This window comes from Talpa europaea (genome assembly GCF_964194135.1).
Source record: "Talpa europaea genome assembly, chromosome: 2".
Lineage (NCBI taxonomy): Eukaryota > Metazoa > Chordata > Mammalia > Eulipotyphla > Talpidae > Talpa > Talpa europaea.
The window spans coordinates 95,857,754-95,991,315 of record NC_140068.1 but is presented as its reverse complement, the minus strand read 5'-3'; the positions used below and the strand labels follow the sequence as shown (position 1 = coordinate 95,991,315).

The 133,562-nt window shown below is 44.5% G+C and overlaps 1 protein-coding gene across 4 annotated transcripts; it reads right to left on the bottom strand.

Moving 5' to 3' along the window:
- Positions 1–42,181: 42,181 nt before the first annotated feature.
- ILRUN (inflammation and lipid regulator with UBA-like and NBR1-like domains) lies at positions 42,182–132,869 on the bottom strand (the record flags this gene model as incomplete). Of its 4 annotated transcripts, none has more annotated exons than XM_084228357.1 (5): positions 42,295–42,330; positions 57,968–58,296; positions 85,525–85,722; positions 92,010–92,164; positions 132,712–132,869. In XM_084228357.1, the coding sequence occupies 5 exons, from the start codon at positions 132,867–132,869 to the stop codon at positions 42,295–42,297; spliced, it is 876 nt and encodes a 291-aa protein (XP_084084483.1). The 4 variants fall into 4 exon arrangements, with proteins under 4 accessions (XP_084084485.1, XP_084084483.1, XP_084084486.1 ...); XM_084228360.1 differs by having other exon boundaries at positions 58,193–58,296; XM_084228359.1 differs by lacking the exon at positions 57,968–58,296 and having other exon boundaries at positions 42,182–42,330.
- Between the last annotated feature and the right edge of the window lie 693 nt (positions 132,870–133,562).

Here is a 133,562-nt window from a genome sequence, read left to right as displayed (position 1 = left end):
CTAGATCTTCCCTGCCATAGCAAAGCTCATTTTCTTTCATTCTGCCCACGAAGGGGAAGGGAAGAGAGAAGGCACCAGCAGCTGCACCAGTCAGGTGAAGGAAGAGAGGAGCCAGTGAGGGATGTGGCAGGATCGACTCCCCTGATAAGTTGGGGAGAAGATTCTCTTCCCCCGCCTAGGGCCATTTGGGGCGGGGTGTAAATAAATTCCAGATGAAAAGCTACTGAGGCAGCCACTGAGCTGGCACACTCATAGGTGTGCCAGGCATGCCTGCCTCTTGGGGCTGGGGTCCTGGTGTCCCCCACTGTGTTCTCCCTTGTAAGGTGCTGCCCCCAGGGCCCTCCCAGCTCCCAGAATCCTCCACTCCCCTCACACCCCAGAAGAATGTGCAGCTGCCTGAGGTGGTACCCAGTGTAAATGTAACCTTAGTGTAAGTGTAAGAGGTGGTGCCCAGTGTAAAGACCTCAGGTTGCTTTCCTGGAGGGGCAGGGGTGCCCTGGGGAACAAGAGAGTCCTCCAGCTCTCCTCCCTACTGCCCAGCGCCCCAGGGAGCATTATGAGGCCTCAACACCAGGAACTAGTCTCCTCCCTCCCATTGGTCACCCCGGCTCTGCATTGCTTGGGTCCTCTTCTCTGAGCCCCAAGTTGGAGTGTAGGTTTGGGTGAGGCAGAGCCTTGAGACATGTACAGACACCATGACACGGAGGTTTCTGTGATTTGTGGGTCCAGAGACTCAAGAATAAATTAGGACAGGGGTGGATGTAAGATGTGCCCAACAGCACAGGGGACTGGAGAAGAGGAAAGGAGCAGATGAGCCAGTCAAAGGCAAGATATGGTGTGTGCTTCCTCGGGGGTATTTCTATTTTAAGCAGTGGCATCTCCAAATGTGGTGCCCAGGCCAGAGGTGTCGGCACCTCCTGGGAATTTGTGAGAAACGAGAATTCCCAGGCTCACCTCAGAGCTACCCAATCAGACGCTCCAGAGGGGGGCCCAGCAATGCACCTCAACAGGCAGCTTGGGTGACTCTGATGCATGTTCATCAGAGAATTGCTGCTTTTAAAAGGCATCTGGCCAATACAAGGGGGAGAATTGAGTCGAAGGCTGGTGGGTCTCCTGGTGGAAATTTTGGTGCCACGCTGGGACAGTCACCTGAACCCGCCTTGAGTCACCTGTGGGACTGGCCTGCCTAGACTTTGTGCAGCAGTGGCTGCCCCTGCAGGGGGCCAGGATAAGAGGCGGGTATAGAAGGCACCTCTGGCTTCTGTAGGATGGCAGTTCGCCCACTCCACATCACCATTCTCTCAGAAAATCACCTTTCCCTCTAGTGGCATAGGCTGGTGACTAGAGCCAGTAGTGTTTCAGCCCCCTCTTTCCTGTCTTGTGCAGTGCCCAACCTCCTCAACCTTACATGGCAGCCCGCAGCTTCCTGTGGCGTAGAGAATGCCAGCACGAGAGAAGGGCGTTCCCTTTGATTTTACTCTCCCTTTCAAGGGTTCCTTTAAGTGACAAAGAAGGAAAGGTCAGGGTAGGGTGGGGTGGGCAGGGATGAGGGGGGGCTGGGTTTTGCGGGGGACAGAGGGCAGGCCTGGAATCATTTCAAGTCCTTCTGTGCAAACACACGTGTGTGCTATGGACCTACATTATTTACCCAGGCAGTGCCAACAGCCCGCTCTGTCCCCGGTCCCCACCCTGGCCGGTGCCCACGCCCTACCTCCTAGGAGGCCCCACCTCTCGAGAGCCCCTCTCAGTCCCCCACCCCCCCTCACCACCCCTGCCTGCCTCCCGCCCCATCCACGTCCCCAGAACTCCATGCCTGCCACGTTAGGACAGTCTCTGCCAACACCCTGGGCCATATGCCAGGGAGACGGAAGCTTTTCCAAGAAGCAGGAGAACTTGCTTCCCCTGTGGCCCTCCTGTTTGCTTGGCCTGGGTCACAGGTAGGACTAGAGGCAGCTGCTGTGGGGCATGGTCGCATGAGGGGTCAGGGAGGAAGAATGGGCAGAGCAGGTGGCAGCATTGCCAGTGAGAATGTGATGACACATTCCTGACACGTCTATCAGGTGAGCCTCTGGGCTTCTACCCCCTCGCATCCAACCCCTTCCTGGGAAAGAAGCAGCGTGGGCCTGATTCTTATTCCTATTTTGCGGGCAGGGGTGTTAAGGTGTAAAGAGGTGAGTGACATGGATCCAGGTCTTAGGACTCGTGGCCCAGGGCTCCTGCACCAGCAGAGAATTCCCTCCTTCTCTCCCACACCCCACATTCCAGCTCCCTGTCACCTGCCTCTAAATGCCAAGGAACCTGGTCTTAGGCAAGCCTTGGTCCCAGTTCCAACACTTCCCCGGAGAAAAGTAAGTTAATGATTGACTGGGTAGCAGAGGAAATGTCCAGGCGTGGGGGAATGATGTGACACCAGCAGCCCAGGCCTTGGGGTCCCAAGTCAGGGTGCCAGGGACTGGGGTGCCCAGCCTGCAATTCTGGCATCTTCTCCAGGCTCCGGGGCAGGACTCCAGCAGGACGAGAGAACTACTCCTCTCCAAGCATTCATTCTCGTTACCCGTTTACTGCCCACAGCCAGGATGATGGAGATGTGAGAGCCCATTTTATAGATGTGGACAGTGAGGCTCAGAGCTTGCCCAAGGTCACCGGCTGCCCATGCATAGGCTCATGCTTTGGTGTCTCCAACTTCCCAGGGTCTTACCTCCTAATTGGACCAATTGATCCTCCAGACTATTCCCATCTTCTGGCTGCTCACTCTGCCCACCATAAAGCTCATTTCCCTCCAACATCATTTCACCAGGCATCCCTGTGCTCAAGAGCCTCCCATGGCTCCCCATTGCCTGCCCTGCTGGATCCTAATGGCAGGTGCCCACCCTGAGCCCACCACCTACCCAGCACACATAATCAGTGTTACGTGATTGTTTTATAGACTGGAACAAGAACACGCAGAGGGGAAGGATTCATTCACTGGTTAGAGGCAGGCTCTGACCCAGAACCAGCGTTCAACATGTTAATTACATATCCAGGCTCTAACGAGTACGGTGTTAATCCCCTGGCCCTGTGCTGTGGGTGCAACGTGGCTAATTTCTCTAGTTTTGTCCCTTTGCCCACGATGCCCTTTCTTTCTCATACCAGTTCAGCTTAAACTCTCCACTCCCAGGAAGCCCTCCCCCACAGCTGCCTCTGACTCCAAAGCTCTCTGCATCTCACGCAATTCAGACTTCGTTGTATTCACAAGGGGTCCTCGGCCCCTGGAGACACATATGCATTGGGAAAAATGACTCTCAGAGAGGGTCAGAGACAGGCCTATCTTCACACAGCAGAGCCAGGAGCAGACTAGGGCCCAGCTGACCCTCAGGCTACTCCTCCACAGGCCTAGGGTCCTGGACAAGAGTGGTGTTTGCCAGGCCCAGATGGCAGGCCCAGCCTTCCCTACAGCCTCTGCTGGCTGGGCCCCAGGGCCTGCCGGTCTCCTGAGCAATGCCTCCAGCTCGCAAACCTCGAGCTGATCTTTTCTGGATTAAGCCACGTGTCTGGATTAAAGCTCAGTGTCCTGCCTCCCTCCTGCCCCACAGGCCCTGGCTCCAATTCCAGACAAAGAAAGTTTGGTAACAGCTGGCGGAGGCCAAGCCCCTGATCTGCAGGGTGGCGGCCAGAGGGATTAGCCACCCTGGGTCCCTTTTCCCAGCACCTCCCTTCTCCAAGGAGGAAGGTCAAGGAGAGAGAGCAGAGACCCAAAGAGTGAGATTTAAGGCAGCTGTGTCCTGCCTCTGCCCACCCTACCTCTTCTCCTGTCCCACCCCGGCATGGCATTAGCAGAAGACCCTCTGACAGCTCCTGAAACCACAGCCTCAGGGAGTGGAATTCCCCAGAGGTCTTCACCAAGGCCCTGAGCTGTCAGGGGGGTTGGAGTCTGCTTTCCACATCTTGTTTAGTTCCGGCTCCCAGGTCTGGGGGCACTGTGACTGGGGTAAATGTAGCCTAGGCCCCAACTCAAACCTGAGACCCAGGCTCAGTCAGCCCTGAACCCAGGGTCCTGGCTGCAGACCCAGTGAGAAGAGCACTAGGAGAGTGGGTGGGGCAGTGGGTGACAGGGGTGACGGGGTCTGCCACTCAGTCCCAAGTCACTCTCTCTCTATCAAAGGGGATGGGGGCGGGCCTCCTCTGGCTTCCCCATTGCATCCCGCCAACCTGGCTGTCGGTCCTCCCTCCTTCCATGCAAACCTCTGGGCTGCCTTTAATGCCTTTAACATCCGGGGCCAGAAGGGTGTGACTAGGTCCTGAACCAGGGGCCATGCTGAGTGGGCAGGGATGCATGGGTCTCCCCGGAACCCCTCTGTCAGATGGTCAGCACCTTGGAGAGAAGCTGGGCCTGCCAGGGCCTCAGGCAGTCCTGGGCCAATGCCTATGAGCTGCAGAGGAGCAGCTGCGTCTGGCTTCTCTGAACCCTCCCCTCCCCACTTCTGGCCCCAGCCTCATCCCCAGACATTCCCTTCTTGCTCTGCCACTCCCCCTCTTATCCCCTAACTTCTCCTGGACAGCCCCTGCCTCCCATGGAACCCCAGCTCCCTTACTTTTTGAAACTGCTCTTCAAACTAGCTGGACCCAAGCAAAGTGCCCAGACCTCCTCTCTATGCCCACCCTTTGCTGACCAGAAAGTTGGTGTCTCCACTGGACAGACCCCCCCTTTAACCCAGGACAGAGTCCCAAGTGGGCCCCCTCTGGGTAACTCCGGAACGCTCTCCAGCTCCCCAGGTGGCACCAACTGTCCCTGGAGTCTCCAAGGGCAGAGAGAAGGGACATAGCTCCCTGGGGTGACTGGCCTGGGCTCAGCATGAGAATAGGAGACGTGGGTTTCTTCTGTCCCCTGACTTCCCCACTTCTTCAGGCCCCGGAGCTGTCCAGGTCATTGACTTAATTTTCACCTGGATCCTTGCTTTCTGGTAGGTCCAACTTGGGGGGGGGGGCCTCCTGTGGGCCCAGGAACTGGGCTGTGTGCCGAAACTTGGGGCTAAGGGTGAAGTTACGTAGGACCTGGAGGTAGGGTGGGCAGTTAGGGGCAGAGCCAGGCAGCAGGAGGACAGGAAATGAAAAGGTGACAGGCAGCATCAGGGAAATCTGGTCTCGTATTCTTTCCCCATGCTTCCCACGGGCAGCCAGCAGCATTTGTGCCAACTATGTTTCCCATTTGTTCCCTGTTGCATGTAACACTGGCATCCGTACCCATACCCTCACCAACATTGCTTCCAAGTCTTTCTGCTTCCTTGGGCCCTCCCAGCTGTCCCCTGGGGCATGACAGGTGTGGGGGTGTGGCCGCTATGGGACATATATCTGTGGTGACTGAGCAGGGATGGCACCCAAGGCTGACCTCCACCCCTTTTCAGAGGGTGCTGATGACTAGGCACCTTCAGGCCTCTAGGGTTATGGCCACTTGCTGGCCCAGCCTCTGAAAATGCCAGACCCACAGAGGTCACATTTGTGGTCTCTTGGTGGCTCGGGAGCCTGGAGGCACAGGCACCCACCTCAGCCCCAAGCTCACCCCCATGTCTGAGTTTGCTCCAAAACAGGGGTATGATCTGGAAAGAACTCTGGCCTCAGGATCTGGGAGGTGGATTCATGTCCTGCCCTGTTCCTACTGTCTGTGAAGCCCTGGGCTCTCCCTGGTCCCCCTGGGTCTCAGCCTCCTCAGCCTCCTCTATTCCCCACATCCCTTCTACCCTAGACACTGTCTGAATTCTATGACCCACAGCTTGACCTTCAGCCTGCCTTGGAAAGAGGATGGTGGGGACACAGGTGTCACCAGAGGCTTCCCTTGCTTATGGAGACATAAATTCAGGCCGACTCTTTCGGCAGGGTGAGGGGTGTGGTTGTGTTTCCCCTCTGAGTAGAGAGAACCCTTAAGAGCTGGGGTCCAGGTATCTGGAAGACTTGGCCCGTCCTGTGACCAAGCAGGGCCCCCCAGCAGCTTCTCCTCCCCATGTCCTCCAGGCAGCCAGTAGCCCAGCCCTGAGAACTTGGGGCTTGGAGTGAGTGATGCTAAGGGTGGGGCTAAAGTCCCAATCTCCCACCCGATCAAGGACAAACACTGCCTGCCTTTCAGGCTTTTGCACAAACTGAAAATCACTGAAAATCCATTCAGTCCCTGCTGAGAACACGCTGCATGTAAGCCTGTTGCACTTCTCAGCACCCCCCACCGGCCCTCTCCCCTCCGCAGCCAGGTCCCCGCCTGCTGCAGCTCTCACCTCTGACCACCAGATGGTCGCCGAGGGCTCCCCTTCTCTACCAGCCAGCACAGTCTCTCAGAGCCCCACAAACCCTCCAGAAGGGCAGCCACAGCACCCTCTCTCTTCCCTGCCCTGCTCCCGCGCTTGCGTCATCATGGGGGCCCCGGGGGGTCCTGAGTGACCCTTCCTGCTGCCCCTGCCTTGAAGCTGGGAGCACACAGGGTTTCACACCCCTCTGCCTGTAACTCCCTGGTGGATCATCTTGGCCTTGTCTCCTCACTGGTGAAGTGGGGCCTCACAGGCAATTGTGCCTCTAGGCTTTGGAATGACCGGGAAGGACAATGATGTGAGAAGACGCAAGATCTCCCGAGAGGTGGATGTGCATGTTGCTTGCACCAGAGCCAGGGAGCAGACCTTAGGGCTTGGAAAGGGGAAGTAAGGACATGGTGAAGACCCTCCAACATTCTAGAAAATGGTAAAAGTCCAGAATGAACTGTCTTGAGAGGCCAAGAAGAGAAATTGTCTGATTCAAAAAAAGCTTAAATGAGTCGGATGGGTTATAAGAGGTTTATTAGGACACACCCCCATCTGTCGTGTGTCAGCCGAGACACATTAACCACCCTCACCCCCAAACCCCCTCTTCCTGGATCCCTGGTGGGTGGATGTGGAAGTTGGAGGCAAGAACTAGATCCCAGCAGCCCTCAGCCCAATTTTTTGCTGCCCAAAACAGAGACCTGGGCCCCGTCCTTGTCACCAGGCCCAGGTCTGGAACTCCAGTCTGGGTAGGTACCCACAGATCCCTCTCCTCAATCCCAGAGCTGGAGGGAGCAGGAAGGGGCGCTTCGATTCTTGTGGTGCCCAGAGAGACCTCATGGCCCCTTTCTATGGTCCTGGGCAGGCTCTGGCCCATCTGGCCCCCACCTAACAGAGTCACTCTCAGGTTCTTGGCCAGGGAGGAGTGGTCCCAGGTGTGTGTGTGTGGGGGGCGCTCGCCCTCCGCTCATCTGGAGGCCCTACCCAGAAGCCCAGAAGTAGGAGAGAGAATCTGGCAGGGGGCACCTCCTGGGTTGGGAACATGCAAAAAAGGCAGGAGTAGGAGCCTGGCATTAAATGTCAGGAAGAGCCCAGGGCAACTCGGCTTGAGCAAAGTTTGCTTTGGGAAGAGTTGTTCCACCTGACAGGCTGCTTGCTTGGCTGGGGGCACTGGGTGGGGCACAGAATGGGATGAGGGTGGGAGTGGGGTAGTGTCCCAGATAGGACAGTGCTCTCACTCCCTGCGCTCAAGCTCTGGGACTGGGGCAAGTGACTCAGCTCCTCTAAGACTCAGTTGTCCTGTCTGTTAAATGGGCTGTTAAATGGACTGCAGGGGGAAGGTGAGTGGAAATTCCCCATGAGTGATGATGGGCTGTGATGAATGAAGGCGGTGCTGAGAGCAGGTGAGGGGATAGGGCTGGACAAGAAGGGCGGGTAATGGAGTGAGAGGAACACAGGAAGAAGCAGGTTGGTGGAATCTGGGGAGAATTCAGGGTGGGGGTGAAGAAGCCTGGGGCTTTTCCAGAAGTCATTCTGCTCTCTAACGCAGACCAGGCAGCTGCTGGCCTCACCGACCCATCCCTAGCCTCTAGGAGGAGCCAGAGTCTCCCACCTGCCTGACCTCAGACCAGAAGACCAGGCTGGGAAAGCACACAAGTCTTACAAAGCTGGCAAATCAAAGCTGACCAGTCTGCTTCCACCAACTCCTAAGCATGCTTCAAAACCCTGATCCAGGTTGTCTCCTCCATGAAGACTTCTTTAACAGAGACCACCTGCCAAAACTGGTATAGGGAGGAAAAGCCATTTGTCCAAGGTCACACACTGGGTCCTAACCCACTCCTTCTTGCCTTCCACCCAGGGAGTCTTTGTCTCCAAGTAAGCCTGTCTGACTCCCTGGCTACATTCAACCTGCACCAACTCATTTAGCACAAGATTGCGCTCTAATTGTTTCAGGCTATTACCTTTATATTTATAATAACTTCAGTTGTAAAAAAAAGTCGACTTTCCAGATCCTTCTACTTATTTTCAGCATCAGTGATACTTTCTGAGTATCAATTGAGCACCCCCTGGATGCCCTCTTCCCTCAGGTTCAGCTGACAGAGAATCTCTCTAATTGAGAGGAACCTTGTGAAAATTCAAATGGCACTGCCTCTGCCCAAGTCTCTTGTCCCTGGTGAGGCAAGGTCAACAGGTCCTGTAGGGGCTGTTTTCAGCTGTTGCTCCTCCACAGTGCCTGGTGCGGAGGACATGCTCTCAAAGGGGGGGGGGTGGTCTCCTACCCCTTGAGAAACCATCTCCTCTAGGGCCTCCCCGGTGGCGCAGCGGTTGAGCGCTGGTTTGAGAAGCTGCCCACAGCCTCTACAGCGCCGGTTCAATCCCCAGATGCTCCCAGGCCACCGGAGGAAGGTCCCGCATGGCACGCAGACCTCTCCTGCCGCCCCAGTGCTTGTATAAATAATAAATAAATAAATAAGTCTTAAAAAAAAAAAAAAGAAACCATCTCCTCCACACCCCAACCTCCTTGGGAGTTCTGGGGATGTGCCCTCTTTCTAAATTTCTGTGAGTTTGGGGTGATGAGACTCCAAGTTGGGAGTGCTTAGCTCTGGCTCCTGGTCCAGGTAGGCAGGGGGCAATGGGACTAGCCCAGCTGGGTTGGCCCACGGCCTGGGCCTATCTGTCTGGTAGGGAGCCTCCTGCCCATCCCTGCCAGCCTCCTAGGGCTTGAGGCAGTCCGATGCCTGTTTGCTTTGTTACTCAGCCCAGCAGCTGGTACTGGGGAGATGGAGCTTAATTGGGGGTTGCGATGAAATTGTTTATTGGGGAGGTGGGGGCAGGAAATGAGACCGAGTCTCAGCCCTGGCCAAGGAGGAAAAAGGCCATGACTTTTGTGAAGGGGTCAGGTCACTCAAGGCTTGTGGACTGGGTGTGGGCTGCTGGCTGAGCCCAGCTGGTAGGGTGAAGCGAGGGGTCTGGGTTAAGCTAAGCAGGCCTGCCCACTCCCCAGTGCGCGTGTGCGTGCACACACACACACACACACACACACACACACACACACACCCGCCTTGTCCAGGCTCAGGGAACCACTGCCCATCCATATCCGAGCTTCCCCTCTGTCATCCGCTGTACCTACTCCCTCTCTCCCGACAGGAGGAATCCGGCAGATCTTAGAAGCGAGAGCCTTCCAGGGGCTTCCATTGCTGCTTTCCTCATGTACCCTGGCCAGGGCCCCCACTCGTTCCTCTTCTCTGGGTACCCAAGTGTCCAGGCGATTTGCGCCACAGCTGTGCAGACTCCCTGCTTCCTGTGCCCACCACTGCCCTGCCCAGGTCTGGGCCTGTGACCCCTGCGCCAATGAACCCAGGCACCAAGCGTCAGTGCCCCAGCCAGTCCCTGCCCACTGTGGTCTGGCCCCAGGGAGACCCTTCCCTTGGCAGAGCCACTGCGGCTGGCAGCAGCAGAAAGGCTGTTTGTGTTTCTCTAGCCAAGCAGAACTGGCCAGGGCTCAGGGGCTGAGGCTCGGCACCTGCAGAGCTGCCTCCCCTCAGGCAGGACAGACGGGGCTCAATATGGAGCCCAGATGGGGGCTGTCACAAACATGGGGTGCTCCAAGCCTTCCCAGGTCAGTGGGGCTCAGCCCAGGGAGGAGGACCAGGCAGCATGTGGAGGGGCTAGGGTTTCTGAGGGTGAAGGGCGCAGTTCTGGGTTCAGGCCAGCTCTGACCTTGCAAAGTACACCCCCAAGTCCTACCCGCCGTCACTCACCTCCTCACAGTCAGCAAGGAAAACCCCCTCGGCGTGGCAGGCCACCCTGTGTCTCCCACCAGACTCACCCGTTAGCTGCTGGGCTCCCAAGGACTCGTGCGCTGCAGTGCCAACTTTGGGGGCCTGGGGGAGGCGTGGGCAGCTTGGGTCACTGCTGGATCTCAGTCAGGCATCCGGAAGGCCAGTGGCACCAGGGGCCAGCAGGGCTGGGGGCAAAGGTGACACTGGCGTGAGTCGCCAGGGGCCTGACCACTCTTAAGGGGTGGCTCTCAGTGGTCTCAGGGCTTTGTGCTATGTAGGGCGCCCCTGGTCCCTGGCCCAGGGCCACACGCTGGCCCCGTGGCAAGAACCAGGTTGGGGGGCTTACGGGGGGCGCCTCGCTGGGCTTAGAGGACCAGGTCTGTAGTGCGGTGTGGATGCAGGTGGAGTGCAGGAATGTGCTGGGAGGAAGTCAGGCAGCCGTGAGATGAAGAGTTGGCCGGGCCTGATTTCCCATTATAAGTAATCCTTCCTTATTTACCTGAACAAATACGCTCCCTGCTTACCTCAGACCACAGGCAGGCTCCCAGTTAACCCTTGCAGGCCTCCCCCTCCTCCCCAGGGGATTCATCCCCGGCAACTAGGTAACTCATTCACTCACCCACACCTCATTCATTTGTTCACTCACTCATTCACTACTGATGCATAGCTCCTGGGCTAATAGTATGTGCAAGGTATAGAAGTTATATTGAAAGGGATCAGGGCCAGGGTGCTAAGAGGGACAGGGACAGATAAGCAAGCAGCAGTGGAAACTCTGAGCCACCCTTGCCACAATCGAAGACTATGGGAGCGATAAGCGTGGGTACCAGTGAGGGAAGTCAGTGAGGACTTCCTGGAGGAGGCGGTATCTGGTTTTTCTGGGTCTCCAGGCCAGAGATGGTGGGAACTTCAGAAAAGTCTGGGGAAAGGGAACTGAGGCCACCCTACCCATGTGGGAGCTGTACTCTGTGCCCCACAGAGCCCAGCCCAGGCTCATTATACCTTGGTACCCAGGAAGGAGCTGCAGCTGGCCTTCCCAGGCCCAGGGAGGGGGTTATCAGTAGCAATTTACCCTCCCATAGCCCCTGAGGGTGGAAACAAGGGGACCATGCAGGGCGAGGGAAGAACCTTGCATCCACCATCCGGGCCCCTCCCACCTCCGTAAGCACAGGGAAGCCCACATGGGCCAGTGCTCCATTTCCTCCTTGCCTGGTGGATGGAGGCATGACCCCTGAGGGCGAGGACCTCCCTTTCTCTCCATTACCTTGAAAGGGTGCTGAGTACCTGCTACCCCCATTCTGTCAGATGAGAGCATTGTAGGTAATGTTTATGTTATTTTCTCAATTCAGAAGGAATCTTGGGACTGTCCACAGTGAGTATTCCAGGCTTTCAGGAAGACTTCCCGACGCCTGCCAAACTAGTCCCCTCTCCTTAACTGATGCCCAGCTTATCTGACATATGGTTGCACGTCTTAGCCTGGACAGCCCTGGACTTGGTTAGTACTGGCACCAGCGCCTTGGTGTGGGTGAATTTCAGGTCATTCCCCAGGGAAAGTTGAAGTAGGGTGGGTGGGAGATCAGAGGAGGTAAGGTCCTAAAATGGCTGCAGTCAACACTCTCAGCTATTCAGAGGCAACAAAAGGAAAGATCCTCTACCATCCCTGCGGGACCTCCTCCGGGTATCTTTCTATACCCTAATTCCCTGCCAGGCAGGCAGCCCTTTCTTCACCCTCACTGAAGCCTTGTATTCACATTCTGACACAATCATAGCAACAGTCCCTGCTTAGTGAGCACCTGTGATATGCCAGGCAGGCACTATTTAGCCCTCAGGAGATGCTAAGGTATTAATCATCAGTACTATCGCTTGAGTAGGTAAAAGTAAACCCAAAAAATGCTTTTTGAAAGGATGGGGTGCCAGGGATAGTTAGCCCGATGTCCATTTCCTCCTTTTCTTCAGTAAAGGAGCCTCTAAATTTTAGCAGGGAATTTTAGTTGGAACTAAAACTATGCCAGACTCACTTAGAACTAGATGTGACTATGTGACTGAGTAGAATGTCATGTGCCAATTTCTAGGAATCTTTATTAAAAGTAAACTGCGGGGGGCTTCCCTGGTGGTGCAAGGGGTTAAGCACCACACTATGAAGCAATCTGAAGCCTCTGCAGCATGAGTTCAATCCCCGGCCGGCCAGGGGCCACCCACATGGCGCAGCAGACCTCTCCTGTCTCGCCCGCTGCTCCCCTCAGCAGTGTGTTTCATCAGTCTGTCTGTTCTGTTCCCCACTCTGTCTCTGGTGAATCCTCTCACCACCACTCCTGCATTTCTGGCCTGTACCCCAGCTCTTGTATGCATAAATAAATCTTTAAAAAAAAAAAGTAAACTAGGCATGGGGCCTCCCTGATGGCACAGGGGTTAAAGTCTCAGCACTATCAAGCTATCACCAGCCACTGTGGCCTGAGTTTGATCCCAGGGAGCTGACCCACATGGTGCAGCAGACCTCTCCTGTCTCACCCACTGCTCCCCTCAGCAGTGTATTTCAGTAGATCTGCCTGTTCTGTTCCCCACTCTGTCTCTGGTGAATCCTCTGACCCCCTGTACCTCTGGCCTATGCTCCAGTTCTTGTATACATCAATAAATAAAAATAAATCTTAAAAAAAAAAAAAGTAAACTGGGCATAGGCCATTTGCTCCCTTTTTTCTTTATCCCTCCTCTGTCGTGCTGCCTGGAATGCAGTTGTGATAGCTGGAATTCTAGCTGCCATCTTGGATCACAAGGGCAAGATGGTGAAGCAATGATCTGGAAGGAGCTTAGGTCTCTGAGGACTGCATAAACTCGCCGTACTGGCTTTGGACTGCCTGTCTCAGAACTTTTGTGAGAGAAATAAGCAATTTAGCTTTTGTTAATTGGAGTTTTTATTGTTCGAAGCCAAGCCTGACTGTAGCTGAGATAGACCAGAAGATGGACAGACAGAAGAAGATATAATCCTCTTGCAGACCGGGAGGATATCTCACTGCTAGGTGGCATTGGGAAGAGGCCTGTTCATACTATGGGAGACCTTGACTTTGGGAAGGCTGACCCTTGCAAGCTGGATACAGCCTTATTCTGGCACCAGGGAACACTTCCTAGGTGTCTCTGGGGATGGTGGGCTGAGCACAATTCAGCTAAGTTGTGCTGAGTGTGAGCAGTGATTCCATCTGTCCAAGCCTGGAGTAGGGAAATGAAAGGGACCTCTGAAAGCTGGAAAAGAACGAGAGGGGGATGGAGAGGACTCCCCATCTGTTCACCTGGGGTTCACATGGGCTAAGATGCTAAGAGGCCATGGAGGGTGGACATCAATGGTGGTCTCAAGGCAAGTTTGGGGCACACCTCAACCCTGGTGAGCTCCAGGAAAGGAGTCCAGTAGGGCCCATCCTTAGCCCATCAGGGGATGCTGGATTAAGGAACCCCTTGATCCATCCAAGATGGTGCCATAGCACCTGCTCAGGACTCGACCCAAGCACATATCGTGGTCCTGTTAGCTTTCAGCTTTGTGACTTTGGCCAAATATTCAAAGTCTGTGAACACCCATCTCCCTGCACACAAAGAACACTCAAAGTTGTGCGGAGGGAGATCATGTTGGTGAAAGTGCTCTGTGAACCCAGAAGTCCAGTTCTGATGCCAAGCTGACCACACGCCCCATGCCCCATGTCGTCATGCATCCTCCTACTCTCCTTGGCAGTGCTTTCAGGTAGGTATTATGATGCCCATTGTCCAGAAGAAGACACTAAGGCCTCAATGTTCATCATGCCTTGCCCGGGGTGAGAGCCGGGAAGCAGATTCAAATTCAAATCTTCTTCCATCACCCCTGTACAACAGGCCCTGTCACTACCCCGTCCTCTCAGTGCCACGTCCCTGGCAGGGTCACTGCATCCAATCGACCTCCTGCCTTGGCCCAGGCTCCTCTTCAACCTTCAGGCCAGCTCCCACACATGCAATGGACCCCTTTTAGTCTCCCCTCATCCAGACCCTGCCTGTCTATTGTGGGTGCATCCTGCCCCGCGTCTACCTCCTCCAGACCTCGACCCAGCACACCACACACCTCGCTGTGTGACTCACTGTGACTCGGTCTCACTTTGACTCACTGTGACTCTGTCCTGGGACTTCTCTCCAACCTATTGGGCTAACATAATCTCTCTCACCCCTGGGGCTTCTGAGGTTGAGAGCCCGCCCTCAGAGTGAGTATGCTGGATGGCCCCCAGGAGGCGGCCCTCTTGACATCCCCATGTGAACACCTGGATGAAGCAGCCACTTCCTTTTTCTGTGGTCCAAATAGATTTGTGTTGAGTTTCTTCTATTTGAGATGAAAAGAATCCCCATCCTTCGAGCCGCATCTCGAGAGCACCCCCCTCCAGAAAGGTTTCCCCAGACCCGTCCAGCGCTCGCAGATGTCACACACCCCAGTTCTTTGTGCTCTAATTGCTTCCCAGCTTTTCTTTCTTCTCATGATTCTAACTCCTGGAGGGCAGGGCCCCCGGAGCACCGCAGCATCAGACCGGATCGTGCTTTCTGGGGCAGCTGGTCTGAGCCTCCCTCCCCGTGTCCATCCTCTCCTCACCAGCCCACCAGAGAATGAAGGGCGTGGGCGGAAGACGGGCTCACACTCAGGCTCAGCACAGCCATTTACTAGCGGTGCCATCACGGCCAGTCCCAGGCCCTCCTGCGAGTCTCCTCTGTGAGACGGAAATGACAACACTCGCCCTGCTGACGCTGCAGGAGGGGAGTGGTGATGAGTGGGCGTCCGTTGGCGGTGGATGTTGGGTGCACTTTGGAAAGGCCGTCTGTTGTTGGTTGGTGGATCAGATGGCCGCCTTCCCAGCTTTCTTTCTCGTCTTGCTCCCACTTGGGTCCTGCCTTCCTAGGAGATACATTGGGGTGATAGTAGAGAGAAGCTGGGACCCATGCCAGCCACAGAGGGTGGGGCTGCCGCTTGGTTCTTGTTTGTCCCTGCGCAGTGACGCACGGCCCTGCCTAGTCCCAGGCTCCAGCTCTGAGACAGTGGCAACCACTGTGGAGAGGGCTCCCCTATTGAGGTGTTAAGAGCCTGCACTCATCCAGATGGAGCTGTGGGGCAGGATGGCCAGGAAGCTTGGTCTAAGAACCCCAGAGACTGCACAGACCTTGGGTACAGAGGAAGCCCCTGAGGCCAGAGAGGCCAGGGAACTGACCTAAGGAGCAGCAAGGCTGGGATCTGAATCCGCAGCCCATGATGCGCTCACATGTGACATGTGCCAGCTCAACTGGTCCTCATTCATCCAGCAACGGAGGGGTTCACTGACCATCTCATTCATCCGTGAGGAAGAGAGGTCCCTTCAACTTCCTGGCTCCTAGCTGGAAAGTAGGAGAGGGAGCATCAGGCTGGGTCTGTTGAAATCCCCTTTCCAGGGCACGGTGCTCCAGCTGGGTGGTGAACAAGGAGCCAGGGAATAGCCCAGGGCGATCATGTGACCAGGCATTTCCACCAGCTGGAGCATGGAGGCCCCACCTGGGCACCCCTGGGCCTAGCCCACAGCTCCACTCAGACCAGTGTATTTTGAGCACTATTCTGTGCCAAGTCCGGCCCAGGCAAAAGGAGGTGGGATGGCCGAGCACTCTGTCTTGGTGGCCATAGCCACTTGGTGTCTCTCTACCTTGGAAGGCACAGATCCCCAGCACCCCCCAAGACTAGCCACCTGTGCACTTTCTGGCTACGTAAACACCAATGTACGTGGTAAGCTACAGTTCGTGACCATCTCCACTTTAGGAGAAAATAGCCTTTCCAACTTGGGGCCTTGGGCTTCCTCACCTATGCCACAACTCCATGTAGCCCCCACAAATACCCTTCCTTGGAGCCCCACCTGCCTACCCCAATCACTGATTCAAACCTGGGATGCCATCTGAGCCATCTGAGGAGCCTCATTCCATCCCAGGGCCCTAGCACAGTCCTCAGGGGCCCAAGAGCTTCCCTGTGGTTGAGCAAGGCAGGGCCCCTGCCAGAGATGGGCGCTAAGCCTGGGAAACACTGCAGGCCCATTGTGGGAAGGATCGGACATTCAGTCACCCTCCAGGCCCTATGATGGTGGAGCAGGCTCGAGTCCCAAGATACGCCCTGGGTTCTGGTCTGGTCTCTTCTCATCCATTCACTCCACCAATTTATACTGAAAACCTACTGTGGGTCAGGCATGGCGCACAGGCATACAGCGGTAGATCTCACCGGTTTATATTTAGAGGAGAAATAGTCAGCCCTCCCTGGTGGCCTAGGGGTTAAGTCTCAGCGCTATTACGCTATCACTACTATGGCCTGAGTTCGATCCCTGGCCAGGGAGCTGATCCAAATATGGCTCAGATAGACCTCTCCTGTCTTGTCTGCTGCTCCGTCAGCAGTGTATTCCAGTATATCTGCCTGTTCTGCTCCCCACACTGTGTTGAATCCTCTCATGCCCCTCACATCCAGCCTACACTCCAGTTCTTACACACACACAAAATTATATCAAAAATAGGGCCTCCCTGGTGGCACAAGGGGTTAAGCAACGCACTGTGAAGCAATCTGCAGCCTCTGCAGCACGAGTTCGATCCCCAGCCAGCCAGGGAGAAACCCACATGGCACAGCAGACCTCTCCTGACTCACCCGCTGCTCCCCTCAGCAGTGTATTTCAGTCAGTCCACCTGTTCTGCTCCCCACTCTGTCTCTGGGGAATCCTCTCACCCCCTGCATCTCTGGCTTGTACCCCAGCTCTTGTATGCATAAAATAATAAATAAATCTTTAAAAAATTATATAAAAAATAAAGGAGAAATAGTCAACAGTGAACGGAATAAGTGAGAAAACTATATAGTGTTCTAGAAGGTGATGAGCGCCATCAAAATAAGACGAGAGATGCCAGGGGTGCTGGCTGGAGAGCAGCATGAAATCCAGCAGTCAGGGCAGGTCTCCTTGAGAAGGGGGATTTGAACAAAACCACACAGGTCACGAAGGCGCCAGCCCTGTGGTGTCTGGGAGTGCAGCAGGCAGAGTCAAAGCTTGAGCAAAGGCCCGGTACCTGGTGCATTTACTGAAGATCTAGGAGCAGGAGGAGGACTGGAGCGGACAGAGAGGAAGCGGAGATGAGGCTGGGAAAGTGGGTGGAGCCAGACTTGGGGCCTTGAAACCCAGGCCGCCTCATTTCCAGGGTCCTCCCTGCCAACCACCTTACTGATCCTTCGCTCACAGAGCAGAGAGCCAGGTGCTGTGCTGATTGCTTTACAGCCATAAACTCATTTCATTGTCTCAACGGCCCTCTGAGGTAGCACCCCTATCAATAGAGTGCCTATTTTATCCGCAGTGGGGAAACTGAGGCACGGGAGAGGGGAACAGCTTGCCTACCAAATTGTGGAACCAGGATCCACAGCACAGCCCAGCCCTAAGCCCCACAGACCCTGCTGGGGGTGTAGTGCGTCAATTGTCCTTCCTCCCCCAAGGCCCCCCAGCCCATCGTGGGGGGTGGCAGCGTCACTGCCCACACCCAAGCGCAGGCTACTGCCTTTTCCCCCATTAGCTCTGAGCCAGCAGGGCCTTACAAAACCGCAGGCCCAGATAAGAGCACAATCAGAACCTGTTTTGCGCACAGGCAGGCTGGAGAGCTGGGCTGGGGGGTGGTGGGAAGTGGGGGGAGGCTGCTGGCAGCCGTTTGGCCCTGCTATCAGCAGCCCTGCCCACCCCCTTCCCCATTAGCCCCTTTGAAATTTACCCACCTTATCAGGAGCCAGAGCTTTCTGAGGAAGGGCTGTTATGCCTTTGTGTCCAGCTGCTGAAGGCTGCCTTCCTGCCTAGCTCACCTCTGCCCAGTGAGGGCATGTGCTGGCAGGGGGGTCTCCTCTCACACACACAGAGGGGATGTCCTAGGCCAAGAGACGGCCCTGCCCAGGCACCCCCTTCCTCCCTGCCCTCGACACTCACCCTTGCACTAAGCCCCACCCCCGCACCCCAACTCTTATTCCTTCTTCATGCCGACTTGTCTCCACCAGCGTTGCCCACTCAGTGCCAGGTGGGCACGGCCCCCTCCCTCCTATGGCCCCGACCAGCTTTCCTCAGCACCCCTGGCCCGTTCCATGCCTCAGTCACACCTTCAGCAAATGTTTATTGAGCACCTACTATCCGCCAGGTGCTGGGGCACAGCAATGAGCAGGGCAGGCTGCGCTCTCCCAGGAAGCTGACACGTGCTGAGGAGAGAGGATAAATAAACACCACGGATATAGAGTGTCGGCAGGTGACAACTGCTGCTACATGGGGCAAAAACAAAATGCGGAAGCGGGTGGGAGGTGTTGGGGTGATTTTAAGTGCGTGTGTGAGGAGGGTACGGGATCAGGGAAAGCCTGCCTGAAAAGTCGACTTTGGATCAAAACCCCCAAGGGTTCTCTCTCCCTCCACAGGGTTAAAATCACAGACACTGAAGAGCAGAGCCAGGAGGAGGATAGAGATCAACCAGTTTCACAAGCTCCTTTTCACTAAGGCTCGTGAAGGGCCCGAGGTCACACAGCACATGGTAGCAGAGCCCAGTGCCCTCTCCCGCTGCCCCCCATTGTGGCATCGCCAGGGCCCTGGCAGGACAGTCTGACCAGCCTCAGGGTGAGGGGTCTGAGGAGGTGGGTTGAGCCTGGGAGCATGATGCTCAGTCATTTACCTGCCTTTCACAGCCAAGGGGCAGCCAGGCCTTGTTGGAGGCTCAGGCAAGGCCTCGGCTGGCAGGGTGTGGGGCTGGTGCAATGCTCGAGGGTCTGTCCTCAGGGCTCCCTGCCCGGTGTGCTGTCCTCTGGTTCCCTCACCCACCCCAGGGGTGCCCCGTCTGTTTATGGGTGTCCAGGCTCACCAGTGGACTGAACTTGGGGGCTTGTTCTTCAAGGAGGAACCCCTGCCCTTTCTACCCACCATCCCCCTTAGCCCAGGACACGTTTTCTCTCCTGTGCCACCTGGACAGGAAGAGAGATTTGCAGCCAGGGCAGGGTGGCATGTGGAGTCACAGGACCAGGGCAGGCAGCTCCTGGCCCCGACTCCTGCTAGGTGGGCTCTGGGGAGACCAGTGGGAGAGGGATGCTGAAGGGCAGGACCTCCCCTTGGGCCGTTGGGGTTGTGGCAGTGATGCCCAGCAGCCCCCGGGCACTGTTTCTATCGGCTGGAAAAGGCCCAGCAGCTGGGCTTTGGGGATGAGCCCTGTCTGGAGACCAAGATAAGATTCCTCCTCTGCGGCATTCTCAGCACATGACCTTAAGCAAGTCACTGCCTCTCTCAGCCGCAGTAACAGAAGGACAAAAATTCCTTCTTCAAAGGGATGTTGTACAGAGCACGCGGGAAAGTGGGAGTGCCTGGCAAACAGCCAGGTTCCCTGGCCTGTGGGGACTTCTGTCTTTATCATTTAGATTTTTGGTCAGAATTTAGGGAGCACTCAGCCTGTGCCAGGTGCTCTAGAGGCTTTTTAGAAGACTTGTTAATTGGTGGAACCATAATACTGGGCTGTGACCCCCACTCAACATAGGTCCATGCATGGTTCTCAATTTTTTAAAAAAAGATTTATTTATTTATGCATACAAGAACTGGGGTGTAAACCAGAGGTGCGGGGGTGAGAGAATTCACCAGAGACAGAGTGGGGAACAGGCAGATTGAGTGAAATACACTGCTGAGGGGAGCAGCGGGCGAGCCAGGAGAGGTCTGCTGCACCATGTGGGTAGCTCCCTGGCCGGGGATGGAACTCGTGCTGCAGTGGCTGCGGACAGCTTCATAGGCTGCATCTTAACTTACCCTTGCGTCAACAAGGAGGCACCTCTCTCTTAGTATTTAATAAGGTGATGAATATTGTGAACCTTTTGCCAATCCAGGATCAAGGTCATAACTAACAACGCTATATGTATTAACGCCTTATTCTCACATCAATCCTAAAAGCACTTAATTACCCCCATTTTACAGACGAGGAAGTTGAGGCACACTCTCACTGGACGATGCTAGTGTTGCCCTGGTACCATCTTCCCATTGATTTCTGTCCTGGGTTCCAGGCAGACGGGGCCCTGGACAATGATGTCTGACCCCACCTGCCATGTTCTGTGGTTCAGCTCAGGGGCAGGGCCCCCTGGTCCCAGCCCGACACCTGAGGGAGCCACCGGAGGAGCTTTCCTGACTCTGTGCGCCCTGCCCAGGAGAGGACCTCACCTCTGGTTCATTTCCAACCCCCAGTACCCCTCCCAGTCCAGCACAGTGACACAACTGGTGCTCCTATCCTCCTTCTAGATGGTTCCCAAGATAAGTGAAAGAAGTTAACAAATAAATGAATGAATAGGGTGCTAGAAGAGGAGGAAGGAAGATTAAAAGGAGAAAAATACAGAGCATTCCTGCAAGATGGGGAGTGGGAAGAGGAGTGGGGGACAAGCTCTGCCAGCTGCCACACTCAGGGAGCCCCTGGGACCTTTTTCTTTTTTTTAAAGATTTATTTATTTATTTATACAAGCACTGGGTACAGTCAGAAGCGTGGGAGGGTGAGAGAATTCACCAGAGCCAGAGCGGGGAGCAGAGCAGGCAGAAGGACCGAAGTACACTGCTGAGGGGAGCAGCGGGCGGCAGGAGAGGTCTGCGCGCCATGTGGGATCCTCCTCCTGTGGCCGGGGAGCAGCCGGGGATCGAACCGGCGCTGCAGAGGCTGTGGGCAGCTTCGCAACCCAGTGCTCAACCACTGCGCCACCAGGGAGGCCCACCCCTGGGACCTTTTGCTTGTGTGGCTCGACCCTCAGATCCTACTGCTGTGCCCTGATCCTGAGCCCCTCCCCTCCCTGCAGTGACTTCCCAGACACAGAGGTACACTGTTCCCAAGAACCATCCCTAAGTGGGGGGGAGGGGGTTGGGGGGTACGGTTAATCTGCTCCAGGGACTGCACTGTGGGCAGGACACCCCTTTTGGGCAGCAAGAACACCTGCCAGGAAATGCTCAGCGCCCTCACCTCCTGCCAGGATGGTGGCTTGGGGAAGGCTTGGGGTCTGCTGCAGACCTGGAATTAGGGTAAAATTGGGCAGTCCTGGGACCTGCACTTTCTGAGCAGCATCCAGAGGCAATGCTGGGGAAAGCAAGTTTCTCCCCCTCATATAGGTCTTGACTTGTACGGGGAGCTGGTCACTCTTGAGAATAAGCTAAGAGTATGGACCCCTTACTTCAGAACGTGCACGTGCACACACACACACACACACACACACGATTCCAGGGGCTCACAGGCCCTCTAAACACTGTCCATGAACTCTGAATTAAGAGTCTCTGTCCTGGGCCTCCCCTGGTGGCGCAGGCAGTAGAGCGCCGCACTGTTAAGCTGTCCGTAGCCTCTGCAGTGCCGGTTCGATCCCTGGCTGCCGCTGAGGGTCCCACATGGCGCAGCAGACCTCTCCTGTCTCACCCGCTGCTCCCCTCAGCAGTGTATTTCGTCAGTCTGCCTGTTCTGTTCCCCAATCTGTCTCTGGTGAATCCTCTCACCCTCCCGCACATCTGGCCTGTAGCCCGGTTCTTGTATAAATAAATAAATCTTTAAAAAAAAAAAAGTCTCTGTCCTGGATCATGGGTAATGTATGGTCAGTAGTATAGGGTTCCCCTCCAGCTCACAGCAAAACAGTCGATGTGCATAACATGTATTTACTGCCACAAATCAATAGAGATCCATGGGAAAAGGACAGGGCGAGGGGGCTGAGCTGCACAGAGGCCACCAGGGGACGACGGGCATGGGAGGTGAGATGGGGCTGTCACTCTTTGACTTACAACCCGCCTGGGTTCACCCTTGTCCTCAAGGTGCCAAAGGGGCCTGCAGGGCCTACAAGGCTCTGTGTAGTCCTGCCCTGTGGCCCATTTTGCTTCAGCCCAGAACCACACGCGCAGGTTCAGTCCCAAGAGCTGGAGGACGTTCTCCCTGTTCACTTATTCCTGTGTTGACTGAACACCTACTGCATGTCACACTGTTCTAGACACGGGATACAATCGTGAACAAGACAGTCTCTGCCCTCGTGGGGCTGACAGCTGCTCTTGCTTCCAGACTTTTCTAGATGCCCCTGTACTGAGTCCTCAGAATCCAGCGTGGGCATCATCCCTCTAAGAAGTCTTCCTTGATCCTGCTGTTCTTTTTTTTTTTTTAAAGATTTATTTATGCATACAAGAACTGGGGTATAGGCCAGAAGTGTGGGAGTGAGAGGATTCACCAGCGAGAGTGGGGAGCAGAACAGGAGGATCTACTGAAATACACTACTGAGAGGAGCAGTGGGCGAGGCAGGAGAGGTCTGCTGCGCCATGTGGGTTGCTCCCTGGCTGGCCAGGGATTGAACTCATGCTGCAGTGGCTGGCGATAGCTTGATAGTGCTGTCTTTAACCTCTGCGCCACCAGGAAGGCCCAATCCTGACATTCTTGTGCCCCTGGGGTCACAGCACATAGCCCATCTTATCAAACAGTTCTTTTTGTCTGTCTCCTGTTCTGAACTGGGAGTCCACAGAGCCAGGGGTTATGTCTTATTTGCTTGGCACCCCTGCATTCCAGTGCTGTGCCTGGCAAATAGCTGTGCATGGACTAAAGGGACGGAGAGAGGGAATGATGGATGGAAGGTGGATGAATGCCTGACGGATGGGTGGCTGCGTAGCTGGGTGGATAGGTGGATGGGTATTTGAGTGGATGGATGGGAAGATGAGTGGGTGAGTGGATGGGCGGGTGATGGATAGACTTTGTTGGGGTTGGGGGTACCAACCAGGAAGTGGAGGGAATGGGAGCTGGGCTTGAGGTAGGTCTGGGAATGTCCCTGGGAGGGCAGAGGTGTGGGGAGGGTGCAGGGTTGGGTTCCTTCCTTCTGGTTCCTGGTGAGACCTGATTGCCCTGGACAACAATGGCCACAGGCCTGTGGCAAGAAGGAGGGCCAGGGAGGGGTGACGGAGAATAGGATTTGCTTCCTGGTCCGGGGTTTCCAGCCGTTCCCACCCCACCCTGGGGCTCCAGTCAGAGGCACCTCTCTCCTGAAGTGACTCAAGCCCTGCCAGGGTGAGGGCTGCAGGAGAGGTGGGCAATACGGATGCCTGCTTTGGGCCTCTGGGGGTCGGGGACACTGAGCTGGTACTTCCCTGGGTTGGGACTTTTGTGTCAGGAGGGCCTGAGATATTGCCCACCCTGTGCTCAGTCCCCGGGAAGCCTCAAAGAGAACAAGGGGCTCATGCCTCACGACCTCTGCGGCCTTCATTCTTGGCAGCGCCTGCCCAGCTCTGCCAAGCCCAGGAGGATTCTCTGAGGATGCTCCCTCCTGGTGGAGCGGCAAGTCTGCTCTGTGTCTCAAGGACCCTGTTCATTTGGGCTCACTGCCCACCCCTGGGGCAGCAGGACAGAGGGCTGGTGGGAAGGGGTCCATCATCTCTCCTCTTGCCACCATTCCAACCCTGTGACCACCTCCCTGCCTCCTTCTGCTTTGGCTGCTGCTCTGAAGGAGGGGAAAGGCGAGGGGAAGAGGGAGCGCACAGGCCAGGGAGGGAGGTTGTTGTTCACAGACTTGTGGGATTGTGAAAACAGGGTGGGGGTGGACCTAGTACCCCTCCAGAAGGATTGCTCTCAGAGCCGGAAGGAACCTCAGCTGAGCTAGTGTAATGACTGATTTCACAGGGATGAGGGGAAAGGAGAGACGGTCCCGCAGCACTGGAACTGCTGAGCTCACGGAGTGTTTTCTCTACAAGGCACTTTGCCATGTGCTCTACAAATCAATGCCTTAATCCTTCCAGTAAACTTTGAGGCAGGATCACTATTATAATTCTCGTTTTACGGATGGAGAAATGGAGGCACAGAGAGGTTAAGACAGTTGCCTGAGGTCACACAGCTTTGAGAGGCAGAGCTGACTTGTGAGCCCAGGCAGCCTGACTCCAGGGTGTCATGCACCACCCCATGTTTTGCCGCTGCTTGTTGTAGTTACCAAGTAGGAGTTTAGGTCTTTCCTTGACTTGTGCCTGCAATATGGCGGCAATTCAGTCTCTCCTGGTCTCTGCGCTTTCATAATCATAAATATAATAACCGCATTACGTTTTGCATTTATTGAACACTTTATGAATTGTGAATAAATGTCTTTTCTACGTAATGTCATTTAATTTTCATGATTACCCCTATTTGCAGATGAGAAAAATGGAGATCCACAGAGATTAATTAATTTTCCCAGAGACACACAGCTACTAAGCAACAGTCAAGTTGCAAAACCAGCAAAGTCATGAGGTCTGAGGTCTGATGATGACTGTCCTGCTTGTGTACGGGCCAGATTAGGTGAGGGGGTCACAGACTCACTGGGTCCTAGAAAGGTCATTTGTCCAGCCATCCCCCCACCTTCGGAGACCTCTTGCCCTGAGTGGACCCAGAAGCCTGGTGGCCCCAGGAACTGCCCTACCCCCCACCAATGACCTTTGCCCTGAGTGCCACCTAATGCGGCTCATGCGTCATGTTGGGGAAGCCAGGATCCCCGCACCCAGTCTGGGACGCAGTTGGCAGCAGCTGCAGGAAGCAGGACCTGTGTCACTCATACACCTTCAGCCTGTCGCCCTTGCCCACCCCCTCACTCACGCTTCATTCACCACTTCTTTATCCAGCCCATGCTTGGCCCAGCTGAGGGCCCTGCTCACGGGCAGCTCGCAGCCTGGCTGAGGAGCCGAGACCAGCTGCCCAGTGCGAACAGGATGGGCAAATAGACGCGGCACCGGAAGCGGGACGAGGGAGCTGATTCAGGGGTCTAGAAGAGGCCAGGCCTGTGTAAGGCAGAGGTGGCAGGGAGCCAGGCCTTGAGGGACAGGCTCGGCCTTGGAGATGCGTCAGGAAGCTGAAAGGAACAGACACGTGTTGAGCTTTCTGAGGTGGGGCTGTGCTCAGCGCCTCACATGTGAAGCACACATGAGTGGGGTAGGCTGGACAGATGACGACACGGTCTCGGGGGAGTCACCTCACCTGGGCCTCAATGCTGACGTCTTGGGTTGAGGTGAAGGTTAACCTAACACACAGAAAGTGAAAAGCTTTTTAACTGCTGTCACCCTGGGCCTTGGGGCCTCACAATGGCCAGTGCTGGGGTCTTTCAGCCCCATTTTAGAAATAACCAAAGTGAGGTGGGAAGGGCAGAGGCAGAGGTGACCTGTCTGTCCATAGTTGGGCAGTGGCAGAGCTGATTTAGTGGAGGAACTGCCTAACGAGGTATCCCAACATATTTGAGGAAGGCATCAGTGGAAGTTTGGGAACTCAGGACCTTCTGAGGCTGGAGACCCTCTTTGAATGCCCCAAATTGTAGGAGCTAAAGGCCTGGACCAGGGGTTGTAAGAACTGGTGTTGGTCCCAGTCCTGCCTCTGACTTGCTATACAGCCTCTACCACTCTCTTCCCTCTCTCGGCCTCAGCCTGGTCTAAAAGCTGAGTGGTTGGATTCGACAATCCTTCATTAGGTCCCTGTGGGCCCTCCTGGTCCATGCCCAGAAGCCCTCTCATGTGGGGAAGGACCCCCAGTGTCCTTCATGAATTTAATCTCCATTGCTGGCCCCAATGCTGTCACATTGATTGGACCAGCTCTTTACATGACTCATTTGATCTCCACACACCCTTGTGAGGAAGCTCCTTGTGAAGAAGCTGAGAGCCAAGCAAGATTTAAGTGGGTGGCCAAAGTCCCAAAAGGAGTAGCTGAGTAGCTGAGTTAGAAGCCAAAATCCTCAAGCCAGACTATGGCTGACTGTCCTCCAGCCCCGTGGGGAATTTCAGGATCCGGCTGCCTGTCAGCTGGGCTTGTGGGGCTGCTGTAGCACCATAGGTTCACGGTTCAGCCTTTTCCCACGCAGGGGCCAGTGGCATGTATCATGACACACCGTGGGGCTGTTTCTCTGTACAGCCCGTGGCAGGCTTCCTGGGCACCCCAGGGATGAGTAACAGCAAGAGCATCACACGGTTCTCAGCACATCACACCTGTTACACGCATACCCACCGCTGGAGTGGGACTGCCGTTATTACGAACCCCATTTTACAGATGAGGAGATGGAGGTTGAGGAGAGCTGACATTATCCCAGGTAAGAGCCAGCAAGCGCAGGGCGAAGGCTGGACCCCGGTGGTTGGGCTTGAGCAGACACCACCATGCCCACCTCCCTCCAATGCATGCGAAACAAAGGGAAACAATAGCGGGCAGGCGATCTGCAATTAACACTTAAACTGTACAGGACAGACTCTCTGTGCCTGAAACAACTGAACAGGGAGGGAGATCAAGAGAAGAAAGCCTCAGTCCTGGTGACTGAGGTGGTGCAAGGGACACAGGGCCCCTGGGAGCGGGGATCCATGATCTGACCAATCCTACCCCCTTTTCCCCACACCAACCCTGCCCTCCCACCACCATGATGGGAAACTGAGGCCTGCGTTCTGTCAGGAGGCCCTGTGGGGAGGGAAGGGTTATCAGGTTGCCTTGGGTGGCCCAAAGGGAGGGGGTGTGGGCCTGATTGTCTGGCACCTCTGTTCTCCAAGCTTCTGTTCCTGCCCACCTGGAGAAGGCCCACCCTTCTCCTCCTCCCACTCTGTTCTCTCCCAGTGGGTCCTCTGGGCCCCCAGAGGCATCCTGCAGCCCTACAGCCAGCTCAGCGTGGGGGCTGTTTTGGAGGGAAAACCTAGAGCTCGAGAGTTTCAGTGACTTGCCCAAGGTCACACAGCTGATTGGAAGTGGGTCCATTGGCCTCTCTTATGGGGGAGAAGAGCAGAGAAGAGGTGAGGAGAGGAAAAGAGGCAGGGCAGAGAGAGGGCCAGGCGTTCTGAGCCCAGCTCTCACAGCTCCGTGGCCTGGCCTCAGTCTCCCTGGTTGTCTTCCTCTCTCTTCCCAGAAGGCAGATGCACAACGCACGGCCCTGACCCTTGAACTGCTGCCCCTCACGCCTGGGACCAGGCGTGAGGCATCTTGCAAGGGAACGTGCCTGTGTGCGCCCCACTGGGTGTGGCCTCCTGGGAGGGGCCAGGGAGAGGCTGTTTGTTCCCGGGTGGCCCAGGTTCGGGCCTGGCTTTATGGTGCCATCTGGAAGATGTAGCATGGGCGGGCCTGACTGGCACAGGGCCAGGGCAGGGAAGGGGGCACTGGGGCACAGTGGGGAGCTGCCCCCCAGCTGTTGCCTGGCCCCAAGAGGAAGGGGGGAGCCTCAGGGAGCATAAACCTGGTACATTCTGACAAAGCAGAAACCTGCCCCATTTCATCAGGGAACGCCCAGAGGCCCAAGGGGTCAGTGAAATGCGCAGTCACACCTGGCCAGGTATGAGTGACACTGGCGCCCAAGCCACCCAGCTCTCAGCACTACCACATAGATACCAGGCACCCAGGACAGCCGTGGAGCCAGGGTCTGGGCCCACACACCTTGTAACCTCGGGCAAGTCTTAACCTCCAGGGCTTTGCTTCCTGAATCGTGAACGGGGGCATAGTAGACAGCTATAGGGTGCATTGACGGGGAAGGAGCCCAGAGTTTGTGAACACTGTCACAAGCAGGAGGACGGCAGTCCCAGGGACAGATGTGGGGTACTCTTTTATCATGTAGATTTATTTATTTCTTTTTCTTTTCTTTTCTTTCTCTTTTTCTTTAAGGATTTATTTATTTATACAAGAGCTGGGGTACAGGCCAGAGGTGCGGGAGGGGGAGAGAATCCACCAGAGACAGAACAGGCAGACGTACCGAAAACACTGCTGAGGGGAGCAGCGGGTGAGACAGGAAAGGTCTGCTGCACCATGTAGGAATCAACCCGGCCGGCTGGGAATCGAACCCGCACTTCAGAGGCTGCAGACAGACTCACAGCGCCGTGCTCAACCCTCTGCGCAACCAGAGAGGTCCTCATCATGTGGATTTAGAGCTGAGGACCCCACAGTGCTCACCGCTATCCCAGGTTAAAGTCCTCAGCTGGCATCTGAGACCCTGACCCCAAAGCCAGATCTACCCCTCCCCCTTCGGCCATGGCCCATTTCCTTCTGGGGGAGTTTGAGCCAATTTTTCTCCTTGCTCTGAGCTTGTCTTCTCATGTGTGGAGGGGAACCTGATCACATTCCCTGCGGTGGGCCCATAGCGGGTTCCAGGGAGCCCCCCGTACGAGAAAATGCATCACATATACACACATTAGAGATTATTATTCCGTGAGGTGGCATCAATATCTTTAGTAGTATCACCCCTTGGCTCTTTAGTGAGTTTATTTATCTTGCTGAGGTATTAATTAATATCTCCCTCAGAGATATTAATGGGAGACAACGTCTGGAGCAGAGGATGTGCAGAAGGTGGCAACTTGGGGATCTAGCTGGTTCTCCTTCCAACCCCAGCACCCCAAGGCAGCTTTCTCCTTGGAGAATTGTGCTCAGGACTTAGCAACTCCGTCTCTGGAGTAATGTTACTTTTCCCAATGGCTGATAGGGTTGATGTCCCTAAAAGCTCCCTCAGCTGCTCGGAGGGTCTGCCTGGGGGTATGCAGGTCTGCACACCTGGAACCCGACCTACTAGGGAGGGCTGCTCAGGGGACCCACTGGGGTCCTTTGGCAGTTACTGGGTGCCTGATGCAGCAGCTCCACTGAATGACCTCAGAACTGCAGGACACCCTCCCCACCACATCTGTGATTCTTTGGTCTCTCCTCCAGGCTTAGGTCAGCCCCTGGGTACTGGGGCAGCCCCCGTACCCAACACATGCCCCTCAAGTGTCTACTGTCTTCAGATTCTGTCCACTTTCCTGAAGGCTAATTTCAGCACAGGCTTCCAGACTGTGCCTGGAGCAAACCGATCACCTGGTTCATTTCTGTTTACCGCCTTTTCCTTATCTTCTCTGCACTTGAAGGGGCCTGACATGATCCTTAGGCTGGGGGCTGTGTGATGACTGTCCCTCCCCATCCCAATGGAAACTCCTTGGGGCCAGGGGCTAAACCTAGCTTGTCCATCGTTGTGTCTCCAGTGTTGACCCTCCAGCCAGCTTCCTAGAGAATCCACACCTGCTCTCAGTCCCTGCTGAGCTGGATGGTGGGAAAGCCCTGGTCTTCCCCTCCTTCAATTAACTCCACCCTCCCCCTTTCACTTGAGCAACTAGGGATGGGGGTGGTTGTGAAGCTGTTTCTGTTACTGGTAACCCAACAGGTTCAGAAAGTCTGCTGGACTCCTCACCAGAGAATGGCTGGGTGGGGGTGAGGATAGAGGGCCTCACAGGTAGAGGGAACAGCATGCATTTTTAAAGGCACAGAAATGGAAGAGTGCAGGGCCTCTGTAGGGAAGAGGTTGCTGGTTGCTGCCCCAACATCCATTATCTCCTATCTTACTACTAGATTCCTGACTTTCTTGGATGAAATGCCAGCATTCCTTGCAGACAGAAGGAACAGTTAGCCAAGTTCTGACCAATGGGATATATACACTGGGTAGGAATTCCAAGACAGTTCCTTAAAAGGGGGACTGATTCCGTTTCTTCCTTTCTGCCTGGAACTGGGATATGATGGCTGGAGTTGTGGTGGCTACCTTGTAACCATGAGGCCTTGAGGAGGGAAGTCAGTCTTGTACTTACCTTTGGACTTCATGTATTTTTTTTTTTTTAAAGATTTATTTATTTAGGCATACAAGAACTGGGGTACAAGCCAGAGGTACGGGGGTGGGAGGATTCAACAGAGAGAGTGAGGAGCAGAACAAGCAGACTGACTGAAATACACTGCTGAGGGGAGCAGTGGGTGAGACAGGAGAGGTTTGCCACACCATGGGGGTAGCTCCCTGGCCGGGGATCGAACTTGTGCTGCAGTGGCTGTGGATAGCTTCATAGTGCTAAGACTTAACATTACCCTTGTGCCACCAGGGAGGCCCTGGACTTCATGTTTAATGAGAGAAAAATAAATCCCTATTTTGTTCAAGCCACGTTTTCAGAACTGTTACTTACAGCCAAAACCAATTCTTAAGTGACTCAAGAGGGGCTATTAATATCCGCTTCTTTGTCATCTGCTTTGTCTAGATGGCCTTGGGTAACCATTACCCTCAAGGAATCTTTGAGAAGCAAAAGGGGTGAAGGGAAGAAGAACAAAGCCTAGGTGTGGAGCCAATTCTGGGAGGAGGTTGGGGGCGCCCAGAAGAGAGATCATCTAGAGATGAGCCAGGCAGGGAATGTCCAGGGCAGGTGGAGTCTGAAAGGCTCCTAGACTTAGCTCTCATCCACTGCCTTCCTCAATAGTAAATCTGCAGATAAACATGTGACATGCAAGGCATATACAAATCCCCATAGTGCCACTTCATTCTTTCTGAAACACACAATACTTGGAAATGCTTGACTATCCAAGAAATATGCCAGGCTCCCCCCTACTGCCACCCCTGACTACCACATCTAGTGGGCACAGGACCCTGCCCTGGACTGAGGCTGTGGCAGGCCCTCCAGGGCAGGCTGATGTATTGCTGTGGAATGCCACAGGCCCTGCAGCCAGATCTGGGGGTGACCACAGAGACTCCTGGGCTGGAAAGGGCAAGCCCCCAAGGACACACACAGAGCACTCAGGTGGAGGGTGTAGCTTGTTATTTAGGTGACGAGACAGACACAGAGAGGGCGATGTGCTCCATCAAAGGCACACAGCACTTTGTACGCCTCTGGCAGGAAGGTGCCAGAATCTATTTCACAAAAGCCACCCCAACATCTAAATACAACAGACACTTGTCTTTTTGCTTTGTTTTGTCTCTTCTCCTTGTCTGGGATGCTCTTCTCCCAAACAATCATACCAATCACTCGCTCAGCTGCTTCCCACCTTTCCTCAAGCCTGTCCTGTGGGGAGCCTTTCTGACCTCCTAGTTCAGGTTGCACGCCTCCTCCCCTGCCCCCCACCTCCCGTTTCTCTATACCCCCTTTCACCACCCAACAGCCCATCTATTTCCCATCAACTCCAGGATGAAGGGATATAGTTTGTGTATTTCCCAGCTGCATCGGCACCGAGGAGAGTGGTGGGCACGAGGCAGGTACCCGCTCCAAACATATTTAACAGGATGAATGAATGAAGGAAGGAATGGTCAAGCTCCACCAGCAGAACTCCCACAGAGGGCAGCACAAGGAAAACATACGCATGGCTCGTTCCAGGGCAGAAGTGTTCCCAGTGCAGCCCCTGCCCCCAGGGACACGCACCCCAGGCATGAGCTGCGGCCCCTGAGCCCAGGGAGCTCACCCAGCCTCCGCGAGCCAAGACTTGCCCTTATAAGGGCAGATTGAAAACAAAGCTGAAATTGTCTCTGCTGCTTTCCTCATGGAAAAGAAAACAAAATAGGGCCCTCCATCCCTTTTGTGAGCCCGCACCCTACCCCCCACCCCCCACCCTTACCCTGAGGGTGGGTGGGTGAACATCAATGTGCATTTGTGTTGGTGTGACGGCCGGGATCACACACGCTTCCAATGGGGTCACTCAGCGTGTGGCTGGTCTGAACCTCTAGTTTTCTTGCCTTTTCAATGGGAGTAAGATGGCGCTCACCAATATTGACTCTTCTTCCCTGGGCTGTTGATTGGGAAGGCACTGAGGGAGCCTGCTGGGCCGCTGGTGTTCCTGTCTTGGCCTGGGTGGTGGTTACCCAAGGAGTGCACAGGAAGCCTAGGTTTGGTGTTTTTTTCTTATATGTGACGTATATGTCAGCGACAAAGACAAGACAGCACTTCTTGCAGAAGGTGTTCTGAGGGTGAACTTGCAAATACTCTTTGGCTTATAGGGAAAACCAGTAAAAACTATCAAGTTATTGAGAATGAATGTGTGCATATGGGTGAGTGCTTTTGGGAGGCACGTGCTGCAGGGACCCTGCGGTGTGCAGGCAGCAGATGACAAAGGTGGGCACCCCTGTCAGTCTGTCAATGCACCTGTGTTGTGTGACTACGTGTTCCTGCGACTGTGAACAGAACTGCACACGTGTTGGAGGACGTGAACGTGCGTGCTTGTGCAGGGAGGCTGAGCCAAAGACCATGACTCGGCTGTGCTCCTCACGCCAGGTAGGGCCGGGGGCTGGCTGGCACAGGTCTGCTCTAACTTACCCACCCCACTCGTGGAGGAGGCAGGAGAGCAAACCCCTGGCTGATGGTCCCCAGCACCCCTTTCCTTCCCATGGCACCCCTTCTCTTCCCACACACAAGCTTCTCCAAGATGCAAATGCTCCTTCACTCCATGCAAACAAGTCCGAAAGAGCCAAGGCTGCCTCCCCTCAGGCCCAACCATCAAAGTGGTGATTGGACCCAAGTGACTCCCCCCACCCTGCTATGTAGCTGTGGACCACAGCCAGATGCAGTTGGTTCCTGTTTCCCAACCACAGAGTCCTTCTCTACCCTGGGGGGCTCAGGTGTTTCAGAGAGACTGGGGCTGTCAGTGGCTCCCACTGGCTGTGGGGCTCTGGGGAGGGCAGTGCCCTCTCTGGCTGGGCACTAAGTCCTCTCCAGGTCTCTGGTTTGGGGATGCTCTGAACAGTCGCTGTGCCTACTCCCCAGTCTCCCCAAGCCCCTCTCATGTGGCATACTTACTGCAGGCCGAGTCCCCACTGATGGTCACTTTCCCCATCTCCTAGGTCCTCTCCCTCCATCAGGGACATGCGTCTGTCAGCCCTAGAGGGCCCACATTGGGGACCGGGCAGGGGCGCAACACACACAAAGACTCCCCTCTGCATCCACCCTGGCAACAACTGCCCCAACCCACCAGCTTTCTGGGGCCTCTCCACCCCGAGCCTTCACCCCCATTCGGCCTGAGTTCCTGCTTAAAGTGTCCTCAACTATCCAGAAGTCAGGAGAGAGGCAAGTGAAGGAAACAGCATGAAAGCAAAATTTTGTGCTCAGAGGACTTGGGTACCATTTGACACCAGCAAATATGAGGACAGGGTGCAAATGCCTCCTGGGACCCCACCTGTGGCCTGGCCTCCATCCCTGGCCCTCGTAACGATACAGGGCCTTGCGGGCACCTGGATGCAAACGTGTCAGCCCCAGTGCTCCGCCCTGGGAAGTGGTAAACCACAGTGGCCAAACCAGTTCCCAGGCATAGGTTTCTGGGCTATCAATTCTCAATCCAGGGCGTACCTGTGACCCCCGCCCTTCCCCAGAAGCACCCCCACTGTCTGGGGTCTGGGCTGGGCTGGGCAATGTCTGCCTCCAGAAATCATGCCAGTGCAGCAGTGGGCAGTCTCTCTCCTACACAGTTGTTTCTTCATTCAACAAACGGGTCATGAGAATCTGTTGCATGCAGCTGCGAGTCCAGCCTCTCTCCTGAAGAGCCTCTTTTTAGAGGAAATGAGGATCTCCTAGAGTCTCTTCCAGAATAGTCCATTTCTGTGTGCCACCCAGATCAAGAAAAACCCATAAGGTAAGGATTTGCTGGCAATAAGAACTGTGGTCTAGGGAAAGACTAGACCAGGCTGAGTAGTTTGTGGACCGCCTTCCAGTGTTCCAGAAGCCCAGACCATCCCCAAAACTGGCAGGTCACACACACAAACACAATACCGGACACTCACCATGGGCCAGGTATACACTGCTAAACTTGTATGGTGGACTTTCTCATGAAACCTTCAGGGACAGAGAGAAACTGTGTTTGTTTACAAAATGTAAAAAGGGAGCTTCTGAGCGTTTAAATAAATGGAACAGTCGCATGGAAGATAAGCAGCAGAGCCGAGACCCAAACCCAAGCTCACGTACCTGGGGGTGGAGGGCAGAGGCAAACTAATCCTGGAGGAGTGGGAATTTGGAAAACATCCTCGCAGAAGGGCGAGTGGCTATCCTTTCCCACAGGCCTGGGTAACGTGGCGCCCTCTGCTGGCCCTGGGCCCATCCGGCCCCAGCTCTGAGATGGCAACACTCCACACATCCCCTGACCTACATACCCGCAAAACGGCAGCCGTCCTCTGAGAGGGCATTCGTCGCAGCTCAGTGCAATCCCTCCTCGGGGACCGCTGTCCCACTGCGGGGGTGTGGGGGGCGCCAAGCAGGGTGTCTTGGCTACCGACCAGGGTTGGGGGCTTTGTGCAGGTGATCATGGCCCCCACAGAGCCCCACTCTGGTCCTCTGGTCCCCAACCTGACACAGCCCTCTTCTCTCAGACTTCTCCCCTCTCCCATGGCCTGGCAGGAGGAATTCTTAGAATTTGGCTCCAGGGTCTAGATTGTCCTTGCGAGGACAGGACACGGGAACTCTGGGGGCCTTGGCTCCACATCTCCATGCTCTTTTTGCTTGGCACCTGGGTGGGACCCTGTCCTGAACAGCATGTAGCCCCATGTTTACTCTGTAACCACCTGCAGGAAAGGGCTGGGACAGCGGGCCTAGGGGTAGGACGGAGAGTGCCTGGACAGGAGAGAGGTCAGCTGCAATGACCAGCTCAAAGTCTGAGAGGGGGTCCCTTGGTCACAGATCAGCACAGAGGGTGCTGGGGCTAGCAGCATGCCCTGAGGCAGTGTGGGACAGATGAGAGATTGGGGCAAGCCCATGGGTACACTTTGATGATCTCACTGGGTCCTTAAACTTGGAATTCATCAAATTGTGAATGGTTCCCACCTTAGGTCTCCTGTCCCAACCTCTCCCCTCCACTGCGTACTTAGACATCCACTGCCAGCCCAGTAGCCCCCTGGGATGCCAAGCAGGCATTCCCCATGGAATAGGTCCAAAAGTGATTCCTGGTTTCTAGGCCCCACGCCTGCTCCTCATGTTAGGTAACAGCTACTCAACCACCTCGCTGCTCAGAAACTTCTCCCTCACACTAACACTACAGGAAATACCGTTGGCTCAACTTTCAAAATGTTTTGAGGTTCTAATTCCTTCTTACCATCTCCACTGACACCATCCAGTAAACATGGGGTCTCCCTGCCTCTTCTCTTGTCCCCTACAGTTTATTCCCAACAATGCAGCCAGATGGATCTTTAAAAGTGGGATGAGGGCCTCCCTGGTGGCGCCAGGGGTTGAGACACAAACCAGGAAGCAATCCGCAGCCACTGCAGCACGAGTTCGATCCCAGGCCAGGGAGCTACCCACATGGTGCAGCAGACCTCTCCTGTCTCGCCTGCTGCTCCCCTCAGCAGTGTACATCAGTCCATCTGCCTGTTCTGCTCCCCACTCTGTCTCTGGTGAGTCCTCTCATCACCACCACCTACCCCGCACCTCTGGCCTGTACCCCAGTTCTTGTATGCATAAATAAATATTTAAAAAAATATATAAGTGGGATGAATGTGTCTCATCCCATGCTCACCACCCTTCCACAGTTCCCGTCTCACCCAGAATGAAACCAAAGCCAATTTAGTCATCTGAAGACCCCACATGCGCTGACCCCCTCAAGGCTTTTAAGTCAGATTACTACTCTCCTTCCTCACTCTGCAACAGCCATGCTCCCGTCTTTGCAGTTGCTGTTCTCTCTGCCTGGAATGTTCTTACTACCCAGATCTACAAGGAGTTCTTGTATTAGTGCAGACTTCTCTGACCATCAGTTCTCTCTCCCAACGTCCCTACCCTAGCCTCTCCACATCTATCACCTCTGCCGTATTACATTTTTGTTAACTGTGTATGGTGACTAGAATGTCAGCTCTACGAGGTCAGCCCTACGAGGCAGGAGTTTGGGTATTTTTTGGTTAGCTGCTGTATCTCTAGCAGCTAAAATAGTGTCTGGCACATAAATGATGTTCAAAAATGGTAAACGCATTGCAAAGGGACAGGGCAGCAGAGCTTTCCCAGACTGGCCTGGACAGTCACTGGGGAGGCCCTGTTCTCATGCCTCTTCCCCCTTCAGATACAGACAGAAACAGGAGCGTCTGGAAGCAATGTTCCTCAGAGAAGTGCTGATCTCTTCACAGTGTCTCAAGCTCACCTACTCTCTTCACACAGATCCTTTCCTTATGACCTTTTCTCCATTCTTCAATGCTCAGCTGCAGTGTCACCCTCTTAGAGAAGTCTCCCAGGTAGGCCACTCCAAGCTTACTCCATGCCCCTCCGGCACTTCCACAGGCGCCATGACACTCAGAAGTTACTAGCTCACAAAACAGCACCAGGCCGACTGACTCTTGACTGTATCTTAGAGCTTAGTGGCAGTTGGTCAATAACCACCAGCACTATTACCATAATTACAGTAAACACTGAGGTATTTCTTGTTCCTGACAAACGATATTGCAGCCAGAAATCACAGCCTGGCTAAACCCTGGCAGTGGGTTTATCGCACATTTTGAAAAAAAGATTGATTTATGCCTATAAGAACTGGGGTACAGGCCAGAGGTGCAGGGGGTGAGAGGATCCACCAGAGACACAGTGGGGAGCAAAGCAGGCAAACTCAGTGAAATACACTGCTGAGGGGAGCAGCGGGTGAGACAGGAGAGGTCTGCTGTATCATGTGGGTTAATTCCCTGGCCTGGGATTGAACTTGTGCTGCAGTGGCTGGCGATAGCTTTGATAGCACTGCCTTTAATCCCTGCGCCACCAGGAAGGCCCCTTTTCCCACATTTTGAATATGACTATTCTAGATTACTTCAGCTCCTTCAAATTCTAGTGGACCTGGCAAATACAGCCCTGACTAAATCTGGCTCAGTCTCACAGCCAGCTGGATAGGGAGGGGTTCAACCCTTCAGGCCATCCCCTACTACACTTATGCTAACTGCATTCTGAGAACCAGAAAGTTCTGCTCACCAAGGAGCTTTTAAGAAACGGAATTTTTCCTTCTATTGCCTTTTTTAATTCCCTCCACCAAACCACCCATGCTCATACCCCATCTGCTTTTCTCCCCCAGTCCTCACCCTCTCCTCTGTTCCGCCTGGTAACTAGTTCCTTCTTTTTGTCAAGTTTGAATTTTTTTCTACTGTTTGCATAATTATAATTGTTTTTTGGGTATTTTTGTTCCACAGATTGAGTGAAACCATCCGAAATCTGTTTTCCACTTTTTTGCTGATTTCCCTCAGCATCATCACAAGGTCCACCCACTTGCCACTGTTTCATCTTTCTTCACAGCTGTGTAATATACCACCAAATATCTGCTCCAGTTCCTCCATCCATTCATCTGTTGAAGGGTGCTTGGGGTGGTTCCATGATTTGGCAATTGTAAAAGAAAAAGAATCTTACATTTTGCATTTTACATCCTCAGGTTTGAGCAGCCCTGCTCCACTTTACAAAATCTCAGGACTATGGGCTGAAAGGGTTGAGAAATCCCCACGGTCCAAGCCCAGCACATCTCCATTTTAGAGATGAGGCATCTGAGACTCATTAGTCAGTCACACTGGCCTGTCAGAATCCATTCTCTGGACACACTGGCCTCCAAATTCACACACATTCTGCCCTCGCCAAAGTCTTGTCTGTTCCACTCCCACTTTTGAAATCCAGGGCTGCTGTGCATGCCTTGGTACCTGTTCTCTTGGTCACCAGAGCTGGACACCAGGTGGTGTCTGGGAAAGTGGCTGGGTCACAAGCCGGGAAAGGAGGGGCCTTCTTGAGAACAAGGTAAGAGGCACCCAGGTACGCCCTGAGCTGGGGTAGGGAGGTGGCTTAGAGGACCTGTTTGCTCTGCCAGGTGGGATGGGCCCAGACCACTTCAACTCCCTCCACTACCCTCCACCCTCCAGACAAAAGCTAAGAGCCCCCTCCCTGTCACCTAGCCCCCGTGGGAATGGCTTAGGCCAGGAGCTGCCATCAAGCCTGCTCCCTTCTCCCAGGGACCTGGTGACTACTTGACAGGTTACAGCCCCAAAGACAAACAGATTCTGCCAAGCAAATAACTGTCCAGTAGTGAAGGTGTTGGGGAAGGCCTGGGAGTGGGTCTGAGTTGCCAGAAGACCCAGGTACAGGGTGGAGGCCCCTCTCCTGCAGAGAACAAAGAGCCTGGGGTGTTTGAAAGAAAGCAGGATGCAGGGTCACAGTACTGGGGGAGGGAGCTGGGCACTTATCCTAGGGGTCTCTGAGCCTGCCTCCCAGGCTCTCTCACCCTGGGCTCTGTATCAGGCTAGTCAGGGAAATAGGAGTCTTGCATTTAAGGCCGTGGGGGCAGGGATCCTTTCTTTCCAGGTACTTCCATTTCTCTCATGTAACCTGTGGCTACAGGTTCCCTCCCTGAGCTGCCACTCCAGTACCCTAGATGGCCCAGCTTACATGCAGGGTCTGCAATTAAGTTGGAAATGATGCCAGCTCCTGGGAGCCCAGGTTGTGGGTACAAGGCTGCTCATCCCTTAAGCTGTAGGACTCGCCACTGCCTCTCCTCTCTTGATTTCACTTTCCCTTCAACATAGAGGGGTGATGATGTGACTGAGGACAAACAAGTGCTGAGCTGAAGTGTACTACGGACATGAAGGATCCAATGAAGCCGCCACTTGCCACTGTACTCGCCAATTAAATTTCCTTCATGCTGAGTGACCACCGTGCCTCCCCCGGCCCTGGCCACAGGCCTGTCTCACGTATGTGGGGTAGGTTCCAAGTTCACGTGCCAGATGCCTAGAGCATGGTCCCTACCTGACTCTCAAGCTCCAACCCTGTATGTAAAAACTTGCCTAAATCCGTAATAGACCAGGAGTGCTGAGTGCACCCAGGAACTACACCCAACCACAGCGGGAAACACGGAAAGGAAAATACACGCTCTGTTCTAAATCGAGGGTACCAGAGGTCCCGGCAGGACTGAGAAGGCTGACTCCCCAACTCGGTCTTGTCTGCTCTCCCCATAGAAAGATGTGCTTGATTCTCTGTACTTTCTGCCCAGTCCTTACCTGTGCTATGTGCCTGACACACAGCGAGGGTCCAAACGATGCTTGCTGGCTGATCGCACTGACCTGGTGGGCTCTTCTTACTTGCTGGGGGCAGGGATCTGGCACCCTGAGAAGCAAAGTTCACTGGAAGGGGTTCCTCACCTTTCTGGTCATTGAGAGCCAGAAAAGGCGGCAGATCTAATTACAAGCCCATGACAGATTCTCCAGACATACAATGAACCTCAGGGTCTCGAGTTGTCCCATTTACCAAACGAACAGAAACAGACACCAAAAGACGCACATCATAGAGCCCCCCGTGTGGCCAAGCTGGTATGGGGGGAGGAGTCTTGAAGGCGAAATAAAACACCGACACACATGAAGACGGGGTTTTGTGTGTGTTAATTTAATCATACAAATATTCATTTATACAGTAAGGAAAAACCTCCTCATCTTCATCTCCTCCCAGGCACCATGAGGCCCCACCGCAACACCCACCCAGCTTGCTTGTGACACACCAACTGTCCAGGTGGAGGGGCAGCCACTGCGGCCCCAACATTCACCCAAGGAAACGAAGGAAAGGCGAGGCAGGGTGGGGAGGGTAGGGAATCAGCTTGCATGTCTGAACCCTGGCAACCCCACCATCCTCTCCTGCTGGGGCTCACATTGAATTTGGGGAGGTGTTTATTCTCACGCCCTCTTTCACCCTGGCCACCCTCAAGCTGTCTTGGTGAGGTTCTCTACAGGCTGGAAGTGCCTTCGATGGGCTTAAGGTCACGGCCAGTTCTTACTGGGGGAGAGAAGGTTGTTTCTTGTAGAAAAATGCCCCGAATTCAACCATCCCCATGGCAAAAGGAAAAAAAGGCATGCACGCGTGCACACACATCCACACACACCTCACTCCATGCACACAGTTCTTCCCGACTCTGAGCCCCTCTGCCTCCCCCACTGGGCTCAGGCCCCTCATGAGAGCGCCGCCTGACTTCATGGATGCCAGACACAGGTGGTCCTGCCCAGAGGCAGCCCGCCGTTTGGTGACGAGTCAGAGGGAACAAGGACTCCTGGGCTGAGCTGAGAGGTAGCCTGGACCACTCCAGTAGGCAGGGGAGGAGAGGGGCTTGAGGTGTTGCTCAGAACCCAAACCAGTGGGAGGAGGCAAGATGAATGGTGCTGACACCCTCCTGGTCATGCGGAAGCCATGGGCTCCCTGTCCCTACTCGATGGCTGACGCTTGCTCTGCCCTCTGCGAGCAGCTCACTTTCCCAAGGATGCGTCCAGAAATGGTTTGTTCTTAGAAGGAGCGTCAACATGCTTGGGACAGTTACCTTGCGGGGTGAGGCTGCCGACAAGCAAGAGGAGCAGGGTGCCTCCAGCAGGGCCAGCGTCTCCGCTGCCGGAGACCTATGGCATGCCTGCTGAAGAAGGCAGGCAGCCCTTCCTGGGAGCAGGGCAGGGGCACTAGTGTTGGGCCGATGAGGAAGTCAGAAAACCAGGGATGTAAAGCCTCCCACGAGCCTGCCAGGGCAGCTTGAGATGTGCTGCTCTGTGAAGAGAATGGCTGGGCACGTTGGGCTCCAAGGTGGCAGTGTCCCAGGAGGTTGGCACCAACAGAGAGCAGCAGTCTGGGCAAATAGAGCCTTCAGACAAAAAGCCACTGTGAGCTCCTGGCTTGGGCCGGTGGTGGCTGGGGCACCTAGCAGGGACTCTCTGCTCTGCTTGGAAATGGGGGCATAAACTATGTGTACAGAAAGTGGGTGCTCCAGGGCACGCCCTAGTCTGGCCCCAGTCCCAGCTACAACGCCTCCTCAGCAGGCTGGCTCTACCCTCCCAAGGCTTCTCCAGTGGACCAATATTTATTCCTCTTTTTATTTTTATTTTTTTCGGGGGCAGGCAGGGAGGCAAAGGGGGAATTTCATACAAGCTTTTCTCCCACAATCAAACTTTAAAAAACAACAGTCTCAGAAGAGGATGAGGAGGAACAAACAACACACAATTTTGGAACTCAGACACCCAAACAGAGACAGACAGGCAGGCAGACCCACACCCACACCCAGGCTATATGACCCCTTGCAGCCGCTCATCACGTGGTCTCCCTGCTTGCTTGTCTCACCCCCCTAGGTGGGTGGTGTGGTCACAGGCAGGCGACCCTGCAACTGCACCTTAGATCCATATCCCCGGCTATCAAACCAACCAAGACTCGAGGGAAGAAGGGGGGCGAGAAAAGAAGAGGGACTTTGCATATTCTTGTATCTTTGGCAGACAGCTGTTCTAGCCTGGTTCAAGCTTCCCAAGGAGAGGTCCACATCTCGACCTGCTCAGAATCCACAGCACGCCAGTGGGGCTACCTGCCAGGTGGGCAGCCAGCCAATCAGCCTCTGCTCCGGCCCGGCTGCTCCTCACCCACCACCTGCAATAACTGACATCCTGCTCAGGGCAGGGTCCTCTCATTTCCAACTAAATGTGGTCTCCGAGATCACATAGTCTATCCCCCGGTGGCAAATTCCCCATGTGGGGCTGTATCTCATACCTTAACAGCTCAGCCTCTACTAACAGGCTGTGAGAACACCACAAAGGAAAACTGGAGGGAAACATGGGGAAGGGAGTTGTGTGACCACAGAGAAGCATGGAGCGCCCTCACACTCACCCACTGCGGGTGAGCTGCACCAATCCCACATGTGTGCACGTGGTGCACACAAACACCCAGCACAGAGGCACTGTTCCCAGAGCAAGTGGGGAGCCACAGTGCACGAAGAATCCAAAAAAGCAGTAAGCATGATGGCATTTCTCTCTGCCAAGGGAAACATGGAAGAAAAGCAATCTGATTTGTTACAAGTGCGTGCAGAAGAACACCTCTCAGCCTCAGAAACTCCCACGTCACCCGAGGTCTGTCCTCAAGGCTTCCTCTGCTGGCCACACAGGAAAGTTTGGTCTTCAGAGAGGTTCTAATGGTAACAAGCCACAGGGTTGATGAATACAAATGTCAAAGGTGTAAATCAACAGAAGATTAAAGAGAAAAGAAGAGGAAAAGGGTGATAACTCATTGGCTGATGCCATTAAAAACAAATGGGGTCAGAGACTTCTGGAGTCATGTGGCACAACAACTGTCCTCCTACAGCACTGACCCAGAGTCCCAAACATGCCACGCCAGCTTTTAACTTGAATTGCTTCCAGAGCAAGCAGCTAGTCTATGAAGAGTATGTTATCCCTTATCTAAAAAAACAAAAGTGGGCAAACAGGGAAAAAAATTAACATGTGCTCAAAACTACAACCTGTCTGTAGGCAAAGTAATTTTTGTTTAAAAAGATGGCTTTTTTCCCCCACTTTAAATGTTGTTTCCCTTCCCGAGTGACCTAATGACTCATCAGACTGACACCTAATAAACAAAACCCAAGGTGGCTGCACGGATTTCTTCTTGGTAGCCTCAATGCCATTCCTGCGATTCAGCATTCACACATGCATACTGCATTTACTCAAAATTAGTCTGTTCTCCTTCTTCCTCTTCTTTTGAGATGGGGGGGTCAGAGCCGCGGGTCCGTGCGATGTGGTCTGCAATCCAGAGGAACCCCTTGCCCTACCCCCCCAAAGTCAGGCCTTCTGTCTTTTGTTAATTTTTCTTCTTGCTCACACCGTTTTAAGACTGGCCGAAGGGGTAAGGCCCACGGAGCCCCTGGAAGAGAGTGAAGAGAGTCAGTGATGGAAGGTGCAGCACGTATAACGTGACAAGCAAACCAAGTGAGAAAATCTGTTTCCCAGGGAGTCAGCAAGAAGTCCTAAGGCACAGGCAAGGGTGAGGGCTGTCTTTGCCTCGCAAAACATCAGGAGGCCAAATATCAGCACATTTCAAGTCGCTAATTCTCTCTTTTTTTTTTTTTAAAGATTTATTTATTTATGCATATAAGAGCTGGGGTACAGGCCTCAGAGGTGCTGGGGGTGAGAGGATTCACCAGAGACAGAGTGGGGGGCAGAACAGGCAGACTGACAGAAGTACACTGCTGAGAGGAGCAGCAGGCGAGTCAGGAGAGGTCTGCTGTGCCATGTGGGTTGCTCCCTGGCCGGCCAGGGATGGAACTCGTGCTGCAGAGGCTGCAGACAGCTTCATAGATTGCATCTTAAACCCTTGCGCCACCAGGGAGGCCCTCAAGTTGCTAATTCTCAATCACACCATCTAAACAGAGGGGAGGCTAGAGGAAGAGACTCCTCATCTTTCAACTTCGCCATCAATCAGTGCCAACTTTCCTTCACCCATGGTAGGTACCCATGCCCAGGATACCAAGGCATCTTCATTCTTGACAGTGTGTCTCAGTCTCCCTGCTAAAGGTACATATATACCTTCAGATACTGCTGGTTAGTGACACATCCACAGCAAAACACTGAAGCACAAACAGTGCCTATCTCCAATGCACCTGGGTACCAGACACCGTACTAGGGGTTTTGCATCCACAGTCTTTAATCCTCTCTTTAAAAACTAGGTGAGTATTATCATGCCCATTTGACTGGTGCCCATTTGACTACAGAGAGGAAGAAAGGGGTTCAGAGTCACACAGGTAATACAAGGCAGAGCCAGGATTAAAGCCCATGTCTGATCTTCATGTTCCGCATACTGCCTCTCCTTAACCACAGGATAAGGTTTACTCTAAATTCTTGAAGACATTTTCTATGCCGCTTGGTTGGGTGGAAAATGCTTCAGTCTTACTTTTCCCTTATGTTAATAATGAGATGCCAAGACGTGTTAACATCACAAGCATCTTCATTAAGTTGCTGGAGGATGACTCTCTCCTCTTAGAGCATACTTGTAGGAAGACCCAGTCTATGGCAAGACCTCGGAGGGTAAAGTAACTGGTAACTCGGCCTACACGCCCAAACTGGCCCAGGAGCAGCAGGGAATTTGCACCAAAGGGACCAAGTAGGCATGGAGAAGGATGCCCTCAGATATAACTATGAGAAATGACCACAGAAAGTCTCCCGGTGCTTGACAGCTATGTAAAGAAAGGTGTGGCAACATACATCTGAAGGTTGTGAGCTTATACCGCTAATCATACACAATAAGATAAAAAAATAAATAAATAGGGCCTCTCCGGTGGCGCAGTGGTTGAGTGCTGGGTTGCGAAGCTGCCCGCAGCCTCTGCAGCGCTGGTTCGATCCCCGGCTGCTCCCCGGCCACCGGAGGAGGGTCCCGCATGGCGCGCAGACCTCTCCTGCCGCCCGCTGCTCCCCTCAGCAGTGTACTTCAGTCCTTCTGCCTGTTCTGCTCCCCACTCTGGCTCTGGTGAATTCTCTCACCCTCCCGCGCTTCTGACTGTACCCAGCGCTTGTATAAATAAATAAATAAATCTTTAATAAACAAATAAATAAGCAAACAAACAAATAAAAGTATCCCGAATCTAGGCACAACTTGGGATGACAGGGCACAAGAATGACTGACATTTTCCATTAGTTTGATGGGATGTAGGCAGAGTCAGAATGTGATGGCCTTTAAAAAAGAAGGCATTTCTTTGAAAAATGTTTGGTTGTAGGGGTGCCAGTGATAAGAATCCCTCCTCAGTGTGATCTGATGTTGCTGCTGCTGCCATCTCCCCAGCACTCAGCATGACACCTGGTTCTTAGCAGGTACCCAATAAGTATTTGTTGAATTAACAATTGAAACAGGAATTTCTCATGACACCTGGAGCATCAGCTCCTGTAAGTCACAGGAATACGGGCCCTTCTAAAGCAGCAGTTGCGTAGGCTAGGGACATGCCTGGTCACAGCCTCCCGGGTCCTGGGAGAGGCTGGGCTCACTGGAGATACATCACAGTGGGCTGAAGTGGGGTACAGGTCACAAAGACCTTAGAGGAGATCTGGGATCTGCTCCAGCTTTGTACCAACTCATCTTGTGACCCGGAGTATGGTGCCTTTTCCCTCCCACAATCTCAAGCTCCTCCCTAAACCTTTCCAGATTTATGGTTCTAGGAATCAACACACAAAGTACTCAGCCCCGGAAGCTGAAAAACAGTATTCCAAAAAAAATGCCCATTTGCTCACTCAGGCAAGAGATCTGGGCTGCCAAGACCAGAAACATGAGATTAAAGTGTCTATAATTTTTACAGTGGAAAGCAGTGGAACTGCTCTTGCTTTTCTCTCTTTTATTCCATATAAGGCCTCAAAAGACCAGAAGCATGTTTCTAGATGACCTGTGGTATCACTGAACAAACAATCCTTAGAAGATGAATTTGGGGGATGGGCAGGCCCATAATGATAACCAACTCAGCCTGGGGCCACTGTAGCACCTTAACACCTTCTCTTGAATTCTCACAAAGATCCATTCTGATAAATATGTTCTCTAAGTTCACTGAAGTGAGGTAATCTGATCAAGGGCACCAAGCTGGTTAGTAGAGGAGCGGTGTTTAAAATGCCATAGTCTGCCAGTCCCCAAGTCAACCATGCCTCCAGACAGTAAACTAAGGATGTAATCACCTCAGCAGTATGGGCACTAGCCCACCCAACCAAGTGTGATCTGGAGTAGCAAAGGGCTCTCAAATGCCATTTTGTGGGGCCTGGTCAGTGTGTCACACTCACCAAAGGCAGAAAGTAAAGAAGCATAAAACAAACTGCTCTGACATAGTACTTCCCATCAACAGTCATTCATTCAGGACAATCCAAGGAAAACAAGAAAGGTTTAGATTCCATAAGGTTTAGAATCAATACAATACCCAAAGGGCTCTGTGCAGCAAAAAAATGCAGAGAAAAGAAAACCCCCAAGACATTTATTTTCTATGAAACATTTTCCCCTCCCCACTAATTTTAACTGATTTACAGACCAAAGCCTCACACACTTCACATGGGCTTTTATATAGCAAGTACTAGCCTTGTGACGTGTCTGGAATGCTTAGAGAAGGGTGTTCATGACTTTGGCTGTTGCACAGTACCATTTTACACATAAGTAAAACAGGTCCTATGGCAGAGAGCAGAATAAAGGCATGGGCATTTTCAGATTTCTACTTGAGTGTCTTAGCCCTTAGGCATTCAGTGTAGGAGTTAACTAGTCTACGATGATGAGATTATTGCCAATTCTATTTACTGACTGAGGTTGCATGTCTTTTGGAAAGAAAAATGCTGCCTAATTCCCTTTCACCCAGAGCATGGCGTATTGGAGCTGTTGATATTTAATTGGTGCAGAAAGGCAGCTTGAGCAGCAAGCTCTATTTTCCTCCCCCCTAAATTAACTACCACCACTTCAAGGAAGGGAGAGGGAGCCAGTTCTATTTCGAAACCATTTTATCATCTGGACTTCCCACATGTAGGATTATAGGTGTCACAAGTGGGTCGCAGAACAGAGGCAATGCAACACCAGTTGTAGAGGAAAAGTCTGGCGGAGATTCCAAGAACAGCTTGTCCAGGGTGTCCTATGGCAGGAGGCCAACCAGAAAGTGTCTTGTCTTTTCTTTCTTTTTTCTTTAAAAGATTTTTTTATTTATTTATTGACGAAATGGGATGTAGGCCACAAGTGCGGGGGCTGAGAGGATTCACCAGAGACAGAGTGGGCCGCAGGACAGGCAGATCTACTGAAATACACTGCTGAGGGGAGCAGTGGGTGAGACTGGAGAGGTCCGCTGCACCATGTGGGTCATCTCCCTGGTAGGGATTGAACTCAGGTCGCATCAGTGCTAGAGTAATAGTGCTGAGACTTGGCCCCTAAGCCACCAAGGAAGCCCCAGGAAAGTGTCTTTTCTAACAGTGGGATGGAGATATATTTGAAAAGGGAGGGCCATCCATATTTCAGGTTCCAACGGAGTGCCAAGACCTGGTGTAACTGGTTCTGGTGGTTAATGTCTCCCATTCCAGCCTAAAGGGCAGGTTTGGCAATACAGATAATGTTTAGTCTTTTCTTTTCTTTCTTTCTTTTTTTTTAAATGATTTATTTATTTGTTTGTTTGTTTATACAAGCACTGGGCACAGTCAGAAGTGCGGGAGGGTGAGAGAATTCACCAGAGCCAGAGCGGGGAGCAGAGCAGGCAGAAGGACCGAAGTACACTGCTGAGGGGAGCAGCGGGCGGCAGGAGAGGTCTGCGCGCCATGTGGGACCCTCCTCTGGTGGCCAGGGAGTAGCCAGGGATCGAACCGGTGCTGCAGAGGCTGCGGGCAGGTTTGAAACCCGGCGCTCAACCGCTGCGCCACCGGGGAGGCCCTGTTTAGTCTTTTCTGAGGTCTAGCAACAATTCCACTTTTATCCACAGGAAAAAACAAATGCCAAATATTGTATTTTGACTAACCTGGCATCACTGATATCTGGTTGCTCTAGCAATGATGGCACTACTACTAAGGAAAACTGATCAAGGGATAGAGGTATCAAGTAGATCATCAGATGCATCAAGGAGCAAACATTACAGAGTCTGGCATTAAATGCTGACTCAAAAACTGGCCATTAGCATGAGCACAAAACTCAACAAGTCTGAGGCAGAAGGCTATCCTCCCCTCTCTGAGGAATCCCTTCTCATAGGGACAAGCAGCAAGGCTGGATTCATCCACGCTAATAAGGGTGTGAAAAGTCAAACCCAGAAAATAACTCCTGGCCAGACTGAAAGGCCAGTTCCCCAGGGTCTACCCAACTTGAGGAGAAATGAGTTTTCAAAGGTTGCATTTCTTGGGACAGCCCCATATCTGGTATGGGCCAGGAATATGTTCCTGCTAAATACAGACTTCAACCCCCACAGCGGTTGAGGTACTGCCTGTTTACCTCAACCTTCCCTAAGCTTTTCACTGAATTGCTTGTTTAGCTTTGAACCCTGGGACCTCTGTTATACTTGGCTAGAGGGCAGGCGAGCCCTGTTAAAGCGATGAAACACCATACCTGCCAGCTAAGACAGAGGTGCCTCCCTGTTCGCTGGTGTCTGGAAAGAGACCATGGCCTCAAGCCAGATGAATGATTACAATTGTTGGGCCAGGTCCTGAACTGTACTTCCATGATGGAATAACTACTGCAAGTCATAACTGGGCCAATTTTCTAAAATATTTCTAAAAGAGAACATTTATAGACATAAAAGATAAACTCAGTTTCATTCATCAAAATCTCCTGAAAGGACAATTTAAAATGCAATACTTGTGACTTCTGAGCCTGTTCTTAAAGGAAATCTCTCTCTGGTCTGCTTTTTTACAATAGTTTATAGTTGCTTGGGGAACAGCCAGTCATTCCCAGCCCACTGTGATTTGGTTATCATTGATATCATCTGATTTTTTTTTAGATTTCTTTATTTATTTATGCAAGCACTGGACACAATCAAAAGCGCAGGAGGGTGAGAGAATCCAACAGAGCAGGGAACAGAACAGGCAGACTGACGAAATACACTGCTGAGGGGAGCAGTGGGCGCGGCAGGAGAGGTCTGTTGCACCATGTGGGACCCTTGCCGGCAGCCGGGGATCAAACCGGAGTTGCAGAGGCTGTGGGTAGCTTCGCAGCCCAGCACTCAACCGCTACACCACCAGGGGAGGCCCCGATATCATCTGATATTTTAAAGTTCTTGCTAAAATTACACAGAAATAAAAGTAACTTTGCCCCCAAAAAATAGTGCTAAAAAATTGTTACTGAGAGAAAACATTAACTGATGTACTAGAAAACATGGAAACAGATTTTTTTAATATCTGTACTGTCAATAGTAAGTAGTATAGCACTATTGGGAGCCCAACACACAGTAAGATTCAAACATTAGTAAAATGAGTATGTGAACAGTTAAAATACTCTGTGAGGGTGGACCACTATTTTTTCAACCTTCTAGGGAAAAAAAGAAGACTGAAATTCCTAAAGAAACAAAGGAATTTCTGGATTACTCTTTTCCTATATGATAGCTTCTGGTTTAGGTAAACCACCACAAAATAAAAGCTTTCATGATCCTGGATTTTGCATTTATTTGTGACTTAAGTAAATAAAAAGGTTCACAAAGGTTACTAAAAAGACGGAAGCATCTGCTTGTGTGGCTGCTGAAAAACGTGCTGTCCCGGTGCTCGCTGACACCCTTTCCATCCGCATTCCCTGGCCAGTCCCATCAGCTCTACCTCCATGGCGGAGCACGCTTATGGTAGAGCAAGGCCACGTCAGCATGAGGGGAATTTCAACATTGCTACTAACACACCACTTTCATGTGACCATCCTCAAAATTTCCAACATGTACTTGATGCACTGGCTGAGGATGAGGCAAAGAAAAGGAAAGAAACCTATTTTTATGCACAAGGGCTGATCATCAAGGAGGGTCAGCTCATAACCTTCTGGTTGTGCTAAAACTGTACTTAAAAGCTTGACTCAGTTATAAGCATGCTGAACTGGTTTTTTTGAAGTCTGCTAAAAATATTTTTTATGCTTACCTGTTTAACAGTTTTTCTGCTCTTAACTTCTACAGTCCCGCTGGAAGGACAATCCCCTATCCATCCACCCATCCAGTCCTCCATCATGTGTTCCCACTTCCTCCTCCATCACCCAACTGTCCATCCATCCTCCACACATCCTCCATCTTCCCTTCTTTCTTCCCGTCATTCTTCCTCTCATCCATCCACAGCTCCCCGTGGTCAAAGCCAACTCCGGGAGTCTTCACTAACTCCTCAACAAATCAAGAAAATCACCACCAAGAATAAAGCTCTACCAAAATTGTGAATGAAAACACATTACTTAAAGTTCTACAAGAAGATGGATGATACTAGCTGAGTCTGACTTTCCCTCTCAGTGAAGACATCAGAAAAGTCAATTTGCTATTTAGAATTCTCGCCTCAAAGATCTCCTGTAACAAACAGCAAGTGTGCTAGAATCCAGGTAAGACTGCTGGTGGACAACGCTCACTCATGACCATCTCCTAGGGCAGAGAAGACTCCTAAAAATAAAGAAAGAATGACTAAGCATCTCACTGGGGAAGAGAAAAGAAGTAAATTCAAGTTCCTAGGCATGTTACCCCTGGCGCTGCACTGTGGGAATCCAGCTGAACATTTAGGGTAAGGCTGCTGGTGCCATTTCTTCTCAGAATTTCCACTGAAGCTCCGTAACCTTTCCATCTCACACCACTGTCTTCCCCCATTTCTCTCACAATTCACAACCTCACCCCCTTCTCCCTCCCAAAATGTTTGACTGACTGAGGAGAATAAATTGTGTCTCTGTGGTCCCATTCAGTCATACTTGGTTTCATCCTGCCATTCCCCTGCTCAAAAGCTTTGCTGGCACTCTGTTTCTGCTCATATTAAAGGTGAGCTCTCTTTTGCTTGACTCTCAAAGGTCTTCCTCCAAAATTTGCCCCACCCTCTTTAAGCATGCCTCACTCACCACAGTCAGGCTGGCCAGAGGCCCATGAATACACCCTACCTGTGGTTGCCTCCCGGCCTTCCTGCATGTGGTTTCTCTTCCCTGGTTACTCCAAACCTCATTGTTTTCTCCTTTATCCAAACTCCTATGATCACTTTGAAGTTCACTGGAACACAGTATACTTCATCTTCACTGGCTCTGTTCCTTTCTATGTCCTAGTCCATCTATGCAATCAGAGAGCAAAATCTTTGGTGATAAGGGTTAGCAAAAGGCTGAGCAAGCACCTAGGAGGCCTCACTTACTGACTAAATAATATTGAAGTGATCCGTGCAAAGCAGTTTCAACTGACTCTTGAAACTGGCCTAGTGAAGTCACAGCAAAAATCTAAAAACCCAAGCCTTTGCAAGGTGAGCATCCACAACTTTGGAAAGTGTCTCAAAGTTAAGCTTGAAGAAACCCATGTTTTCCCAACAGCTCTTGATCTTACATTGTGCACCTGTCACCACTGGAATACAGTTCCAGCAGACTCAATGAGAGCAAAGCGTTTGAAACCTGAGCATATATATCAGGAGACAAATTCTCATAATTTTGAATTACACTTATGTGTTTGAACCTGTAATTTCACTAGTCTAACTTGAGAACTTTCATCAGAAATTGAAATGCTAACTTCAGAATACAGGAAAGTATACATCCATACAACCCAAATACAATAAGCTGGCTATGTGAGAACATGCTCCGTGTTTCACTACAAGACTGCCTAGCACAGGACCAGTCTAAAACAATGCTTAGTGCCCCAAAGCAAACAAAATGGAGCTCAACAGCTTTGAAGTTGTTGCGGTACAAATAGGAGAGTTCGTGGGGATACTTTTTATTCTCAGATAGTAATGTTACAAATAACAAAAGACATTTTCTAAGGCTCACAATGTTTGCTTAATTTATTTTTAAAATGCATGCATGACCCATGCCAATGCAAACACAGCAAAGTAAGGCGGACTTTACTGGCTCCGCTGGGTTTTCAAAAGAGAGTCCTCACATTATCAAGTCAGTCCTTCAGGTACAGAAAATGCTAATCTGCCAGGGAATTATGCAGGTTCCTCAGCTGTTCTGCACTGCTTCCTCCTTGGTCACAGATTTTTTGTTTTAAAAAATGACTTATTTATTTATGCATACAAGAGCTATGGTGTAGGCCAGAGGTGCAGAGAGGTGAGAGGATTCACCAGAGATGAGTGGCAAGCAGAATAGGCAGATCTATTGAAATACACTGCTGAGGAGAGCAGTGTGAGAGATAGGAGAGGTCTGCTGTGCCATGTGGGTTAGCTCTGTGGCCAGGGATCAAACTCGTGCTGCAGTGGCTGCCAAAGCTTCATGGTACTGAGACTTAACCCCTTGCCCCACCAGGGAGGCCCATGGCCACAAATTTTTTAATTAGCTCTTGAAGGTGAACAGGAGGTCTCTACAATCTGACATGAAATGTATGAACTACTTTCAGAGAACAGTCAACAAACTTTGCTTCTGCCAGCAAACCTCATCACAGTGTGGTCCAGAACATTACACTCAAACTGGGTCCCTGAGTTCTAATCTATGGTCCACCTCCAGGTTGCTGTGTGAACGTGAGCAAGTCACGTAAATGTGAGCAAGTCACATAACTTCCTCACTATTTTGTTAAATACAAGTATAGGTACAAAAGTGACAAGAGTGCTGTTTCTTTGAAAAACAGAAAATAATGTGTCATGACTTTTCCAACAACCCAATACTTTTAGTTATTACAGTCAGGATTGGGGAGGTACTTCTGACATCCAGCAGGCAAAGACTGTTAGACATCTTATAAAGCACAAGATACTCCCCCCACCCTCCCCAAAAGACTTATCTGGCCTTAATGTCAACAGTCTTAGTCAGGTGGCTGAGAAACCTTGCTCTACACATCAGTGTATACAGTCTCACAGCATTGTCCATATCACACAACTCCCAACTGTCTATCTCCACCCAGATGTCTCTCCTAAATTCTACATTCAACCTGGATGTACAACGGTCTACTGGACATCTCTCACTTGGATGCTTACAAAAGTCTCCAATGTGCCTAGAAACAGAACTCCTGATATCTCCCCACCTCTACTATAGCCTTTCCCTCTCTATTAATGGTATTTTAAGCCTTCTAGTTGCTCAGGCCAAAAACCTTGGTGTTATCCTTTATTTTCTTTTACATCCTCTTCCAAACTTCACTCCCACCACTCTTGCCCAGATCACCTCCTTTCTTCTGTTACTGCACCGACGTCTCCATTGGTGCCCGACTTCTATCCTTGCCTTTTATTTGTCACATGAGAGCCTGTAATCCTTTAACATGAAGTCAGACTCACACCTCTCTCTGCTCAAGATCCTTTAATGATTCTCTGTGTCACTCAGAGCAAAAGTCAAAGCTCTACAGGGACCACAACACTCTCCACAATCTGGTTTCCTCTCACTCTCCCTCTACTTTCCTCCTTCCTCATTCTGTTCCTTAAAATAAACTAGGCAAACTTCCATAGTAGCTTGTGGAGAGCAGAGAAGTCACATAATTATTTGATCAATAATTAGCGTGATGCTCATCTGAACCATAGATGTACACTATAGAAAACATGCTTGCCCTAGGCCACAGCTGTTAGCTCAGTTGATAAAAAAGTGTACCTGAACATTATTTGTAATTGGAAAGCAATGTAGTACACCAGGCATGAGAGTCAAAGAGCTGCTTTTGTTCACAACCTAGCTGCATGACCTAGAGGCAAGTCAGGGAACCTGGGTAACTCAAGTCCCAGCAACTGTAAAAGCAGAAGTGGTATGCTGAGTGGACTAAACGAAGTAATGCACATCAATGTCTCTGGGGAACAAATACTGCAGGCTGGAGGGCAGGGAGGCAACTGGACTTTGGTAATAAACTTTGTAGAAATATTTGACTCCTTTAACTAGGTATATTGATGACTTATGATAGAAATTAAAATTTAAAAGTCCTCAGCATAGTGCCTTGCTGTAAGTGCTCAATAAATATAAGTTTTATAGCTTTTATTACTCCATTTTCACTAGCTTCTACCTTGGGAGTAGCATGCTTTTGCTTCCTGTCCCCTGCTGGATGAGAACCTGAATTCAATAAAATATCAAGGGACTTGGGCCTCCCCGGTGGTGCAGTGGTTGAGCACAGGGTTGCGAAACTGCCCGCAGCCTCTGCAGCGCAGGTTCCATCCCCGGCTGCTCCCCGGCCACCAGAGGAGATCCCACATGGCGCGCAGACCTCTCCTGCCGCCTGCTGCTCCCCTCAGCAGTGTACTTCGGTCCTTCTGCCTGCTCTGCTCCCCGCTCTGGCTCTGGTGAATTCTCTCACCCTCCCGCGCTTCTGACTGTACCCAGTGCTTGTATGTATGTATAAATAAATAAACAAACAAACAAACAAATAAATCTTTAAAAAAAAAAAAATCAAGGGACTTAAGCTTTCCTTCCAGCCTCTCTTTGAATCCCCTTAAATCTTTCGTGGAAAGGGTCTACACCTGAAAATAAAGACTCAGGTTTCAGGGCAGCAGAGAGGGTTACAAGGCCCTCTATTGCCTCATACAACCATAACTCCAGCTAAGGACACCACCACTGCCTTCTGGTCAAATCCAGTGCCCTCTGAAGTGGGCAAATGTGAGGCCCAATTCCACTAACTCCCTTCCAACCTATCCCTTATTATTATGTTAAACTGACTGGCTACTTCAAAATGGTTAACAGATCCTAAGTCATTGTGCCCTCAGGCCCACAGGGCAAAAAGATTTGCCTTTTCCAAATCTCTAGCAGCAACCTTTTCGAAACCAGCTCCTAAATAGAAGAAAAACAACTCTTTTATGATTTAGTCAACACAGACAGCAGGTTAGAAGAGAACTGACTTGTGATACAATAAAAGCAGAATGATTCTTGCTAACTCCAGATCCAAAAGGTATTCAAGGGTAGCCATCAGAGAGAGAGAGGAAGAGGAGCAGGTGGGGATGTGGGCAGGCAGGGCAGATGGCACTTGGCAGTGGCTGATGCTAGAGGAGTGCGATGAACCTCCCCACAAAGATAATAACAAGCTGCTTCTTCTGAACCAGCGCCTGGCGGAAGTAATAATAGTGGCTCAGACTGTAATTCAGTTTAAGGGAGGACTATATGACATATACCAGCTCCAAACATTTTTTTGTTTAAAGAACAAACACAAAATAAGAGCTATAGTTCAAGCAACAAAATAAATGTATTTGTTTTTTCAGCTCTCCCAGGGTAAATTATCACTCTTTTGGAGAAAGGACGCAAAGCGCTTGGCTGTACTGAAGAACGCTGCTTAGATTTCGCCAGCCATATTCTCATTCCCAGCTGTCCTGAATCAGATGATTTAACAGGTCCTACTTCTCTGTAAGTCCTTCCAGAAAACACTTCAAGGCTAAAACAATTACTGACATTTTAATTTTAACAGCACTTACTTTCTCCTTCCACACCTCTGTAAACTGTTTTTCACTAATCTCACACTGTCCAAACAAGTGCTATCCTGACCTCCAGAGATGAGTCGGAGAGCTAGATTTCATGGCAAAACTAGCCTTGAGTCAACAGAGTGAGCATCTCTCCTACTGTGACTGTTCTCAGAGGCTCTTGAGCTAATCACACAAAAGGGGCTCATTAAAACAGCATGTAACCTTCACCAATACGTGATCTGATGGTTCACCTGGGACACAGCGGCATAACTGAACTGCCAATGAAGCCAATTTCTAACAAAATCAAGGAATCAGATTTATGAATTTTTGTAGCAGGTCGGCATAAGACTGACTGGCTCCCTCTGATGGTTCTCACCCAGGGTGGTGTCAGGTCTCGTGGGCTGTATGATGTGGCTGGAGCAGGCCTTCCAATCCAGAGCTTTCTCTGGGCATAGAGCACTGGGTCCAGAGAACTGATGGTATTCATGGACAGCTGGGGAGGGTTCCAGGGATGTCCCGTTCCTGGCACTGACAGATGTGCCATTATGTTGACATATCCACTTAGCCTAATAGGGCAGGTGCACGAAGCAATCTTTTCATTTCATCCTACCAACCATAGCAAGTTAAACTGTAACTATGAAGACAGCAGGAAACTATGTGCCTACTAAAACTGTGACATGGTCTTCTAAGAGCATCATGTTCTTTCGCAGCCTTGATGGCAGGCAGAGGATTTCTTTAGAGCAAATCAAATCTACTGCCAACTCAGTGATCCCTGACACAAGGACATCAGGCACTCCTCCTACCTACCCAATAAAGATGGCATCTGGGCTGAAGTGAAAACACTTGCCCCAACTCTAAAGCCCCAGGGGTGTCCTTCATCCTTTCCATTCATTCATAAAGGAAAGGGTGTTACTTATTTAAAATGCTCTGAGGTTATTATAAAAGTAGTTTTAATTTTATCAAGCAGGAAAAGAAGTTATTAAAAACTCAATAGGGAACTTGTTAGAAAGAAGATGTCACTGACAATCCTCAGTTTATACAGTCATTTATCTTAATATTTGATGCTACTGGTCATCAACTCAGTTAATGCTCTCCACTCGCAACACAGCGCCTCTAGTCCAATAGGAGGACCTAAAGAAAGCCTGGGTTCTGCTACTAAGAAATGTCTCTCAGTAACATGGTACCTGGATTTGAACTCCAGCTCTGTTTTTCACTGGCTGTGAAATGATATACGTGAAGTAGTTATATATATCTTCTTTAAGATACATGTTCAAGTACAGTCCCAATTCTTTTCAAAGTCATTTGGAATTATTTCATCCTCTGCTCCTCAAAGGAACACACTGCAACCAACCGAATCCACTGCCCACTGCCCACCACCCACATCTCTTGACTTGTCCCGTACTCATTCTACCCTCAGCACTTAAACTGTACTCATATCACGCTCCTTCCTGTCTTTAAAATTGGGCCCATTCTTTGAAAAGCCTTTTCTGTCAACTGCCTTCTCTCTCTCTCAACTCCCCAGTCATTATACACAAGTTATGCACTTCATGTTTTCTAACATGGGTATATTTAATATTTACTGATGACTGTCTACACTCTAACCCTATTCCTAAGGAACCCTAAAAGGTAGAGCTGACTCAACCTTAGCCAGAAATGCTCTCAGAGATCTTGCTGAATGGAAGCACTCACATAAGTGCTTTCTGAATAAGATTCTGCTTAGAGAAAAAAAGAGAGGCTCCAACTTCTCTTTGGGATCCTCAGTTCCACATCTCACTGCATTATAGTCAACAGTTTCCTTAGATATCATCTCCAAAGAAACCTTTTCTCTGTGGTTCTTGTGATGCTACTTCTAAATGATCCTACAGTTCATGAAAAATATTTAGTAACACACCATGAGTTCATCCACTTAAAAAATACTTTACTAGCCTCACCATAAGCCAGTCTTTAAAACAAGCAACCAACCAACCAACCCACCCACCCCGTCATGGTATCATTCTGACACCCTCCCCCACCACCCCCGGTCAGGCCATCAGTCCTTAACGTTCTAAAGGAGCAGAAAACAGCTAACAGGCTTACAATTTTAGGAAGATGAGTGCAGTGTTCTGGCCAGGAACACCAGCCCTCTCCTAAGACTCCTAAGTGATGGATGTACCAACTGGCTCAGCAGGATGGAGGGGCTTCCACTGGAGAAAGCACTAGAGCAACTGGCTTTGTCTTCTCTAACTCTCATCATCCCATTAAGCTCAACTGCTCCAAGTTCCCATTTTAATAGGTAGCTCAGTCTAGGACCTGGCTCACTTACCCTCCCCTCCCCCCCAGCAGTCATACTCTGGAGGTTTAAATTTAATGAAGAAAAATCTGGAGCAGTAGAAACCTGTATGAAACTTTTATTAGACTGTTAAGATGTGAAGTTTTTCCTCAAATACGGGCAACTTACTACCTTGCCAATTTACTGCTCTTACATTCTGTTCACCTGAATAGGTTCAGAGAGTCTCTAAAGTGACCAAGCAGTAATCAAACTTGTTACAATACTACTGCATGTACGCCCTCTCACTAGTGACTATGTGGAGAAAAACGATTCACATCACCAGGATTCTTAATCTACCTCTTGATCTAGACCACATATAAGCACTGATCAGAAAAAAAGCATTCTTACATCAAAGCAACTTATATCCCTCAAATAAGTATGAACTTTATTTTTAAACTTTTGAGGGGAAAAGCCAACACAAAGCAAGGACACAACCATCAGGTACATGATTGTTTGGGGGAATGCTGGGCTAATACACATTATTAATGCATGGGAATGCTCACAGGTCCCTGCCACATGAACCACCTTACAACAGTGAGCTCTCAGCATCAGGACTATATTCAGACAACCAACACCAACCACACAGAGCCATCAGCACCTTAGCAGAGTTAGAAAGATGCTGTTTAGTTAGCCAGCACAGAGAGAAACAGATCAAGAGATCAAGCACCTAGTAAGAGTGTCTCAGAACAATCAGAATATTTAAAATCATGCTTATCTAAACAAACAATTCTCTCACTTATTCCCTACCTGAGAAAAGTCAAAATATCACTTGGGCCACTGTGGGTTGCAGGTGAGTAGTAAGTTGGGCCACAACAGACGGAAAAGACATCCACAAGAAAACATGCACACAAGCTAAATAAAGTGAAAGCCCATGAACACTGAGCTTGTCTTTTTTCTCAGAAAAACAAACAAAAAACCCCACCCAAAACAAAACAAAAGTAGAAACAAATTCCAAAGGTGTATTGCTGTTGCTCTAAGCTTAGTATACATTTACCCTGGAAGCATGGCTGGTGATATTTTGACTTTAAATATTAACGGTAAAGAATATTTTGTTCTTTCAACACCCAAACCAGAGCAGAGAGACAGTAGTAAATTATAAATGTGGATGAAGTAATATCCACAGGACACAAAGATTGGGGGAGGGGGGAGGGGAGAAGGGGTAGGTTTTTGTGTTGTTGCTGTTGGCAGGAAAGCTAAGCAGTTTTAAAGAACATTCTAGGCTTCTAGGTTTGCCATAAGGGGTATCACAAATCCCAAGGCCCACCACCTACCCCTTCTCCTCTTCTCCGAGGGCACCTACCTTACTGTAAGTCACTACTGATAAGTTGTTTGCGTGACTGCTGGGGGACAGATTTACAGAGTTCTGTGAGAGTCTATTCTCATCTTGCTCGGTTTGGTCAGGAGCAGGAGCCCATGTATTTTTGCTGATCGAGTCGAACTCGGAACCCCCAGGGTCTTTTAAGTTGTTTTCATCTGATTGTCGGTTCTTTTGGGGAGAGGCAAACGGGTTGAAGTTTCCTTCTACCTTGCGATGTGGCTGTGTGTTGAACTCCGTTTCAAAGGATGACAGCTGCTGCGTAACTCCTAAAAGTCCACCCACCTCCACACTGAGAATCACCCAGATGACATCTGAAACAAAAAAGGCAATGCAAGTCAGTGTCAGGCACACCCTCAAGGCCTAAGGCAGTCACCACCCAGAACTCCAAACACACTACCCAACCATAAGTAGAAATGTTCATCTAAATACTAGTTTTAATAGGTTGTGACAAAGTAATCTAGTACACATTTGAAATGCATGCAGGTCTCTATTTCTTGTAATGTTAGTTCAAACTAGTACACATTTAGTTAAACGTCTGTGGTGAGATCCATAAAACTATTAGTAAAAAGGTCACAAGTCAATGCTGATGTAGTTAATATATGAAGATGCACGGCCACAGTTGGAAATCATTACTTCAGAAAATGATTAGCAACAGAAACCTAAAGGTTATTTTCCCAAAATTATAAGCTCTTTTTGGTTTTTGTTTTATTTTACACGTATGTTATTTATTTAACTCCAAAAACTCAGAGCAGGCATAATTCGTATGACAAAAAAAAATATTAGTAATTACTAGACTTGCAACTTATCAGCCACCCCTCACCCTTTTTTTGGCAATTTAGAGTGACTATATATTGTGCAGCCTAACAAACTAGGAGTAAAAAAGGGGGTGATTAATAATCACACCAGGACACAGGTATAAGCCAGCACTAACCCTGACCAGTTAGGACAGATGTCATCCTGGCTATTTTCATGATCTATATGATCAAAAGCTACCAAAGATTTAGTACACTTCAGACTTTTAAAAATGATCCAATATGACACCAATGAAAAGTTGTTACCTTTCTGTCATACAGGGAAACCCTATTATCTACAATAAACCATAACAGACTTGTTTTGAAAGATGCAGAAGAGGTCTTTTGGTCATAATTCAGTTCTTTATTTCCTCAACTGCTAAAGCTACGAATTCAAATAGAACAAGAAAGTGGTGATTTCCTTTGAGGATTAGCACCTCAATTCAGAGAGCAATGGCTTCTTCCTACCGGAAAGTTTTCAAAAGTTAAACAGCAGAAAAAAAGGCCTAGAAGCTCTTGAGTTTTGACCCTGCTGAAAACAAATAATAGCTGAAAGGCTGACTGGAAAAATGTCACCAGTCAGCTGCATGGAAATATAGATACTAGCAATATATAAATCTATACCAAACAGACTAAAAAGGATAGTGAAAAAAGATGCGGAAAACCATCTTGGGCTTTTCAAGTTGGGTTGGGAGTCTAAGGCTTACAGAGTCATACAGCCATAAATACTCAGTTTAAGTTCAGTGGTTTGGGAGATGTTAAGATTCACAGTTATGAGCTAGAACTCTAGTAAGTGGAGATACAGTGACATCTGCTGTTCACTTCTGAAATCAGCAATTCTTTTCACCTCTTGAGGAGAGGAAGTTAAAGCTACTTAGCAACACTAGCGTGACTCACAGGAATTGGCATCCTTTCCAGACACCCTTATCGTTAAAGCAAATGTGAATCCTCAAGTAAACTAGTATCATAAAAGTTCAGCCTATTCATTTAATGTGTAAGCCAAGATACGCAACATTCAGCTTCACTTAGAAATCTGGGACCATATCAGAAACAGTGGTCAGAAGACTTTCATTCAAGACTCTAAGTCAAATCTAGTAAACCAATATGATATGGGCCTTAAAGAACAATTCAGTGGCTGGCAGCCTGAGGGAGGCTTATTCCATGCCCTCCCACCCTAGCTTTCCAACCAAGGGCAACATTACTTCACTGTTTTCCCAATACTGCTTCTTGTACTTGTAGCAACCTGTTTTCCATTGTTCTTTTTTAAGTAAATGATATATTTAGGATATTCAGCTACAGGACATATGCTTCATTCTCTTAGCTCAGGAAGCTTAATGCTTATGAGAAAGGACAGTCTTTTGAAGACTACTGTCAACATAAAAGAATAATACATCCTCCCAGTCCCCAGCTTTCAGAACTAAAGCTTCTTTAACATAATTCACTGGATTTATCATACTTTAGTTACCATACTCTCTTTACCTTGGCTAATTTTCTGTATTGTTCATAAATCTTACACAGTAGCTATAAAAGGAAGATCATTTAAGAAGCCACTGATTCAAAAACACCAATAATAACCACTCCAGTTCTGTTCCTCCAAAGGTATCACCATGATGGGTCACTATGAACAAAGTATCCTTTGATACAATCTGAGCTATCTAAATACTACCCACTAGACCACATATTCCAAAATGTATTACTCTTGTGCACTGTGTGTGTGCGTGCGCACACATGCACATTGCACATGTGTGTTTAATAAAACAGAAAAGGCTGAAGGGCCTGCTAAGTTTGTTTCACAAAGATTGATCATTTGCAATTGTTGCCAGAATGTCTTGATTACATAGATCTGAACTGCAAGCCAGATATCTTACTATCTGTGATAAAATCATAGCTGTAAGGAATCTTTGGGGTCATGCCATGGAACCCTGCTTCACTTTCTAGGTAAATGTTCTGAGGTGGGGAGGAAGTAATGGGCCCAAAGTCAGACTTTCAAAGCTGACCTAGATGACAACTGAGAACTCTCAACTCATAAACTCTCAACTCTAAACTCATGTGTGCTTCTCCCCACTAGGATCATTGGAACATAAGTACCAGGGAACTAAAGCTTAGTTAAGTAGATCTTATTTCCTAGGCAATAAACATGATCTTTGGCACCCTAAGAATGGGCGAATAAGATGGCCTACAAAAAAGTAGCTAGGAAACTAGAACCAAGGGCCAAGCTCATAAAGTCAAGACTTAGTAAGCAACTGGAAAAATTTATTAGACTGTCTGGCTTTCAGGTGATCTTCTTTTAGAAGCTCTTGAGCCAGAACTTTCAAGCTAGAAGATACTATAAATATTTCATTCAACTATTTCCCTTTACATATGACAAAGCCTTTAATAAGGATAAACTTCCTTTTGCACAAGAGTATAATTACTAAAGAGAGAATGTAGCCGTGGTTTTATTTATATGTAGACTATCATGAAACAGAGTATAAGAAAATATTTTACTTGAGCCCAAGTACATAATTGTAATGAATCATGATGACATACCAAGAGATCTCAGGTTACTGTATGGATATTAAAACATGCATATACCTAAAAGCTAGTATTACAGGTCAAATCACAAGATAATAAACACAACAAGCACCCATGATTTGTCCATTAAAACAGAACTGTTAAAAATCACCACAATATTCCAAGTGGTAAAATTTTTCTTGTGGGTTATAATACATGGACAGCACAGGCAAAGGTATAGAGGGGTTGAACAAATAAATAAATGGACAGTGAATGGTGGGAACAAGGTCTCACTGCCAAAGGATATTTCAGGTAAGCAAGAAAGGCAGGCAATCTAGAATGAACCCTGAGCTAAGATTAAAGTCAAAGACATCAATAGAAACTCATGTTTATGTTAATACATGTAGATGAAGTAACGTATACAAGGGTTAGTATGCACACGATATTACCCAGTACTGTCTGCAGAGAGAGCCTAGAAGTAAAGACATTCCAGTAGAAATGAACATACCCAATGTCCAGTGGTTCCTAACATCCTTCAATAAAATGAGTAAGGGCTCCTAGGATTAATGGCTGATTCTCAGGCTAAGGGATGGAAAATATGAGAGGCAACATCTTCTAGTGGCAGAAAGCAATGAGGTACTAAAAAACAAAAGGACAAGGGCACAGGGATATAGGAGCCACCAGAAAGAGTTCCCTCTGGCCAAAGCTAGAATAATTTGGGAAACAAAAACAAGAATATTGGGCTATAACTCAAAGTACAAAATAAATACACATGAGTCCACAGTAATATAAATAAATGGTTAAATACACAGTAAAGAAGAATCAAATTGCCTTACAGAAAAATTCCCAATAATATATGTAGATACTTTCCCTTCCCAAGGGGTGGGGCTTAATTCTATATCCCCCAAGCGATCATGAAGGTTGATTAGAATTAGTGATTTACTTCAGTAGCCTTTCTACATACAAACAACATATCTGAAGAACAAATCAAGAAAACCATCTCATTCACAACTGTACCAAAAAAATTAAATACCTGGGATATATCTCACAAAGGAAGTGAAAAGCCTACACAAAGAAAACTATAAAACATTGATAAAAGAAATAGAAGATCCAAAGAAATGGAAAGACATTCCCTGCTCATGGATGGGCAGAATTAACATTATCAGAATGACTACTCTACCAAATGCAATTTGCAGATTCAATGCAATTCCAAAAAAACCTCAATGGCATTCTTAAAAGAAATACAACAAATATTGATGAAATTCATATGGAACTACAAAAAACCTGAAATAGCCAAAGTGCTGACTAGAAAAAGGAAAAATGGAGGTACTACACTCCCAGACTTCAAACTGTACTACAAAGTCACAATAATTAAAACAGGATGGTACTGGAATAAAAACAGACACACAGACCAATGGAACCAAACTAAAATCCCAGACATAAAGCCATACATATATGGACAACTAATATGTATGGACATATATGGACAGCTAATCTATAACAAAGGAGCAAAGAATATGCACTGGAACAAGGATGGTCTCATAAATAAATGGTGCTGGGAAGACTGTACTGCTACTTGCAAAAGAATGAAACTTAACTACTAACCTCACACCATACACAAAGATCAACTCAAAAATGGATAAAAGACCTGAATGTAAGGTTTGAAACCATACAATATATAGAAGAAAACATAGGCAAAACACTCCATGACATACATCTCAGAAACTTCTTTAAAGACTCATCCCCCAAAACAAAGAAAATAAAGGAAAAGATATACAGTTGGGACTACATCAAACTAAAAAGCTTCTGTACAACAAGAGACAATAACCAAGATGAAGAGATACCTCACAGATTGGGAGAAAATATTTGTGCTCCTCTGGGCCTCTCTGGTGGTGCAAAGGGTTAATAAGCACAGCACTGCGAAGCTATCTGCAGCCACTGCAGCACGAATTCAATCCCCGGCCAGCCAGGGAGCTACCCACATGGTGCAGCAGACCTCTCCTGTCTCTCCCGCTGCTCCCCTCAGCGGTGTATTTCAGTAGATCCACCTGTTCTGTGGGGACTCTGATGAATCCTCTCACCCCCGCACCTCTGGTCTATACCCCAGTTCTTGTATGCATAAATAAATAAATCTTTAAAAAAAAATTTGCACTCCACAAAACTGATAAGGGGCTGATATCAAGGATCTACACAATCAAGAGCTTACACAACTCAACAAAAACAAAAGAATCCAGTCAAAGGGCATCCCCTTGGTGGTGCAGTGGTTGAGCGCTGGGCTGTGAGGCTGCCCGCAGCCTCTGCAGCCTATTCGTTCCCAGGTCGCTGGTGAGGGTCCCACAAAAAAAAAAAAAAAAAGAAAGAATCCGGTCAAAAAGTGGGCAGCAAGCATTCTTAAACCAATAAGCACATTGAAAAAACTAACTGGTGAGGATGTGGAGAAAAAGAAACCCTTCTACATTGCTTTTGGAAATGCAAACCGGTCCAACCACTATGGAAAGCTGTGTGAGGGACTCCCAAATTACTAAAAATGGATCTACCATATCACCCAGCAATTCCACTCCTAAGTATCTACCCAAAGGATACAAAAATCATAATTCAAAAGGAAACGTAATCCTATGTTCACTGTAGTACTATTTACAATAGCTAAGATATGGAAACAATCTAAATGTCCAAAAACAGATGAATGGCTCAAGAAAATATGGAATATAAACACAATGGAATATTACTCAGCAATCAAAAAAGATAAACTTATGCCATTTACAGCAACATGGATGGAGCTGGAAGGGATTCTGCTCAATGAAGTAATTCAGAAGAAAAAAGAAAAATTGGATGGTTTCACTTATATGCAGAACACAGGAAAACCATACAAGGGATCAGAAAAGAATAAAAAAGACAAAACTAGCAGACAAACTATTTATTGGATGGAGACATTCAGCAGGAGAGGGGAAGGGCCAGGGGTCAAAAACGGGAGGGAAGTACCGGTGACTTGGTGCTGGGAATTTCATAAGGGCAACATCTGAGAGGATAAATCAAACGCTGAACAAAAATGAACAATGATGTCAAAATATATAAATATAAATTTAAAAAAGAAAATTTTAAAAATAAAAATCACTGAGTTGAAAAAAAATAGTTTTAATTTACTTTCAAAGGACAGAATAGGAAAAGAAACAAAATCATTTTACACTGGAGAAATTCACAAACTACTTAATTAAGTGATGTAAACACCAGATGCCCCTGACAGTGCCCTTCACCTTGGTAGTATTCTTCTCCAAGCGCTTAACATCGGCCTAATCATGAAGAAATATGAGTCATCCTCATATTGGAGGACATTATAGAGGATACTTTCTAGTATTCCTCAAAACTATCAGGGACCGTTGGAAAACTAAGAAAAGGCCATAGACCCAAGGTGACTGGAAGACATGACAGCTAAGTGTAATATGGGATACTAGATTGGATACTGGAAATGAGGCCTTAGTGGAAAAACTGATGAAATCCAAGTAAAATCTGCAGGTTAGTTAACAGTAATATACAAATGTTGATATCTTCATTCTAACAGGAGTACCAAGATAAGATCCTAACAATGGGGGAAACTGAGTACAGAGAAACTCTGTATCATCTTTGAAACTTCACTGTAAATCTAATTTGTTCCCAAGTAGTCTACTAAAGAAATTAGTGTAATGTTAGAAAATCATTTTCAGGCATTAAGAGGTGAAGTTGCAACAGAGCCAACGTGAACTACACTCTCTGTAGTTACAAAGGGGAGTGCTTTGATTCATTAGGGGACAGGGAGGAGGAGACCACTGCATACTTCAAATACTCAAAGGCCCCCAAAGGACCACCTTATCAAGTGGGTATATGAATCACAACTATCTGTAGGGAGATCTCTCTGTTTCAGAGCAACCCCTTCTCAGGAAAGCAGTAAGGATCAGTTAATAGTCTTCAAACAGAGGAACAGAAACACCTGCACAAATAAACCATCATCTTGTTGTGGATGCTGGCCATGAGGCTGCCTGACTGATTGCAGAGAATCTGGCCTGCATAAGATGCAAACACAAGTCACTGCAAGCAAGCAATAAACTGCTGCATCAACAATTTCCACTAGTTTGGGTTTCCCATGGGGAAAGGCTATGGAACTTGGGAAAGCACCAATTTAAAAAATTCTGTTAACAAGGACACCTCCAAGTGGTTCGAACTATAACTGGGACTGAATTCTGGAGGATTGTCATCTCTAGAGCAATCCCCTTGGGTTCATCTCCAAGAGCTGTGAAGCAAGAATGCACCGGTAGACACTGCCTGGCTTTAGCTGGCTGGAGGATGTGGGTTCAAATTCTTCCTGAAGCTCAACTCATCTTCAAAGCACCACAGAAACCTCACGTTTCCCCCTGAGGATTAAGAAAACAGCTGGGTCTGCAGGCTCCATGTTCATATTTCATCTCTGCAGGAAAGCTGGGGATATGTACTGACTAGTTTCAGTGAAAGAGGCTTGAAAGGAGAGCTTAACCACTGAGAGATCAGTGGACTGAAATGTGTCCCGACGGTAAGAAGTGCAAAGGCATTATTATAAGTCTTATATAAGTAAGACTTACTATAAGTGAGTCTTAAGATCTTTGTGTCTCTCCTGGAACTACGAGCACAGCAATGAGCATGTACCACTGTGGAAGAAGACACTTCTAAACTACCCCTGTACTAGCCTGCTTAATCTCAACTTCCAGTCCACATTTTCACATTATTTACTCAACACAGAGGTCTTGCTCCCATGACACATGACCAAGTATCCATCTCAGCGCACCATCTACCTTAGCATCTAAAGGGTAAGTGGGGACAACCAAAGTCCAGTTCATCAGTTCCTTAGAAGGCAACTCCTGATTCCTGGGCGTAGGCTCCCGTTAAACGTGATCTTGAATGAGGCAGAAGGAATAACCCTACTTTAGCTCTGCTTCCCTACCCATCCTCACTCCCCACTCCATCTTGCCACAAATGTGCATCAGAAAATAAAAATAAATAAATAAATAAATGAAAATAAAAAATAAATAAAATGAAAATAAAATAAAATAAATAAATAAAATGCAAATGCCCCTAAAGGAACATATTAAGCTGCTTTGACCTCATCACCAGGTCAACCAATAAGTTCACACAGGTAAGGAAAGAGAAATCCAAAAGTGAGCACTAGAAGTCTGGATGAGAAGAGACAGTGAAGGATCCCTGGAGCCCAAAATAGAGAGGGGTTCAGAAAGAAAAGTTGAAATGGCAACCACAAAGAAACAATTACTACAATTTTTCCAATCATGCCCTGTTTAAAAATTATGACCTTTACCTTAAGGTGCTGGGGGGGGGGGGCAGGGGAGATTCAGAGCACAACAATAATAAGGATCCCCACACTTCCCACATCTAGTACATTGGTGCCATAGAATAAAAGAACAAATGAAATGAAAGACGAAAAGTAGCTCAGAATGAAAAAGAAAAAAACCAACTCCATTACTAACTGGGTTGAGAGAACAGACACATAAAAAAAGGTGCAACAGGAACGTTATTTCTCCCAAGGTCATGCAGCAGCTGTAAAATGCTTCAATGACCACCTCTGAATTGCCACTGCTTTCTTACCAGTGTTACCCCCAAAATCATTCTATTATAGCCATCTCTTACCCAGGAGATTCAAAGTTAAATTGTCCTGGCCTCACCTCTTTACAGCATCAAGCTCTAATTAATCCTCTTCTAATCCTGCCTCGGAAATAGCAGTCAATCCAAAATTGATCCCCACATCTTTAGAACCTCCTCGGAATCCTTCATCAGAACCTAAAGCTTATAAATGCCACTTCCCTCCTTCCTCTCATTGCACAGTTTTCCACAATTCCTCTGAAGTGCCTTCCCTTACCGCATTATGTCAATAAATGATTTTGTCAGGTTTGTTACAAGTGATCTTTAAACCCAGATGCCTTCCTCTCTTCCTCCTCCCAGCAGACTCCAGCCCTTCCTATTAATCTTCCCATTTTGCAGGACTGCCCTCCCCTGAAGTGAGCCCAGCTGGCCCACCCATCAGCTGATACCATTAAGGAAGAGTGCATTCATTCAATGATAAAAGGGTCAGAAAAGGAGACAAAAGCATCCATGAGACTAAAGGAAAACCAGGAGGCTCTGATGCTCCAGAGGTTAACCTGATGACAAAAGCACTTGTGGAAAGGGAATCATCAGTTGGGTTGAGTGTTGCTTATGTATCAAGTTTTTAGGGAGCAAAGCACTGGATGCAGTACCATGCAGATCTCTGGTGACTTTACAAAGAGCAGATTCAGTAAGAGTGGTAGGAACAGAAGCCTGAATGGAAATAATTCATGAGATGAGGAAGTCAGGAGATAATCACTGACACAGAATTTGCCAAAGAATTTTCTGCTGAAGGAGAGCAGAGAAATGGGGAAGAAGCTGGGGGAAGAAAATTAATAGCATCGTATTATATGTAAGAACAAAAGATTTGAAGCAACTGAAACATCCAATAAGGGACTATCTGGAAAAATGGTGACATATCTACCAAAGGGACTACGCTAGTCATAAAAAGGAATGAGGACTTCTATAGTGATCTCTAGAATATATTAAGTAAAAAAAAAAAAAAAAAAAAAAAAACAGATGCAGATGAATAGCTACAGTTATGACATTTCTGTAGAAGGAGCAAATACATACACATTTGCTAGTTAGCATTTACAAAACAAAAATATAATACTGAATGGGTAATTTGTAGCGGCAGGATGGCTCAGGGCAGGATCTCTATGTATGATTCAAGCAGACAGGGTAAATAAAGGAGTCCTGGAGCCCTGAGTGGCTTTTTCAGGCTTTTATTGAGTTTATCAGGTACACGGCAGGCAGGGGTCCCGGGGGTCCAGGAGGCTCTCCGGCATTCTCTCGTGGCCTTTGCTTCTCTGCTCCTTTCACTCTGCTGTTTCTCTGGCATCCCTGTGACGCCGCCCTTATAAGCCCAGTCTCTCAGCCCAGGTGTACCTACGTATGCCCACACCCCTCTCCAGGTGCCCGCCATCAGGCATGCATTCAGGACCGCAGGAATCCATCATCAAACCTAATGGCAGGAGGGCAGAAAAGCCTGATACTTTTTTACCTTACCCTACAGTAATCCATAAACAAAGAAATAAAAATGGATACCTATAAGGGGAAGGGATGACCTAGCCTAACTGAAGGGAACAGGGATGGAAGGGAGACTTCCCTAAATTGTCATTTCTAAATTTTAACTTAAGAAACAGAAATGTTTTACACACGGGGAAAAAACAGAAAAGAAAAAGAAAAAAACTAGGTGAAAGGGAGATAAAGTAATAGAAACAAGTCAATTTTCTAAGATGACGTATGGTAAATGAAATGGTCAGGCTTTTAATGCTATTAGCCTCTGTGTCCTTGAATGCAGGAGGCGCCTGGGAGCGTGGGCACGGCAGTGGACACCGCAGTATGGAGTGAGCACACCTGAGCCTAGGGTGTGAGGATATAAGGGCAGCATCATTCAGACAAAACCGCTACAGCAGAACGGCTATGAGAGAATGAGTGACACAGAGCGGCAGGACCACGAGACCAAGCCAGAGAGCCCAAAGAGAAAAGTGTACGATGTACATGTTCACCATTCATGGGGAGCTAAGGTCTCCCAGCCTCGTATCCTCCCCCAGGTCCCCACCAGCCTGCGAGCTTGCCCCACAACAGTTGGTGTAGAAAGAGCATTAAATCCTGAAAAAGCCACTGAGGGCTCCCTTATCCGTCTGCCCGAATCAAAAGAGAACCTAAGCTGTGCCTGCTTCCACTACAGATGGTAATTGGCACAGGGCAGGTATGTGCCCCACAACAGCATTAAAAATTGTTTACTGGGAGCTGGGGATGGGTAAAATGGGTGAAGGGGATCAAAGGGGGATCAATTTCCAGTTGTAAAATAGTCATAGGGAAGTAATATACAACATGTTGACTACAGTTAATACTACTAGATTGCGTTTTTGAAAGTTGCTAAGATCTTAAAAATTCTAAAAGGAAAAAATTGTAACTATGTATAGTGACATGTTAGCTATACTTATTGCCATTCCTTTGAAATACAAATATCAAATCATATTGTACACCTGTACTTTTTTTTACTTATATTTAGGTGTACTAATATTTATGTCAATTAAAAAAAAAAGTAGCACTGCCAGCTTTTCTCTTGGAAAGTATTTCAAGTTAGGGCTCTCCTTGAGGCTTGTGAAAAACAAGATAGCATTATTAAATGTCAGCCCATCAAAAATTCTCTGTCTTGCTCTTTGGAAGTTAGAGTGAATGGTAAGAGCACTGTTTGATGATCAGCTATATCTAACTATAGTGGGAGGATTTTAACAATGACAATTAACAAAAAAGCAGAAAAGCAGAAAGGGCCTTCCTGAACCAAGTTAACTAATGTTGCTGTAGGGTACATGAAAGTGATCAGGGTTGTTCTGCCCTCCTGCCATTGGCCTCAATGATGAACACCTGTGGTCTTACATGCATGCCTGATGGCGGCACCTAGAGTGTGGTGTGCACGTGCTTGAGTGGGAGTACCTGAGACTGAAGACTGAGCCTATAAGGATGGCAGAAGACCATGTGGCAGAGAGCAGCAGAGACCAGCGGGGAGATCACAAGAGAATACCAAAGAGCCCAGAAAGAGTGAAGATTCACCGGGGTTAGGAGGCCTCCCAGTTTCCTGGTCCCTGGCTTGCTGGCCGGCCAGCCGGCCGGCCGGCCTGCCTGCCCTGCACCTGGTTACCTCACTACAAATGGTATAGAAAGATCATCAAAAGCCTGAAAAAGCCACTGAGGGCTCCAGGACTCTCCTTTACCAGTCTACCTGGATCCATAGAGAAACTGCCCTGTGCCTTCCTGCTCTATAGTTGCTAATTTAAAAATAAATTGCTTTGATAAGGTTGACAGATTCCTGAGCCCCTAACCTCAATGAACTAAATAAAAGACTCAATACATAAAGTCTAAGAGCTTATAATATCTATAAAAACGAACCTCTAATTTCACTCATTAGTTTCAGAGAAAGCAACTAGAGCACCAAATCCTTTTGAAAAATTGGCAATTAAAGATAAAGAATTAAGCATTTAATCTAGTCTTATTTATAAAACTGAATTACAAGACACTAAGTCATTACTGATGAAGAAAAGTTTTTTCCCTCCAGAACTACTCCAGCTATATGTGGGAGAAACTGACATTTTATAACCCGCTTTGTAAGTCACTTAGATTTAGGCAACTATGTAGTCACTGGTCAAAAGGCTGGTTTTCAGGAAGATCTTTACCATGAAAGGAACAGGCTTTTCATCACTTAAACTATGATTCTGAGCATTGTATCATTTTGAGTAGTGAAAACAATTTTGAAAAAGAACAAAATTGGAAGTGTGACACTTCCTAATTTCAAAACATATTACAAAATAATCAAAATAATGTAGTACTGACAGTTAAGACAGACATAAACTGACTAGAGAGCCCAAAAATAAACTCTCACATATATGGTCAAATGATTTTCCACAAGAGTGCCATGACCATTCAAAGGGGAAGGGACAGTCTTCAGCAAATGGTGTTGGGAAAACTGGATAGCCACATGCAAAAGGAGAAAGTTGAACCCCTACCTTAACTATATTTAAAAAACTAAAAATGAATCAAAAACATAAACATAGAGCTAAAACTTTAAAACTCCTAGAGGAAAACATGGAAGAAAAGCTTCATGACACTGGATTTGTAAATGATTTTCTTGGCTATATACCAAAAGCAGAAAAAAAGAGAAAAAAATAAACTGGACTATGTCACAATTAAAATTCTGTAAATCAAAGGGCACAACCAACAGAGTAAAAAGCCCAACCACAGAATGAAGAGACATTTGCAGATCATGTATCTAATGAGAAATTAATATTCAGAATATACAAAGAACTACAAAAAACCCCAAATACTCTATTTAAACATGGATGTGATATTGTGGTTAATAATAAATACATATTTGGCCATTCAGATGATGAAAATATATTTCTCAGGCCTATTTAGTATTCATCTACAGTTCTTGACTGACAGATTGGAACTTCCAAGATGTAAAGAATGACAGAGGTGTCTTTTGCTATGTTAATGAAGGTAACTTTTAGGAAACACCAAAGGACAGGGGCTATTTGTCAAGAAATCAACACAAAGAAAGGGTGGGACTGGAAGAATGGTGGTTGTCAGGGGCTGGAAGGAAAAGGGAATGAGGAGGTATTATTTAATGGATACAGTTTCAACTCTGCAAGATAAAAACAATTCTGGAGCTACATGGTGGTAATGGTACTTGTGCATTGGAAGTCTCACCTTCCAGACCTCTGTAAGGGAAGAGCGCTAGAGCTGGCGTTAATCATGCCAATGAAGTCCTACAGAAGCTCTAAAGAAGGGGCTTTAAAGAGCCCCCCGGTTGGGGAACCAGACTGCTTCCATGTGTCACCTTTGCAGACCCCAAGCTCCATGAGGACAGAAGCTCCTTTGTTCCAGAACTTTGACCTATGTGACATTCTCTTCATCTAGCTGTTGATTCATCATATCCTTTAGTACCATTTGTATTACAGTGGGTATTAGTGAGTAAATGAATTTCCTGAGTTGTATGCTATTCTAGCAATTTAATCAAAAGTGAGGAGGTCATGAAAACCTTAGCCAGTCAGCCAGAAGCACAGGCAATGAATAACCTGAGCTTGCAACTGGCACCTGCAATCTGAAGAGGGGATCATGGGACCCTCCAATCTGTAGCTGGTTGGAGAGAAGTATAAGTACACACCTGGGGTTGCAGGGTATCTGAAGTGCAGTAGTATTGGGAGACTGAGCCCTTACCCTGTGGAATCTGATGCTATCTCAGGTAGTGTAAGAATTCACTTGAATTCTCAGAGACTCAGCTGGTATTAACAAATTGTTTGTTGTTGTGGGAAGCCTCCACACACCTGCTGAAACTGGGTCCAGAAACCCAAAGCAATAGCCAAGAGACTTGGAGAGACAACGTCAATGTTCAAGGAACATAAGGAAAGATGCTTAACATCGTTAGTCATTATAGAAATGCAAATCGAACCCATGAGATATCACTTCACTCTCACTGAGATGGCTACTATTAAAAAGCAGAAAATTAACAACTCTTGACAAGATGTGAAGAAACTGGAGACCTACCGTTCTCTTGGTGAGAGGGCAAAATAGTACAGCCACTACACAAAACAGTACAGCAGTTCCTCAAAAAATTAAAAATAGGATTACCATACAGTCCAGCAATTCCACTTCTAGGTATATATGCAAAATAACTAAAAACAGGATCTTGAAGAGACACTTGGTATGCCCATGTTCCTGTACCATTATTTGTAATTACCAAAAAGGTGGAAATAATCCAAGTATCCATTAATGGATGATGAATGGATTTAAAGTGTGGTGTACACACACACACACACACATATACACACACACGGGGAGGGGCAGTTGGGGAAAGATATGATTCAGTGTCAAAATGATAAGAAATTTTGATACATACATTACCACTACGATGAACCTTCAGGACCTTATGCTAAGCAAAATAAAAACAAGCTGGCTACAAAAGGACAAATGTTTTACTATACCATTTACATGAGGTATCTATAGTCAAATTTAGAGGCAGAAAGTAGAATGGTGGTTGTCAGGGGCTGGAGGGAAGAGGGAATGAGGAGTTATTATTTAATGGATACAGAGTTTCAACTCTGCAAGATAAAGACAATTCTGGAGCTAGATGGTGGTTGTGGTACTTATGAACGAGAATATGCTTAATGCCACTAAAATGTATATTTTAAAGTGGTTAAGATGACATATTTTGTAGCATATATCACCACAATTAACAAAACACCCAAAGGCCCAGTGACTTTTAGTTACTCGAGATCAATCAGCAGTGTTCCATGGCAGAATCAGCACTAGAGGGGATCGCTGTCTAGTGTTCTACTACCTCCCGCCCCTGGTCAGTTTTGAGTGTTCCAACAATCAGGAGAATGATAATACTTACAAGGACAACTACTCCAAGTATTAACAGCCTAGTAATTTAAACTTTCGTTGTTTACTAATCAAGCATAAAGTGAGTGACAGAACCAGTGCACAAAATTAATATAATACTAAAATACAGTTAAGCAACTTAAATTACTAATTTAAATTTCAAAATACAATTATGTTTAAGGATAATACAGGGAATAAAAACTATAGCTACAGTACCTAACAAACATGCAACTGTCATAAAATACACATATTACAACTGACAGTTCTGAAACTGACTAATCATTTTGGCATTAACTGAAAAGCATTAATAAAACACTGGATAAAAGGGCTTACCACTTAAATAGTGCCCATTTTGTATGCAAAAAAGGTAGAAAATAGCTGGTATTCTATTCCTTCCCTATTACTGCTGAATTTCTAAACTAGACTGACACAGACACATTTGTGATATGCCTGCATTTATATCAAAATTTAATTTAAAATAGAATATTTGAGCAGTGGTAGTACTTCTAATATTTAGACTACCAAATAATTTACTTAATTCCACCTTAAATATCTTCTGTATTTTTTTTTTTTTTAAAGGACCATTCCTTCTGAGGATATGTATCCAAGTGAATTGTAACTTGGGACTCCGATACCTTTCTATAGAGTTAATATGTATGTTTTAAATACTTATAATAATGAGATATAAGGCCCATTGCCTTTTTCTTTTCAGGAACTCAAACCCTATCTTTGATGTAATTAAAGTGCAAAACAGTATTACTGATCATGATTACAGTTACCCTTGGTCAAAGCTTTTCATCCTTGAGATCTCTCATAAAACACTACATTAAAATTCTGCTCTCCCTTCCCCTTTTCCTAAAAGGGCTTTGTTTCTGCCTTCAAGGAAACTGCTCCAGTCACTATCACCTTCTTCCTGGACCAATGCAAGAACTAGTAAAACTAAATAGTTAACCCTTTCCCCTCAACATTCTCTCCAAAGTGAACTACATGAGCTCCTCAGTCATCACATTCACTGACAAGCCATAGTCAAAAACAGCAGTAAAGCAAAACTTCCTAAATATTACTTCACTCTACTTTTTATTTTAGTTTTCTTCTTCACTTCTTTGATCTTACATATCTTTCCCAACAACCCCTTCCACTTCTTTATAATTGCAGGCCTGCCAAAATATTTTCTGGCTCAAATGTGAGCACACAACTTTGGGTACATAACCAGCCTGAAGTGGGTCTGACAACATCTATACAAAGAAGATCTTAGGGCTCACTCACAGCCATCTGGACTTCTCAATTGTAAAAAGGACTCAATCTCTACTGTCAACATCCCAAATCCAAGTGGCACATTTGTTAAAATCAATGAACCTACACAAACACATTATCAACCTAAGTTCATACTTCACTCTTGTACATTCAATGTAATTTGACAAATGACATGCCATGCTTCCACCACTATAGTGTCACACAGGATAGTTTCACTGCCCTAAAAAGTCTCTACACTCTGCCCGTTTATCTTTCCTTCTACCCAACCCTGGGTAATTAGTGATTTTGTTTTTTATTGTCTCCGCAGCATGTGTGTAGGAGTTGGAATCATAAAGTATGCAGACTTTTCTTTTTTTGTTGTTTTTTTAAAAAGATTTATTTATTTATGCATACAAGAACTGGGGTACGGGCCAGAGGTGTGGGGGGGGGGCTGAGAGGATTCACCAGAGACAGAGTGGGGAGCAGAACAGTCAGATCTACTGAAATACACTGCTGAGGGGAGCAGTGGGCGAGTCAGGAGAGGTCTGCTGCGCCATGTGGGTAGCTCCCTGGCCAGGGACTGAACTCGTGCTACAGTGACTGTGGATAGCGTCACTGGCTGCATCTTAAGCCCTGAGCCACCAGGGAGGCCCCTAATATGCAGACTTTTCAAATAGGCTTCTTTCATGTAAAATATGTATTTAAAGGTTCTCTATGTCTTTTTATAGATTGAAAGCTCAGTTCTTTTCAGTGCTAAATAATATTCCATTGTTTGAATGTACCACAGTATATATCCATTCACCAAATGCTGAACCTTCTGGCTGCTTCCAAATTATAGCAATTATGAATAAAACTGCTATAAATATGATGAGTATTTTAGCTTTGTAAGAAACTGCTGGGCTGTCTTCCAAACTGGTTATAACACTTTGCATTCCCACCAGCAATAAGGGAGAATTCTTGTTGTTCCACATCCTTTCCAGTATTTGGTATCGTCAGTGTTTTGGATTTTGGCCATCCTAATAGGTATGCAGTTGTATCTCATTTTAATTTTTATTTCCCTGATGACATATTATGTAGTGCATCTTTTCATGTCTTTTTGCCATCTGTATATCTTTTTGGTAAGGTACCTACTGAGGTCTCTAGCCCATATTTTAATTGTATTGGTTATTTTCTTATTGTTGAGTTTTAAACATTCTTTGTATATTTTGGATATTAGTCCTTTATCAAATTTGTCTTTTGCAAATATTTTCTCTGTCTGTGGCTTGTCTTCTCATTTTCTTAAAGACTATTTTTAAGATTATCTTTGCTCCTTTCAGTTGACCATACCCTAATGAACAAACAGTTTCCTGAGTTCTGTGATCTGCTCTAGCATGTTAGTTAAAACTAAAGAGGGGATCAAGGGAACTCTGATTTATAGTGAGTCAGAAGTACAGGTATAACTAACTTGAGCTTGCCACTAGCACCTGATATCTGAAGAGGTGGCAGTCACAGGAACCACCAATCTATAACTGATTGGTCAGAAGCACATGTAATAATCTGGACAGGCAACTGCTGTCTGAAGAGGAGGGCAGTCCTTACCCTGTGGAATCTAAAGATGTCTTCAGGTAGACAGAGTCAGAATTCAGCTGAATTCCTAGACATCACCATGTTAAGGTGGTGACCAAGAATTGCTTGATGGTGTGAGGCGGTCTCTGTATACACCCATGTTAGATTTGGGTCCAGGAACCCTGTTCAGCACCTAACAATAGGCTTCAAAATACATGAACTCAAAACTGATAGAACTAGAAGTTGAAATAGCTAATTCCAAAACTGTAGTTGGCACCTTTAACGCTCCTTTCTTTTGGAACAGAACTAGTAGACAACCCCCCCCCCCCAATCAAAACTAATATAGAGGAATTCAACAACAGCAACAACCAACTAGATTTGACATTTACAGAACACTCCACCCAACAATACCAAAATACACATTCTTTTGAGGTACAACTGAAATACTGATGAAGTTAAAGAGTCATCTCTTAGGTCATAAAAACCTTAACAGATTTAAAAGAACTGAAATCATACAAAGTACTTTCTTTGGCCACAATAGAATCAGACTAAAAATTATTAAACAAGATTAACAGAAAAGTCAAACACTTAAGAATTAACACACTTCTACATAACCCATGGATCAAACAGGAGGACTGAAAAGAATTAGAAACTATTTTGAACTGTATGAAAATGAAAATACAGTATTTCAAAATTTGTAGTATGCAACTACTCCCTTGCTTAGAGGGAAATTTATAGTTGCTACAGCCTAAATAGATTTGTGTGTCTCCTTCCACTCCCAAATTCTTATGTTGAAACCTAATTCCCACTGTGACTGTAGCAGAAGGTGGGATATTTGGGAGGTAACTGAGCAGGCCATGGGGCTGGAGTCCTCATGAATGGTGTTAGTGCCCTAAAGAACTCCCCTGCCCCTTCTGCCGTGTGAGGAGATAGTGAGAAGACAGTTATTTATGGACTAGGAAATAAGTCCTCATCAGACACCAAATCTGCCAGCATCTTGATGTTCAACTTTCCTGCCTCTACAACTGTAAGAAATAAAAGAAACTGAAAAAAGAGTACAATAAACACAAACTAAGCCGAAAGAAGGAAATAATGAAATTAAGAGCAGAAATCCATGTAACTGAAAACAAAAATCAATGAAACCAAAAGCTTCTTCTTTGAAAATACCAATAAAAGAAATTTATCAAAATTATTAAAGAAAAAAGAGAGCAGAAACACAAATATATAGAGTAAATTAGAGGGATTATCACCACAGACACAGAAAGCATTAACACGATAAAGGAACAACTCTATACACATAAAGCTAATAATTTCATGCAAAGAACCAATTCTTAGAAATTCCCCAAAATCACTTACAATGAAATAGATAACGTGAACATATCGAAAACTATGAAAATAAGCCAACTTAATAATTAAAATCCTTTCAAAAAAAGAACCCTGCAGGCTCAGATGGTTTCACTGGCAAATTCTTTGAGAAGAACATTATCACCAAATTTCTATATAATTTCTTATAGGGGAAAAAAATGGCACAATATATTAGAGTTTACAGTGTACTGTCCACCAGGGCAGGCCACGAGCCACATGTAGTTACGGAGTCCTTGCAATGTGTCTAGAGCCACAAGTTGAAATAACATTTTGGCTATATTGAGGTTAAAAACAAAGTATCATAAGGCCTCCCCTGGTGGCACAGCGGTTGAGCACTGGGTTGCAAAGCTGCCCTCAGTCTCTGCAGCACTGGTTCGATCCGCGACTGCCAGCGAGGGTCCCAATGGTGCAAAGACGTCTCCTGCTGCCCGCTACTCACTTCAGCAGTGAATTTCGTCACTCTGCCTGTTCTGTTCCCCGCTCTGGCTCTGGTGAATCCTCTTACCCTCCCGCGCTTCTGACAGTACCCATTGCTTGTATAAATAAATCTTTAAAAACAAAGAAAATATCATAAAACACTCTGATTTCCAATTATAAAAGAGAAATGATAAAACTAAAAAGGAAAAGTGACTTTACATTACCTACTAAGGCAAAGCTTAACCCACTCTAGAATTCAATTGCTTTCAAGAACATCTCAAAACAAAGTACAAGTGAAACTCTTCAAAACCTTAGGAAGAAACTAGAAGGATAATAATGACTACAAAGCAAAATGCAGAGGTTAACAGGCTCACTGTGCATTCCTTCCCTGAGCTGTATGTCCAATATTGACATTCTCTTTGTAAATAAAGGAAAGTATAAACACTTTAAAGATAAAAGGACAAAAGAGAGCTTTTTATAAGTATTTTTCCAAGATAAAGATTATAAAATAAAGTTGCTTCTAAGTGGTATCTTTTCTATTCTAAGGAAAAATCCATTAGAACACTATGTGGCTGGTGTAAAAGCATCATTACAGAAATAGAACACAACTTGCTTTTATTTATTTATTTTAAAGATTTATTTATTTATTTATACAAGCACTGGGTACAGTCAGAAACAAGGGAGGGTGAGAGAATTCACCAGAGCCAGAGCGGGGAGCAGAGCAGGCAGAAGGACCTAAGTACACTGCTGAGGGGAGCAGCAGGAGAGGTCTGTGTGCCATGTGGGACCCTCCTCCGGTGGTGGAGGAGCAGCCGGGGATCAAATAGGTGCTGCAGAGGCTGCAGGCAGCTTCGCAACCCAGCGCTCAATGGCTGAGCCACCAGGGAGGCCCCAACACAATTTGCTTTTAAATGAGAAGATTCCCACCTTCAAATACAGGATTAATGGGAGATTGCTAAAACTAAAGTAGCAGTCTACATTCTCAGCAGTAATTAAAGAATATAAACTGCATCAGAAAACCTAAGATAAAAGGTAATGCTTAAAAAACCCTGTACTTTAAATACCAATAATCATTCTGTTAAAAATTAATCACACATTTTTCAGTAGCTTCATGCCACAAACCGTTAAGTTAGGTAGTCACCGAGATTTGAAAGGAAATCAATTATGCTTGCTTCCTAATTTGCAAGCATAATTGATTTCCTTTCAAATCTCGGTGACTACCTAACTTAACGGTTTGTGGCATGAAGCTGGTCTGATTCAGACCACAATGGTGCCTACTAAAAATTCTCACCACAAAACAATTCAGAAAAACCTTCAGAATTTCTCATCTGAAACAATTTCAGCATATTTGCAAACATTTCTTTTGTGATGGGGAAATGTATGCATCTTGGCCATTGTAAGACTTAACTCCCCTCCCCCTCACCCTGACTTTAGCATTTCTGAAATAAAAATTTAAATATGTTCATTTAATATGGTAACTTCTTTCCCTCAGAAAAGTAACCATTACTCCAGTGATGCATATGAAAATTACTGTCACATAAGAATCAAAGAAGTGCAGTAAACTTTATATGTAAATGTTTTACTGTGATAGGCTATATTATATTTTCTAAGTAACTAAATACTTTTTAAGTACATTCAGCCTCAGTTATTGTCCTCAGTATACACACAAAAAAGTTGAGGATATGCATACATACACACACATAAACATGTAATTATATGTACTTAAAAGCAAATTGTGTCAAATCTGTGTTAATCTGTGAATGGTCAGTGGCTTTACAACTATTTTTTAATAGTAAGTGTAATAATATTTTAATGGAATTATATTTGAATAAAAGATATGTTTAAGGAACTGTTAACCGCCAAATTGAGAATCCTTAGAACCTAATATTCCAGAACAAAGAAGTTTCTGTTAACAGAAGGGCTCGGGCTACCATAAGGAAAAAAGATGTTAAAAAAATAAAAATGGAAATACCACATGTGCCAGCAATGCCGCTTTCTAGGTATTTACCCAAAGAATATGAACACACTGATAGGAATAGACTTCCGCACTCCATGTTGATAGCTGCATTGCTCAGTCATGGAACCAACCTAACAGTAAATAAACACTACTCACAGCTGAATTGCAAAGTAGTTAAAACATGCGATACTTCATACAATGACAGGCAAATATTTTATTTACTATGCTTTGTAAAGGATAACTTTCATCTGATTTCTTGATTTTCCATACTCTATGGAAAACCGGGACCTACAAATTTGAGTTTTAGAGGTCAATCTAAACAGAACAGCCATTTCACAGTGCCTCTGACTCACGTGGAATTACCTTGACATGACCACCAAACAATCACCACCAGTTGATGGCAGCACAACCAACAAAAGACAAGCTTTTCTGAAGTCAAAATAATCTATCTCCTTATAAACTCAATGTATACCTTCTAATGTGAAGTTGTTTAAGAATTTCAGATCTTGTTTACATTTTAAGATGTCAACTGTACAAACATTTTCCATACAAGTCACAATCAGTTTAGGCTAGCATTTCTATTTTCAAAAAAGCGATCTGCTGGTTTCAAGGATTACTCGTATTTCTGATATTGGGGAATTCTAGAGATCAGAATTGAAACAGAGAGTATCTAATTGAGGACCTTCTACATGCAAATGAAGTAATCTTTTAGACAAACATAAAAGAGGGAAGTTCAAAAGGTAGGGTTAATAGGCAAAAGGGCAAAAAACCTGACGAAATGCCAAGTATCACAGCATCCAAATAAAAGACACCTGTGTAGACTCTACAGGAAGTCCGTTTAAAACCAGAATTTCTGGGGTCTCCCCTGGTGGCGCAGGGGCTGAGCGCTGGGCTGCAAGGCTGCCTGCAGCCTCTGAAGCGCGGGTTCGTTCCCCGGCCACCGGCAAGGGTCCCACAAATAAATAAATAATACATAAATAAATCCAGAGTTTCTGTTAGAACATAGAATGAGGAGGGACAATCCCACACCACCATCCTAGGGAGAACATTCAGGAAAACAGAGCAGCTGAAAAACTAAGAAAGGCTTTAGGAAATAATGTGATTTATAAGCACCCAATATGCTTCCTAGCTTAACTGTGGGACAAACAGTGGTTTGGGAATTTAATAAGGAAAGTTCCATTTCTAACCTCTGAGAAACTAAATGAATAATGCATATGTATTTAATCTACCCTATGTGAATGTCCTTAGGGACTCATACAAAGTATTTAACAAGAAGAGCTATTTTAAGTGGAAAAAACCCTCAGCACCATGTGATAACCAGAATATCACCTGATCTTACTTTACTGCGTAATAAGGACTCCTCGATTTAGAAGGAGCCATCCCAGTGCAGGGTAAATCTCTCCTGTGGAATTCTGTTAAGAGTGAGCTCTACCAGGGGAAGAGAATGCATGTACTGTTGTAATCAAGGCCAACACGGACCACACTCATGCAGTGTACCCCATCTTAAGAATCCATTGTCCTTCAGGAAACTTGTCTCTAGTAGTAGACAAGAGCTCCTTAGAAAACAGTGATCTTTACCCAACTACCTAAGAGTCACCCCCAACAATGTCGAACCCCATCCTCATTCTCATACTCTGAAAATGGAGAGGATTTGGGGACCACCAAACCCTAACCCTCACCAGACCCTAACAAGTATCAATAACCTGGAAACAAAAGTTTCCTTGTGAACTCCATGCAGTAGTGAAGTGTCAAATTAATAACAAAGATTATAAATTAATGACAAAGATTATAAAACCACTTTTGTTAACAACTACTATAACTTATGGATAATAACCTTTACTAAACCTTAGACAAACACAAATTCTCTCTGACAGGTTCCTCATGCATAACATGTAGTTAACATTCCTTAATAAAGTAATTTATAATGCAAAAAGTCCAATACAATGTCTGACATACTGTATATATTAGGTAACAAGTCGGTTTAAGGTCTAAGAAGCCTAAGTCAGAAAAAAGAGGATAAAATAAAAAATTAGGGTTTGAAAGTAAATCTGCCAATAATAGAACTCAATCAAGTCGATGAACCAATGCTGATTCACTGAATTTGCAGATGCATCTCAATCAGTAATGTGACAGGGGTAGAATTACATGTGGATTTCTGATAGTGGCAGGACCTGTTGGAACCCCAAACCTATGAGTTGGTTCAAGGGTCAATTCTATAGCAAAAATTCTTCTGGGAAAGAGAAATAAGTTAAAACAACAAAAGCGTTATTAAAAGAAAGGACTGATTTTCTCTAGAGAAGACCATCTAATAAAGACTATAGAAGAGACCATCCCACCAAAAACAAAACACAAGCTTTGTTAAAACAGAAAGATGAGGCACAGAGAAGTAGCTAATTTTTCTAAATTTGGGCCAAGGTATCCAAGTCCTACATTGCTAACACCGCCCTACTACACTCCAAGAGCTATCAAGCTAAAAATGAGCAGAAAAAGTGCAAAGAATAAGCATGATCAATGTGGCAGTTTATTTTTTCCCCACATGTTCACAGTGTGGTTTTATGTGTATTATATTCACTTCATGACGTTTAGTTAACATTTCTGCTACCAAGATGTGTTTTATCTCTAGTATTGAGATATAATTGACATATATCACTATACAGTATAATGTTTTGACATAACATATAGTGTGCAATGATTACAATAAATTTAGTTAGGATCCATCATCTCATATAGATATAGTCAAAAGAGAAAGCAAAACACAGAAGAAAAAAATTTCCCTAGTGATGAGAAATCTTAGGATTTACCTTCGTAACAACTTGGCTATATATCACACAGCAGTGTCAGCTATAGTCAACATGCTGTACCTTAGCTCCCTAATGCTGACTTATCCTGTAATTGCAAGTTTGTACCCTTTAAGCAACGTTGTCCAAATTACCCTCCCCGCCACCCACCTCAGCAAAATCTGATCTTTTTCCAAGTTTTTTTTCCTTTTCTTTTTTTTAAGAATCCACAGGTAAGTGATATCATAGAGTGTCTTTCTGTAACTCATCTCACTTAGCATAAAGCCCTCAAGGTCCAACCAAGTTGTCACAAATGGCAGGTTTCCCTTGTTTTGGCTTTAAATATTCTATTGTATGTGTATGCACACACGTGTGTGTGCATACTATATAGCTATATATACTAAACTGTTTTATTGATTAATCTGTTAGAATATGTTTTATAATCAACAGAAATGTGGATTCAATGAAATACAGCAGTTTGTAAAACAGAACTACATTCTTTGCTAGAGCAAATGAAGGATTTGCAAATACAGTTCACAGAGCCCTGGAGGTCCTCTCAGAGAGCAGGCCAGCACAGGTAAAGGAGGCTCCAGATGCAACAAAACCAGTTTCATTTTTATCTCTTCCCTTTCTTGGAAGGGTCATTCAATATGCTTTTTCAAGGAAAGCATTCTACTTATTAAGAAAAACGCTTAGAAACCATAGAATCAGATGAATTATTAAGATCCCTTGAAGGATTAGATTTCAAAGTCCTAAGAAACAACTTACAGAGTATAAGATCAAAAAGACTTTAAACTCTTTAATGCCTCCAAAGCTAGTACATTTACTCTACCTACCTCTAGTATTAGAGAGGGATGTTACAAGTAACAAATTTAGTGTTGCACATAATGATGTTTTTAATTTAACACTGAAAACAAACTTTGTATTATGAAGTCTTTATAAACATGACTATAGCTCTCAAACACTGGAAAACGTTATGAAGCAATATCTTTGCATCAAAGGGATTTTTTTTTAAGTCATTTATGCTGTTACCCTCCTCCCATAAAAATGATGACATTCATTAAAAAAACCTACTGAGCAGTTACTCTAATCCACATTGGACTCAACTTTTTGAAGAGTTACAAAGATAAATGATTTCTGTACCATCTTTAGTTTTAAAGACAGTATGAGATAAAATCAAATAAACTGGGTAAAAGAAGTGCTAAAGAGAGGCAAAGAAGTGAGAAGAGAGAACCCAATGGGAGAAATTACTTCCAAATGTTCAGGAAAGAAGATTCTTAGGAGGGGTGATCTGAAAATATACTCTAGAATCTCTTCATTCTGATATAAGAGTACACATTCATTTGTTATTCAACAAACAGTTTGTGGTCTAGTAAGAGAAAAGGATAAACAAACAAATAAGCAAGTATAATAACAAGCATGTGCATAATATTAATGAAAAAGGGAGAGACAATTCCTTGGGGCACTGAGGAGAAAAAGCAAAGGGGGAAGGAAAGGACAAGTGGCTTCATTAGGGCTCTGAGAATAAACAGGAGCCAGCTAGAAAGAAAGAGATATTTCAAGCAATGGAAACATGAGCAAGGACATGAAAGAAGTGAAAGCATGTGGTGTCTTTGGGGACCAGGTGTGGGGCAACAGGAGGTGAGAGAATATAAAACTGAAAAGGAGGACAGGTCAGATCATGAGGAGCATTAAGCTGGTGCCAAGGAGTTTGGCTTCATGACAGTAGGTGTAACAATTTTAGGCAAAAAATAATGTCACATAAGCACTGTTAAGATATCCTTTGTAGTATTAAAAATTTTGAAGCTGTAAAAATGTTTTAAGTTTCCACTGGCTACAGATGTTAATTCCAAGACCCCTTGAAGTAACTCCAAAGGTCCTACTGGCTAGGAGTCCAGTTGAGAGTGCTCAGAGAGCAGAACTATTTATTTTTAAATCTCTCAGAGATGGGATATAGTAGAGTAAGAATTTATTTCTGATTAAGAATGATAAAAAAGAACAAAAGATGACAACAAGGTTTCTGGCCTAATCATCTCAGTGGAGCCATGGAATACTGATAAGAAAAATGGAAGCTTTGTCTGGGAGATGTCAAAATTCAAAAATCTACTGAATAGCCATGCATTCTGTCTATAAAAAGTTAAAACACAGGTTTAGAAGTCCCCAAAAGAAGAGCCACAGATATAAATTTGAGAGACACTGGTGACAACTGAAGCCATGTGGGTGGATGAAGTCACTGACCATGAATGGGACCCAGAGTGGAATCTAGTAATCCTGGGGAAAACATGTGACTAGACAGAGAAAGAACATCCAGAGGAGGAGGAGAGGAAGAGCAGAAACAAGAGAAGTGTCATGTGAATCTAGGAAAGCAGACATTTCAAAACACACTGGAAATAGGGTACCAAACGACAGAGGGCCAGGCAGTAAGAAGATTGTAAAGTGGCCACTGGGTTTGGAAACTGAGTAGTCACTAATAAACTTTCACTGGGTTGGGTAAAGGATAGATTAAGTTGAAGAATAAATGGAAAATGAGAGAAGACAACGAGGATAGATCACTCTGCTCAAAAAACCTGGCAAGAGAGAGAATGACAATCAGCAGTTTGACAAGTTGGGAAAGTATGCACATTTTAGGCATTAACCTGTTTTCTGATTTGTGTCTAAAGACTGAGAACAAGGACTGTCTCCAGTATTCTTACAGCACCTACTGGATATTAAAAGCAGCAGCACTACAAAATCATTGTTAGAATGTAAAACATAACTCATACACTTCACTAAATTTTAACTAAATTTGTAGTGTAAAAGGGAGTGTACTAGACTGAACCAATTAGGCAGTCATTAAATTCAAGTCATTACTCCCATGGCGTGACTATTTAAAAGAAGTCACACCCTCCTGTGTCATTTGACAGGCTCTGTGAGCAATTTTGCTCTATGATATTACTTTTAATTCCTTCGCCCTGGGCTGCACAAGGACATACTCACCTCCATAGTAGAGTCCTGTAGCAGTGCACATCCGCCACTGTCCCTGATACATTCCTGCTCTGCTGGGGCTGCACATCTGGACGCTGACATCTGCAATCTCTTGGGGTTCTAGCGATCTCACCATCACCATGTTCACATGTCCAAATTGGTCTCCCCCGACATATTTAAGACAAACCCCTGGAGGCCAGGCCTCTGCCCCTGAGTTCAAGCAAAAGAAAAAAATGTTAGGCAATTTGTGGTCCTATGCTGGGTGTAGGTCATTACAAAACTGCAGAAGAGGTATCTCAGTCTCTCATACATACGTAAACCTACTCACATATCCTTGAACTACCTAACAATCTCACATACCTGATTGCAAAGAATTATAAGAAACAACTTATATCAATAGTCTATTCCTAAGAGAAGGCAATACAAGCAAAGGCAAAGCAGTTCCTCAAGAAGCTGTGTTCCAGATGACCCCATAGAAAGCCGCGCATCACAGGGACCTACAGAACCTAAGAAAGATGTGTGCAAAGAATCATGGAGATGGGGCCTCCGTGGTGGCACAAGGGGTTAGGATGTAACCTATGAAGCTATTCGCAGCCACTGCAGCACAAGTTCGATCCCCAGCCGGCCAGGGAGCTACCCACATGGCACAGCAGACCTCTCCTGACTTGCCCGCTGCTCCCCTCAGCAGTGTATTTCAGTCAGCCTGCCTGTCTGGTCCCCTCTGTCTCTGGTGAATCCTCTCACCCCTCGCACCTCTGGCCTGTACCCCAGTTCTTGTATGCATAAATAAATAAATCTTTAAAAAAAAAAAGAGTCATGGAAATGAAGAACAGGCCTACTTCTCTGGAGGGCTGTGTTCTCTTCTAAGGGTAACACATGCCCATTTTCACTCGAACTTTTAAAACTGACATCCAAAGTAAAAATATATTTAATTGTCCCCAGTTTTTCCATTGAGGCAAGAGGATGAAACACATGAGAAGCAATTTTTTCATTATTTTCATTTAAAAGCTGCTTTTTAAAAAACAAAAAAAAACCCTGTCTTTTCCCTGATGCATGACTTTTCTTCTAGAGTCTTTAAGGAATCTTGAGGACCTCTGAGGCTCAAAAGACTCAGCAAAATCAGACATACAAGCGAAATTTTTTGTTTTCAGGTTCAAACAGCGTGGGAAAATATGGAGAATATGGGGTCACCTCCACGGATGATATCAACGCACTGTGGTCTCAGTCAGATATGCTTGTAGAAAGGACAGGCATGGCAATGGAGAAATGGCTTTGGCAGGAAAAGTCCTCAGCTAGAAGTGGCAAAGATCTTGTTTGGCAACTACTATTTCTGTGTATCTATTTTCACGTAAACTAATTCAAAATAGATACAGTGACTAGATGTCATCTTTCCTGCAAAGTCTATCCAATATATTCCTTTTTACTGTAGACAGGAACCTCTATGTATTTATCTTTTGGGGGGAGGCATTCATTATGAAAATAAATCACTATGAAAGCTGGACACAGCAGAATTCTCAAGATACAGCAAGCTTGAAATTTAGCTCCCAATAGTACCCTAGGATACCTTGGTGCCAGGCAGGTTTTGATATACCTGATAGTTTACTACTGAAAAGGGAACCAGAGGGAAAAGCAACCAGAATTCTACTGCTGAGATCTTAGCCTCATTATGAACAGACCCCTCTGCAGCACTTGGGTCTTAAGGATTAGCAGGTGAAGGTGTCTGTTTTTCAGACACTATGTTTTTGTCTTACCTTCTTTAAAAACAATTTGCCACCAATGTACCTCTTAACACCATAAAGGGCAAGAGCTGCTGGTGGAAAGGTTGTGATGATATACTAGCAACACTTGCAAATTCTGTTTTTCTGTGGCCTCTGGCCTGACAAAAACATTTTCCTCAGGTCAAGAACAGTAGCAGCTGATGTGAAACACCTTAGAAAATGTTAGTCTTTTTAAAGACCAAGATCCAAAGGGAAAATTAAACTATTATCAGGCTGAATTCACAATTATTTTTTAATACACACACACATTGTATAGACAATATCCATCTATACGAAAACCTAAGAACGTGTCTGTCTTTAAACTTCTAAGAAAATAAGGAAAACCAAGACTGGGTGGGTATACAAAATACTTGGCTTTTCTAAGAAGACAGCCAGCCACAGGCAGCCAAGATGGTTGGGTGTCTGATCTGGGCAGAAGAGGGAATGCTATTATATACCAGAGAGACTGAGTTACCTAGTGAAATGCTATATGAGTAACATTAAATTATCTGGCTATGGTCCTGATCTTTTTGGTCCTCTAGATACTCTATTAATGTGGTACTTGTAGACCATCTTGAAGGGAAAATTAGAAGAGTCATCCACCACCAACTCTAAGGTACTAATTTGCTATGAAGTGAAGAACTAATCACTTGTTTTCTGAGCGTTACCAATAGCTTACTATGACACAGAGTTGTTACAACCACAACTTTTAGGTCAATTAACTCTGAAAAGGTCAAAGATAATTCTTTATGTTGAAGGAAGGGAAATACTGGCATGATATTTGAACTGGTGCGCAGTTTGACAAGTATACCTGAAATCTACATTTGGAAGCATAACACAACAGAGCGTCAAAATAGGTCTTAGTTACAAACTAGCTTAATGGTGGATACATATAGCTAGAAGAAAATAAAAACTAATCTGTTTAATGACTTTCCAAGTTAAATCTCACAAGCACACATATGATTAAAGGTTGTGATTCTCCAGTCATCATGGAATATAACTATTTTAAATTAAGAATGTATCTTAGGGCCTCCCCGGTGGCGCAGCAGGTTGAGCGCAGCTCGTGAAGCTGTCCGCAGCCTCTGCAGCGTGGATTCGATTCCTGGCCGGCTGGCGAGAATCCCACATGGCGTGGCAGACTTCTCCTGTCGCGCCCGCTGCTCCCCTCAGCAGTGTATTTCGGTCGTCTGCCTGTTCTGCTCCCTGCTCTGTCTCTGGTGAATCTTCTCACCCTCCCGCACCTCTGGCCTGTACCCCAGCTCTTGTATAAAAATAAATAAATCTTTTTTTTTTTAAAAAAAAGAATGTATCTTCATTTAAATTTAAAAAAAATTCAAAGTAAAAACAAAACAAACACTGTCACATGACAATTTTGAGATAAAGAGCATTGCAAGAACGAAAGACTAGCCAATCTGTTCTAGAAAGTCTGACGCTCACTAGGTGTTACGTGATTACAGAAAGTTTGGAGACGGAATATAAGGAACATCCAAAAAGCAATGCAGAAGACAAATCTCACTGAAGATGATCACCTATCTTTTTAATTCCTATGAATTTGGAGAATGCATCTCAAGTTAAGTTACCTAAAAACAGACACCTTCACTAATCTTGATACCATTTTCCCCTGTACCTGTTAAAGTGCCTGAAAGATAACATAATTTGTCAAATGAATGAAGCAGAATTATCTTCTCTACAGTCATACTGAAATGAAAGGTAGAATTAACTATTTTAAGAAGCCAAATGAAAAATGGGGGAAATAGTACTTCTTTCTCAAGTTCTTTGCCCAGCTCTTGTTTTATACTCACTGTATGTAGTTCAAAAAATAAAGATGACTCTGAAATCACTCATATGGCACCAATTACAACAACTTTATCAAAGTAGAGAAACACCAGAGTTCTAACATGCACAGCCATAGATTCACTATCTAGTTGGACAACACGAAGGAACATGCTCAGTAGCAATTGAGAACTTGTAAGTGCTGGTAAAAAGAACTGTCTACTTATCTTCTGCGGGACAATTTCAAATTTTCACTCTGAACTCCACTGTAAGGTTTCCACTCAAGTTCCTACTACTTAATTAGTGGCAAAAGTTTGAATTCTAAGATACTGCATCTATGTCATTAATTGTATTGTTTCTGTATTTTATAGTCCAAATCTAAGGATTAAGGCAGTATTAGTTGAATTTTAAACAATATGTGAAACTTATCTTCTTTGGGGAAGCTGTTGAGAAAATTATGCAGTTCTTATCTTATCCACCGTGTATGTGATTTTCTAGCATGCCTAAAACATGATAGCAAAGAAAGATAATTATGAAAGATACTTTATGAAAGATAATTATGAAACTCAGCAAGGACTTGTCTCTTAGGGAAGATTATGTATGAGAGTAAGTAAGAACGCCAAAGGAGAAAAAGCCAACTTGTGAATTACTTCTCTATTTCCAGAAATAACTCAGGCCAGATTAGCATGATACCAAAGAACCAGTGCATATGCATGTTTTCCCTCCCTCTTTAATAAGATACCTGTTAATAGTTATGAGGCCAGTTTCTCCTTGTTCAAAAGGAAAGCGTTTAGTTTATAGATAAAAATCTTACAAATGGTTGAACAATTTCGAGAATCAAAAAAACCAATCTGTACAAAGTACCTTGAAAGGTAAAATCTCTAGCAACTATTGTCCAACTGTTTAAGAGGTGTTCAGGAACATGAATGTCCTTGTACAGGAAGAAAGGCTGACGGCCCAGAGGCTGTTTTAAACTGGAGTTACTAAGCAAAAGGAGGAGAAGGCAACCACGCTCACCAATACAGATTATCTCTAACTCAAGCTGTCTTTTGGGGATCTCAAATGTCCCCATTAACACAAGAACTTGTCTACCCAATGAATAGACAAGACATACATACATACATATATATATATATATATATATATATCAAGACACTTTCTATATGAATATATAGAATATATCACTTTCTATATGAAAATATAGAATATATCATTCTATATATAATAGAATATATAGAATATAATGAATATATCAAGACACTTTCTAAAATACAAAATGGTTATTCTGTAACAAGACAGTATCTGAAACATGTCAACAGGGCTCTAATGATTTTCTATATTTAAAAGTATTATAAAGAATCTATGGAAAGTCAGACCATTTTCTGTGTTTTCATATAAGTAAACACTAATTTTTTTTAAATAAATAAAGGAGTTACACTTTCTAAACAACTGTTGATTATCAAAAAACTCAAGAATAGATTTCAAAACCACTGTTGATCAAAAATAGGTTTTAATATAAGAAATATCATCACTAGAAGCTAAATTAAAATTGTTTTAATATATTAAAAGCAACACTGAGGGAAAAAAAGGCAAAGATAAACTCTGAACAGGAATTTTAAGAAAAACAGAAAATATGACTATTTTTCCCTTATCAACAGGTGCCTAACAAAGTACTACATGGTTATAACCAAAAGGGAAAAGAAGCTAATGAAATTTTACAAAGCAACAGATATACCCAATCATCTACAACACTGGGTAAATTCAGATTATGTCCATTTGCTCAGTGACATGCTAAACTTCTGCCCTAGAAGAAAAACAGAAAAACTAAGAAGAAAAATTTGGTACATTAATTATTACATAAAAGGCTACCTTACAAATCATTCTCCATCACAGAAGAATTGAAGCATAAAGAATTAAAAAGAAAACAGTCAATAAAAGGTGACTATGACCGGTTTGTTGAGCATCCAGAATTTTCTATCAGACTGCCTTGCTCTACAGGTACACCCACCAAGTTTTTAGCTGGAGTTACTAACCAAAACCAGGAGGAAAGAGGGCCAGGCCCACCAACACAGATTTTGTCCTAATAAAAGGGAAAGCCAGGCTTTGTAGGGATCAGATTCGACTTTCCACCATTTTATACCTATTCCCACACATTTTTAGCTAAGTAGTCCTTTTTGCCTCGTTTACCATCTCTGAATTTTCCTGCAGGTCATCATTAGCAAAGAAATCAAAGCAACGTCACCCAGTCAGCACGAGAAGGAATACTAAAGCTACTCAAAAACTCATTAGAACATAATTTCTGTTCTAACATTTTAATAATTAAGTTACCAGACATTCAGATACTGTTTTCAAAGAAATAAGCTTAACATATTTTTCATTTTCCTTAAAGTCAGTAGTACATCAGAACAATATTCTTTTTTTTCTCTTTCCATCTTTCCCACTCTGAGCAAATCCCCACATTTCCTACCCTATTTTTCAAAGTGGTATTAACATCTTAAATAGATACCTCAAGGAAATCTCAGAGAGAATCATCTTTATGGTTGCAGAGAAAAGAGCTTTCAAAAGAGCAGATGCTCACAGCTCTTTCTAACTACCTTGTTCTATTCAAGGATACACCTTGTCTAGCCTGCTGGAAATGACCGGATGATTAATTAGAGCGGAATTAAAATGATGGAGTAGAACTGTACAGGTAGAGACAGCCCTATCACCACACACATGCCTAGTTCCTAGTATCAGGTGGATAGTGAATAATGCTGATGCTATCAAAACCTAAATTATTCTTTCCAATCCATGGCCAGGGATATTTCACTGATGCTTGGTTATCCATCATGCCAGTACAAAGGCTACATCATGTATAACAACAAAGAGCTGCCATAATCACATAATGTAAAATAAAACATTTCCTTTTTATTTCTTTCAACTATTAAGAAAAACCTAGGAAGGAAGAATTGCCCATTATACATTTACCAGAATTTTGGATCCGCCATGTTTTTATAAACTGAGTATCAGGAGGTATTGACTCCCCTTCTCCTATGGTGACATCTTCAACAAAAGACATGGAGGGCACACTGATGTTTGGGCTCTCAAAGTCATAATAGGCGCCAATTGCTGCTTGTAGGTTCCTACAAAGAAAAGAGAAAAATAAAAAACACTTCAGTGCTGTCCAGAGTATATATTACCCTAGTTGTCAAATAACAAGTCTGGTCCTTAAGATTTGTTAAGGATCTTAAAGTTCATGGTATGTAAATACTCTTCAGTTACTGATTCTGGTTGAATAACAACAGGAAAAACCACCACCAGGTCGAGCAAACTTGTGTATCACCACTTTCTTCCCAAGGTGCCCACAGAGAAAGTAACATTAGCATCATCAGCAGCAATATGAGGAAATCTCCCTCTCACACAAACAAACAGAAAGTATGGATAGGGAAGTAAACTAAAAGACAGCTTTTCTACAAAGACAACTAAAATGCAAAAAAGCTACATTTTTTAAAACATTCTAATTTTTTTGAGAAAGTAATGTACATGGTTCAAAATATTTCACAGTTAAAGTATCCATTTATCTCCTTTTCCAAAATACATACACACAGATATCAATCATATTACTTCTTTAAATAATATGACTTCTTTAAATATCCTTCCGGGGGTCTCCCTGGTGGCGCAAAGGGTTAAGACACAACCTATGAAGCAATCCGCAGCCACTGCAGCACAAGTTCGATCCCCCAGCCGGCCAGAGAGCTACCCACATGGCTCAGCAGACCTCTCCTGGCTTGCCCGCAGCTCCCCTCAGCAGTATATTTCAGTCAATCTGCCTGTTCTGTTCCCCACTCTGTCTCTGGTGAATCCTCTCACCATCCAGACCTCTGGCCTGTATTTATGTATGCAAAAATAAATCAATCTTTAAAAAATAAATAAATAAATATCCTTCCAGAACTTCTTAAAACATACAAGCAGGGCCTCCCTGATGATGCAAGGGTTGAAGTCTTGTGCTATCATGCTATCACCAGCCAATACAGCATGGGTTCGATCCCCGGCCAGGGAGCTAATGCACATGACTCAGTAGACCTCTCCTGTCTCATCCGTTGCTCCCTGTAGCAGTGTATTTCAGTAGATCTGCCTGTTCTGTTCCCCACTGTCTCTGGTGAAACCTTTCACCCCTCCCCCCCAACACCTCTGGCCTACATTCCAGTTTTTATATGCATTAATAAATAAAAATAGGGCTTTCCTGGTGGCACAGGGGAGTCTTAGCGCTATTAAGCTATCGCCAGCCACTGCAACGTGAGTTCAATTCCTGCCCAGCCAGGGAGCAACCCACGTGGCGCAGCACACTGGCCTGTCTTGCCCACTGCTCCCCTCAGCAGTGTATTTCAGTAGATCTGCCTGTTCTGTCCCCCACTCTCTTTTGGTGAATCCTCTCACCCCCCGCACGACTGGTTTACACCCCAGTTCTTGTATGCATAAATAAATCTTTAAAAGATAAATTAAAAACAAATCTTAATTTAAAAAAAAAGAAGCAAATAGCATATATTCTTAATTCTCCCCCTTTTTTACATAATAAGTAGCATACTATACACAATGCTTTAATCTCTTGTAAAAAAGGATGACATTTAAATAAATATCATGGGTGAGCAAAGCATGTGTACATACAGGGGAGTAAAAACATAACCCCCGAGTGATACAGACATATAAACGATTGACAGACAACTTAAAAAACAGTAATTTAATCATGAAGCCTTTTTTTTATTTTTTAAATTAAATATATTTAAATATATACTTTTTTTTTTAACACTGTCGTTCATTTTTGTATGTTTGATTTTTCCTCTTGGCATAATCCTAAAATTCCCACCACCAAGTCACGGGTGAACCATCACCACAGTCTCTTGTGCTTTCCCCACCCCTGTTTTGATCCCTCTCCCTCCCCCTCCCCTGTATGCCTCCTGATTTATAGTTTGCCTGCCAGTTTTGTCGTCTTTTTTCTTCTTTCCTTACCCCTTGTTTGGTTTTCCTATATACCTGCTATAAGTGAAATCATCCAGTATTTTTTCTTTTCCCTTCTAACTTGTTTCACTGCGCATAATCCCTTCCAGCTCCATCCATGTTGCTCTGAATGGCATGAATTTATCTTTGATTGCTGAGTAATATTCTACTGTGTATATATACCACATCTTCTTGATCTAGTCATTTGTTTTTGGACATTTAGGTTGTTTCCACATCTTAGCTATTGTAAATAGTACTGCAGTAAACACAGGGGTACAAGTTTCCTTTTGAATTAATGTTTTTGTGTCCTTTGGGTAGATTCCTAGAAGTGGAATTGCTGGGTCATAGGGCAGATCTATTTTTAGTAATTTGAGGGTCCTCCACACAGCTTTCCATAGTAGTTGGGTCAGTTTGCATTTCCACCGGCAATGTAAAAGGGTTCCTTTTTCTCCACATCCTTGCCAGCATTTGTTAGTTTTTAATGTGGGCCATTCTTACCGGTGTGAGGTGATACCTCATTGTGGTTTTGATTTGCATTTCCCTGATTATAAGTGACTGTTGAGCATTTTTTCATGTGCCTGTTGGCCATCTGCATTTCCTCTTTGGAGAAGTGTCTTTTAGCTCTCATGAAGACACTTCTATGTGTACAGTATCTTCCTTTTTTTTTTAAGTTATAGCCATTGTAAAAATACACCACCATTTATGTAACTAGTCTACTTTTCTTTTTTTAACCAGTCCACTTTTGAGTTTGTTTCCAATCTTTAATTCTTCCACAAATAAACTTAAGTACACACCAGAGGGATAAACACCTATTAGTGATACTGCTGGGTCAAAGTTTAGATATATCTAAGATTCAATAAAAGATGGATACTTAATGAATGCTACTGCCAAGAATGCAGGAGAGTGTTTATTTCCCTACCTGTTCATTTATACTGTTTCTCTATCATTTCAGATTTTTGTCAGTCTGATGATCTTGGTGAGGTCTTAAATATGGTTTTCTCTTTTCACAAAAAAGTTAAGTATCTTTTACATGTTTAAGCGTCATTTCTTTTTGAAGCGTCTATTTGTGAATGTTGATGTTTTTCTTAATTATTCATAAACAGTCTATGTCAAAAGAAACTACCCAGGGCCTCCCTGGTGGCGCAGCGGTTGAGCGCTGGGTTGCGAAGCTGCCCGCAGCCTCTGCAGCGCTGGTTCGATCCATGGCTGCAACCTGGCCACCAGGTGAGGGTCCCACATGGCGCGGAGACCTCTCCTGCCGCCCGCTGCTCCCCTCAGCAGTGTACTTCTGTCCTTCTGCCTGCTCTGGCTCTGGTGAATCCTCTTACCCTCCCGCGCTTCTGACTGTACCCAGTGCTTGTATAAATAAATAAATCAATCTTAAAAAAAAAAAAAAAAGAATATGTTTAAAAAAAAAAAAAACTACGCAGTACACAAACCAGAGAGCCCAACTGAAAATGATGGACAGCTTTGGTACATCAGTGCCAGAAACCAAGTCCACTTAAGGGGTTTAAGTAAGCTGTGTTCATTAGAGATCAAAGAAATCGTTGGTAATTACATTAACTGCTTCTCTTATGGTCTTACTCAAACTAGTGACATCATCCCCAGTCCCCACAGTAGACAACACAAACTGCATTTTTCTAAACATAGTCCAAGCTTAAGCCAAAGGATCCAGTGGGTTGTTTTTAATTATGCATAACCATAGCATGAAACAAGCTTGACAGTATACAACTGTACAACAGATATACTATTAACAGCAAATACTTTTCTGCTGGGGGCCTGCATGCTCCTCCAGGTTTTTGCAGCTGCCAGAAATAAGGTTATATTTAGAGCAGCTACCTCAGATCAAGCAATGCAATGGTGGCCTGTCATATTAGTAATAACTGGATTACTCAACTACCAAACTCCCTGTTTGTGTACGCTAGCTAAAATTTATATAAAGCAGAACTGGGCGAAGGGCTAAACTGCCTGTATGCCTGACCATTCAATAAGAAGGCTTTCCAGCAACTTCCTTAATCTTGCTGACTAATAAAAAGTGAAGAAAGTGTGATCAGTTAAAATTGGAGAAATCCAGCTCCTACCTCCCACCAACAGGCTTAGAAACACACCTGGCCTCAGTCTTATAATTAAGGATCAGGGGTTAAATGGGAGAGAGAAAAATAGCCTATTATGCATTTTGTTATTTAGAAAACCTTGTAAAAGCTATGTGTCCACCTTTTTGTAGAGGTTATTTGTCTGCTATATGTCTCTAACAAGTAGCCTTCTCAATTGTTTTCTGTTCGTTTGGCTATAAAATATGTTTGGGAGGGAAGAAACTATTTGTGCACGCAGGACAATTGCCAATTTTCATCCCCAGCCTGTGTCATATTTCACTGCTTCACTTACTCTGCCTGACAGCAAATTGAACTTCAAGACCAAGTAGAAACACTAACAAGTGGCCAAGTCAAGCTAGCCTACCCAGACAGATCCACCCCCTTCTCAAATCTTTTCATACATCCCAACTCATCCCACAGCCAAACCAACATAACTGTTTATTTGTGCTTGTATTGTACAGACAATTCAGCAAGAAAAAGATTTTTTAAAAAAAGGTTTAAAGTCCAAAGTGAAACTGAAAGTCGCAAGCTAGAATCCTGGCAGGAAGCAGGAATGGAGGATGACAAAGCAAATTCATTTCCCAAATACAGACAGAAAATGGACTTTAGTCACTGTGTTCTGAGCCACCAGGGAGGTTCACAACTCCAAAGGTAGCACACAGCTCCTTAGCACTGGGGCCATTTAGATTTACTGCCTCACTGGGCCCAGCAACAGCAGGGATACACCAAACATCTCCCATTCAGTGCAAACAAGCAGATGCAGTAGCATGTATTACTGTTCAAAACATGCTCAATTATTTTAAGTTACGGCTCAACATGCTCAGCTATTATAAGTTAACAAGAAATTCTACATGAAATAGAGTTGGCTACAGTGATATGACTAGGAGACCACTGGCTCAGTTCTCAACCCTTTCTTAAAGTTTAAACTTCCAAATTCCTTTAGTGTTTTGCTCAAAGTTTTTAATCTGATTTCAGATGGTTAAAAGCACTGTGAAGAACAAAGGGAAGCAGTGTGACAGTGGGAAAAGGCACAGGCTAAGCTGGGTGGTGGTAATGGTTCCATGACACTGCGAATACGTAACACTTATACTCACAGACTGTACACTTAAAAATGGTTAAAATGGTAAATTTTATGGTATATGTCTGAGCTTTATTTGGAGTTGCCTCCTACCTCTGGCTACAGGGCTAAGAACAAGTGGCTAATAAGCATCTATGTCAGTGCACTCATTGGCAAACTGAGTTTCTGGTGCTCTAAAAACTCAAACCTAGGTTATCAGCACAAGGACGTTATCCCTATTGGACTCAGTCCACGATGGAGTTTCCACTGCACTGACACTCGAGTTAAACTGATTCAGAGGAGAAGAATTTGGTGATGCTAGTATGTGTTCACAGGTAAATGCAATTGTTAACACAGTATCAGTAACGTTCAGCCTTCTTTTTATAGATGAGTCCACAGACACAATGACAAGTAAATAATGACTCAGGTTGAATATTCAACTAGAATTTAACAGCCACACCTATCCAAAGGCAGAACATTTTTAACTTATCCAGAATTTTCTAACTATTAGTAACACTCTAAATATCTGATTTTCTTAAGAAACATAATTACATCACAAATTCTATAAATGAATTAGTCATAACCCCCTCAAGTAGAATTCTTGAGGGTGTTTAAATACCTAGTCTTGTGTATATTCACAATCACAGAACACTTAATTTTGTACATAAATCATGTGTACGTAAATTAGATTACTAATCCAATGACGAAAGCCATCTAACTACTAAATAGAGCCAGAAACATCACAGAAAAATATGGTGGTAGAAAACAGTTAAGAAAATCAGAATAAAGAGGGACTATCAGAAGTGTGATTATTAGCTCGGATCCTCAGAAAAGAAAAAAAACCCATACTATCTCTCTGTATTCTCTGAACAAGTGAAGAACTCAAAGAATCCAAATTATTTATGAGAAAAAAGAAAACTACCCATCTTATTTGGGAACAAATCACAAGGGAGAGGAGAATAATGAAGCCATCAATTAAGAATGAACAACACTACTTTAGAACTTCCAAGAGATATTTATCCCAAAGCGCAAGAAGATTCCCTCACCCATGGAATGCTGGTGATTCTGTTACGCAGGCCACATGCCCACCAAGAAGCAGGAAGGACCTACTATCTCTGAGTGAGTGAAAAAACCTTATCAAAAAAAAGAGCCACAAAATAGATGTCAGTTCTTACCAGGTCTAACATCAACTCAACTGGAATTTAACATGGAATATAAAAAAGAAGTGAAAATATGTGTATGGGCCTCCCCGGTGGCGCAGCGGTTGAGCGCTGGGTTGCGAAGCTGCCCGCGGCTTCTGCGGCGCCGGTTCGATCCCCGGCTGCTCCCCGGCCACCAGAAGAGGGTCCCACATGGCGCGCAGACCTCTCCTGCCGCCCACTGCTCCCCTCAGCAGTGTACTTCGGTCCTTCTGCCTGCTCTGCTCCCCACTCTGGCTCTGGTGAATTCTCTCACCCTCCCGCGCTTCTGACTGTACCCAGTGCATGTGTAAACAGAACAAACAAACAAATAAATAAATAAATAAACATGCCTCTATTTAAAAAAAAAAAAAAAGAAAGAAAGAAAATATGTGTACCTGTGACTATAATGAATTTTAAGGCCTAGGAATTTTAAGGAAGAAATTAAGAATTTCACTGAAACAGAAAGATGACTACAAACAGGAAATAGGAATTGGACTAAAGAAAACTCTCAATATTTTCATACCTAAAAATTAACTCCTATTGGGCCTCCCTGGTGGTGCAAGGGGTTAAGCACCACACTATGAAGCAGACCACAGCCTCTGCAGCACGAAGTTCGGCGAGGGAGAAACCCACATGGTACAGCAGTTCTGTCAATCTGCCTGCTCTGTTCCCCACTCTGTCTCTGGTGAATCCTCTCACCCACCGCGTCTCTGGCCTGTGCCCCAGCTCTTATATGCATAAATAAATAAATCTTTTTTTAAAAAAATTAACTCATATGGGCCTCCCCTGGTGGCACAGGTGGTTGAGCACAGCTCTGTGAAGCTGTCTGCAGCCTCTGCAGTGCTGGTTCGATCCCGGCCGGCCGGCGAGAATCCCACATAGCGCAGCAGACCTCTCCTGTCTCACCTGTTGCTTCAGCAGTGTATTTCAGTCAGTCTGCCTGTTCCCCACGCTGTCTCTGGTGAGTCCTCTCTCCCCCGCATCTCTGGCCCCAGTTCTTGTATGCATAAATAAATAAATCTTAAAAAAAATTAACTCATATGCTATGTGAAGAAGAAAAAACAACCTGTGGAAAATTTCACTAAAAGGAGCAACAAAGTTCACTTACTTCTTTACTTACTTCTTAGAGCTCCATAGAGTTCAAAATTGTTTCTTCTATCTTACCCTGGCTATCTACTGACCCACTAGTTTTATTAATTTTTAGAACTTTGTCCTAATTATCATCAGCAGTTATACCTTTTCCAAATAAAAAGTAAAAAACATAGAAAGACAAGGTGGTGACACTATTCTAGATTTAAACAGACATACAAATCAAATGTAATAGACAGTCCTTGAGGTCCTGGGACTCAGGTGTTTAAAAAAAAAAAACAAAATTGAGGACAGATGAGGGAAATTTAAATATGAACAAGATATTTTTTTATGACTGAAGAATTTTTGTAAATGATCTTAGGTAATAATAGTATATAGTTACATAAGAGAATGTCCTGATTTTTAAGAGAAACATGTTGAAAGATTTAAGGGTAAAGGGTTGTGATATCTGCAAGTTTCAAATGATTCCAAAAACTTATTCTGAGAAAACAAAATATGGCAAAAATGTTAATCATTGTTGAATCTTGGTAAGTATAAGGGTATAGGTAGGGGCCTCCCTAGTGGTGCAAGGGGTTAAGACGCAGCACTATGATGCTATCCGCAGCCCCTGCAGCAGGAGTTCCATCCCCGGCCTGGGAGCAACCCACATGGCACAGCAGACCTCTCCTGTCTTGCCCACTGCTCCCCGCAGCAGTGTATTTCCGTCAATCTGCCTGTTCTGTTTCCCACTCTGTCTCTGGTGACTCCTCTCAAGCCCCCACACCTCTGGCCTGTACCACAGTTCTTATATGCATAAATAAATCTTTTTTAAAAAGGGTACAGGTAGACACTCTACAATTCTTTACATTTTTCTGTAGGCTCAAAAAGTTTAATAAAAAGGTAAAATGGGGAAAAAAAAGAAAATGTCCTTTTTCCTGTCACTGGAAGCTACTGAAAAAACTCAGTGCCCAGAATTAGTGCAAACACACTGGGAATGAGAAGGGACCGACTGGAACTGAAGGACCCTAGTAGAGATGAGGCTGACATGCTGAGTATGACACATCAGAAAGAGGAAATACTTGCTCTGTCCCTGGAAACACAGCTGAATCATTAAATTAGCAAGTCCAGAGCCATCTTAGTTTGGGTATTATTAGCTTCTAAGGTAATAAAATTAGCTTATTTTTTGTTTTTCTAAAAGCAGAGTCTCAGAACATAGCAATTCAAAATTGCCACTGTGGCAGGTATGTCAGGATCAAGTAATTGTTCTTATTTTTTTTAAACTGAGGTGTTCCAGTCCAGAATACTATATTTCACACAACTCCCCTTGAGGGAAAAATAAAGGCCTTCTCAGACAGGGGCTGAAGGAATCTGCCAATACTAGACCTCCCATACAAGAATTATTGGTAAGAGCGCTTACAAAACAGAGAAGAAAATTCATACACAAAATGAACAAGGAAAACAGAACCATAAAACTAAAGAAGGTGGCAGTAGCAAACCAATAATCAATATCAATATTAACAAACTGAACTCACCAATCAAAAGGGACAGAGTGGCTGACTGTATCAGAAAACAAAACTGTTTCTAGTAGACCCATTTGAGCTCCAAAGAAAAACATGGGCTCAAAGTAAATGATTAGGAAACAATCTTACAAGTAAAAAGTACTCTTAAAAAGGCAGAAAAGTTATACTTGAGATAAGATAAAACAGACTTCCAACTGAAAAAAAGTAACAAAAGACAGAGACATACATGATATAGTAATTAAAGGATCGGGCCTCCCCCGTGGCGCAGCGGTTGAGCGCTGGGTTGCAAAGCTGCCCGCAGCCTCTGCAACGCAGGTTCGATCCCCGGCTGCTCCCAGGCCACCGGAGGAGGGTCCCGCATGGCGCGCAGACCTCTCCTGCCGCCCGCTGCTCCCCTCAGCAGTGTACTTCGGTCCTTCTGCCTGCTCTGCTCCCTGCTCTGGCTCTGGTGAATTCTCTCACACCCTCCCGCGCTTCTGACTGTACCCAGTGCTTGTATAAATAAATAAATAAATCTTAAAAAAAAAGTTTAAAAAAAATTAAAGCAGAAATAAATGGAAATAGAAATCAAAAAGACAGTCCAAAAGATCAATGAAACAAAAAAATGTTTCTATGAAAAAGTAAAAGACAAACCTCAAGCTAGGCTAACAACAGTTAATAGCTTTGTGAAAACACTAATAGAATCAGAAATAAAAGAGAAATTACAGTGGACAACCCAGACACACAGAGGAACAAAAGAGATTACTATGAACATCTACATGCTAATAAGTTGGGCAACCTAAAAAAATACGGACAAATTCTTAGAAATTACACAACCTTCCAAGACTGAATGAGGAAAAATAGAAAACCTGCACAGACCAATTATAATCAAGGAAATCAAACAATAACCAATGTCTTCCAAAAAACAAAAGCCCAGGAACATATGGGTTTCATTGATTAGTTCTAGCAAACCTTCAATATTCAACTAATGCCTCTCCTCAAACTTTTTCCCAAAATTGAAGAAGAGGGAACGCTTATGAGGCCAAGATTACTCTAATACTAAAAGCAGACAATGATATCACAAAAAAGGAAATTAAGACCTATATCCCTGATGAACACAGATGCAAAAAGTCCTCAACAGAATCTTAGCAAATCAAATTCAGCAATACATTAAAAAATAATACATCATGACAAAGACTTACCCCAGGGATGTAAAGAATGTTCAACACTCACAAATCAATGCAATCCACAACAAAAGAAAATGTAATATCAACAAATGCAGAGAAAATATATGATTCAATACCCATTCAGGATAAACACTCTAAAGGAACGTACCTAAACCTAAGAAAGGATATATAAACCACAAACCCACAGCTATTATCATACTCAGTGGTGAGAAACTGAAGATTTTCCTCTATGATCAGGTCAAAATCAAGGGTGTCCACTTTCACCACTACTACCCGAAATAGTTTCGGAAGTCCTAACTAGAGCAATTAGGCAAGAGATAGATTTAAAAGGAATCCATCGAGCCTCCCGGGTGGCGCAGCAGGTTGAGCGCCGTGCTGTGAAGCTTTCCACAGCCTCTGCAGCACCGGTTCGATTCCCGGCCGGCCAGGGAGAATCCCACATGGCATGGCAGACCTCTCCTGCTTCGCCTGCTGCTCCCCTCAGCAGTGTCTTTGGTCCTACTGCCTGTTCTGCAACCATTCTGTCTCTGGTGGGTTCTCTCATCCTACCACACCTGACTGTACCCCAGTTCTTATATAAATAATCTTAAAAAAAAAATTTAAAAGAAATCCAAATTGGGAAAGTAAAACTATCACTATTTGCAGATGACGTGATAATATACATAGTAAACTCAAAAAGACTCCACTAAAAAAACTATTAGAAACAAAGTGGCAGGTTACAAAAATTAGTTGTGTTTTTATATGAAAATTAGAGAAGAATGAAATTGTGACAAGAATCTCATTTACTATCATGTCAGAAAGAGAATACGTAGGAGTAAACTTAGCAAAGGAAGTGAATGACATACACAATGAAAACTGTAACACATTGTTAAAAGAAAAAGGAGATACAAAGATATTCCACTTTCATGTGTTGAAAGAATTAACATTGTTAAAAAGGCCATTTTACCCAGAGCAATGTACAGATTCAATGCAATCCCTATCAAAGTTTCAACAACATTCTTCAAAGAAATAAAACAAACATTACTGAAATTTATATGGAGCCATAAAGACCCTAAATAGTCAAAGGAATCCTAACAAAAAAGAGGAAGAATGGTGGTATCACATATTCAGACTTCAAACTATATTACAAAGCTGTAATAATCAAAATGCATTATGGTACTGGAATAAAAACAGACACACAGACTGATGGAATAGAATTAAGAGTCCAGAACAGTTACTCAATGACAAAAAAGTCAAAAGCATGCACTGGCGAAAGGAAAGTCTCTACAACAAATGGTTATGGAAACACTGGAAAACCATATGCAAAAGAATGAAATTAGACAGCTATCTCACAACATGTAAAAATTAACTCAGAATGGATTAGAGACCTGCATGTAAGACCTGAAACCATAAAATATGCAGAAGTAAAATACTCCAAGACACTGGCTTCAGAGATGTCTCTGAGGACTTGGCTCCAACAACAAGGAAAACAAAAGCAGAAATAAATGGAACTACGCTAAACAGCTTCTGTTGCTTGTGGTTTATATATCCTTTATTATGTGCAGTTATGTTCTTTTAGAATTTTTATCCTGAATGGATATTGAATCACATATTTTCTCTGCATCTGTTGATATTATCTTTTATCTTTTCTTTTCCTGATTTGTGAATGTTGAACATTCTTTGCGTCTTGGGGTAAGTCTTGTCGTGGTGTATTATTTTTTAATGTATTGTTGAATTTGGTTTGCTAAGGTTCTGTTGAGGACTTCTGCATCTATGTTTACCAGGGATGTAAGCCTGTAATTTCTTTCGTGATGTCCTTGTGTGCTTTTAGTATCGGAGTGGTGTTGGCCTCACAAGCATTCCCTTTTTGCTTGTGAAAGAAACTATCATTACAGAACAAAGATGCCCTATTGAAAGAGGAAAATATTTGCATATCATATGTAGGACAAAGGATTAATAACAACAACAAAAACAATGGGCAGAGAGCTAAAGAGATACTTATCCAAATAGGATACATAGATAGCCAAGAGGGACATCACTAGGGAAATGCAAGTGAAAACCACAATGAGACAGACCACCTCACACCTGTGACACTGACACGAATTTAAAAAAGGAACAAGTGTTGGCAAGAATGGAGGAAAAGGAACACTCCTATACTGTTGGTGGGGTATGCAGGCTGATCCAGCCCAAGGAAAACAGCACAGAGGTTTCTGAAAATAGATCTCCCTATGACCCAGTAATTTCAGCAGTACCCAAAGAATACAAAAACACTAATTTGCTCTTATGTTCACTGCAGCATTATTAATAATAGCCAAGTTAAGGAAGCAACCGAGGTGTCGAAGGACAGATGAGTAGATATATATAATGGAATGCTATGAAGCTACGAAAACAGATGAACTCTTGCCATTTGTGAAAACATAGATAAAATGAGGAGGTTATGCTAAACGAAATGTCAGAAGGAGAAAGACAAACACTGAATTTACTAACAGGTGGAATCCAGAGAAACAAAACAAAGGGCGAGATAAAACCAAATGAAAAATAAACCCTAGACTTCCAACTGTAATGTTAGGCTACTAAAGGGGGACAGTGAGAAGCGAATTGTGGAGGGGCCAATGGACAATGGCTGAGGACAAAGTGTGCCTTGGAGTAGAAGGTGGAGCATAGTAACACACATCTGCAAAGGTGTGATCCTATACCTGTCAATCATATAGTGTTGCAGAGCAATACACAGGCCAACACTACATACTAGAGAAATAAAAAACTGAGGTGACTCTCCGGTGGCGCAGCGGTTTAACGCTGGGTTGCGAAGCTGCCCACAACCTCTGCAGCGCCAGTTCGGTCCCCGGCTGCTCCCCAGCCACCGGAGGAGGGTCCAGCGTGGCGCACAGACCTGTCCTGCCACCCGCTGCTCCCCTCAGCAGTGAGCTTCAGTCTTTCTGCCTGCTCTGCTCCCCGCTCTGGCTCTGGTGAATTCTCTCACCCTCCCGCGCTTCTGCCTGTATCCAGTGCTTATATAAATAAATAAAAATAAATCTTAAAAAAAAAATTGAGGTGACATTCACGTAATACACAATTAAGTATTTTAAAGTATATAATTCCACAGGATTTAGTGCCTTTGCAATGTTGAGCAACCACTCACTCCCTTCTTTGTATATTTAAATTTTTTCATCACCTCATACCCACTAAGAAAACCACATACCCATTTAAATAATCATTCCTCACTCCTCCTTCCCAACCCCTGACAACCATGAATCTGCTTTCTGTCTCTATGAATTTGCCTCTTCTGGATAAATTACATAAAAGAAATTGTATATAACTCCCTTTGTCTAATTTCTTTTGCTTAGAATAATGTATATGAGATTCAAGCCAAACTATAAAGTGTGCCAGTATTGCATTCCTTTTTATAAGATCCTATTGTATGGGTATATCACATTTTGTTTATCTATTCTCTGCTGAGGGGCATTTGGGTTGTTTCTATGTCCTGGCTATTAATGAGCATTGCTGTTAAAAACATTCATATACAAGTGTCTACATGGCCGTGTGTTTATTTCTCTTGGATATACACCTAAGAGTAGGACTCCTAGGCAATTCTATGTTTAACTTTTTAAAGAAACACCAAAATCTTTCCACAACAGCTGAACCATTTTACATTTCCATCAACAATGTTATGAGTGTTTCTATTTCTTCATGTCATCACCAGAACTTATTTTTCTTTCATTTTAGCTGTTCTAATAGGTGTGACATGGTATCTGTGGTTTTTCTTTGCATTTCCTTGATGACTAATGATCTTAAATATGTTTTCATGCACTTGTTGGCCATTTATGTACTCTCTTTGGGGAAACGTCTGTTTCTTTTTTGAATGGGTTGTTTGTCTTCTTCTTGTTCAGTTGTAATAGTTGTTTATATATTTCTGGATACTAGATCTGTATCAGATACACAATTTACAAATATTTCCCCAATTTTATGGGCTGTGTTTACTTTTTTAAAAATAAAGCTTAGGGCCTCCCCGGTGGCGCAGCAGTTGAGCGCTGGGTTGCGAACCTGCCCGAGGCCTCCGCGGCGCTGGTTCGATCTCCGGCTGCTCCCCAGCCACCGGAGGAGGGTCCCACATGGCGCGCAGACCTCTCCTGCCGCCCGCTGCTCCCCTCAGCAGTGTACTTCAGTCCTTCTGCCTGCTCTGCTCCCCGCTCTGGCTCTGGTGAATTCTCTCACCCTCCCGCGCTTCTGACTCTACCCAGTGCTTGTATAAACAAAAAAAAAAAAAAAAAAAAAAAACCCAAATAAATAAACATGCCTCTATAAAATTAAAAAAATAAAAAATAAAATAAAAATAAAGCTTAAGTTAAGTACACTTAACACAAATATGTAGTCCAGTCCATATTAAATGAAAGATAATATGTCTGTTTCTTGATAACTTTCTTGATAACATCCTTTGATGCACAACAGTTTTTAATTTCGTTGAAGTCCAATACATCTAGTCCTTCTTTCATTGTTCATGCTTTTGATGTCACATCTAAGAAGCCAGTGCCAGATCCAAGGTTATGAAAATTTACCCTATGTCTCTATAATAGTTTTATTGTTTTAGCTTTTCTATTTAGTCATTGATCCATTTTGAGTTAAATTTTTATAATGAGAGAGGTAGGGGGTCTAACATTCTATTGTCTGTGGTTATCCAGCTGCACCATAGTTCCATGTGTTGAAACGAATGAAAGATTTAAAAGAGGGGGGAAAGACAGACAAACTCTTAGTTTTGTTAGGCTCCTGCCAGATTTATGATCCCAGTCCTTGGCGACAACTATAAGGTAAGTGCAATAAATGACAAAGCTCAGCGTTGGAGAAATCAAGTGGGCGAACAAGTTCAGACATGCATAGCACCTTACCCTAATCAAGTTATAATGTTTATGCTCAGACCATTCTAAATTGTAATTTCTATTAAAATAGGAAATAACATTTCCTATTCTTATTCCTGGCAAACTTATCTAAGAAACAGTCAATCTAAATTATAAACACAAAAAACACAGAGGAAAAAAATTTTCTCTGCCAATCAATAAGCATACAATATTTCTTTCTTTTATATTTCCTTTCTTTTAAGTTTTCACTCATTCATGACTCTAGGTACCGGAAGTATAAAGACAAGTAAAACACAATCTTTTGCTACCAATGAACACAGTCTATCAAGGAAGAACTGGGAAAAAATAGTCATAACTGAATTGGATAATGTCAGAGGAAAAAAACTAACCAAGGATCATGAAAGTAAAGAAGAGAAAATATATAAGTCAAACTTAAGAATTCAGGAAAGCTTCATCGACCAGATAACATCAGAGCCATACCTCAGTGGGCTGATTAACCAGCTAGAGAAAGGGACTCAAGAGATATCTAGATAAAGGGAAATAATATTCTAAGGGCACAAAAATGTATGAGTTCCATGTCCCTTTCTATCCCGGAACTGCCTTCTTTGTCCTAGGAAAGCAGATAAGAAATAAGAACTTAAAGAATTTTCAGGCTTATACATGCCTCTGCTCCAAACCATCATTCATTAGCCTAGGAATGAACTCCTGAGCCAATGTTGAGTCAATCTGAACCCTTCCCTGGAGCTTTCAGTGTCCTATTTTGCCCACTGGACTGAAGGGCAAAATAAGCAAACTTCAGAGAGAAAAGAACACCACAGCCAGCAAGAGAGGATTGACAACATTCCAGTCCCAGATTCTGAAGCCCAAAATAATTTCTAACTTAGGTTCTACAATATCTCAGTATCCTCATTATTAATTCTCACTTTAACTCAGGCTAGTTTAAGACAGGGTTCTACTCATCACCTCAATAAAATTCAGAGTAACAAACCTAAAATGTGTACAGTAGCACAGCAGTTAGTTATATTCCACATGCACCCCAAAGCTAAGTGGAGCTTTATAAGCTTTGGACAATAGAAAGAAAATACACACAGAAAAACATGTTAACTTCAGCAAGATTCTGGAAAACAATTCAATCTGCAAATCACAAGCCTATCCAATCTGGCCTCTCAGAAAGATGTAACAAACATGAAAATAAGAACACAACTTAAGCAAAAAAGACTTTTCTGCCTAAAGCCAGTGATCCGAAACCTACAACTGTTAAGATAATTAGTTCGCTTAAACTTCACCAAATAAATGTTTGTGTCACTAAGAAACTGGAGACTGATAAATACGATGTAGACAGTCCCTTTCAAAATTTCTCACAATGCTCCCCCAAAATGTCAATGCCCCACTCCCCCCATTTTAAAGTAGATCTGACAGAAATACCACTAGGGGAGGAAAGGGAGAGTCAGTTCATAGATTTGAGAAAGCTTCCAATCTAGAAAGATAAGCAGAGCTAAGGGACCTAATCTAGTCCTAGCTAGTCTCTAGCAATCCTGAAGACAAAAAAAAACTAATTAAAACAGTACTAGATGTGGTTATTTATCGAAGTGAATACTCCAACATGAATGGGTAAACCAAAAAAAAAGTTGAAAGAGCTCTAACACTGGTTACCTATAATTATTATATTTCTATGTCCAAAAAGTAGCATCTTATTGAAAGAGGAAAGCTAGAGCAACAAGGCCTCATAAAAGTAAATCTGACACTATGCCCCTACATGATGTATGTTGCTCTCAGATAGAGTCCTGAAGAATTTCAGACATGGGGACTCTTTCTGGCAGAAGCCAGATAAAGATTTTCAGTCTTCGTCAGTGAAATGAGTTAACAGTGACCGTGAGACTTGCTGGTTGCCTTACTGTTCCTGCCCTACAGAAGACAGTACTAAATATACTCCATTTGTTCTGTTTCTCAGGGCTAAGAACAGTGCCGAGCACAAAAGTGCTCAATAAATATCTGTCAGGTGGAATAAACCAGTGACCAAGATATAGGATTTTTCCTTTCTCTTTATCTGGTTTTCCTCTCACAACTGTACACGAGGACTAGATGATGGAAGACAACAACAACAATAGTTTCATTTGCCCACAGACTGTAGGATCATGAAGATGTGTATTTGGAGCCATTGAGACAAAACTAGGAAAAGCACAGTTCTCACCCGGAGACCTTCATCCGGTAGGACGGGTAACTGTGACAAGCAGTCATAGCATGTTGAAGCCTAAGGCATAAAGTGCTTAAACAAAAAAAAAATGTCAGGTTAGTGACTAAAAGACTGGTCAACATGGGCTAAAACACCAGCCCATGTCCAGACCACGATGTCCTTTCTTGTGCTAGCAAAGCTAAGCCTCAAAAACAGGCAAGATTTAAAAAAAGTAAGACATGCTTAATAACACAGAACCCTGGCATAAATGTGTGCCCTGACAAGGCTAAATACTAAAAAAATGATTCGTTGTCTAGTAACTAACAAGGAGGGAATAGGGGCGATTTGTAGCAATAAAAAGGATTTGCACTTGAGATGCCTGAGCTCAAACTAAAAAGCCTTGTGCCCCCTGCGTCCCGCTTCTCTTAAACTCAAGTCTTACAGTTAATTAAACTCTCAAACTCAATTCTTTGTTTCTCGATTCTTTCAGATTCTTCTCCTAATCACCTTCCCTGTTCACCGAAGACAGTCTCTGACAACAGTGTGATAGCAGAACCTGAGTAAGGGTCATCTCCACTGGGGAGTGCATGAGAGCATTTGTAGTTACTTGTTTACACAACACCCCACTTCCAAACAGTACTCCTTAGTACACAGTGAGGCTATACCAGAGCTGACATGAATTTGAACTGGAACTGAGAAAGTTTTTCCCATGATACCTGGTATATAAACCACACATTTGGAAGCTTTTGACAGTTATGGTTCTCTTTAACAAAGACAGAAGACGACTAAAAGCAACCAGATATTTTGAATCTTTTGTTCCTGAAGCCCAAACTTAGTCATACATCATTAACAATCTGAGTACATTCTAAGAACAGTATAACTAAGTGATTTCATTACTGTATGAACATCACAGAGTATACTTAGACAAACATAAGTGCTATAGCCTTACTACATACCTAGTCTAGAGAGAAGCACCATCATATCTGTGATCTCTTGTTATTCCTTGTCTTTGGTTCTATATAATGTAACAGCATCCTTAAAATACCTCCTTTGGCATTACCCACTTTGATTCAAAACTATACAGCATGTTCAGGAATAGAATCTGGTGCAAAGGCTGTTACAAGGGACAGAAGAGGAGCTGGAAAGGTAAATTAAAACTTAATTCAGATCCAGCAATCCCATTTTGGGAAATAAAAGTAGGATCTCAAAGAGATAGCTGCACATCCATGTTTATAACAACACGATTCATAATAGTGAAAACATGCCCATATTACTCAGCCTTTAAAAGGAAGGAAATTCTGACATATGTTAAAACATGGATGAACCCTGAAGACATTGTAGTAAGTGAAATAAGCCAGTCAGCCAGCCAAACAGTGTATGACATATGAGATATCTATAATAGTCAAATTCACAGAAACAGAAAGTAGAATGACGCCAGAAGAGGCTGGCTAACTGGGAAATGGAGAGCTATAGTTTAATGGGTATCGAGTTTCAGTTTCGCAAAATGAAAAAGTTGAGAACTTGGTTTCACAGCAATGTGAATATGCTAAACACCACTGAACTGTACAGTTAAAAATGATTAAGATGGTAAATTTTATGTCATGTATTTTATTACAATTAAAAAAAATTAATTTAGATGGGACCAACGCTTCATTAAGGAACTTGGGCTTCCTCCTAAAAGCAAAGGACAGCATCTATAGGCTTAAAAAAAAAAAAAAAAAAAAAGACACTTTATTCAAGTATAATCTATATGGCCTAAGAGTCACCCATTTTAATTTCAATTGTAAAATTCAATGATTTTTAGAAAAGTCACCAAACTTAGCAACCATTACCATGTTTTAGAACATTTTCATCATGCTAGTATGTCCTAATCCTTATTATGTGTAAATATATTGTTAGACGGCAAAGGAGAATTAAGGTTGCTGATCAGCTGACCTAGAAATATGGAAATTATCCCGGATTATCTAGGTGAACACAGTGTAATCACCTCCTCAGAGTGGAAGAAAGAGAGCAGTGTGAGGATTAGCTCATGTGAGCTTTGAAAATGAAGAAATGAATTGTGAACCAAGGAATACACGTGGCTCCCAGAAGCAGAAAAAGGCAAGGAAATGATTCACCAGAAGGAACAGAGTCCTGCTAACAACTTGGGTTTAGCTGAGTGAGAATGATGTCGGACTTCTGAACTCCAAAACTACAAGATAATAAATTGGCATATAAAGCCACTAAATTTGTGGTAATTTATTACAGCAGCAAAACACTAATTCAACAGCTTTCATTCATCATCATTCTTTTTCCTTTATATTTTTAAAAGTTCATCATAAAAAGGAAAAAACTATGGAGGCAGACTAAGGAAAGATTATAATTAAAAGGTACTATTTTCTGCTGAGTCACTTCCGTCGCAACTTTTCAAGAACTCAATTATATCCATTAAAGATGCATACTAAGAAATAACACCCATATTTCTTGCCCCCTACTTCTGAATTTACCTGTCATGGATACTTCCTGAAATAAAAAATCACTAGTTTTGGTGCCAACTGAAATCTCCGAAGATACTAGAACACTGACCCAGAAGAAATGGAAAAAAAAAACACGCATATACCCAAAAAGTCCCAATATAACAAACTGAAACCATGATTCAGACAAAGCCATCTTCATAAACAAAACATCCGTGGTTTATTGTTGTTCATGAAACTTTCTTTGGGACATAAAGTAGAAGTTACATAATGATCAGGTAAATCTATAATTAAGTGTGGTTTTCCAAAGTGTTTACCTAACAGGAAACTTAAGTAAGCCAGCAGTGGTCAAAAGAAGCTCATCCTACAGCCTAGTCAGAGAACCTATTTTCTAAAAAATACTTGAAAAGTTTGTCTTTGATTTTTTAAAAAAGGAAAAAGTTCCAAAAAGCTGAATTGTAAACTAACACTTTGTTCTCAAATCTAAATGTTGTTTGTGCACGTAGAGGACTGCATGGTTTTGGAAAAAACTCCTTTTGAAAAAAACACATCTTATACATATACCTTTGATTAAAATGCTCCACCTCTAATCTGTCTTCCCTTTGAGATTTTCTGATGTGCTACAGGGGCCAGCTTCAAAGTCTCTTTAGTTTCATCTCCCCTAAAAACAATGCCAGTCACATCATTTTGGAAGATTATAGAAAAGTAAACCTCACTGCTCACTTCAGCATCATATATACTAATATTGGAACAATACAGAGAAGATTAGTGTGACCCCTGCACAAGATGAGAAGCAAATTCAGGAAGTGTTCCATATTAAAAAGGCAAACCTCAGCATACTTCACTTCCAAAAATGCATACTAGGGCAAATACCTGAAAGAGAATCTACAGCCCCGTTATCAATCTTATTCGTTCCTCTAAAAATAAAAAGGTAAATAAACTTACGTGATATGATAACGCCAACACTACCAGACAATGCTATGAGGCATTTGACTCTTTCTGCAGTCAACCCTTCTCCAAGTAAAAGCTCAGGCGATAGCTGGCTGCTCTCTGGTACATGTGAGATAGTACCTTTAAAATGCATCATACTGTGGTACATATATACCATGGAATATTACTCAGCATTCAAAAAAGATAAACACATGCATTTTGCAGCAACATGGATGGCGCTGGAAGGGATCATGCTCAGCGAAATAAGCCAGAAATAAAAAGAAAAATACCGGATGGTCTCACTCATAGCAGGAATCTAGAAAACTTAAATAAGGGACTAGGAAAATGAGTAACTATAAGAAAGTGAAAATCAAAATCAACAAAAAACTATGAACCAGAGACACTCTATGGGGGGTAGAGGACGGGAGGGGGGGGGATTAGGATCAAAATAAGGGGGTTGCAATTGTATGGGGATTACAAAAATAAAATTTATTATAAAAAAATAAATAAGTAAAATGCATCATACTGGCAAGTCAGTGGACTAAATTAAATTAGATGGAAGTTGGAGGAAGAATATGATAAAGGCAAATTTTATAGCTCACAAGCCTGAGAAAATCAGGCCCTTTTTCTTTTATAAACTAATAAAATGACAGTATAAATATGCCAGACATTGCTGCCATATTTAGTAATAACTAATCATTTAGGGCAGACAAGAAAAACAACAGTTAAACATTATTTCCCCATAAAATCTTGTGATACTTGCAAACAGTCTCACATAATGTTAGTGTTTCCATGTTATGGGTAATCAGATACAGATGACAAGCAGTCAGGTTTAGACAGTTTAGACAGTTCAACTATGGCATTTCTTATACATTACAGAAAAGGAGTTTTAAAAACAGCCACTTTTCATGACAGTGTATATTTGCCACCAGTTAAAATTACTAATCACCCCCAAATTCACAAAACTATTCAAAGAAACATGAAACATATCCATAGAAACATGGATAAACATGAAACATATTCATATCCAAAGAAAAACTAATAAAAATTGAGGGAAAAATTATCTGTAGCTTCTTTCTTATTTTTCTTAAAAGAATGGTCTCTCACAGAGAAAAGTAGCAAATATCCCCAAATAATGGAAACCCAGTGAAGGAATTTATGTATTTCAAGCTTTACAAAGAAAAAAGAGGTCTCTTCAGTACCCTTTCTTTGGATTCTCTGCGGCTAAGGGCAAGGCAAATAAACTTTAGGTCCATATTAAGTTAACCAAAAATTAGCTTCATGTATCATAAAATCCTTCATGATTCTAACTTTTTCACTTCCATTTAAAAATTAGCAGTATCTTTACAGAAGACTGCCAACTACTCAATGAAGGAATAACAGAATTAGAAAATTACCTTTTTGAAATCACTAATGCAATAAAAATGAATTAAGCGAGGATCATAAAGCAGCTTGAGGAAAAGGCTATCTCACATTCAATTAAAATGGGTTAATTTATTACATGAAATTTTACTTCAATAAAGGTGATAAATAAAGCAATGTGGTAAAATGGCAATATAATTCAGTGTGCTGGTCTTTCAACTCTTCTACAGTTTTGAAATTCTTCAGAATAAAACGCTGGGGGATGGATTAGAGTGAACTCTGCAAAACACATACATCTTCCCCCCAAAACAGTGTTTCTAATTACAGATTACCTAAAGAAGGCAAAAGACATAGCACACCTCTGATACCTTCAGGATTAAATTTTAAAAAGAGGACACTGGACTCTAATGCCAATTTTTACCCAAAGATTTGATTAATAACTTATTCAAATCTACCTTTGTATAATTTTTTTCCTAATTTCACAATAATGCACTTCCATTGTAGAAAATTTAGGAATTAAAGTGAAAAAGAATTGAAGTATTAAAAAGAGAGAGACAGAGAGAGAAAGACCAACTATAATCCCATCAGTAAGACACAACCATTTATAATTTGTTCTTTACCTTTAGGTAAAAGCAGATCTATTCTGGTGAAGTAAAAAAACTGACCGTTTATCTCATCATCACACCTTGATTGATTATTCAACTGGCATATTAAAATTTTAAATCATATCCAAACAATTACATGTGTCACAAGAACAAAAAGAATCAAAAATTTTAGATGTAAATCTAATGTTTCCTTTTAGGGCTTCCAAATAAAAAATGCATCCATTAGCCTGTCCTCTCTCCTAACCTTCCTAAAATACAGGTACACAGCTAGTCACTGAATGTTTGTGTCCCCAAAATCCATATGTAGAAATCCTCACCCCTAATGTGGTATTTGGAGGAGGGGCACTTGGGACATAAGAAGGTAATGAGGTTGGAGCCTTCATGAATGGTCACCCCAAATTGCTCCCTAGCCTATTCCACTGTATGGGGTTATCGTGAGGAGGCAGCCAGCTAGAAGCCAGAAGAGGGCTCTCCCCACATGCCACATCTGCTGGCATCTTCATCGTGGACTTCCCAAACTCCATGTGAGAAATAAAATTTTTGTTGTTATAAGCCAAACAGTTTATGGTATTCTTTGTTCTAACAGCCTAACCAAACTACAACAAATGGGGGAGAAAAAAGTCACAAATTCACACAAAGTGAACAAGTACAGGAGCAACATAAAAGTGATGAATGCCTTAGTTGACCCAAGAAAGTTGAATCCTCAGTACAGTGGGGAAAAGCAGAGAAGCAACCCAAATTATAACAAGGATCCCCAAAGATTAAGGAATTAATAACCCTATAAATGAAGGTGAAGATACGGGTAAAAACAGGAGAGGTTACACATATGCCCACAACCAAAACTGTTAGACCTCAGTTCCCCTAATATAGTCTAAACACTGCACAGCACACCCTGGAGGAAATGGGTGGGGCTCAATTAAAAAATCCTAGTCAGGTTCACAGCTTCAATCCACTTTTTGTGTCTTACTCTTAAACAAGAGTAGGTAGCCAATAACTACTATGTGTATAGGTAAAGCATCTACTAAGACAAAAAAGACCTTTAAAAAACTGAAAAGGCAACTTGAACAACACTGAGGAGATCTTCTAGAAAACAAAAGTTCCGTGAAAAGATAAAAAGAGAAAAGGTAATTAAGACTGGGCCAGAAGGCCCAATATCTAAAAAACAGGGGATCTAAGGAAAGAGAACAGAGAAAATGAAGGTAAGAAAATCAAAGGATTAACTCAAGAAATTTTCCAGGAACAAGAGGGCAGTTTCCACACTGAAAGCTGAGTACAATATATAAAAACGCATGGGCCTCCCTGGTGGCGCAAGGGATTAAGACACAGCACTATGAAGCTATCTGCAGTCAATGCATCACTAGTTCGATCCCTGGCCAGGGAGGTGACCCAAATGGTGCAGCAGACCTCTCCTGTCTCACCCGCTGCTCCCCTCATCAGTGTACTTCAGTAGATCTGCCTGTTCTGCTCCCCACTCTGTCTCTGGTGAATCCTCTCACCCCCCACACCTCTGGCCTAAAATGTCTGAACCCTGGGAATAGCGATCGAAGGTAAGAACTTCGAGGATAACAGTTAAAAAAAAAATCTAAATATCTGAACAAATTAAAAATTATTACTTGAGGTAAAAGATTGTGCAGAAAAGGAAAACAAATCCAAGTACACTAATGACTCATGGATCAATAAGCATTTAAATAGTTAAAACTACAAACACACTGAAAACCGATTTGACCAAATTATCAATAAATAAAAGGGGAGAATAAGAGCTAGGGCAAATAAAACTAAGAACTACCATGTGCCAGGCATAACTCAATCGTTATACATATAATCCTCAGATACCAATTTCTATTGCCCTTATATATAAAGAAACTGAGGCACAGAGAAGGTAAATAACTTGCCAAAGGTCACACAAGTAATAAGTCACAGAAGCGCTGAACTTTGTTCTTCACCACTACATTGGCTCTTTCAGACCAAAATCACATCTCCCTGGGGAAGGCAACAGGTGAAGGTTAAAACCCTGGGGAGTGGGGTAAAGGGGGGGTGGGGAATCAATAGAAAGGTAAAAAAAAAAAAATTAGTTGGAAAAACTGAAATAGAATGAAATAAAGACGGTCTAAGCATTCCTCCTAATTCCTTTTAGAAAGGCTATAAGATTACATTACTTCTTTCCCCCTGGAACTACTTTACTCTTTAAACTATGCACATTGCAACTTGGATAAAATGAAAATTAAGCCACAAGAAATATATTTCTCTTTAAAAACACTTTCTAGGGCCTCCCCGGTGGCTCAGCAGTTGAGCGCTGGGTTGCGAGGCTGCCCGCAGCCTCTGCGGTGCCGGTTCGATCCCCGGCTGCTCCCTTGCCACCAGAGGAGGGTCCCACATGGCACGCAGACCTTTCCTGCCGCCCGCTGCTCCCCTCAGCAGTGTACTTCAGTCCTTCTGCCTGCTCTGCTCCCCGCTCAGGCTCTGGTGAATTCTCTCACCCTCCTGCGCTTCTGACTGTACCCAGTCAGTATTTATACATACATATTTATTTATGTATAAATAAATAAATAAATAAATCTTTAGGAAAAAAGTTAAGAAAATTAACTGGAAAATGCACAATGAAAAGTCATTCTGTTTAAAATAAATAAATAAATAAATAAATAAATAAATAATAAAAACACTTTCTAAGTAAACATTAAAACTCTTGACTTCAACCCCAGAAAACCAAACAGGAAAAAGCACAAAAGCCCAAGTTATACACACATTTGATAAAGATTTCACTCCAAATTATTGAGGGGAAATGTGAATTTCTCAATAAATAGGAAAACTGACTAATGATTTGGAAAATGTTAGATTTCAACATTCCACCAACATTGCCACATAGATTTCAACTATATAAAAGATTTATATCTAAATTATACAATTATAATGAAAACTGAGGTAAATAATTATATAACAATTAGCTGGGGGAAGAATTTCTTCTAAGCATGAAATCAAAAGTAGAAATCAAAAAGGAAAAGACTCCTGGACTCAATTTCACATAAATTTGCAAAAAAAGTGCCACATAATTTTAAAAAACATTATTAACAACGTTAAAAGACAAACATAAACTAAAGGCACGTGCTTAATAAGAAGTTAATTTCCTTAATATACAAACAGCTCACACAAATCAATGCAAAACAGAATCACAATCCAATAAATAAAGAAAAACATCCATATAACAGAAAATTACAAAGGACCTCAATAAAGCTGGAAAAAATACAAATGCCTGTGCAGAAATGGAAAGATGTCTAACAACTTCTTTCATTAGTAAAGCAATACAAATTAAAAAGAACACATTTTAACCCACTGGACCAGTAACAATGTAAATACATACAGTATTTGGGCTGATAAGAGTGTGGCAAAACAATTACTCTTGTACACATTAATGGTAAAGTACATTAATAGTAAAAATGAAAATTTGTAACAATACTTTCGGAGTGAATTTGGTATTACCTCTCGAAATTTACATTTCCATATACCCAGCTCCAACAATTGCATTTCTGGGACTATATTCACAAATGTATAAAGATGAATTGTATGAGAACTACTTTTTTAAAAGCAATACCCAGAAGCGAACAGTCCATCAAACAAGGATGTGGTTAAATAAAAGATGGGCAGTCACATAAAATACCATGTACCCATTTAAGAGGAAAAAAAAAGATGCCTATACTATACTGTGAAGTGGAAAAAGCTAACCTGAGAACCATGTTAACGCTTACTATACATATTAACTATGTATACCGCTTACTATACATATGTACAGCATTACTCTGGGTGCTTTAAAGTATGGGGGAAAGGCTATACCTCTAATGAAAGAAATGATAATTCACCTACTAATCAACACTCTCCCAGTTAGGAAATAAAGCTTGACCACCTAAGTAGATGATGGACCTGACCTGGCCTAAAGTCCATAATTTAAAACATATCAATGTTTGTTTTAAAGCACTGTGACCTAATGACATCCATCAAGGACTACTTTCATGACTTAAAACTGTCTCTATATAGCAGATCCTTTTCAGAAAAACAGCAGAATGGATCTAAATCTGCATGGAGAATGAAGGAAAGTATTGTGATAACTTCAAATTAGCATACATGGGACTGTGATCGCTCTAATCAAATACATGCATAAAAAGGTACAGAATATCTCCAAAAGAATAGAATAATGGCCACTTCTGGAGAGTGGGATGAGGACATGTTATCAGGCATTTATTTATTATATAAGCTTTTCATAAGAAACATTGTTTTTATTATTTGTATGCAAATAAGATTTCAGTACGTTAAAACGCAAATAAGGAACTGGACTAACTGCAAAATACAATTTACAAATATCAATTTTTTAAATGACAAAGAAGCAAAAAAATCAAGAACATTTCATATCATATCAAAGTAAATTCCATAAATATCAAGGTATTAAAACTATGTAGAATAACATTTGGAAAGAGATGCATGAGACTGACAATAATTACAGTCTTGGGCAAGAGACCAGAAGTCTAGAGTGGAAAAAGAACTTTTCACTGCAAAATTTTAAGTAGTATCTAATAAATACTTCTGAAATAATAAATTTTTAAATCTATACAGAATAATATTAATAAAACAATTTCCATATATTTTAACAGGGTGGTCCCCAGGAAAGGGGGAGGTTCCAGGTCTCCTGTCCCACCCAAAAGGAGGGTGGAGCTGAGCAGAGAGAGAAGAAGCTGCAGAGGAGACTGAGGAAGGCAGGAAGCAGGATGGAGCCAGAAGGAGACCTGGAGGAGGCATATGGAGCAGAGAGACATGTGAAGAAACTGTGCTTGCCTTTTGGTCGTGGACTGGGTGACACAGATGTGGGCGAGACCCGTGGGGAGGTGACAATGGCAGTTTTTGTCTTGATTTTGATTTTGCTCTTTTCCTTCCAGACTTGTCCAGTGGTTTCTGATCCTTTTCTGTGGGTCCCCACTGGAAGATGCTTTAGACTTGTGGCAGGCTTTGGGGCCTTGCTCTGGGCCAATCCTGCTTGGGTGGACTTTTACCCATGAGGGGACGGGTAACTTTGGGTGCTTGATTTAGAAACTATATTCTTTGCCTTTTCTGTATTGTTTCCTAATTGTATTAAAGTTCCTTCCCATTAAAGTCTCATATGTTTTGTGTTGATTCGGCAGATGGCAGAACCCATTTAGAGTAGGCAGGTTTGCGGGGTCTGGGGTGCCCCTCTCCCTGCCCTGTAACAATATGATGCATGTTACAACATGGATAAACCTAGAAAACAGTATGCTAAGCAAAGGAACCAGTCACAAAGGCCACAAAGTGTATGTTTACATTACATGAAATATCCAGAAAGGGCAATTCCATAGAGATAGAAAACAAAATGGTGGCTGCCTGGGGCTGGGGGGTAAGAGCTGTGACTGATCACAAGCTGGCATAACAGATCTTACTGGAGTGACAGAAGTATTCTAAAACTGAACTGTGATGACGCTTATTTAAATCTACAAATTTACAAAAACATTCAAACTGCACTTAAAACAGGTGCAATGTTTGACATGCAAATTATACCTCAGTAAAGTAGCAACATGTTAAAGACCAAAATAGCCACTATATAGATGGAATTTGGTTTAAAATACTATTCCTCTAGGGCCTCCCTGGTGGCGCAGCAGTTGAGCGCTGGGTTGCAAAGCTGCCCGCAGCCTCTGCAGCACCAGTTCGATCCCCGGCTGCTCCCCGGCCACCAGAGGAGGGTCCCACATGGCACACAGACCTCTCCTGCCGCCCGCTGCTCCCCTCAGCAGTGTACTTCGGTCCTTCTGCCTGCTCTGCTCCCCGCTCTGGCTCTGGTGAATTCGCTCACCCTCCTGCGCTTCTGACTGTACCCAGTGCTTGTATAAATAAATCAATAAATTTCTTTTTTAATAAATAAATAAATAAATAAAATACTATTCCTTTAGTGGGGAGGGAAAAGGGCAAAACAGCAATGATCGTGAACTCAAGATGATGAGCATACAGAATGTATTATACTTTTTTCAAAGTAAAAAACATCTAACCTCCCCACACAATCAGCAATCAAGGAATGCAAATTAAAACAATACCATTTACCCATGAGATATATCTACCCAGCAAAAACAAAATATTATAATTCCCAAAAGCAGGCTTTCTAATACCTATTAAGACTGACCTCTTTCTTGGAGGTCATCTCACATTATTTATTAAGAATCTTCAGAAGGATACACCTTTGACATGGCAATTCCACTTCTAAGAATTTGTCCTAAATAAATACATGGGGGCCTCCCCGGTGGCGCAGCGGTTGAGCGCTGGGTTGCGAAACTGCGCGCGGCCTCTGCGGCGCCGGTTCGATCCCCGGCTGCTCCCCGGCCACCAGAGGAGGGTCCCACATGGCGTGCAGACCTCTCCTGCCGCCCGCTGCTCCCCTCAGCAGTGTACTTCGGTCCTTCTGCCTGCTCTGCTCCCCGCTCTGGCTCTGGTGAATTCTCTCACCCTCCCGCGCTTCTGACTGTACCCAGTGCATGTATAAACAAAACAAACAAACCAGCAAACAAATAAATAAAAGCATGCCTCTATAAAAAAATAAATAAATAAATAAATAAATAAATAAATAAATAAATACATGGATTACACATCACAAATTTTTTAAAAATTTAAGAGTGAAGAAAAGTAAAATTAGAAAAGTGCACAGATACTTATAATAGTAAAAAACCAAAAAAAATCAATAAAGGGCTGTTTAAGTTATATACAATACTTCAAATAATGGACTACTAACAGCCATGAAAAACAAACACAGAAAGATATTAATCAGATGTTTAGGAAAAAGTAGTCTATAGTGTGATATGTACTATGAATAAATCAATTTATTATGATACGCACTACTTGAAAATGAGTATCTATATATGCATACATGTAAATGCGAACGAACAGTGATTAGCTTTAAGTGGTATTATAAGTAGCTTTATTTCTTGGACATTTCCGTATTTGCTGGTTTTTTGTTTTGTTTTTAATATTCAGTATTACTACTTTTATAGTTAGGAAAAAAGATAGCTCCATTTCCCAAAAATGAAAACCTTCCTATACAAAAATGAACAGGGGCACATTCAGTCACTTCATAAAAGAAATACAATGGACAGGTAGTGCATAAAACACTAGTTAGAAATGATCAGATAAAAATTGAAAGATCACACTTTTTACCTACCATACTAAAAAAAAAATTCATGTACTGCACTGATGAGGTAAAGAAAAGGCATTTTGGCAATTAAGTATTAAGAGCATTAAAAGTCACATTTCCCTTTAGCCCTGCAATTTAATTCTAGGAATAAATTCTAAGGAAATAATAATGGATGCAAGCAAAGACTTAGCTACAAGGATGTTCAACTACTGAGTTAATATTAACAAAAAATTGAAAACCTTGGTACCCAACTAAAAGAAATTACTAAATTAGGGCCTCCCTGGTGGCGCAAGGGGTTAAGTTGCAGCACTATGATGCTATCTGCAGCCAATGCAGCACCAGTTCCATCCCCAGCCAGGGAGCTACCCACATGGCTCAGCAGTCCTCTCTTGTAGCACCTGCTGCTCCCCTCAGCAGTGTGTTTCAGTCAATCTGCCTGTTTTGTTCCCACTCTGTGTCTGGTAAATCCTTTCACCACCACCCCCGCACCTCTAGCCTGTAACCCAGCTCTTGTATGCACAGATAGATAAATCTTTTCTAAAAAATTACTGGATTATCCTATATCCATGTAATGGAGCACTGTAAAGCCTTAAAAGCGCTTTAAAAGTATAGAATCATATTTATTAAGAATGGAAAAATAGGGGCCTCCCTGGCGGCACAAGGGTTGGGACACAATCTATGAAGCTATCTGTAGCCACTGCAGCACGAGTTCAATTCCCGGCCAGCCAGGGAGTCATCCACAAGGTGCAGCAGACCTCTCCTGACTCGCCCGCTGCTCCCCTCAGCAGTGTACCTAGGTCAATCTGCCTGTTCTGTTCCCCACTCTGTCTCTGGTGAATCATTTCACCCCTGCAGGCTTTTGGCCTGTACCCCAGCTCTTTTATGCATAAATAAATCTTTTAAAAACAAACACTAAGTACATAATAAATTCAGTGGGGCTAAGAGCCATATTTGGGTATAGACTGCTTCCCCTCCTAATGCTTACACATTAATTTTGGCAAATCATTAGAAAAGCATTGACAAAATCAATTACCCTCTCCATGAGTGAAAAATGTATTAGTTTCGTCTATACAAAGCTGTCTTCTTGTCTTCTGCACACCTAAAAAGTTCAACTTAAACACTGTTCTCTGACAGTGTCTCCTAAATAAATTCAGATGCGCTCACTACTATAGACAGTTTATTTAACACACTTTTCTTTTAACACAGTGAAACAAAGTTTTATTCATTATATGCAATTACTGAGATTCTATTGCTTAATGCAGTGAAGGAATTCTGTTTTTGAAGAGACCAATGTCCACCAATGCATTGTTAATTTTAAAAACATATCTATGTGATTAGTCTAAGTACCCTGATAACTAAATTCAGTTTCCACTGAAGCAAAAAAGGGCCTTCTTAATTCACTACCTTGGATAAGAACAATTATTCAATTTGCAATACCACTGCTGTCAAAAAATTTTTACATATCTAATTTTACACTTATGCACATGCAGAAAATTCTGTATGTATATGTGTGTGTATATATATATATATATATACATATGCATGAAATATGCAAAGAAATTTTCTAAAAGGAACAGAAGAAATTGTTAGTAGTAGCTGTATCTGGAAAGGAGAGAGTATTTTTGCTTTTTACTTTTAGCTCAGAGGTTACAAATTAGAGGCTCAAGGACCACATCCTAACTACAAACAGGTCCCAGCCTGTTCTTAAAATAGTAGAATTAGTTGCCTGCATTTGACTCCTTTGTTATATCTGTCCATAAATGTGGGTTTGTTTATGGGTTCTCAATTCTGTTCCATTAGTGGATGTCTGTTTTTATTCCAATAGTTGCCTCCATTTGAATATCAGGAAATTTCCTATAAAAAAAATCTGAATTTCTGGCTTCTCTTGAAAAAATGAAAAAAATCTAAGAACAGTGGACTCCCATCCCAGGATGACAACGTTTGACTTAAGGCAAGCACCAGACATTTTATAAAAGGCCTAGCGCTGGTTTCCAGCACATGCATACTTCAATTGTCCATGTCTCCCAATGGAAGTCTATAGGCATTTTAGTTTGCAGCCTCTAGGACCCCCCAATTATGTGCTTATATTTCTTTTTTTTTTTTTTTTTGGTTTTGAAAATTTTGTTTATTTCTTCTGTGATTATTAACTTGGTTCAATTTACTCTTTTATCTGAAGTAAACTGAATTTTGGTAAAATATTTTCCTAGGAAATTACCTATTATATCTAAAATTTCTAGCTTACCAACATAGAATTGAATCAGGTCACATTTTTAGTATCTTCTACTGTGCTTATATTTCTTTTTAAAGTTTTTCCTCAATGAAATACACTAGAAAACTCACGAAATATTTTTCTCCATCCACATCTAGAAATGTTACCTAATTTTTCTAAGTAATAAATTCTCACATAGAGTGAATTACAAGGAATATTCAGTATAAGGTAATATGCCTGAAGATAGCTATATAAGGTAGGGGTAATCTTCCCTGTGCCCAAATTACTTCCCAAAACAGTATTTTTATTGTTAAATTTAATTATTTTCATACCATATATACAAAGATCAGCAACATTTAAATCTCATACTCAAATCTACAAACAAAAAGCTTCAAAAGAAGTTTACTTTATGGGACTTGTTTCTTCCAGCAGTACAAGGGTTTCTTTAAAATAGAGCCTTACAGGGCCTCCCCGGTGGCGCAGCGGTTGAGCACTGGGTTGCGAAGCTGTCCGAAGCCTCTGTGGCGCCAGTTCGATCCCCGGCTGCTCCCGGCCACCGGAGGAGGGTCCCGCATGGCACGCAGACCTCTCCTGCTGTCTGCTGCTCCCCTCAGCAGTGTACTTCGTCACTCTGCCTGCTCTGCTCCCCATTCTGGCTCTGGTGAACTCTCTCACCTTCCCACACTTCTGACTGTGCCCAGTGCTTGCATAAATAAATAAATAAATAAATCCTTAAGGGGGGGGAGTTTTCAAAAATTAAATAAATAAAAATAAAATAGAGCCTTACAAAATAAAGCCTTTATTTTAATAAAATAAAGCCATCGGGCCTCCCTGTTGGTGCAGGGGTTAAAGATGGCACTATGAGTTCAAGTCCCCAGCAGGCAAGGGAGGTGACCCACATGGCACAGCAGACTACTCCTGTCTCAGCAGTGTGTTTCAGTAGATCTACCTGTTTTGCGCCCCAACTCTGTCTCTGATGAATCCTCTCATCCCTCCCACCTCTGGCCTGTACCCCAGCTCTTGTATGCATAAATAAATAAATCTTTTAAAAATAATTAAAATAAAATAAAGCTATCTACTGTAAACAAATATTTACTGAGCACCTACTATGTATAAAGCATTGCATCAGATGCTTAGGGAGTAACAAAGGCCATTAGGGAGCACTTTCCTCTAGAGGGTGTGTGTCATATTTGATAAATGTTATTACATAGGCAATATGGAATTCTGAGTAAATGACACTACTTAGAACAGTGATTAAGTGTACCAGTTTCAGAAAAAAAAAATTTTCAGGAGGCATGAAGGAACAAGAACAGCAGTCTAAAATTGGGAAAAGAAATGTACTTGTGGTTAAAAAGCAGGCAACCAGTGTGAAGGGGACAGAAAGAAGCAGGACACCCAGCACAAAAGGCGTGCCAGGAAGGCAGAGGCAGATGAGTTTGGATCAATCTTTAAAAGACACTGAATGTTAAGCTAAAGCTCTCTGCCCTTTATCTTGTATGCACAAGACACTACTAAAGTTTCTGAGAAAAGAAGGACCTAGATCAAAGCTGAGATTTAGAAAGATTGATCTAGAAGTGGTATCTCCAGAAACCACATTGGCAAGTGAAGTGCTGAAAACCTATTTGGACACCTTCTATTTTACCCTGTTAGAGTGGTAACTTAATCTGCAAACTAAGGGGGAATGGAAAAAAGTGAGTTGGGAGGTGTGCTGCACAGTGGAAATGAACTGGGTTTGGCAAATGTCCTGCAGTGTTCAGGAAAGAGAAGGCATTAGGAAGAAACCAGTTCAAGTCTAATGTCTGGGAGGATCTTGGAAAAACTGGTTAAGGTGGGGAAAAGGATAAATTGGCCTTTTATACATACTAACATGGAGTGCTAATAGAAAAGCCACAAATTCTTCTCCCATCAGAGATGCTTGCACACTTCTCTGACCCAATTTTTAGTGATGGCTGAAGAGTTAAGTATATATTGAATACAAGTAAAAGATACACTGAGTGAGAAGCCAGTCACTGAGCATACATGATCAAAATTAAGCTCCACGGAATAAAGCTGAATTTAGCTCTCACACCATATACAAAAATTAACTCAAAATGGATCGAATGCTTAAATATAAGAACTGAAACCATAAACTATTAGGAAAAAAGAGTTAAATCTTCATGACCTTGAATTGGCAATGTATTATTAACTATAACACCAAAGGCAAAAGCAAAATTTAGATAAATTGCACCTAGTCAAAATTTCAAAAATATTTGTGCATCAAAGGATGCTATCAAGAAAATAAAGACTTGGGGCCTCCTGGTGGCACAAAGAGTTAAGACACAGCACTATGAAGCTATCAGCAGCCACTGCATCACAAGTTCGATCCCTGGCCTGGGAGGTGACCCACATGGCGCAGCAGACCTCTCCTGACTCGCCCACTGCTCCCCTGAGCAGTGTATTTCAGTAGATCTGCCTGTTCCGTTCCCCACTCTGTCTCTGGTGAATCCTCTCACACCCCCCCCCCACCATCTCTGGCCCTCACCTCAACTCTTATATGCGTAAATATTTAAAAAAAAAAAACAAAACCTATAGACAAGGGGAAAAAATTTGCAAATCACGTATCTGATAAGGATCTAATTATCCAGAATAAAGAAGTCTTACAAATGAAAAACAAAAACAATGCAATTAAAAAATGGGCAAAGGACTTGTATATCTCCAAAGAAAATACACAAATGGTCAAAAGTATACAAAAAATATTCAGTATCATAAGTAGAAAAATGCAAATCAAAATCAGAATGGGGTACCCACTAAAATAGGGTTATAAATCAAAAAGAAACAAATATTAGTGAGGTTCTGACGAAATTGGGGCAGACACTTGTACCTTTCTGAGGGAATGTAAAATGATTCAGCCAATGTGGGAAACAGTTTGGTGCTCCCTCAAAAGGTGAAGGTGAAACAGAATTACCACACAACCCAGCAATTCAACTCCTAGGTATATACCCAAAATAAATGAAAACAGGTATTTAAATACATGTTCATCCAGGTTCATTTAAGCACTATTTACACCAACAAAAAGGGAAACAGTTCTAATGTCCATCAACAAACAAATGGACAAATAATGGTATATACACACAATGGAATATTTTTGTCATTAAAAATTAATAAACTATTGATATATGCTCTACAACATGAATGAACTTTGAAGGAAGCCAGAAACAAAAGAATATTATATGATTCCATTTATATAAACTATCCAGGATAGGGTCATCCACTGCAGACTGGTGGATGCTAGGGCTTTGGGGGTAAGGGGTGCAAGGGAATGGGAAGCAATTTCTCAGGGGGTGCAAGGTTTACTTTTAGATGATGAAAATGTCTTGGGTAGACAGAGATGGTACTTGCAAAGCACTGTAAATACATTAAATGCCATGCTGTTGTTGACTTTACCATGGTTTAATTTTATGTTATGTCCACATCACTCAGTTAAAAAAAAAAAAAATCAACAATATCCCTATCCAAACATAAAGACAAATTCCATGTCTTATCACACTTCTGATCCCATTCACCACATGCTAGATAAGTGAGTTCTAGATAATCCTGCTTCACTTGTTCCTTCCCATTTTCATTTAGGAAATACCCTCTACCTATAAATCACTGCTTTTTTTAAATCAATTAAAATCCCTCAATCATTTCAAAACTCTTAGGAGAGCAACTTATTCACAGCAGGTACTCAATCTTTGTGAATCACTGGTTCTATTTTTTTTTTAAGATTTATTTATTTATGCATACAAGAACTGGGTACAGGCCAGAGGTGTGGGGGGTGAAAGGGTTCACCAGAGACAGAATAGGGAACTGAACAGAAGGACTGACTGAAATACATTGCTGAGGGGAGCAGCAGGCGAGGCAGGAGAGGTCTGCTACGCCATGTCGGTTGCTCCCTGGCCGGGGATGGAACTCATGTTGCAGAGGCCGCAGATTGCTTTATAGTGCTGTGTCTTAACCCCTTGCACCACCAGGGAGGCCCCCCCGGTTCTACATCATTCAGTTCACTCCTACCTGCTCTGAAATTTTACTTAGTTACTTCGGTATTAACATGCTTCCTTCTTATTATCCTAAAACTTTTTTCCTGATAGTTTTAGGGATGTGCTTTTCCTAACAGCAAATTATGATAGAGGCTGCCGTTGGTTTACACTATCTGCTGCAGATCTATCCAAAATACACTTATTTAAATACTGTCTGGTTGATTGCTTCAGCCGTTCTGTGCTAGAAAAAACTGTGGGTGTGTGGCATGGAGAGATGAGGTGGCAAACCAATCCTACCTGTTACAGAGATTAGTTCTGACTCCATCTATGCTCAAAAATGCAAGTCCCACAACAACAGGACAATAAAAAAGGTTTTCTGCAGGGCAACACTCGTTTTGTGTTACTTTAAAACTAAAATGACTCTGGATGCTCTGTTTGTAAACTAGACCCAATAAAACAGGAACAGAGAATATCCAAAGCAGGAATTCCCAACATTCTTTAACAATGCAGCAGAGTGTACAGCATTCTATGGAAGGTTCAGCAACATCTTCCCTACTCTCCTGAAACTGTTGCTTGGCATACATTTTTTAAGGAAACCAGTATTACTATCATATTTAATCTGTTTTAAATAGACTTCTCTTAGATTCATATAAACCAGAGAGTGGATCTCATTTAGCATACAGGTGACTGAAAAATGGATTAAGAACAGGCAAGATCAAATAAGAGATAAAACTATGAGATCAAATAAGAGATACAACTGATTTTCCCATCTCGATTCTGATTTCACTTCATTGTGCAGTGGCTATACCTTTATTTTGTCCAGTAGCATGGCTGTCCCAATGTTGAGGAAGTCAACAGGACAGTATTTTACAAAAATGCTTTCCCAAGTTACTTTTCTAGAAAACATCTGTTCTATTCATGATGGGCACATGCAGTGTTCCAAAAAATACACACAGCTTCCTAAAGATACCTGAAGGCAATCCAGGATGTTACAAACAACACAACTGCAAAGCATTTAGCCTAATGAATAGGAAGGAAAGAAACAGCTAGCAATGCCTTAGATGCTAAGGAAGATATTTTACTTATTCCTATACTGAGAATTAAGGCCAGCAGTAACTCCTAAATTAACATCCTCTAACAATGTAAGCGTTATTTGCCTCCTGTCACAAATGCTATAGAACAATCCACGCTGAAAAAGTAACAGACAAAAACTCTGAAGACAATAAGTGAATTTAAAGTGGTATGTAATACTGAATTGTGCATTTAAAATTGGTTAAAATGGTAAATTTTGTGTTATGTATAATTTACCATAATTTGAAAAAATCATCACATTGGTTTCCCCTGTAAAAACATATATAAGTCTATAAGTCTATTAGACTACATTAAATGATAAGAGACCAGAAAGTTGAATGTGTTTAAATTATAAATGGTTGGAAAAGTTTAGTGATTTAATAGAAGCTTCCTGAGCTTAGAAGGTTTATATTTATTAGATAGTCTCCATCTCCATGGGCATAAGCAAATGGGGGGAAAAAAAGGCTTAAATTATAGTAAGAGATTTAGTTTTGACATAATTCTAACTAGAAAAGTAATTAAACACTATAATAATAAGATATCATGCAAATCTTTGCCCTTAGGGACCTACGGATAAGCAATCTTGGAGGTAGTATATGTAATTCTGCAGGAAAAACTGGAATGAACTAGAGAATCTCTTAAGGCAGCTTCTCGTTTTAGAATTCTAAGTTCATTATTTACCAATAATGTCACTGCAGAACATCCCACCTATAGAAAGTTAAATTAGCCTACACTCCAATCTGGCTTCAGATACAGGGCAGTTTTAGCACAACTTTTATTTACTTAATGTACTCAGTAACTGAAAATTGACTTCTTTAGGTAAAAAGCAGTCTCACCCGTCTCCAGAAGCATGGCTACCAGCTCAGGTATAAAACTACAAAACTGCTCAAACTGAGACATTTGGTTCTAAATTAAACAAATAGGAACATCTACAGACTGCACACCCAAAATAAGGAAAAAAAGTCTGTATCAAGAGTATAGATCACTTACAAGGCCAAAATGTCCAATTTTTTCCCAGTTTCTTAGAAAGTTGTTTGTTTCAACAAAAAAAAACTTACTTTTGAAAACAAAGGCATAGTTTTACCAATTCAAATTTCATTTTAAAAGACGCATGGCCTTCATTTTAAAATAATGATTATTAATTTACGAGACTAATAATAATGATTATTAATTTACCACATTATTTTTTAACAGTCATCGACAACTGAGTGGTGGTTATTTATTACCATTCAAAGCAGGCACTTATGAAATCACAGGAAGGTTAATCACCTCAAATTCAACAGGTTAATCGCAACAATTTGAGAGCTCTTTTATCAACCTGTATCAGGACTATCTGAAAAGTCTCCTAAGTCAGACATTAAATGACACTTTAAAATTAACAAGAAGAATTAACCCAGGTCAATAGAGGAATCAAAATACAGTATTGGATAATGAAGTTAACTGCCTTCATTAGGAAGAAAAGACTATCAATCCTGATCCTTGTTCAGTTCACAAATGATTTTCATTTTATAACCAAAGAAAACAAAGGACATAACTTCTACAGTGAAAACATAAAGTAAGTGGCTGAAAGCTAAGTTAACACTTACCTGCCTACATTGCTAAGAAGCTACTGACTTCCAGTTGCTCTAAAACTACAAAGCATTTTTTAATGGCTCACTGCTCTGCTCAGAAATGCATCACACCTTGTTTTATATACAGATAACATGTCAGAATACAAGCTACTCTGTGACTTTGAGATAACTGTTTTTTTATTAAAAATTTTATAATGCAACTGTAATTCTTAGGGTTTTTTTTTTTCCCTTATCCACATTGGGCCTCACCTTTCACAACATATAAAAACAAACATTCTCAGATGTTGAACACACATATCAAGCATATAAAATTCATGACACTGGTTTTGCAGCCATAATAATTGTACTAATAAATACTGGCTGTAAAGAACTAAAAACTTATTAGGGCAGGGTTTAAATGGTACCCCTCACAAGGGGGTGGGAAGAAATAATGATCCTCTCCGACCAAACTGGCAGCAACAATATGCCAAGTTTCCTTTGCTGAACTAGTGTAAACAAGGAAGAAAAAGAGCTGGGGGTGGGAAACAAGCTGACAAAAGAACAACCCCCATGATACAACTTAACTTCTAAATTTCACCAGTGTAATACCTCTTCTCCTCGTTGTCAATAATCCCTGCTGTTCTCTCGTTAAACACCCTAGGTTGGTGTTCAGAAAACTGTAGACTGTAGTGCCTGTCTGAGACTATCCTGGACGTGAAAGACACAAATGGGAATCACCACTGCTTCTTTAGTTCTAAAGACTATCCTCTGCATTCAAAACCTCAAAGAGTTTTCTAAACATCTAGAAATTCAATCCCATTCTTCTTATAACAATGAACTTTAAAGATAAAATAATAGGATTCACCACTGATGCTACAAAGGAAAAAAAAAAAATCACACATCACCTTTGGTGCTTCCACTAATGGGAATTACTAGGCTCCCATTCGTGAGATGAGCATCATTCAGTATAGGGTTAAATGAAGAATGGGAAAAAGACTAGGCTTACAGTCCCTTTTTCTGGCATTGCCTGAAGCATTCAGTGGACATGGAATAAAAAGGAGCCTGGTTGTACAAGTGAAGCCAAGAGAAACAAGATTCCACATGTCTGAGAACTAAGTGCCCAAGGTAGAGAGCAAAGGGCACTCATTCCATGACTTTTTGACCATAGGAAGATGAGCTGCTTCACCTAAAACTCCTTCAAAGTCAGTCTAATGGTCTCCAATTTATCGCTCACCCTGAGTGAACTCCACAACCCCATCTCTCACAATCAGGAAAGTGCTGCTTATCAAAAACAGCAAGTGCTACATCCAAAGCCAAGAAACACTTCTTCAGAGTAAGTGCCATGGTCTTCTGCCCCAATTCAGTCTTCTACAAAGAGATTCCAAGCCAAAAATACTTGGTTCCCAGCCTAAGTCAAGTTCTCCATTTTCCCAAACATCTACCAACCCAGCTCTCCTTCAGTTTGGTCCCTGTCCATTCGGGCATTCTGGGGCCCAGGGGTCCAGCGCCCTCAGAAAGTCCCCTCTCCCGAGATAGTTTCCTTTCCTCGCCTTAGCCAGACCCTGCCCCAGGTCTAAGGCCCCGGGCCCTCCATCGTAAACCGACTCTTAGATCCTACTCTTCGCAGGCACAACTCTCAGGAAAGTCATCTCTCCTACCGTACTCGCGTATCCTCCCCCAGAGTACTCTTCCTCGTCCCTCGCTGTCCTCGATGGAGACTCACTCACTCTCACACACACACACGCACGCACACACGCACGCACACAAACACACGCACATATAAATTATGTGTTTCCAGCTCCTAACTCCGAAGTCTCCCCACGCCCCGGGGTGTCCCCAGCACCGACTCTCTGCCGGAGAGTCGCCCCTCACCCCGGCCCCGGCCGTGCCCCGTCCTGACCTCCGTACTCCGAGCGCCCCCTCTCCCCAAACCCCGGCTGCCCGCGCCCGTCCCTCCCCCGGCAGCGCCGCCTCCCTCCCCGGGCCGGCCCCGGCCCCGGCGCCCAAGTCCTCACCCCTCGTCCCGCGCACCCCGGCCCGATTCTCCTCAGACCCCCGGGAGCCCGTCCAGGCTCCCTCACGCCCCTCGCGCCTTCAGGGGCCCCCCAACTCTCCTCCTGGTTCTCTCGCCCTGCTCGGCGGCCGACCGTCCCCCGCGCCCCGGGGCGCCCCGCGCCCCCCCGCCCGCGCCGCCCCCCCGCCGCCCCCCCCGTCCCCCCGCGCCGGGCCCGAGGCGGCGGCCGGCGCGGCGGGGCTCACCAGTTGGTCATGTCCAGGAAGAAGGCGCAGCCGGCCGGGTTGAGCTGGAAGCCGAGCAGCCGCTGGAACTCGGAGATGAGCACGTCCTTGTCGGTGGTGCCCAGGCAGCTGAACTTCTGCATCAGCTCGGGGTCCAGGTCCACGTCCATGCCCTCCATGGCCGCGCCGGACGCCCGCCCGCTCCGCCGCCGCGCCGCCGGCCCCGGCACCGGGAAGGGGGCCCGCCGCCGCCGGCGCCGCCCGCTCCTCTGAGGTAGGCCCCGGGCCTCTCACCGCCTCATGGGGGAAAACTCACTCAGGCGCTCACTCGCGTCGCGCGCCCCCCCCTCCCACCCCCCCCAGCGCCGCCGCCTCCGCCGCCGCCGCCGCCGCCGCCGCCACTGGCTCCGCCGCCGCCTCCGCCTCCTCCCGCGCCGCGCCCACTGCGCAAGCGTCGCCCTCCGAGGCCCCGCCCCTTCCTCTCCGGGAGGCCCGCCCCTTCGTGGCGTCACAACCCCGTGACGTCCCCCGCGTGACCTCACCCTGGTGGAGCGAGGGGGTGGGAAGAGAAAAGAGGAAAGGGACGGCCGGCGGGGGACTCCAGCCGCGACCTTTCTCTTGGCTCCGCCCCCGCCCTCAAGGGGAGGAGCTAAGCCCGGGGGTGGGGGAGAAGCTCGCGCGCCTCCTCTGTGGCAGCGCCACCATTTTGCAGGTGAGGAAAGTGAATTCCGGTAGGAGCTGACATCAGTTGCAAGGTCATGTACCAAAGGGCCTTCAAAACCCAGTCCTCCCAGGGAGGGGTTTGCCCTCGAGCTGGGGAGACTTGTTTTCGTAAGTTTCCAGGTCTTCCCTCCCCGAGGAGACAGCCATGA